The sequence below is a fragment of the Arachis hypogaea genome, chromosome 15 (assembly GCF_003086295.3).
Source record: "Arachis hypogaea cultivar Tifrunner chromosome 15, arahy.Tifrunner.gnm2.J5K5, whole genome shotgun sequence".
Taxonomy (NCBI): Eukaryota; Viridiplantae; Streptophyta; class Magnoliopsida; order Fabales; family Fabaceae; genus Arachis; species Arachis hypogaea.
Window position 1 is genome coordinate 125,511,991 of NC_092050.1, and position 144,179 is coordinate 125,656,169.

At 38.5% G+C, this 144,179-nt stretch overlaps 1 protein-coding gene, 1 long non-coding RNA gene, 5 other non-coding genes and 1 pseudogene across 7 annotated transcripts; 2 read left to right on the top strand and 6 right to left on the bottom strand.

Annotated features, from left to right (window-relative positions):
* Positions 1 to 214: 214 nt before the first annotated feature.
* LOC112748844 (homeobox-leucine zipper protein REVOLUTA-like) lies at positions 215 to 8,159 on the bottom strand. Its single transcript, XM_072218029.1, has 4 exons — positions 7,789 to 8,159; positions 7,573 to 7,678; positions 7,385 to 7,482; positions 215 to 374 (listed from the first exon to the last, which is right to left on the bottom strand). The coding sequence occupies exons 1-4, from the start codon at positions 8,157 to 8,159 to the stop codon at positions 215 to 217; spliced, it is 735 nt and encodes a 244-aa protein (XP_072074130.1).
* Positions 8,160 to 8,929: 770 nt separating this feature from the next.
* LOC112748845 (cation/calcium exchanger 5-like) lies at positions 8,930 to 10,284 on the bottom strand (annotated as a pseudogene).
* A 17,809-nt stretch (positions 10,285 to 28,093) lies between these two features.
* On the bottom strand, positions 28,094 to 28,197 carry LOC112752486 (small nucleolar RNA R71). Its single transcript, XR_003176921.1, has one exon. It is a non-coding gene; the product is annotated as a small nucleolar RNA R71 (small nucleolar RNA).
* A 30,192-nt stretch (positions 28,198 to 58,389) lies between these two features.
* On the bottom strand, positions 58,390 to 111,405 carry LOC140179536 (uncharacterized). The gene is made up of 3 exons (XR_011873039.1): positions 110,993 to 111,405; positions 61,613 to 62,011; positions 58,390 to 58,614 (listed from the first exon to the last, which is right to left on the bottom strand). It is a non-coding gene; the product is annotated as an uncharacterized lncRNA (long non-coding RNA).
* Positions 68,904 to 69,011, top strand: LOC112752366 (small nucleolar RNA R71). Its single transcript, XR_003176806.1, has one exon. It is a non-coding gene; the product is annotated as a small nucleolar RNA R71 (small nucleolar RNA).
* LOC112752542 (small nucleolar RNA R71) lies at positions 85,726 to 85,833 on the bottom strand. The gene has a single exon (XR_003176974.1). It is a non-coding gene; the product is annotated as a small nucleolar RNA R71 (small nucleolar RNA).
* On the top strand, positions 104,335 to 104,441 carry LOC112753335 (small nucleolar RNA R71). Its single transcript, XR_003177726.1, has one exon. It is a non-coding gene; the product is annotated as a small nucleolar RNA R71 (small nucleolar RNA).
* Positions 111,406 to 141,875: 30,470 nt separating the features above from the next.
* LOC112752394 (small nucleolar RNA R71) lies at positions 141,876 to 141,983 on the bottom strand. Its single transcript, XR_003176833.1, has one exon. It is a non-coding gene; the product is annotated as a small nucleolar RNA R71 (small nucleolar RNA).
* Between the last annotated feature and the right edge of the window lie 2,196 nt (positions 141,984 to 144,179).

Here is a 144,179-nt window from a genome sequence, read left to right on the forward strand (position 1 = left end):
CGCATTCGCGCAAAACCTTCGTCCCTCACCCAACGTTTCTCCTCCTTCTCCTTCACTCAGCAGAACACCATAACCACCTCCTCCCTCTAGCGACCTCCGGCGCACACCACCGCCGCCATTGCCGCGCGTCCCAGCCCCCTCTTCCTCGCCCTCACCTCTCTTCCTTGCTCTCCCGCTTTCTCTCACTCCTCTGCCTCCTCCTCTCTGTTTTCTCTCACTTCGCCTCTACTCTGCCACCGCCCTCGACAGCTGCAACCCCATTGTCGCCGGCGAACACCCCGGTGACATCCCAGGCCACCATCCTTGCCCTGGCCACTCTTCTTTCCTGTTTCGCTTCCTCTCTGTCTCCCAGGTTTCTACCCCCTGTTCTGCTCCTTTATTGTGTTACATTAATTTTTGTTAATTTAGTTTAGTTAGCTTAGTTAGTTAGTTTAGTTTACTTTAGGTGGTTAGCGAATCTGGGCTGACTAGTGGATTTAGGATTGATTGAATATTTTGCTGCTATGTGAAATTGCTCTGTTTTATTGCCTTGCTTGTGCTGTATGCTTGGCTTGCCATTATTGAGTATTGCTTTGCTCATGGATACTGGTTGTTTACTTGTTCATAACTGCTTGTTGGCTGATTTAGTTTAAATCGCTCTCTAATGCTTTGCTTTTGCACTATTGGCTTGATTGCCCCAGTCATATGAACTCATACATGATCTTTGTGCTTTTGACTTTTAATGAACTCATATGGAACCTAATTTGCTGTTTAAACTTGGAAATAGCCAATTTGCTGCTGAAATGCTGCCGGATATTTCCTAACCATGGTCCATGAATTAACAATGCTCTGATTGGTGTAACTAGTTCTAGTTGATGATTTTTGTTTCAAATAGAATTTTGTTACCTAAAGGGTGAAAAATCCTCGTGGGCATGTTTACAGGTTTTTGGTTATGCTTCTAATATTCTTTACTTGCCTGCAATGCTAATTTGCAATATGCATTGCATGATTAAGTAAACTTTCAGATTAACCATAAACTTGGTTTTCATTTAGAGTTAAGCCTAACCGGCTTGATTTCACAAGATTGATGGTTTCTTCTACCTATGTAGCCATTGTAATTCAATTCCTTTATGCCCTTGGTCACTGATGAGTGGATAATTTATACGCTTTTTGGCATTATTTTTAGTATGTTTCTAGTATATTTTAGTTAGTTTTTATTATGTTTTTATTAGTTTTTAAATAAAAATCACTCTTCTGGACTTTACTATGAGTTTGTGTGTTTTTCTGTGATTTCAGGTATTTTCTTGGTGAAATTGAGGGACCTGAGCAAAAATCTGATTCAGAGGCTGAAAAAGGACTGCAGATGCTGTTGGATTTTGACCTCCCTGCACTCGAAGTGGATTTTTTGGAGCTACAAAAGCCCAATTGGCGCGCTCTCAATTGCGTTCGAAAGTAGACATCCTGGGCTTTCCAGCAATATATAATAGTCTATACTTTGACCAAAATTTGATGGCCCAAACCGGCGTTCAAAGTCAGCATAGAAATTCTAGCGTTTAACTCCAAAACTGGCACAAAAGCTGGAGTTAAACACCCAAACTGGCACAAAAGCTGGCGTTTAACTCCAAGAAAAGTCTCTACACATGGAAGCTTTAATGCTCAGCCCAAGCACACACCAAGTGGGCCCGGAAGAAGATTTATGCATTAATTACTTATTTCTGTAAACCCTAGGCTACTAGTTCTCTATAAATAGGACCTTTTACTATTGTATTTTCATCTTGGTTCTTCGGGTTCCCTCTCTGGAGCCGAAGCCAATGACCTCCATTATCACTTTTGTATTTTCAACGGTGGAGTTTCTACACACCATAGATTAATGTGTGGAGCTCTGCTGTTCTTCATGAATTAATACAAAGTACTATTGTTTTTCTATTCAACTCAAGTCTATTTCTTCTCCAAGATATTCATTCGCACCCAAGAACATGATGAATGTGATAATTATGTGACACTCATCACCATTCTCACCTATGAACGCGTGACTGACAACCACTTCCGTTCTACATGCAAACAAGCTTGAATGTGTATCTCTTGGGTTTCTAATCTAAGATTAGAACCTTCGTGGTATAGGCTAGAATTATTGGCGGTCATTCTTGAGATCCGGAACGTCTAAACCTTGTCTGTGGTATTCTAAGTAGGATCTAGGAAGGGATGACTGTGACGAGTTTCAAACTCGCGATTGTTGGGCGTGTGACAGACGCAAAAGGATCAATGAATCCTATTCCAGCATGATCGAGAACCGATAGATGATTAGCCGTGCGGTGACAGTGTGCGTAGAACATTTTCACTGAGAGGACGGGAAGTAGCCATTGACAACGGTGATACCCAACATAAAGCTTGCCATGGAAAGGAGTATGAATGATTGGAAGAAGGCAATAGGAAAGCAGAGGTTCAGGAGGAACAAAGCATCTTCATACGCTTATCTGAAATTCCAACCAAAGAATTACATAAGTATCTCTATCTTTATTTTATGTTTTATTTATCTTTTAATTATCAATTCTCCATCACCATCTGAATTCGCCTGACTGAGATTTACAAGGTGACCATAGCTTGCTTCAAGCCGACAGTCTCCGTGGGATCGACCCTTACTCACGTAAGGTATTACTTGGACGACCCAGTGCACTTGCTGGTTAGTTGTGCGGAATTGTGACAAAGTGTGATTCACGTTTGAGAGCTCCAAGTCCTTTGGCGCCATTGTTGATGATCACAATTTTGTGCACCATGTTTTTGGCGCCGTTGCCGGGGATTGTTCGAGTTTGGACAACTGACGGTTCATCTTGTTGCTTAGATTAGGTAATTTTATTTTATTTTTATTTTCGAAAAATTCAAAAAAAAAGAAAAAAATAATTTTCTATTTTGTTCTTTAGAGTTTTTAAGAATGAATTCTAGAGTTTTATGATGATCTGTTGAAGTCTGGCTGTCTGTGAAGCCATGTCTAATCTTATTGGACCGAGGTTTCAACTTATCATCACAAGAGCTTGTTGATTTCTATCAATTTTGCTGTTGTTAGCAATGATCTGCTAAAGCTTGGCTGGCCATTGGCCATGTCTAGTGTTTTGGACCGGAGCTTTCATTGAAAGCTTGGCTGGCTAGTAAGCCATGTCTAATTCCTGGACCAGAGTCTTAGACTAGCATTGCAATGATTCCTGGAACTCTTATTAAAAATTTTGAATCCCTTTATTTTCTTTTCCACTCAATTTTCGAAAAACCACAAAAAAATTTATAAAATCATAAAAATAAAAAATATTTTATGTTTCTTGTTTGAGTCTAGTGTCAATTTTTAAGTTGGGTGTCAATTGCATGCCTCTAATTTTCGAAAATTACATGCATTATGTTCTTCATTAATCTTCAAGTTGTTCTTGATGATTTCATTGCTCTGATCTTTAAATTCTCTTGTTTTGTGTGTTTTGTTGTTTCTCATATGCATTCTCAATTTGTTAGTGTCTCTTATATGAAAATTTTTAAGTTTAGTGTCCTGCATGCATTGTTTGATTGATTTGAGTTTCCTAAGATTTGTTGTATTTTGATTGTTTCTCATCATTGAAAAATTCAAAAAAAAATTTTCAAAACTATGTCTTTTCAAGTCAATAATACAGAGAATTAAAGATTCAGAACATTCAGCAGAGGAATCAAACAGAAAGAGCTTGGCGTTCAAAACGCCCAGTGAAGAAGGAAAACTGGCATTTAAACGCCAACCAGGGCACCTGGCTGGGCGTTTAACGCCCAAAAAGGTAGGATTTTGGGTGTTAAATGCCAGAATGGATGCCATTCTGGGCGTTTAACGCCAGGATGACACTAGAGGGAAGATTTTGTTTTTAATTCAAATCTTTTTCAAATTTTCATAATTTTTCAAAATCAAATCTTTTTCAAATCATATCTTTTCAATCATATCTTTTCAAAATCAATTTCTTTTCAATTTTTTTTTATTTATTACTATTTTCGAAAATCCTTGCTACAATTAGTGATTTAATTCAAAATTTTCAAGTTGTTACTTGCCTATTAAGAAATGATCAAATTTTAAATTCTAAAATCATATCTTCTAATTTCTTGTTAGTCAAGTAATCAACTTTAATTTTAAAACTTTCTCTCTTTTTAATTTGATTTTCAATCATATCTTCTCAATCATATCTTTTCAATCACATCTTTTTCAAAATTAACTCTCAATCATATCTTTTTGATTTCTAATTTCAAAATCTTTTTCAAAAATCACTTAATTTCTTTCCTAATTTTAGTTTTCGAAAATCATCAATCAAATTTTCAAAATTTCTTTTAATTATTTCAAAATCTTTTTAATTTATTTTCGAAAATTCTTCCCCTCTTCTCACATCCTTCTATTTAAGGGACTAACACTCCTCCTCAAGGTGCAATTCGAACTCTATCCCTCTTAATAAGTTCGAATTCTCTTCTATCTACCTCCTCCTTCTATTCTTCTTTTTCTCTGACACCTCAAGGAATCTCTATACTGTGACATAGAGGATTCTCTACTTTCTTGTTCTCTTTTCTTTCATATGAGCAGGAGCAAAGATAAAGGCATACTTGTTCAAGCTAATCCTGAACTTGAAAGGACCTTGAAGAGAAAGCTAAGAGAAGCTAAAGCACAATTCTCTCTAGAGGGCCTAACAGAGCTTTTCAAGGAAGAAGAAGCCATGACAGCCGAAAACAACAATGCCAACAATGCAAGGAAGGTGCTTGGTGACTTTACTGCACCTACTCCCGACTTCTATGGGAGAAGCATCTCAATCCCTGCCATTGGAGCAAACAACTTTGAGCTTAAGCCTCAATTAGTTTCTCTAATGCAATAGAATTGTAAGTTTCATGGACTTTCATTGGAAGATCCTCATCAGTTCTTAGCTGAATTCTTGCAAATCTGTGACACTGTCAAGACCAATGGGGTTGATCCTGAGGTCTACAAGCTTATGCTTTTTCCCTTTGCTGTAAGAGACAGAGCTAGGACATGGTTGGACTCACAACCTAAAGAAAGCCTGAACTCTTGGAAAAAGCTAGTCAATGCCTTCTTGGCAAAGTTCTTTCCACCTCAAAAACTAAGTAAGCTTAGAGTGGAAGTCCAAACCTTCGGACAGAAGGAAGGTGAATCCCTCTATGAAGCTTGGAAAAGATACAAGCAATTGATTAGAAGGTGCCCTTCTGACATGCTTTCAGAATGGAGTATCATAGGAATCTTTTATGATGGTCTGTCTGAACTGTCCAAGATGTCATTGGACAGCTCTGCTGGAGGATCTCTTCATCTGAAGAAGACGCCTGCAGAAGCTCAGGAACTCATTGAAATGGTTGCAAATAACCAATTCATGTACACTTCTGAAAGGAATCCTGTGAATAATGGGACAACTCAGAAGAAGGGAGTTCTTGAGATTGATACTCTGAATACCATATTGGCTCAGAATAAAATATTGACCCAACAATTCAATATGATTTCTCAGAGTCTGTCTGGAATGCAAGCAGCAACAGGCAGTACTAAGGAAGCTTCCTCTGAAGAAGAAGCTTATGATCCTGAGAACCCAGCAATAGAAGAGGTGAATTACATGGGAGAACCCTATGGAAACACCTACAATCCTTCATGGAAAAATCATCCAAATCTCTCATGGAAGGATCAACAGAGACCTCAACTAGGTTTCAACAACAATAATGGTGGAAGAAACAGGTTTAGCAATAGCAAGCCTTTTCCATCATCTTCTCAGCAACAGACAGAGAATTCTAAGCAAAGCTACTCTGACTTAGCAACCATTGTCTCTGATCTAATCAAAACCACTCAAAGTTTCATGACTGAAACAAGGTCCTCCATTAGAAATTTGGAGGCACAAGTGGGTCAACTGAGTAAGAAAGTTACTGAACTCTCTCCTAGTACTCTTCCAAGCAATACAGAAGAGAATCCAAAGAGAGAGTGTAAGGCCATAAACACGTCTCACATGGACGAACCTGGAGAGGAGGAAGAGGTAGTGATCTCCACTGAGGAAAACCTCAATGGATGTCCACTGGCCTCCATAGAGTTCCCTAATGAAGAACCATGGGAATCTGAGGCTCAGACTGAGACCATAGAGATTCCATTAAATTTACTTTTGCCATTCATGAGCTCTGATGAGTATTCTTCCTCTGAAGAGGATGAAGATGTTACTGAAGAACAAGTTGCACTACAAGAAAACACGTCTATTGCCATGCTTTTAAAGCGTGGCAAAAAGCTGAAAAAAGCGTGGCGATAGCTTTTCGCCACGCTTTTTGAGCTACCGCCACGCTTTTGAAAGGGTGGCGTATGAAAGGGTGGCGGTTGCTCTATCGCCACGCTTTTTCTTTTGCCACGCTTTTTACAACTGGCCACCCGTTAAAGCATGGCCGTATGCGAGAGATATGGCCACGCTTTAAAAGCGTGGCCATATGGGAGATATGGCCACGCTTTTGAAGCGTGGCGATAGGAAGAGATACGGCTACGCTTTTGAAGCGTGGCGATAGGGAGAGATACGGCCACGCTTTTAAAGCGTGGCGATAGGGAGAGATACGGCCACGCTTTTAAAGCGTGGCGATAGAGAGATATACAGCCACGCTTTAAAAGCGTGGTGAAAGCCTTGTTAAATTAAAAAAAAATTCTTTTCCTTACTTGATCTTCATTACTGCACTATAAATTTTCAATCCTTTTTTATTACCAAACCTACAAAATTACAATTGAAGATGAAAATGAAGCAAAATTACATGATTTAAATCCGAAAAAAAAAAGATAGATCATCATGACACTAGTTCTTCTTGGCTCCTAATGCAATTGTATGAACTCTTTCAACATCAATCCAAGCCTCTGCAGCCTGCAGAACCAGATCTAAATCTTCTTCGTAAAAAACAAAAGGCATAATAAAAAAGTACATAATCGGTGAGTGGCAACAAATAAAACAATGACTCCTTCATCAACCAAAAAAAACTAGAACACCACTTTAAAACACTTGTAGATATGTAAAGATTAAAATGCAAATCAGAAGACATCAAACAAAAATATCCCTGAGTTTACGTCAGCAATAGTTAGTCTTCCAAACTGACGACATTTCTTGGATTCAATATTCACAAATTGCCTAAAGACTCAAACCCATAAAAGAATTGCTGCATTTATAATCTAAAGAGAGAAAATTACAATATTAGACCTACCCAAAAGCTTCAACCTATTTGAATTCTTTTGGAATGTATCTTCTAATTTTCTCTGCTTTCACAAGATGGGGTTAATACAAGGCACTGATAAACAAAGAAACAGAATAGTTAATGAAAGAAACAATTCCCATTTCCCATAAATTAAAGTTGAACATACATAAACAACACTTAGAGAAAGATTCATTGTTACAATTTTGCAGACTTAATGAATTACCTTCCTCTAAATACCCATGTGATGTCTTTTAAAGCCACCAAAGTTGTTTCCAACATGTCAAGGCCAGCCTGGTTTGCAAAGATGAACACCGGCACCGACTACGATCCAGACAGAGAATCATATATATCTTAAATTTAAGGCTTTCATGGAAATGATGAACTCTACTATGAACAAAACATATGCCATACCTTCAAAGAACAGCACAAAATGGCATCCTGATGATGCCACAAATGTTTAAGCACTGACTCACTAATGAGAGAATCAGATCTCAGCAACTCTGCCCCCAAATAATAACTGTTATTAGAAGAAAAAAGAACAAAAAAGTGAAGGGCATCATTAGATACTTTTCAAGAATGAATATTCAACAATAAAGCTTGAACACAATACAACAGATGCAGACTTGCCTATAACTGCAGCAGATCCAGTTGGCTAGTGTAAGAGCCTCTGGAGAACCAGGAGAGAGTTTTGAGCCAACTGCCGGGTTTATACCAGATGGAGAAATCGCCATGGCAACCCTCTGCACAGAGGAAATCACACTATGGATGTACTGGCGTTCCATGACAGTAACATTATCCTGTAGACTACTGTCAAAAGGAAACTGGAAGGCAATAGTCAACACCGACCGAGCACTATGACATGATACCGCATCGCGTGCACTATTTGTTGTTGGGCCAACTTCAAAACCAGATGTCAAATCTAGGGTTTGACTTGATGTCACTGAATCCTTTTTATCACCTTGGAAAACAATGATATCAACATGATTATAGTGTGTCATACATGCGCATCAGTTTCAGTAGCTCCTTTCTTACTTGCACAGTACTTTTTTCTCTATTCAAATGCAATATCAAGAGATTTAACATTAAAAAGGACCAAATGTTAGTGGCTGACTAGAGTAATCCCAGATAGGAACAGAGTAGGCTGATGATGCAAAATTGTGTGCAAGATTTTAGATGCATTAATAGCACTATTCAAGAAAAAAGAAAATGAAGAAATGAAACAAGAAAAAATCACCAATAAATTAATTCTAGAGTAATGGATTCTGGAGCAGGGTGCCCACTTCTGTAATTAAACTAGAGTAAATAAAATAGGATTTGTCAGAAACACCAACTAGCAAACATACACACAACATGGAAATTAGCTATAGATATACCAAGACAAATCTTCTTTATGCGACAGAGCTGTATTTATTATGTTTATGGAATACCAAATAACCTATTAGTCAATGCACAATTGACCCATAATTAAAAAATATTAAGTCACCTTAATACCCCAATCATATTTCGGCCCTCCAGAATTATGGCTAGCACTCATAATAAATCCACCATTTGCCTGTTAAAGTATAAGGAAATGAGAAAAATGATTAGCAAGTGAGCTGAAAAGGTATATGCTAAAATAAATAGGATAAAAAGGGGTTAATTAGATTGGCTTGCCTTCTGCTTCCTTATCACAGCAGAAATAGCTGGTGTTGACAATATACCTTCCCATATTAGAAAGATAAGTTATCCTCAATTTCTATTAAGAGATTCATGTTAATAATAATACACACTAGAGGATTGCCGGTGGTAGTTTGAGAACTAGACCTAAAGTTTCAAGGCAGTTCACCAGTTCTCCAGCTGTGGTAGATATCCAAAACACGCTCATAACAAATGCCATGACAACCACAGGTATTTGCTCGGTTTTGGGAGGTTCTTTTTCCATTACTAAATGAAGGTATGCAAAGCAGAAGCTTGTGGTGAGCACCACTGACTAGAGGGGCAAGTCAGTGTTGGGGAAGAGGAAAGCTATGGGATGATCAAATGGCACAAATGATTTGCAAGCATACAAGAGGGCTATCGGACAAAAAGCGATGTTGGCCGACGAGTAAAGTCTGCTCCATTGCGACAGCGCTGGCTCAGGGATCGACAGTTTGAGAGTTGCAACAGGAATCTCTCATGCTTTAGAAATCTGGATGAAGAGAGCAAGGGATAAGTCAGGATAACCTCCAATAGAATAATGTTTATCAAATAAACTAGAATTCTATCCCTGAAATAAACAGTATTGCCTAGTTTATGTTAAAGATAAGAACCATTGCCTTAATTATACAATCAAAATGATCATGGTTACATCAATGCAATGAGTTTAATCAGAAAACGTGCACAGTACCATGTACACTGCAAAAAAGAATCAAACGAATCCAACGCCTAAATTCAAATGAGTTGGTAAGAACATAGATCAGGTTCCTTGTTCCAACTACTAAAAATTATCAGATCCAATTAAACCAAGAAAGCCAAGTTACCAGATCCAATTGCCATAAAAAACCAAATCCCTTTATATCAAACTCTAAATCAGAAAAATTATCAGTTTAATTGAAATTGAAACATACCAATCCATAAGCTCCCGAAAATCCAGAACTGCGCTTCTCATCGTTCATAGATCCCAAAACCTTGGCGTCGGAGTCAACGTGCACCGCAACTAATTCCTTCTGCTCCTCAAGATCTGTGGAAGATTCCCACTCTTGCCTCTACCATCAACTACTCCCAAGTCCATATAGAACACGAGACCAACGAAGAATGCATAAAACACTACAAATCTAATCGCCTGCCATAGGAAGATCTCCGTGCTAAGATACACATAGAAGAGGAACATCGTTGCCGTCAAGTAGAAGAGCACGTCTCTGACGAAGGGTGCGGGGTCGAGGGAGAACGGAGTGGCGTAGAAGGCGACGAATCCGACAACGAGGGCGGAGAGCAAGGTACCAGCGGAGAGGATGGCGCCAAATCCAGTGCGGTACTGGCCAGAGCGGAGGGCAGCGAGGGAGGAGAAGACGTCGGGGGAGCCTGATACGACATCATTGGCTGCATGTACGGCACAGACGCTGGAACAGCAACGCCACCGGCAGCAGAAGCGACGGCATGAGCCATTGCAGCCGCAGAGCTAACACCAGGAGGTGGAATCAACAGATTTTGGGAGGCAAGGCTGGGCGGAGCGGCGCCTCCGGATGGATTTGGCAGCGGGGAGAAGTGCGGTGCCTGAGGAGACAGCGGCCGAAAGGAGGGGGCGGCGGGAGGCGCGAAGGAAGGTCCAGTGGAGACCTGAGGCGGCACGTAGGAGAAGGTGGGATGATGCTGCTGCAACAGCAGTGGGGGCGGTGGCGCGGAGAGCAGAGTCGGATTGGGATTAAGGTTTGCGGGAGGTGGAGATTGAGATAGGGATGTGGAAGGTGGAGCGTGAGGGGTTATTAGGGTTATGGATTGTGAGTGACAGAGAATGAGAGAGTCTCGAAGCTTTTGAAGTTTCAAGGTTAGTGGGATTCAGGGTTATTGGGTTTGGGGTTATTAGGTTTTTTTTTGTAAACCTTTTGGCCACGCTTTTAAAGCGTGCCAAAAGAGTATCAGGATATGGCCACGTTTTGTAAGCGTGGCCGTAATGTAACCCTGTCGCCATGCTTTTAAAACATCCTTGTTTTTCTCTATGGCCACGCTTTTGAAGCGTGGCAGAAAAAAAATGTGGCCGTTTCTCTAATCAATTGCCACCCTTACAAAAGCGTGGCCGTTGATCCTTTTCGCCACGCTTTTGAAGCGTGGCAAAAAAAAGTGGCCGAATTTCTAATCTATCGCCATCGTCATAAAAGCGTGGCCATTGACCACTTTTGGCCACGCTTTTGAAGCGTGGCAAGAAAAAAGCGTGGCCATAGGCCTTTTTTCTTGTAGTGTTGCTAAGTACCTTGGAGCAATCATGAAGCTAAATGCCAGATTGTTTGGTAATGAGACTTGGGAGAATGAACCTCCATTGCTCACTAAAGAACTGAATGACTTGACTAGACAGAAATTACCTCTGAGGAGACAAGATCCTGGAAAGTTCTCAATACCTTGTACCATAGGCACCATGACCTTTGAGAAGGCTCTGTGTGACCTGGGGTCAAGTATAAACTTTATGCCTCTCTCTGTAATGGAGAAGCTAGGGATCATTGAGGTGCAAGCTGCAAGAATCTCATTAGAGATGGCAGACAATTCAAGGACACAAGCTTATGGACTTGTAGAGGATGTCTTGGTAAAAGTTGAAGACCATTACATCCCTGCTGATTTTCTAGAGACTGGGAAGTGCATGGATGAATCCATCATCCTTGGCAGACCCTTCCTAGCCATAGCAAAAGCTGTGATTGATGTTGACAGAGGAGAATTGATCATTCAAGTGAATGAAGACTCCCTTGTGTTTAAAGCTCAAGGATATCCCTCTGTAACCATGGAGAGGAAGCATAAAGAGCTTCTCTCAATACAGAGTCAAACAGAGCCCCCACAGTCAAACTCTAAGTTTGGTATTGGGAGGTTCCAACATTGCTCTAAACATCTGTGAGGCTCCATGAGAGTCACTATCAAGCTATTGACATTAAAGAAGCGCTTGTTGGGAGGCAACCCAATCTTTAATTATCTATGTTAAATTTTTATTTTCTTTTGTTATTTTATGTTTTCTGTAGGTTGATGATCATGTAAAGTCACAAAAATAATTGAAAAAGTAAAAACAGAAGGAAAAATAGAATGAAAAATAGAACACCCTGGAGGAGAAACTTACTGGCGTTTAAACGCTAGTAAGGGTAGCAGAATGGGCATTAACGCCCAGTCTGGCACCATTCTGGGGGTTTAACGCCAGAAATGGGCACCAGACTGGCGTTTAACACCAAGAATGGGCAAGAAGCTGGTGTTAAACGCCAGAAATGGGCAGCAGCCTGGCGTTTAATGCCAGGATTGGCAGCAAGGGGCGTTTTGCACGCCACATGGTGCAGGGATGAGAAATCCTTGACACCTCAGGATCTGTGGACCCCACAGGATCCCCACCTACCCCACCTCTCTCTCTCTTCTTCACCCATTCACCAATCACCTCAATACCTCTTCCCCAAAAACCCCTCACCTATCAAATCCCACAATTCTTTTCACCACTCACATCCATCCTTCATAAAACCCCACCTACCTCACCATTCAAATTCAAACCACTTTTCCACCCAAACCCACCCATAATGGCCGAACCATGCCCCCCTCTCCACTCCTATATAAACCCATCTTCACTCCTTCATTTTCACACAACATACACACTACCCATCCCCCTTGGCCGAAACCCAAAGCCCCTCCATCTCCTCTATTTCTTCTTCTTCAACGCTCTTCTTTCTTCTTTTGCTCGAAGACGAGCAACCTTCTAAGTTTGGTATGGTAAAAGCTAAAGCTTTTTGTTTTTCCATAACCATTAATGGCACCAAAGGCCGGAGAAACCTCTAGAAAGAGGAAAGGGAAGGTAAAAGCTTCCACCTTCGAGTCATGGGAGATGGAGAGATTCCTCTCAAGGGTGCATCAAGACCACTTCTATGAAGTTGTGGCCAAGAAGAAGGTAATCCCCGAGGTCCCTTTTAAGCTCAAAAAGGGGGAATATCCGGAGATCCGACATGAGATCCGAAGAAGAGGTTGGGAAGTTCTCACCAACCCCATTCAACAAGTCAGAATCTTAATGGTTCAAGAGTTCTATGCCAATGCATGGATCACCAAGAACCATGATCAAAGTGTGAACCTGGACCCTAAGAACTGGCTTACAATGGTCTGAGGAAAATACTTAGACTTTAGTCCGGAAAATGTAAGGTTGGCATTCAATTTGCCTATGATGCAAGGAGATGCACACCCATACACTAGAAGGGTCAAATTTGATCAAAGGTTGGACCAAGTCCTCATGGACATCTGTGAAGAGGGCGCTCAATGGAAGAGAGATTCAAGAGGGAAGCCGGTTCAACTAAGAAGGCATGACCTCAAGCCCATCACTAAGAAAAGGATGGAGCAAACAAGAGATCCCACTCATGGACAAGAGCATGAGGAAACTCCTCATCAGAAAATCCCTGAAATGCCTCAAGGGATGCATTTTCCTCCACAAAACTATTGGGAGCAAATCAACACCTCTCTAGGAGAATTAAGTTCTAACATGGGACAACTAAGGGTGGAGCACCAAGAGCATTCCATCCTCCTCCATGAAATTAGAGAAGACCAAAGAACCATGAGAGAGGAGCAACAAAGGCAAGGAAGAGACATTGAGGAGCTCAAGCACTCCATAAGATCTTCAAGAGGAAGAACAAGGCGCCATCACTAAGGTGGACCCGTTCTTTAATTTCCTTGTTCTTTATTTTCTGTTTTTCGAAAATTATGCCTTATGTTTATTTATATTTGTGTCTTTATTACATGATAATTAGTGTCTAAGTGTCTATGCCTTAAAGCTATGAAAATGAATCCATCACCTTTCTTAAATGCAAAATGTTTTTAATTGAAAAAGAAAAAGAAGTGCATGAATTTCAAATTTTAAAACAGTTTAATTATTTTGATGTGGTGGCAATACTATTATTTTTCTAAATGAATGCTTGAACAGTGCATATTTTTTAATTTGATTGTTTATGAATGTTAAAACTGTTGACTCTTGAAAGAATGATAAGAAAAAGAGAAATGTTATCTGATGATCTGAAAAATCATAAAATTGATTCTTGAAGCAAGAAAAAGCAGTGAAAAGCTTGCAGAAAAAAAAAGAAAGAAAAAAAAGAAAAGCAAGCAGAAAAAGCCAATACCCCTTTAAACCAAAAGGCAAGGGTGATAAAAAGGATCCAAGGCTTTGAGCATCAGTAGATAGGAGGGCCCACAGGAATAGAATCCTGGCCTAAGTGGCTAAACCAAGCTGTCCCTAACCATGTGCTTGTGGCATGAAGGTGTCAAGTAAAAACTTGAGACTGAGCGGTTAAAGTCGTGGTCCAAAAGCAAAAAGAGTGTGCTTAAGAGCTCTGGACACCTCTAATTGGGGACTCTAGCAAAGCTGAGTCACAATCTAAAAAGGTTCATCCCAGTTTTGTGTCTGTGGCATTTATGTATCCGGTGGTAATACTGGAAAACAAAATGCTTAAGGTCACGGCCAAGACTCATAAAGTAGCTGTGTTCAAGAATCAACATACTTAACTTGGAGAATCAATAACACTATCTGGATTCTGAGTTCCTATAGAAGCCAATCATTCTGAACTTCAAAGGATAAAGTGAGATGCCAAAACTATTCAGAAGCAAAAAGCTAAAAGCTCCGCTCATCTAATTTATACTGATCTTCATAGATGTTTTTAGAATTCATTGTATATTCTCTTCTTTTTATCCTATTTGATTTTCAGTTGCTTGGGGACAAGCAACAATTTAAGTTTGGTGTTGTGATGAGCGGATAATTTATACGCTTTTTGGCATTGTTTTTAGTATGTTTTTAGTATATTTTAGTTAGTTTTTATTTTATTTTTATTAGTTTTTAAATAAAAATTACTCTTCTAGACTTTACTATGAGTTTGTGTGTTTTTCTGTGATTTCAGGTATTTTCTGGCTGAAATTGAGGGACCTGAGCAAAAATCTGATTCAGAGGCTGAAAAAGGACTGCAGATGCTGTTGGATTCTGACCTCCCTGCACTCGAAGTGGATTTTCTGGAGCTACAGAAGCCCAATTAGCGCGCTCTCAATTGCGTTGGAAAGTAGACATTCTGGGATTTCCAGCAATATATAATAGTCCATACTTTATCTAAGATTTGATGGCCCAAACCGGCGTTCAAAGTCAGCATAGAAATTCTGGCGTTTAACTCCAAAACTGGCACAAAAGCTGGAGTTAAACGCCCAAACTGGCACAAAAGCTGGTGTTTAACTCCAAGAAAAGTCTCTACATATGGAAGCTTTAATGCTCAGTCCAAGCACACACCAAGTGGGCCTGGAAGAAGATTTATGCATTAATTACTTATTTCTGTAAACCCTAGGCTACTAGTTCTCTATAAATAGGACCTTTTACTATTGTATTTTCATCTTGGTTTTTCGGGTTCTCTCTCTGGGGCCAAAGCCAATGACCTCCATTATCACTTTTGTATTTTCAACAGTGGAGTTTTTACACACCATAGATTAATGTGTGGAGCTCTGCTGTTCTTCATGAATTAATACAAAGTACTATTATTTTTCTATTTAACTCAAGTCAATTTCTTCTCCAAGATATTTTTTGCACCCAAGAACATGATGAATGTGATGATTATGTGACACTCATCACCATTCTCACCTATGAACGCGTGACTGACAACCACTTCCGTTCTACATGCAAACAAGCTTGAATGTATATCTCTTGGGTTTCTAATCTAAGATTAGAACCTTCGTGGTATAGGCTAGAATTATTGGCGGTCATTCTTGAGATCCGGAATGTCTAAACCTTGTCTGTGGTATTCTGAGTAGGATCTGGGAAGGGATGATTGTGACGAGTTTCAAACTCATGATTGTTGGGCGTGTGACAGACGTAAAAGGATCAATGGATCCTATTCCAGCATGATTGAGAACCGACAGATGATTAGCCGTGCGGTGACAATGTGCGTAGAACATTTTCACTGAGAGAACGGGAAGTAGCCATTGACAACGGTGATGCCCAACATAAAGCTTGCCATGGAAAGGAGTATGAATGATTGGAAGAAGGCAGTAGGAAAGCAGAGGTTCAGGAGGAACAAAGCATCTTCATACGCTTATCTGAAATTCCAACCAAAGAATTACATAAGTATCTCTATCTTTATTTTATGTTTTATTTATCTTTTAATTATCAATTCTCCATCACCATCTGAATTCGCCTGACTAAGATTTACAAGGTGACCATAGCTTGCTTCAAGCCGACAGTCTCCGTGGGATCGACCCTTACTCACGTAAGGTATTACTTGGACGACCCAGTGCACTTGCTGGTTAGTTGTGCGGAATTGTGACAAAGTGTGATTCACGTTTGAGAGATCCAAGTCCTTTGGCGCCATTGTTGATGATCACAATTTCGTGCACTAGTCACATGGTGCATAAATTTTCAAATCTCATCTCAATTTTTGTGACTTCCATGCATTGTTGGAATTGGTGTTAAATGTGCTTAAATTACTTGTTTCTCAAGGTTTTGCTTTCACCAATACAAATTTATTTGACTATAGTGATCCTTGCATTGATTGATGGTTTGTTCCATATTAGTTGCTTTCTAGCTATACCATATTTCATCATCAATGACTTGTTGCATTTCATGATTGTGGACGTACTTACATTCCTATTTTGTGTATTCCTTTTTGAATTAGCTAATAACCACCATATCACTGATTTTCAAACTAATTTCTAAATTTAATCTGTTTAACCTACTAACTTCTTTTGGTTTTCAACCTAACTCTTTTGATCATTATTTTGGATATGGTGTCTCTTAGGCTTGATGAACAAGTAATGTGCAAATGTGATTTAAATTCTTGGTTTGAAGTATGACTTGAGTTCTGAATTCTGTTGCTTGCATTCCAAGAAATCTCCTTTCTTTATTCACTTCATGAATATGCTTTGCTTTGAATGCTTTGTATCTACTTGGCTATATGCCTATATTGTATCATCTATGTTTTTCAGGATGTCGGACAAAGGAAAGGCTATAGCCACCACTACCAAAAAGAGAAAGCGCTCTAAGACCTCTACCCCCTCTCCCTATGCAAATTATGCTAAGAATCCGCTGAATGAGGTGGACAAGGAAAATTAGTTGCTACCATCCACTGACCAAACCAAATTTCCAAACCTCTACTGTGAGCTTCACTTCTCCGACTTCAGGAAGAAAAATATGAACATTGAGAAGAAACTACTCCTTCCCAATGATGTGAGGCGTGCCATTAACACCCGCATTCTAGAGTTAGGAATGGACTTTGTTGACAGAGATTTGGGGAGTGTGAACACTTCATGGGTGAGAGAATTTTATTGCAACTTCTTCCGAGCCAATATTGATTTAGTTCAGTTGCGGGGTAGAGAGATTATGATCGCTGAAGATGCTATTGGGGATGCACTGCTTTGCCACCATCGTCCTGACGAGACCTGTACCTATAGGCAGGCAGAGGTAGCTATCCTCTCCATGACCTTTGATTATGAGGCGCTTAAGCGTGTGATTGCCACTCCTGACGCTCCTTGGGTGATGGATTCGAACAACAAGAAGCCCAAGGGGATGCGCTTTGCTTATCTGACGAAGGAGGCCAAGACTTGGCAGCATATCTTCATCCACTATGTCTTTCCCAGCACTCACTTTTTAGAGATTCTGATGGATATGCTGGTTCTGATTGGGTGTGTGATGGAAGGGAAGGAGGTAAACTTCCCCCGACTGATTAGGCATAGTATGTAGAGAGCTCATATTTGCGGGTTGCTACCCTTCCCTACACTGGTCACCAGCATGATTAAGCTGGCAGGTGTCCCGTGGGAGGATGATGATGTGACACCACCACCCCCAGATGACGATGACAAGGAGACTACCATTCCGTGGGGTGGGTGAGTGCACGAGAAGCCCCCACCCAAACGCCGTTCCCGAGCCAGAGCAATAGAGGAGGCAGCTCAGCCCTCATTGTCAGCAGCAACAACAGGACCCCCCTCTACTTCAGCAGCCGCAGCATCCTTACCACCACCACCACTAGCACCTGAGCCGACTTATCTGTTGGTGCAGCACCTGCTTCACTTCATGGAGTGGTTCAAGTGTCATGTCATGCGACGTCTCGATCGCATCAACCAGGTGTTTGTATCACAGGGCATCGAGCTACCGCTGCACCCAGACTCTCCCACTTCCGATGAGCAGGATCAGGAGGAGGAGCCGGCTGAGGAGCCGACTCATCAGGAGGCACCCCCAGAGACACAGGCCACCATTGAGGTCCAGCAGCCTCCTGAGGATCCACAGCCACATCCACAGCCACATTCAGAGCCATAGCCAGTCCTAGTCCCACAGCCCGAGCCTAAGGAGCCTAGCGCGATTGTTGACCCCCATCCCGAGCTTCAGTAGTAGCATCGAGGACGATGCTTGATTCTAAAGTGTGGGGAGGTCACCGTTCGTGACCGGTGTTTGCATTTATGTGGTGAACTTTCGGATATCCATCTTTAGTTTCTGCTACTTTATGTTATTTTGCACTTTATATTTTAGATCATTTTGGGATGACTGTATATATTTGCTATTGTAGATACTCTTGTTTTGGTTGTTGCATACTCTTAGTATATATATATATATATATATATATATATATATATATATATATATTTTGCATCCTAGTTTTTTATTGTGATTAGAAAAGTGTTTCGGATTGACAGAATTCTAGTTAACCCTTTTTATATAAGAATTATGTTTTGATTGAAAAAGGGTAAACTAAGAAAATTTTTCAAATCTTCTAAATCACAACATTGCATTAAAATAAGCTTAGTCAATATGATGAAAATTTCCAAGAAATTCATTTTTAGGGTACCACCCAATTGGTTGAAATTTTTTTTTTCTTTTTAGAACTTGCTTGAATTATATACTTGTGGATCATGTTTTGAGCAAAGAACACAAGCATGTGAGATTTGAGCCTAATTGTGTGGTTACATCCTATGACCACTTATTTTCATTCTTGTGTGCATTATTCTCTTCCTATAATTATAATCTTTGATTTGTTTGATTCTTTATGTCCATTATTTTGTGTATATATGCAATTATATGATTGATGCCATTGTTCAAATAGCTCACTTACCCAAAATAACTTACCTTTTATCTTCCATTGTTAGCCAATTTTGAGCCTATGCTTAACCCATTTGTTCATTATTATAGCACATTACAAGCTTAAGTGAAAGACAATAAATGTCCCTTGTTTGGATCTTTGATTAGCTTAGGCTAGTGAGAGTGTTCATTACTTGATTTTGGGAAGGTTGGGTACATTGGTTAGAGATAAAAGTATATTTATGTTTTTGTTGAAAAATTTCTCAAGAATTGGGTACATACTCATGTAGTAATCATATGTAAACCATATGCATTGATGTTCTTGTATATATTTTAGTAAAAAAAAAATAAAAAAATAAAAATAAAAATAAAATTTTTTAATTTTGCAACAAAAAGGGAACAAAGGGTCCCAAAGTTTAAGGTTTCATAAATTCAATGCATATGTGTGGTAATCAAAAAGGGATTGCATGAGTGTGTGAAAAGTGAAGAATGGATAGCTAGGTTTGTTTAGAATTGTTTAGATTATCATAGGTTGGGTGGGAAGTTTAAGTTAATCAAAGATTCAAATTTCAAGCTCACTTGACCATATGCATCCTACCTTGACCCTAGCCCCATTACAACCTATGGGAAGTCCTCTTGATATTTGTATGCATGCATAAAATAATTGTTGATTGTTAGATAAAAAATAAATCTTGGAAAGCATGATTAGGAGAGAATAAAGTGAATCAATCCCATACACTTGAGTGCCTAGAGCGGATACACATCCGGTGAGGGTTCAATCGCTCAATTATATGTTTCCACCCATGATCATCTTTTCTTACAAGTTTGTGAACTCTTTCAATGATTCAATCCAATTGTGATTTGCTTGATTGCTAATACCTTAGCCCTTGTGCTTGTATATATATTCTTGGAAATTGATTTATTTTGACTAAACCATTACATCATGAAAATAGATTGCATTTAGTTAGCTGCATTGAATAAATGTTAATACCCTTTGCTTCTTCTTGATTTTAGCATGAGGACATGGTTATTTTAAGTGTGGGGAGATTTGATAAACCCCAATTTCGTGATTTATCTTGTGCTTATTTTGGGGGATTTTAGCACCTTTTTCCACATTTATTCAATGAAATAGCATGGTTTTGTGATTCTCCCTTGAATTTTGCTTAAGTGTAAAAACATGCTTTTTAGGCCTTAAATTGGTAATTTTGATTCACTTTAATTCCATTCGATGCCTTGATGTGTGTGTTGAGTGATTTCAGGTTTATAAGGCAAGTATTGGATGGAAGAAATGAGTAGAAAAGCATACAAAGGGGAGAATGCATGAAGAAACAAAGATTGGGAATGCATCCAAGGACGCGCACGCGCACAAGACGCGCACGCACAAAAGTGGTCTCGCCCATAGACGCGCACGAGTACATTCCGTGCCCGTGCGGATGGAAATTTGCCAATCGACGCGCACGCGCACATGGCGCGCACACGCCAATACTCTTACATGGCCCACTTAAAGGCAAAATGCTGGGGCAATTTCTGAGCTACCCAGGCCCAATTCCAACTTGTTTCTGAGTGTATTTCATGTAGAATTGAAGTCCAAGCAAAAGGGGAGCAATTAGTTTAGCCAACATGAGCCTTTAGTTAGTTTTTTAGAGAGAGAAGCTCCCTCTTCTCTCTAGAATTAGGTTAGGATTAGGTTAGATTATCTTGGATTCATGTTTAATCATTTGATCCCATCTTGTTTCTTTTATAATTTCTCATCTCTACATCTTTATATTCTTAATTGTGATGTTAATTTCTCATTTTGCTCTCTTTTGTGATGATGAACTCATGTTGGATTTGATTTACTTTTAATGCAATTTAATGTTTGATGTTTCTTTAATTGATGAATTGAGTTGTGATCTTACTTTTCTTGCATTTAGTAGTTATTAGATTTTATTATTCTTGCAATTATGATGTTTACCTTTATTGCACTCTAAGTGTTTGATGAAATATTCTCTTTAGTTTTTGAGTAGTTTAGTCAACTCTTGGTCTAAGCCAAGGGAATTGGGTAATCTTGAGTCATCGGGTATGATGGAATTGGTGATTTGAGAACCCATGGTGATCAATTTGATATCCATTGACGCTAACCCACTACTAAGTTAATTAGTAGGTAGGTTAGGACTTAAGGGTTGATGTGATCAAATCTATTTGACGTACTTCAAGTTTAGGAGTAAATTTTACGTACTTAAGGCTTTTGGGAAGTAGACTTAATAGGTTGGCCTCTCATGATTATCAATATTCGGTTTGTTAACAAGGATGGTGATCCCAATTACTCAAGTCTTAGCCAAGAGTTCTTTATTTTGCTTTCTTTACTTACTCACTTAATTTACTTTCCTGCCATCTCATGAACCAAAACCCCCCTCTTTACCCCTTTATAGCCAATAGCTAAGCACTACATTGTTTCCTAGGGAGACGACCCGGAGTCCAAATACTTTGGTTAATTCTTATTTGGGGTTCGTTATTCGTGACAAAACCAAAATTTTTGCTAATGAGAATTGTTTGTTGGTTTAGAGCTATGCTTACAACGAAGTTCTTAACTCTATAAGAAGGAAATCTAGACCATCACAACAGTTCCTCTTAAATCACCAGTCCCGGATGATCCAGAGCCTAGCTATGAGCAAAAATTAGAATGAAAGCCCCTTCCTCCACACCTCAAGTATGGTTACCTTGAGGACAAGCAGAAGTTCTCAGTCATCATTGCAAAGGAACTCACTTCTCAACAGGAAGAACAGCTACTCAGTGTACTGAGAAAACATAAGAAAGCAATTGGATGGAGCTTGGCTGATATAGTAGGCATTAGCTCTCAAGTTTGTGAACACGGAATATTCTTAGAAGAGGGAGCAAAGCCTGTCCGTCAAGCTAAAAAAAGATCGAATCCCACCATCTTAGAAGTTGTCAAGAAAGAAGTAACCAGACTACTTGAAGCAGATATCATTTACCTAATCTCAGACAGTGAATGGGTCAGTCCAATACAAGTGGTGCCCAAGAAATCTGGAGTCACAACAATAAGAAATGAGCACGGAGAGCTCCTGACAACTAGAGTGCAGAATTCATGGAGAGTTTGCATTGACTATAGGCGTCTCAACCAAGCCACTCGCAAGGATCATTACCCATTGCCATTCATTGATCAAATGCTTGATCACCTATCAGGTTAATCTCATTACTGCTTTTTAGATGGTTATACAGGCTACTTTCAAATTTATATAGCTCCTGAAGATCAGGAAAGACTACTTTTACATGTCCTTTTGGGACTTATGCTTATAAGAGAATGCCCTTTGGCTTATGCAATGCACCAGCCACTTTTTAAAGATGTATGATGAGTCTTTTCTCTGACCTTATTGAGAAGTGTATGAAGATTTTTATGGATGATTTCAGCATATATGGTGATTCATTTGGCCTTTGCTTGGATAGTTTATCTAAAGTGTTAGACAGATGTGTTAGTACAAACCTTGTATTAAATTTTGAAAAATGTCACTTTATGGTCAAACAAGGAATTATACTAGGACATGTTGTGTCTAATACTGACATTTCTGTAGATCCAGAAAAGGTGGATGTTATTTCCAGTTTACCTTACCCCTCCTCCGTGAGGGAAGTCTGTTCGTTCCTTAGCCACGCAGGTTTTTACAGGAGATTCATTAAGGACTTCAGTAAGGTAGCATTACCTTTATCCAGATTGCTGCAGAAGGAAATTGAGTTCGAGTTCAGTGAGGATTGTATGCAGGCATTTGATAAGCTGAAGACCACCCTGACTCAAGCTCCAATTGTGAGAGGACCAGACTGGAGCCAGCCATTCAAAATTATGTGTGATGCTTCCAACCATGCAGTAGGAGCAGCGCTGGCTCAGCGCAAAGGTAAGGACCCTTTTGTAATTGCTTATGCATCTAAGACTTTAGATGCTGCTCAGTCTAATTACACTACTACTGAAAAAAAGCTTCTTGCTATTGTTTTTGCTCTGGATAAATTTCGAGCCTATTTACTTGGTACTAAGGTAGTAGTGTACTCATACCATGCCGCTCTAAAATATATATTAGCTAAAAAGGAGTCCAAACCAAGGCTAATACGTTGGATACTGCTGCTGCAAGAATTTGATTTAGAAATTAAGGATATGAGTGGTAACCAAAATTTAGTGGCAGACCACTTGAGTCGCCTTGAGCACATTAAGGATGACTCCACTCCAAGCAGTATCTGAAGTAGTTCCTTGGTATGCACCTGTAGCTAATTATCTAGTTAGCCATACTTTTCCTCCAAATTTTACTAAGCACCAGAGAGACAAGCTGAAAAGCGAGTCCAAATATTATATATGGAATTATCCATATTTATGGAGGTGTGGTGCTGACCAGGTAATTAGACGGTGTGTGCCTCAATCAGAATTCCAGTCCATCTTGGAGGCCTGCCACTCATCTGAGAGTGGAGGACATTTTGGCCCTCAAAGAACAGCTAGAAAAATTCTAGACTGTGGATTCTGGTGGCCTACTCTTTTTAAAGATGCTGCTAAATTTTGTAAATCTTGTTCCCCATGCCAAAGGTTTGGTAATATATCCAAGAGGGATGAGATGCCTCAACAGATTATGCTTTTCTGTGAAATTTTTGACGTTTGGGGCATTGACTTCATGGGTCCGTTTCCTAAATTCTAATGGGTACTTTTATATACTGTTAGCCGTAGATTATGTTTCTAAATAGGTGGAAGCAATTTCTACCCGCACTGATGATGCTAACACTGTTGTTTTCTTTGTTAGAAACCATATTATCTGTCGCTTTGGATCACCACGAGCAATCGTGAGCAATCAAGGCACCCATTTTTGTAACAGGAGACTAACAGGATTACTAAAAAAGCATGGGATAATTGACAAAGTAGAAACAGCTTATCATCCCCAGACCAATGGGCAAGCAGAAGTCTCTAACAGAGAGATTAAATGTATTCTGGAGAAGATAGTAAAACCTCATAAGAAGGACTGGAGTGCTAGGCTACAAGATGCACTCTGGGCATATAGAACAGTGTACAAGACACCCATTGGGATGAGCCCCTTCCGCTTGGTATACGGAAAGGCTTGCCACCTCCCCGTGGATGTGAAACACAAGGCTTTTTGGGTTGTAAGGGAATGCAACATGAATCTTACGAAAGCTGGTGCTGAAAGAAAGCTACAACTAGCAGAACTAGAGAACCTCCGCCTAGAAGCATATGACAACTCCAGGCGTTACAAGGAGAAAATGAAGGCTGTCCATGACAAGCACATTAAAAGGAGAGAATTCAGACCAGGGGAGTTAGTTCTACTATATAACTCCAGACTGAGGCTCATGCCGGGTAAACTGAGATCAAGATGGGAAGGTCCATATAGAGTAGAAAAGGTAGAGCCATACAGAGTTTTCCACCTGCGTCATCCTACTAGCTCCAAATTTCTAAAGGTTAATGGACATCGCCTAAAGCTTTATCATGTTGAGAAGATGAAGAATCAAAAGGAACTAGAGATTTTCCTCTTGGAAGAACCACCACGAGAAGCAGAATGAGCCTAAAGAGCGTCCAACTTAAGGACGTAAAAGTAAAGTGCTAGGTGGGAGACAACCCACCATGGTATGATCGTTCCGTTTCAGTCTTAGTTTTATTTTTACTTTATTTTTATGATGTCAATGACCCTTCTCATCATCCCTGCATATAGCTGCATATAGTTTGCATGAGCATTATGCATATTATTAAAAAAAAAAGGACGCACGCGACGCGGCAGCATTGCTGACGCGTCTGCGTCACCAGTGCGTTTTGAAAAAAAGAGAATTGGACAGAGAGTCACGCGAAAGTGTGGCTGGAGGCGTGCCTTAGGCACAAGCATGCCCACGTGTCCGCGTCACCCATGCGGCCGCGTCACCCACGCGAACGCGTGCCCTTAAAAATCAACGTAAAAGAGGTGTATGGCAGCAAGTTATGATGGAGTGGGGCTGGAGTGATGCTAGAAGCACTAGCCCTGTCACGCGACCGCATGCCCCAAGCGTCCGCGTCGTCCTCCAAACATCGCGATCCACGCGATCGCTTCAACCACGCGATCACGTCACCCAAATATTTTGGCAAAATAAGTTTGAGACAGAGAGTTGCTGATGCCAAGGCATCTTAGGCTAGTTTCACTAGCATTTTTCTGTTAGTTTTAGTGGTTTTATGCATTTTCTTGAGCTTAAAGTAACCAAGAATGGTTAAATGAATAACAAAGCAATGAATCATCCAAACAGTATGATTTTGATGCAAATTCCATGAGTTTTTAGTTATATTACTTGAATGCTATGAATGGAAGAGTTCTCATGAAATTTTGCAAGACTTTGATGCAATTGTTTGGATGATTTCAGGGCAGAAGAGGCTAGGCAAGGAAGCAACAAAATCAATAAAGGAAGCTTGAATATCACATGTGGAGTTTAAGTTCCAATTTAAGCTTAAACTGGAGCTTAAACGCCAGAATCATGAAGGCTAAGAAATGCTGGAACTGGCGTTTAACCTCCAGTTTAACCTTAAACTGGAAGTTAAACGCCAGAATGAGAATTTCACCAAGGGAGCATTTCCACGTTTAAGCTCCAGTTTAACCTTAAACTGGAGCTTAAACGTGTTCGACACAAATTCTCACCAAAGAAGCATTTCCACGTTTAACCTCCAGTTTAACCTTAAACTGGAGGTTAAACGCCAGAAGTAAGAAAGGCACTAGGAGCATTCCACGTTTAAGCTCCAGTTTAACCTTAAACTGGAGCTTAAAGGTGTTCGACTATGTCTCTCCTCCAGGGTTGCTTTCTCATTTCCACGTTTAAGCTTCAGTTTAACCTTAAACTGAAGCTTAAACGTGTTCGACTATTTCTCTCCTCCAGGGTTGCTTTCCCATTTCCACGTTTAAGCTTCAGTTTAACCTTAAACTGAAGCTTAAACGTGTTCGACCCAATTGCTCCTCCAGGGTTGCTTTCTTCATTTCCACGTTTAAGCTTCAGTTTAACCTTAAACTGAAGCTTAAACGTGTTCGACATTTCACACTCCTGGGTTGCTTTCTTCCATTTCCACGTTTAAGTTTCAGTTTAACCTTAAACTAAAACTTAAACTTCAACTTAAACGCCCACTTTTTGAAAGGATTTCTGGGCCAAATATATTGAAGTTTAAGTTAGCATTTGACCACAAACATTAACTTAAACGTATTATGGTATGAAACCCAATTGAATATCATGGTTTATGGGATTGGGCCTGAAGAATTGATGAGTCTGGAGCTTCAATTTGTTGAGTCTTGTGTCATTACTTGTTTATCACTAAGTTTGCTCAATGAATGTTACAGAATTGGATCACAGCCTCATCAGGATTATGGACCATAAACCCAAAGCAAAAGGAAATCAGGGAAAAGCCTCAAGGCCCAAGAAACACAACAGAAGCTCAATTTAGAAAGTGTATAAATAGGATAGAATTTAAGTTAGTGAGGGACTTTTGAAAGGGAAAAACACGGAGAACTTTGGATCATTTTTCTTTTAGTTTTGTAATTGAATTCAGAGCTATGACTCACTAAACCCCTTTCATTGGGTTAGGGAGCTCTATTGTAATTCAATGAATCAATAATAGTTTTATCTTCTTCTTCAATCTTTTCTCTTGAATTTTGTTAGAAAGCTTCTCGATCTAATTCCATTGGGTAGTTGTCTTGGGAAAGAAACTACCCATAATTGGAATCCTTCGGAACCTTGGGAAAGGAATGGAGGATTCATGCTAGAGAAGCTTTCTCACAGTGAATTGGATTGGGGTTTGGATGGATATTGTGACATGTAATCCTACCAAATTGTGGTTCATGAAACTGTGTGGTATAATCAGTGATCGAGCATCATCTCTTCTTATGAACATTTAAACCAAGGGATTGGGAATTTGTTTGTTTTTAGAGAGAATTGGTGAGCCAAGGGATTGGGATCCAATCATATAAGATTGCCAAGCAAAATTCAATGAATGCATTGGTTGAGGAAGGGATAAAAGTTGTTTTGATTCGGAGATCTCAATATCTCCTAACACCCAATGAACTCCCCATTTTTGATTTACCACTTTCTCTTTACATTCTGCAATTAAATTCATGCAATCACCCCATCCCTTTTAATTTCAGCAATTTAGCTTCTCGCTCTTTAATTCATGCAATTTTACATTCCGCAATTCTCATCTAAATCTTGATTCCGCTCAACTAGAACATACTTCTAATCCGAATTGCTCACTCAACCAATCCTTGTGGGATTCGACCTCACTCTATTGTGAGTTTTTACTTGACGATAACCGGTGCACTTGCCGGAAGGAATTTTGCCGATCGTGCAATTTCCTAAAATCGTAGCATATCAAGTTTATGCACATCAAGTTTATGGCGCCGTTGCCGGGGATTGGTTTTCGATTGACAATTCTCAAATTGGAAGTTAACTAGATTGAGCATTTTTCTTGCTTTGTTAATTCAGTTCAAGTTACTTGTTGAATTTTAATTTCTGCACTCTGTTACATGCTTTCTTTCTTTATGCCTTTAAATTCAAGCAACTAACTCACTGACTCACTAACTATTTGAATTAATTCCTCAACTGCTCTAACCATACTCTTCCATTAACCAAGAGTATTTCACTTGTTTGGTGCCTGTGCTGTGTTCTTGTATGACAGGTAGGAGAGGAGAGACATCAACTCCTCCATATACCGAACCAGAGAGGACCCTTCATAGACTTAGAAGGGAAGCAAGAGGGAAGAGAGTACTGAGAGAAGAGGAATCTGAAGGAGAATCTGAGGACAATTTTGAGGAAGCTTTAGATCTCAACATGGATAGAGAAGTTCACAACCATGAGAGGGCTGATGGAAACAATGCCATTCCTGAGAGGAGGGTTCTTGGTTCATACATAAACCCAACCTCTGGGAATTGTGGTAGCAGCATTCAGAAACCACCCATTCAGGCCAACAATTTTGAACTCAAACCACAGCTAATATCACTTGTGGAGGATCATTGTTCATTTGGTGGGAGTGCCAATGAAGATCCAAACCAACATCTCACAAAATTCCTGAGAATTTGCGACACTGTGAAGTCCAATGGAGTCCAAGAAGATACCTATAAACTGCTCTTGTTCCCATTTTCACTTAGGGACAAGGCAGCTAAGTGGCTGGAATCATTCCCAAGGGGGAGCCTAACAACCTGGGATGAGGTGGAAAGCAAGTTTCTGGCACGTTTCTACCCCCCACAAAAGGTCAATAGGCTTCGATCTGAGGTTCAGACTTTTAGACAACAAGATGGTGAAACTCTCTACGAGGCATGGGAGAGGTTCAAGGATTTGACAAGGAAATGCCCACCAGACATGTTCCATGACTGGGTGCAATTGCATATTTTCTATGATGGACTTTCTTATGAATCAAGGAAGGCTGTAGACCATTCATCAGGAGGTTCATTGAACAGGAAAAAGACTGTGGAAGAAGCCATTGAAGTGATTGAGACAGTGGCTGAGAATGAGTACTACTATGCTTCAGAGAGACACAACACTAAGGGAGTCATGGAGCTGAACCATGTTGATACAATTTTAGCCCAAAACAAGGTGTTTGCCAAGCAACTAGCAGAGCTCACCAGGAAATTAGAAACAAAGCAAGTGGCTGCAATACACACACAGGATCAAGAGGAAGTAAGCACTGAAGGAGGTGATTGGGAAGAGGCCAACTATGTGGGAAACCAACAAAGGCAATCATATGATCCACATTCCAACACTTACAATCCAGGATGGAAAAACCACCCAAACTTTGGGTGGGGGAACCAACAAACCCAACCACAAAACCACAAACCTTACAACCACAACCAACATAATGATTCCACATACCAAAAATCTAACCAAAGATCATACCAAACCACACAAAACACTTACTCTCAACCACCATATCATGGCCAAAATAATCAACCTGCCCAACCTAATCCGAACCAACAATTTCAAGATCAATTAAACAGGATAGAAGGAATGCTTGCAACCATGAGTCAAGACATAACCGAATTGAAAGCTTTTAAGGAAGAAGTAAATTCTAACCTGCAAAACCAAGGAGCTGCCATCCAGAAGCTAGAAAATCAAATTGTGTATTTGTCTAAGCAAACCCCTGGGCCAAGCGTTTCTCATGCTGCCAAGGCTATTGCAAGGGAAGAATGTAAGGCCATAACCCTCAGAAGTGGAAAGAATCTAAAGGAGATCTCAAAGGAAACCACAGAGGATGAAGCAAAGGAAAATGTGAGAGACAAGGAACAAGGACAATCTTTTACACCGTCTGCAACAAAAGAAAAAGAAAAAGAGGTCCTGAAGCCTTATACACCTAAAGCACCATATCCTCAACGTTTGATGAAAAGTGAAAAGGATGGCCAATTCTCCAGATTCTTGGAGATTTTCAAGAAGCTTCAAATCAACATTCCGTTTGCTGAGGCAATAGAGCAAATGCCACTCTATGCAAAATTCTTAAAGGAATTAATGACCAAGAAGAGAAGCTGGAGAAATGAGGAAACTGTGTTGTTAACTGAAGAATGCAGTGCCATCATTCAGCACAAATTGCCTCAGAAATTGAAGGATCCAGGCAGTTTCCAAATCCCCTGCATCAGAGGAGAAGTCATGGTGGAGAAGGCCTTGTGTGACTTAGGGGCCAGTATCAATTTGATGTCTCTAACAATGATGAGAAGAATGAAGATTGAGGAAGCCAAACCAACAAGAATGGCCCTCCAATTGGCAGATCGAACTTTTAAATTCCCCCATGGGATAGTTGAGGATTTGTTGGTAAAAGTGGGAGATTTTATATTTCCTGCTGATTTTGTGGTGTTAGATATGGAGGAAGAAGCCAAAGCTTCAATAATTCTGGGAAGACCCTTCCTGACTACTGCTGGAGCCATCATAGATGTACAAAAGGGTGAACTCACTCTTAGACTACATGACGAGAAATTGGTGTTTAACGTATTCAAGGCAATGAGCTATCCATCAGAATCACTAAAGGAATGCATGAGGGTGGATGTAGTGGACATTGCAGTACAAGAAACCTTTGAGGAAACAACAAAGGAAGTGGCAGAGGAGGAGTTCACCAAGGATATTGAAGTTAGTGATATCAAGGCTGCTGAAACAACCATGCCAAGCATGCCAGAGAGAGTGAAAGAAGAGAAGGAAGCACCAAAACCTGAGCTCAAAGCATTGCCCCCTAATCTCAAGTATGCATACTTGGGTAGTGATGAGAGCCATCCTGTTATCATTAGCTCTGCCCTGAGTCAAGAACAGGAAGAAGAATTAATCAAGGTGCTACAAACTCATCAAGATGCCATTGGATGGACCCTAGCTGATTTGAAGGGGATAAGTTCATCCATATGCATGCATAAAATCTTGTTAGAAGAGGATGCTAGACCCTCCATTCAAGCTCAGAGAAGATTGAATCCCGTCATGAAAGAAGTGGTACAAAAGGAGGTCATGAAGTTATGGCAGGCAGGGGTAATCTACCCCATTTCTGATAGCCCATGGGTTAGTCCCATCCATGTAGTTCCCAAGAAAGGTGGCATAACTGTGGTGCCAAATGAGAGGAACGAACTCATACCCACAAGAACTGTCACTGGGTGGAGGATGTGCATAGACTACAGGAAGCTCAATGAAGCCACCAGAAAAGATCATTTCCCACTCCCATTCATGGATCAGATGCTTGAAAGGCTTGCAGGACATGCTTACTATTGCTTTCTGGATGGATACTCAGGCTATAATCAGATAGTAGTTGATCCTAGAGATCAAGAGAAAACATCATTTGTTTGTCCATATGGAGTTTTTGCTTATAGACGCATGCCCTTTGGATTGTGCAATGCACCTGCCACTTTCCAAAGATGCATGCTGTCCATCTTTTCGGACATGATTGAAAAATTTATTGAGGTTTTCATGGATGATTTTTCTGTGTTTGGAGATTCTTTTCCTAGCTGCCTACACCACCTTGCCTTGGTGCTTAAGAGATGCCAAGAGACCAACCTAGTATTAAACTGGGAAAAGTGTCATTTCATGGTCACAGAAGGAATAGTCCTTGGCCACAAAATCTCTAATAGAGGCATTGAGGTGGACAGAGCTAAGGTGGAACTCATTGAAAAACTACCTCCACCAAGTAATGTCAAGGCAGTTAGGAGTTTTTTGGGACACACTGGCTTTTACAGAAGGTTTATTAGAGACTTTTCTAAAATAGCCAAACCTTTGAGTAACTTGCTTGTCTCTGATACACCCTTTGTATTTGATAAAAATTGCATGCTAGCCTATGAACTTTTGAAGCAAAAACTTTCCTCTGCACCTATCATTGCCCCACCTGATTGGAACTTACCTTTTGAACTGATGTGTGATGCATCAGACCTTGCTATTGGGGCAGTGTTAGGACAAAGGAAAGACAATTTGGTACATGTGATTTATTATGCCAGTAAAGTCTTGAATGATAACCAAAGGAATTACACAACCACTGAAAAAGAACTCTTGGCAATAGTCTTTGCATTTGACAAATTTAGATCCTATCTCATTGGATCTAAAGTCATTGTCTTCACTGATCATTCAGCTTTAAAATACTTACTTGCTAAACAAGAATCCAAACCAAGACTTATTAGATGGATTCTTTTGTTGCAGGAATTTGACATTGAAATCAAAGACAAGAAGGGTGTAGAGAACAAGGTGGCAGACCATTTATCAAGGATACCATGTGAAGAAGGAAGCGTACAAAGCACACATATAAATGAGTGCTTTCCTGATGAACAACTCATGGTAATTCACAAAGCACCCTGGTTTGCAGACATAGCAAACTTCAAGGCCACTGGGAGTTTGCCGTTGGAATTTAACAAGCATCAAAGGAAGAAATTGGTAAATGATGCCAAATACTTCATCTGGGACGAACCATACTTGTTCAAAAAATGTTCGGATGGCATACTCAGAAGATGCATATCAGAGGAAGAAGGAAGGGAAGTCTTATAGGACTGCCATGGCTCCACTTATGGAGGACATTTTGCAGGAGAAAGAACAGCAGCTAAGGTGTTGCAGTGTGGTTTTTATTGGCCCACTATCTTCAAAGATGCAAAGGAACTAGTGAAGCACTGCCATGAATGCCAGAAAGCGGGGAACCTGCCAAGAAGAAATGAAATGCCACAACAATTCATTCTGGAACTTGAATTGTTTGATGTATGGGGGATAGATTTCATGGGACCCTTTCCCACCTCATACTCAAATAATTACATTCTTGTGGCAGTAGACTATGTCTCCAAATGGGTTGAAGCAATAGCAACTCCAACCAATGATAACAAGGTAGTCATGAACTTCCTCAGAAAACACATTTTTTTCCGTTTTGGGGTTCCAAGAGCAATCATCAGTGATGGAGGAAGCCACTTCTGCAACAAACCATTAGAGGCATTGCTTCTAAAATATGGAGTCAAACACAAGGTAGCCACACCATACCATCCACAGACAAGTGGGCAAGCCGAAATATCTAATAGAGAACTCAAAAGAATCCTGGAAAAGACTGTGGGAGCTTCAAGGAAAGACTGGTCGATTAAGCTAGATGATGCTCTTTGGGCATATAGGACAGCTTTCAAAACACCAATTGGAATGTCCCCTTACCAACTAGTATATGGAAAAGCTTGCCATTTGCCACTAGAGTTGGAGCACAAGGCATTCTGGGCCTTGAAAATCTTGAACTTGGACAGCAAAGCTGCTGGAGAAAGAAGGATGTTGCAAATTCAAGAGTTGGAAGAATTCAGAGCTGAAGCTTATGAGAATGCCAAAATTTACAAAGAAAGAGCAAAGAAGAAGCATGACAGCAACATAGCCCCAAGGAAATTTGAAGAAGGACAAAAAGTATTGCTCTACAATTCTAGGCTGAAGCTATTTCCAGGGAAGCTAAAATCAAGGTGGTCTGGACCATTCCTTGTCACCAAGGTCTCCCAATATGGACAAGTAGAAATCATGGAAGAAAAGTCACAACGAACCTTCACTGTGAACGGTCAAAGACTCAAACATTACTTGGGAGATGTGGAGGAGAAGGACAAGGTTAAATATCACCTCAACTGAGGAAGACAACCGTCAAGCTAGTGACGTTAAAGAAGCGCTTGTTGGGAGGCAACCCAACCTGAGGTAATACCCCTTTGCTGTTTCTTTTATTTGTTTCAATAAAAAGGGTGAAGTAGTTTCTGTGCATTGCAAAGAATTAAGTTTGGTGTTTCACACCAAACAATGAATTCGTGGATCAATAATTCAAAGGGGAATGTGTGACTCTAAGTTTGGTGTTTCACCATAAAGATCAACTGAACACAACAACCTTTGAATTATATGAAAGGAACAACCATTCTAAGCAATCACAGAAATGCTTAAAATCCTTAGCAGCAACTTCATTCCAAGGAGAACTCAAGGATTCAAAGAACAGAGAAGTAAGTAGGAGACTAAGTTTGGTGTTCACACACCAACTTAAGACTCAGACACTTGCCCATACATAGTTGAGCTAACCACTCAAGTGCTTGAGAAGCAAGCAACTTCATCACTCTTTGCAGGAAAGGAAACAAGGATCTTAGAAAGAACATGAAGCAACAACTAGGAGAAGAAGGAGAAATCAAATTGTTTCCTGGCAACAAAGAGAAAACAAGAAATTTCACAAGGTGGTGGTGTTCCTTGACCATTCTTTAAAAGGCAAACAAAAGCATGCTTGTTCTGGTTTAAACTGTAATTGTTGAATCTTTCTGGAATGTGAAGTTCTAGTATGTTTGTCTGTTTATTGCTTTGAATAAAGTGAATGCCTAGATGTTTGGATATAACTTCACCTTCTTAAACAAATGCTTACCATGCTTATTCTGTTTCCAAAAATAAAAGAAAAGTTTGAACAAAAGTAACTTGGCTCAATTAGTGACAAATCAAGTAGAATTAAGTGGTGGTATGCGTGCTTGATTGTTTAGTCAGATCACTGGAAATAGAGTGTAGAATTATCATTTTTTGTGTAGAAATTGAAAACTGTCTATGGATCTTGATGAATAAATGTCTTTGGCCATGAAAAAGAAAGAAAAAGAAGAAGAAAAAGCCACTGAAAAAGGGCAACCAAAAAGCAAAAAAAAAAAATTGAGAAAATAAGCTAGGCACCAATGGTTTGAACTTCTGAGACAAATGCCTGTGGTGTTTATGTATTAAGGATATGCTTGGATGAATAGGTTCTGAGGAGTGTTTCAACACTTGGTAACTTGGGTTAACTAACCCGGGATTATCAACCAAAAGTCCAGTATCAAGAGCAACCTAAATACAAAACATTTAGTCACACAAAGAGGTGCTGGGCACCAATGTCTCAAGAAGAAATGTGAACTAAAATGCCTGGAGTGGATATGTGTAGTGCATTGATAAGAAAAAGAAAATGCCAAAGGCTTGTGCAACACATGACACTAAGCAAACAAGGAGCAAATGAGCTCTAAGAAAAAGAAAAGAAAAACAAAGAAGAGAAAAGTGCCAAGGACATAAGAATAACAAGAGGCCATAGCAGTGTTTGATGGATGCAATGAAAAAGTGATAATCTTACCTGATAAGAATGAAAAAGTGATGCTGCAACTTTCTGCATAAAACCCTTCTGATGAACTTCAAATGCTTGCTAATATAGCCAATGTAATTGCTTTCTGTTTCATACTTTCTTCTCAAATAACTCAGGACTTGCTTAGGGACAAGCAAGTATTAAGTTTGGTGTTGTGATGCCAAGGCATCTTAGGCTAGTTTCACTAGCATTTTTCTGTTAGTTTTAGTGGTTTTATGCATTTTCTTGAGCTTAAAGTAACCAAGAATGGTTAAATGAATAACAAAGCAATGAATCATCCAAACAGTATGATTTTGATGCAAATTCCATGAGTTTTTAGTTATATTACTTGAATGCTATGAATGGAAGAGTTCTCATGAAATTTTGCAAGACTTTGATGCAATTGTTTGGATGATTTCAGGGCAGAAGAGGCTAGGCAAGGAAGCAACAAAATCAATAAAGGAAGCTTGAATATCACATGTGGAGTTTAAGTTCCAGTTTAAGCTTAAACTGGAGCTTAAACGCCAGAATCATGAAGGCTAAGAAATGCTGGAACTGGCGTTTAACCTCCAGTTTAACCTTAAACTGGAAGTTAAATGCCAGAATGAGAATTTCACCAAGGGAGCATTTCCACGTTTAAGCTCCAGTTTAACCTTAAACTGGAGCTTAAACGTGTTCGACACAAATTCTCACCAAAGAAGCATTTCCACGTTTAACCTCCAGTTTAACCTTAAACTGGAGGTTAAACGCCAGAAGTAAGAAAGGCACTAGGAGCATTCCACGTTTAAGCTCCAGTTTAACCTTAAACTGGAGCTTAAAGGTGTTCGACTATGTCTCTCCTCCAGGGTTGCTTTCTCATTTCCACGTTTAAGCTTCAGTTTAACCTTAAACTGAAGCTTAAACGTGTTCGACTATTTCTCTCCTCCAGGGTTGCTTTCCCATTTCCACGTTTAAGCTTCAGTTTAACCTTAAACTGAAGCTTAAACGTGTTCGACCCAATTGCTCCTCCAGGGTTGCTTTCTTCATTTCCACGTTTAAGCTTCAGTTTAACCTTAAACTGAAGCTTAAACGTGTTCGACATTTCACACTCCTGGGTTGCTTTCTTCCATTTCCACGTTTAAGTTTCAGTTTAACCTTAAACTAAAACTTAAACTTCAACTTAAACGCCCACTTTTTGAAAGGATTTCTGGGCCAAATATATTGAAGTTTAAGTTAGCATTTGACCACAAACATTAACTTAAACGTATTATGGTATGAAACCCAATTGAATATCATGGTTTATGGGATTGGGCCTGAAGAATTGATGAGTCTGGAGCTTCAATTTGTTGAGTCTTGTGTCATTACTTGTTTATCACTAAGTTTGCTCAATGAATGTTACAGAATTGGATCACAGCCTCATCAGGATTATGGACCATAAACCCAAAGCAAAAGGAAATCAGGGAAAAGCCTCAAGGCCCAAGAAACACAACAGAAGCTCAATTTAGAAAGTGTATAAATAGGATAGAATTTAAGTTAGTGAGGGACTTTTGAAAGGGAAAAACACGGAGAACTTTGGATCATTTTTCTTTTAGTTTTGTAATTGAATTCAGAGCTATGACTCACTAAACCCCTTTCATTGGGTTAGGGAGCTCTATTGTAATTCAATGAATCAATAATAGTTTTATCTTCTTCTTCAATCTTTTCTCTTGAATTTTGTTAGAAAGCTTCTCGATCTAATTCCATTGGGTAGTTGTCTTGGGAAAGAAACTACCCATAATTGGAATCCTTCGGAACCTTGGGAAAGGAATGGAGGATTCATGCTAGAGAAGCTTTCTCACAGTGAATTGGATTGGGGTTTGGATGGATATTGTGACATGTAATCCTACCAAATTGTGGTTCATGAAACTGTGTGGTATAATCAGTGATCGAGCATCATCTCTTCTTATGAACATTTAAACCAAGGGATTGGGAATTTGTTTGTTTTTAGAGAGAATTGGTGAGCCAAGGGATTGGGATCCAATCATATAAGATTGCCAAGCAAAATTCAATGAATGCATTGGTTGAGGAAGGGATAAAAGTTGTTTTGATTCGGAGATCTCAATATCTCCTAACACCCAATGAACTCCCCATTTCTGATTTACCACTTTCTCTTTACATTCTGCAATTAAATTCATGCAATCACCCCATCCCTTTTAATTTCAGCAATTTAGCTTCTCGCTCTTTAATTCATGCAATTTTACATTCCGCAATTCTCATCTAAATCTTGATTCCGCTCAACTAGAACATACTTCTAATCCGAATTGCTCACTCAACCAATCCTTGTGGGATTCGACCTCACTCTATTGTGAGTTTTTACTTGACGATAACCGGTGCACTTGCCGGAAGGAATTTTGCCGATCGTGCAATTTCCTAAAATCGTAGCATATCAAGTTTATGCACATCAGTTGCGTGAACGCGTCGCTGCCCTCGCGCCATTCGCACAAGCAACTCACGCGACCGCGTGAACCACGCGTTCGCGTCACTTGAACACATCGCATACCACGCGACCGCGTCACCCACGTGTCCGCGTCGCATGCGGCGCACAGAATATCCAGATCAGCCAAAATATCTTATCTTTTCTTCCCCAAATCCTAATTTTTCTTTTCCTTTGTTATTTCTTTCTTCCCCCTTCTTCTTTCTCTACTCATTCTCACTTTTCACTTTCTCCTCCCTTATTTTTTCACACCCATTATCAAGGTTCTTTTCTTTCTTTCTTTACTTTTTACTTTCCCTTATCAATTTTATTTATGTTTTAATTTTTTTTCTTTTCACCTTCATTATCTATATTTTCTCTTATTTTCTTTTCTTTTTATTCCTTTTAATTGGTGTTGGAAATTTATTTCGGTCTTTATTTTCTATATTTTGCTTGTGGATTATCATGGATTTGTTTGACAATTCATATTACCTTTTTAAGGGTTACTTGCATGTTCTATTTTATATTTTCAAAAATATATTTACCATGCATACTATGTGTTTGTGAAAAAGCCCGTATGGCATCATACACTACTTTTATGTCATCCTACTACTTTAATGCCTGTTTTTTACAAAAAACCCTTGTATATTTTGTTAATCAAATATAATTGTCAATACAAACAGGTTGCTAGTTTGAATGACTTGGTAATCCAACTTGGACATTGAATTCTTGATCTATGCTACTCATGCCTTTGCCGGCATGCCAATAAACATCTTGCATTTAATTGCCATCACATGCACTTACTATATTACCTTTGATGAACTTTTCATATGTAGTCTAGACCATGTGTTAACGACATCCTTCCTTACCGTGCATTGATTACCACTCATAATATTCGCTCCCTTGCTCGAACCCTTCGCTTTACATATTACTTTCTCTTTCCTTTTTCAGGATGGCCACCAAGAAAGGCAAGGAGAGGAACAAAAAGAGCATTAGTGGCAGAGCCATCTTCAACAGCAGTAAAGCCCTCAACAAAAAGAATCAAGAGGATCATCAAGGTCGATGAAAAAGAGAAAGCCTTCCCAGCAAAGGACACTGCGCGGTTTCCTAACCGCTACTGTGAGCAGATGTTCCCCATCCTGGCAGCAAGGAATTATAACAATGAGCACCTTCTCATCTTCTCGACCCGCATTGCTGAATTTGTTGAGCCGCAAATCGAACGAAGACAATGGGAATTCCTACGGAGACAGCCACGGCAGGTTAATCTCTCATGGGTAGTAGAATTCTACTCTAACTTTCACACACCAACCATGCAGTCTGTCTATGTCCGTCAGAAGCAAGCCCCCATAACTAAAGAGGCCATTCAACAAGCTTTAGATCTTCCCCCTGCTCTAGAAGGATTGGACGCATTCCAAGACGTCTCACTCAAGCACCAGACATACCAATTTGACTGGGACGCCGTTCTCCGAGTTATAGCACAACCTGGCAGCAGATGCATCTACAGATACCATCGATCTCGACCAAAACGGATATCGGCTTCAGCACTTACCTTGGAGGCTCGAGTATGGGCATAGATCATGTCCCATTATGTCTTTTCGAGCACTCACGAGTCCTCCTTCACTGCAGACATGGCTGTTTTACTCTGGTGTATCCTTACAGACCAGCACCTAAACTTACCAAGACACATCCGGAATGCAATGGGACACGTACAAATTGCGAGCAACCTACCTTTTCCCGCCTTGGTTTCAGATCTCGTCTCGGCAGCCGGAGTCTCCTACAGAGCTGGGGACATCAAAATCCTACTTTCATGGGATGATCAGTACGTCCCTAACAGGAAATATATCAGACCGCCAGCAGCCACTACAAGCCAACCTACAGAACCGGCTGAAGACATTCCTCCTTCAACACCACAAGCACCTACAACAGACCAACTGCTCCATCAGATACTTGAAAGGTTGGATCGGCAGGAACACAAAGCAAAGCTAAGAGAGCGCCGTAACAAGCACCGATTCACATACCTCAAGGAGCTACTTATGAGAAACTACAAAGACCCAGACACCCCGGACTCCATTTTATTTACCAGCACAAGGAGCCATGACGGTCCCGATGGTGGAGATGCTACTACCAGCCCCCCTTTGTTCCTTACAGATGGCACCGAGGACGGTGCAAAGCCTTAAGTGTGGGAGGTCGGTCAGTACCTGACTTCCGGAGATAAATTCTCTTCCTTAAACACTAGTAAAATAGGATATTTAGTTAATTTTTCTTTTGTAGAATAGGATAGATTGCATAGAAATAGGTTATTTGCATGCATGTTCTACTTGATTGAAAATAATAAGTTTCTTCTAAGACCCTATTTTTTTTTGAAAAATTTCACTAATTTAAGTCAAAACTTTTGTGTTAAATTTGTTTGAAGTTGTATTTGGAATATAGTTTAAAAAAGCTAAGAACACACAACCTGTGAGATTTGAGCTTAATTACATGGTTACATTATTTAACCATAAATATTTTATTCTTGTGTGTTTACTTCTCTATGATTGTAATCTTATTTTGTTTCATCGTATATGTCCAATGTTTAATATGTTATATGCATGCATATGATTGAGGCCATTATTTGTTTAGCTCACTTATCCCAAATAAGCCTACCCTTTAAATTACCTTCGTTAGCCACTTTGAGCCTTTTAATCCCATTTGTTCTATATTTTACCACATTACTAGCCTTAAGCGGAAAAACAATTAAATATCCCAATTGAATCTTTGGTTAGTTTAAGATAGAAATTGTGTGTTAATTAAGTATGGGAGAATTGTGGAACAAGGGTTAATAAGGGAATGTGTCATGACAAAATAATGGGAATTTGGGTACCTACTCATGTGAAACTAAAAAAAATTAAAAATCCATGTGCATTGATAAGATATGTTTATTTCCTTAGTTTTAATATATAAAAAAATCAAAAAAAAAAGAGAAAAATCCAAAAATATTCAATAAATAAGTAAATAAATAAGGGGACAAAATTACCCCAATATTAAGTTTAATAAAAGATCAATGCATATGTGATAAAATTAAAAGAAAGTTGATGCATGAGTATGTAATGCAAAAGTGAAAATTTTGGATAGCTAGGCATGATTCTAAAGTTATATAGAGTATATGTATTTTAGGTGAAAGCTTAGGTTAATTAAAGATTCAATTTATAAGCTCACTTAGCCATATATATATATACCATCACCCTTACCTTAGCCCCATTACAACCTTGAAAAGACCTCATGATATTTGCATTGGTATGTTAAATATTGTTGATTGATTAGGTGAAGAACAAAATTTAGAAAGCATGATTAGAAAGAGCAGAGTGATTACCCTATACACTTGAGAGATTGGAATGCACATACACCATCAGTGATGGTTCAATGCTTGATTCTATGTTCCCTGCTTTCATGAGCTATCTTCCTACAATGTTATCTGTTTTTACTATATAAATTAAATTAGTGGAATTTGATTTATGTTTGTCTTGAAGAGTTTATTTACAATATATATATATATATATATATATATATATATATATATATATATATATATATATATATATATATATAGGTTGCATTACATTTCATGAGTTTTACATTTCCCTACTCATTTACTTTATCTCCTTCAACTAAGCATGAGGACATGCTAATGTTTAAGTGTGGAGAGGTTGATAAACCATTATTTTATGATTTATATTGTGTTTAATTATGTGGTTTTATCAAATCTTTACCCACTTATTCATATGATTAGCATGTATTTACAATTTCTTCCCAAAATCACTCCATGGTTGAAAACTTGCTTCCTATAGAATTTTAATTATGCATTTTAATTCTCCTTTATCCCATTCGATGTCGTGATCCATGTGTTAAGTGTTTCAGGCTTCATAGGGCATGAATGACTTGGAAATTGGAGAGGAGGCTTGCAAAAATGGAAGGAACACAAGAAACTAAGGAGATGACCAGTGAGCAATGACGCGAGCGCATGGCCCACGTGAATGCGCGAAATGGAGAATTCGCAGCGACGCGAACGCATGCCTAAACGCGTGGATTGGAGTCTGCATGAATGACGCGAACGCGTGAACCACGCGAACGCGTGACAAGGAAAATCACTGAATGACGTGAACACGTGGACGACGCGTACGCGTGACCTGTGCGATCTGCGAAAATAACAGAATACGCTGGGGGCGATTTCGGGCCGTATTTTGACCCAGTTTTCGGCCCAGAAACACAGACTAAACCTAGGGAACATGCTGAGACTCAACACGTATCCACACACATTCAGATTCATCACATTAGGATTACGTCAGTTTTAGATCTGAGTTTTTAAATTTACATTACATTGATAGGTTCTGCTTTTGCTTGGATTTTTGGATGCTGAGAGTCATTACCTCTGTTGAAGACATTACTTTAGTTTGTTTCCTTATTCCCTTATTTTTAATTAGTTACTCATTGACTCTGTTCAGATAATTATGTTGCATTTTGAATTTATTAATATATAGAGTTATTTTTATTTTAATTAATTTTAATTCTCTATTTTATTTTATTTAATTATGTCTTCTCATATTTTTATGATTATTAATTTCATGTCAATGGAGTAGAATTTCTACTTGACATGGGAGTTGATTAAGAGGAGATACTTGAGTTGGAATGCTCAAGTGCTTGGTTGAATTGGACGTTATTAGCTAACTCCATACCTACTAGCACTAGACCTCCCCAAGGGAGAGGACTAGGATTTGAGGGTAAGAGTTAGTTTAATCACCATACTTTTCCTTATTTAGTAAGGGATAACCGAGTGAGAACAACACCCTTTTTACACTACACTTGAGAAGATCCTAACAAGGATAGAAATTCCATTTAATTATTCCCCCAGTCAAGGCCTTTTATTTGGGATATCAATAATTATTCTTAGTTTATGTTTATTGCTTTAATTCTTAATCATTTTAATTACTCGTTATCAAAACTTAATTTTTCTGAAAACCCCTAGTTAATAAAATAGCACTCTTTCCTGCAACTCGTTGGGAGACGACCTGGGACTCATACTCCCAGTATTTTATTTCTAAAATTTGTGACAACCCTTTTAAATTGGTGAGGCAGATCTTAGCCGGTTAAGAGCTATACGTGCAATGCTGTTCTCTTAATTGAAATATCTAAATTGGTTAACTTTTGCCACGTATCAGCATCTCATCCATCTGGACCAGGTGGAAGGTCCAGTGCTCTCTGTATAGCACTTTCGGAGACAGGGACCTGCTACTGACGGACGAAGACAGTCTGCAGGGTAGGCGAGTGGAAGTTAAAGTAGAATTCAACTACCTAGGATAAGTTGGCCTCGCGCGGCTGCCTTTTCAAAAATTTCCACTGTCTCCGCTCTATTCGGGGCTCCACAAATTCAACAAAATGTGTTGGGACAATGAGCAGATGCTCATTATTGTAGTTCCTCTTGGCTAGGATGGGGAACATCTGTTCGCAATAACGGTTAGCAAACCGTGTGGAGTCTCGGGCGGGGAAAGCTTTCTCTGATTCATCAAGCTTAATGATCCTCTTCACCCACTTTGTTGGTGGCTTGACACTGGTAGATGGAAGTGCTTTTGCTAGTGTTCTCTTGGTTCCTCTCCTTGCTGGTGTCTTGTCAGTGGCCTTCTCTTTTCCTTTCTTGGTACCCATGCCTAAGGAAGAAAGAAAAAGGAAGAATGTGTAGTTTAGATAACTAAAGAACCGAAAGGGAGAAAATTCCAAGTGATAATGAATGCCAAAGGAAAGATGATAGCTCAAATATATGGTAGCTACAACATGTAGGTTAGACATCAATGAGGAACAAGAAGGAAATTCATAATGAAATAGATGCAAGAGGTAAAAGCATGCGAAAAGGGGCATGAAAGGCATAACTCAAGCATCAATGATTAAATACACCAAATTAAAGAGCATGTAGATGATGACAATTATGAATGATAATCCCAAATACATGTGCAGTGCAAGTGTTGTGAAAAAGAGGCATTTAAGTAAAAGGGTAAAACAAAATAGAGTTCAAGATGCCATAGGCTTTTTCACAAACACTTGGTGAGCAAGTTAAAGTAGGAATGAAAATAATATAATTCAAATGTATATGAGAGCCAAATTAAAATATCAATTGTCAAATCACTCCTCATAATATCCACAAGCTTGAGCATAGTAAGGTAATATTCAAATAAAATTCCAACACCAACATAAGAATGCAAGAAAAAGAAAAGAAAAAGAAAACATAGATAATTATGCTAAGAGAAAAAATAGAGAAGGAAGAAACATAAATAAATGCAATAATGAAAGAGTAGATGAGAGGAAGAAGAGAAACCTGATGAAGAAGATGAAGAAGGGAGGAAGAAAGTAGTAGATATGAATAAAGAATAAGGGAGAAATGAGGGAGAAGGAAGAAGAAATAATTAGGATTTGAAAAGAATTAGGATTGGGGGAGGGAGGATTTGAAATCAGGCGCTGAGGTGGTTTAATGGTGCGTCGCATGCGACGCATACGCGTGCTTCATGCGTACGCGTGGGTCGTGCAGATTGAATAGTGATGCGTAAGCGTTGGACACGCGTACGCGTGCTCCTGATTGTGTGAATCGCGCAAAGGCATCGACGCGTTCGCACAACTCTCTGTTTGCACTGGCCTTGGGGCAAAAATGACATACGACGCGTGCGCGTCAGGCACGCGCACGCGTGGATGGCCCTTTTGGGAAAATGATGCGCACGCGTCAGGGACGCGTACGCGTGGTGGGGCCTGTGCTTCTGGCACAATTCCAGCCCCACACCATCATAACTCTCTGGCCATACACCATTTACGCCGATTTTTCATGGGCACGCGTACGCGTGATTGACTGAAATCGCAAGCGACGCGTACGCGTGAGGGAAGTGTATGCATGAACTTGCTAGTGCGCAAGGCACGTGTCTAGCACCACTCCTGCCCAACTCTCTGTTTACTTCTCCTTATTCTCGCAAGCACATATGACGCATACGCATCAGCGACGCTTGCGCGTCGTGTGCTCATTTTTTTTATGCAAAATGCAAAATGCAGCATGCAGATGAATATGCAGAAATCATGAATGACTACTGTAGAAAAACAAAAGAAAATAAAATTAAGAATGAAAAGGAACGATCATACCATGGTGGGTTGTCTCCCACTTAGCACTTTGTTTTTACGTCCTTAAGTTGGATGGTCTACAAGCTCAATCTCTTCTGTTGGTGGATCCTCCAAGAGGAAGACCTCGAGCTCTTTATTTTCCTTTATCTTCTCACCATGATATAGCTTTAAGCGATATCCATTGACCTTGATGAATTTGGAACTTGAGGGATGACTCAGATGGAAGGCTCTTATGGTTCTGCCTTTTCTACTTTGTAGGAAACTTCCCATCTGGATCTCAGCTTTCCTGGCATGAGTCTCAGCCTTGAGCTGTAAAGGAGAAGCAGCTCCCCAGGTCTGAACTCTCTTCTCTTGATATGCTTGTCATGCACAGCCTTCACTTTCTCTTTGTATAATCTGGAGTTGTCATATGCTTTGAGTCGAAGGGTCTCCAGTTCTGCTAGTTGTAGCTTCCTCTTAGCACCAGCCTTCTCAAATCCCATGTTGCATTCCCTCACAGCCCAGAAGGCTTTGTGTTCCACCTCCACTGGGAGGTGACAAGCTTTGCCGTATACTAGGCTGAAGGGACTCATCCCAATGGGTGTCTTGTACGCTGTCCGGTAAGTCTAGAGCGCATCAACAAGCCTGGTGCTCCAGTCCTTCCTATGAGGCTTGACTATCTTCTCTAGAATGCGCTTTATTTCTCTGTTAGACACCTTCATTTGTCCATTGGTCTGGGAATGGTAAGCTGTTGCTACCTTGTGAACAATTCCATGCTTCTTCAGTAGTCCTGCTAATCTCCTGTTACAAAAGTGAGTGCCTTGATCACTCACGATTGCTCGTGGTGATCTAAAGTGACAGATAATATGGTTTCTAACAAAGGAGACAACAATGTTAGCATCATCAGTACGGGTAGGAATTGCTTCCACCCATTTAGAAACATAATCTACAGCTAACAATATATACAGGAAACCACTAGAGTTTGAGAATGGACCCATGAAGTCAATGCCCCAAACATAAAAAATTTCACAGAAAAGCATAAGCTGTTAGGGCATCTCATCCCTTTTGGATATATTTCCAAACCTTTGGCATGGGAAACAAGATTTACAGAAGGCAGTAGCATCTTTAAAAAGAGGGGGCCACCAGAATCCACAGTCTAAAATTTTTCTAGCTATTCTTTGAGGGCCAAAATGTCCACCACTCTCAAAAGAGTGGCAGGTGATGCACGAAATTGTGATTACACTTTTTACAACTCCACACAACTAACCAGTAAGTGCACTGGGTCATCCAAGTAATACCTTACGTGAGTAAGGGTCGATCGCACGAAGATTGTCGGCTTGAAGCAAGCTATGGTTATTTTGTAAATCTTAGTCAGGAGATTAATGATAAGAGTGATTGTATTTATGAAAAATAAATAACATGAAATAAATAGTACTTATGATTCAGTAATGAGAAACAGGCTGAGGTTCCGGAGATGCTCTGTTGTCTGAATCTCTGCTTTTCTACTGTCTTTTTCTCCAAACACGTATGGCTTCCTTCAATGGCAAGCTGTATGATCCTCTCGGATAAAAAATACTAGGTACGATCTCTGTGGCTAATCAACTGTCGAATTTCTCGTCTCGGATGAAAAATACCATGTACAGCTACCGCACGGCTAATCATCTGTCGGTTCCCACTAGTGATGACAGGTCATCTTAGCCTAGTTTTACTAGCCTTTTTCTTTATTTTTATTTGGTTTTATGCACTTTCTTACATTCTAAGTAAGTAATTTGGAATGGAAATGCATGGTTTCTTTGAATCAATCAACCACCCTTTAATTGATGCAAAATCATGAAGTTTAAACAAAATTTAATTGGTTTTAAATGAATTTTAAGCTTTGTGAATTTTGTGATACTTTGATTGGTTGTTTTGATTACTTGTAGGTGAAGAAAGGAAAAAAATAAGAAAAGCGTAGCGTAAGGAGCATGATCTAAGCAAAGAAAGAAAGCGTGGCACAAGGAAAGGAAGCGTGGCTCAAAGAAGGAGAAACATGGGTGCATTCAAGAAACAAGGGCACAAAGCTCTTGCCAAGAGCTTTAAAGCTCTTGTGGAGAGCTTTCCTTCAAAGAATCAAAAGCCAAGCTCTTGCCAAGAGCTTTGAAGCTCTTGCCGAGAGCTTTATCAAGAACACATGAAGAAGGTACCAAGAGCCAAGCTCTTGGCAAAGAGCTTTGAAGCTCTTGCCAAAGAGCTTTTTCGTGCATGCCTTGGATGAAATCAAGAAGGAAAAGCTCACTAATGCACCCACCAAGACTTGAACCCATGACCAAGGGGAGGGGGCCAGCACTACTTCACAAGGAAAAACAAGCCAAAATTAGCTTGTTTTCACTCACCAAGGTTCGAACTAGGCACCTCAAGGAAGCAAGGCCTTGTGCGCCACTCATGTGCCAAGAAAAATTGGCTTGTCTTCCTTCACCAAGGATTGAACCGGGCACCTCAAGGAAGCAAGACTTTGGGGGCTTCTCTAGTGCCAAGGAAATTAGCTCCACAAGTGCTCCACCCAAGACTTGAACCAAGGACCTCAAGGACAAGTAAAGCTCTTGCCAAGAGCTTCCAAGCTCTTGCAGAGAGCTTTGTTCTCTTGGACCGTGCGCAACACATTGGAAGGAAAGGGGACCAAAGCTCTTGGCCAAAGCTCTTGCCAAAAGCCGAACTCTTCCCTGGGAGGTGCACCATGGGCTAAAAATTGAACTAAAAATCCAAATTAATTCATTTCTTCACCAAATCAAAAGCCCATCCAAATTCCAAAATCCAAGAATAGAAAGTGTATATATAGGAGCTAGTTTAATGTAATTAAAACCTTTTTGACACCTCTAGACTTTACTTTGAATTTTTCTTTTGAACTTTTATTTTCATTTTGAGCTTTCATTTTGAATTTAGATCTTAGAGAATTGGGAAGGAGAATTGATCTCTCTTCTTCCTTGTTCTTCCTTGAGCACTCTTTTATTTTCTTGCTTTTGATCTTGGGTGAAGAATTGAAGAACTTCTGTTTCAATCTCACCTTGAGATCTCTTGTTTATTTTTTTCTGCACAATTGAATTTGAATTTCTGTTTACTGCTTCATCTTCTCTTTACCTCTGTAATTTACTTTTCAATTCCTTTTGCAATTGCTCTTGTTGGATCAAGGAAGGATTTGAGATCTAGACTTGTTTTCTAGTTTCTTCCACTCCTGAGATCTTCAACATCTTTTAATTTGCTACAATTTAAGCACAAGTCATTTTCTATTTTAATTTCTCAAGCATTTCTACTTTTCTGTTTAGATCTACTTTACTTCAATCCACATTCTACTCTTCTGTTTTGTTGCAATTTACTTCCTCTTGTTTAAATTCTGCAATCCTAACTCCCAATCCCTTTTACAATTCAAGCAATTTACATTTCTTGCACTTTAAGATTCAGTCATTTATATTTCTTGCAATCTAAGTTTCTGCAATTTACATTACTTGTTCTTTAAGATTTAACTTATTTACTTTCTTTGCTCTTTAATTTCCTGCAATTTACCCCTCTCCCTTTACATTTCAAGCAATTTAGTTTCTGTCAAATACAAACCACTCAACCAATACTTGATTCGCTTGACTAAATCAACCACTAAACAAAAATTGCTCAATCCTTCAATCCCTGTGGGATCGACCTCACTCATGTGAGTTATTATTACTTGATGCGACCCGGTACACTTGCTGGTGAGTTGTGTTGGATCGTTTTCCACACATCAAGTTTTTGGCGCCGTTGCCGGGGATTGAATTAGATTGACAATGATTAAGTGAAGTGGAGATCTAGATCAAGCACTTTTTATTTTCTGTTTCTTTAATTTTTAACTAACACACTAACTGTTTGAACTTTTGCTTAAGCCAATTAACATGTCACTTCAGCAATGGATTGAAGTGTTATTGCCTTTCTGGTGTTGTGTGATTCCTATGCTTTGGTTGTATGTCAGGTACAAGGAAAATTATACCCACTTTTTGTTAACAAGACGAAAGAATCCTCAGAAGATTAAGAAGAGCTGAAAGAGGGAAAAACATTGTTGGAGAAGAGGAATCAGAAGAAGAGTTCCAAGATATGGAGGAACACTTAACAAATCCACCAAATCCACCAGAAGGAGTAGCCAATAACAACAATAATCCACCACAGAGAAGAGTTTTGGCTTCCTACACATGTGCAGATCCTAGACATTGTGGGAGTAGCATTCTTACCCCAAATGTCAATACAAATAACTTTGAACTAAAGCCACAACTCATCACCTTGGTTCAAAACAATTGTTCTTATGGAGGAGGACCACTTGAAGAGCCTAACCAACACTTGTCCACCTTCTTGAGGATTTGTGACACTGTCAAAACCAATGGTGTGCACCCTGACAATTACAAGCTACTGCTATTTCCATTTTCTCTCAGAGACAAAGCCACTCAATGGTTGGAATCCTTCCCAAGAGGCAGCATCAACAATTGGGATGATCTGGTAACCAAGTTCCTTGCCAAGTTTTACCCACCTCAAAGAGTTATTAGATTGAAGACTGAAGTGCAAACATTCACACAAATGGATGCTGAACCCTTGTATGAGGCATGGGAACGATACAAAGCTCTAATCAAGAAGTGTCCACCAGGAATGTTCAGTGAATGGGACAGATTGCAGAATTTCTATGAAGGCTTGACATTGAAATCTCAAGAGGCTTTGGATTATTCAGTAGGAGGCTCTTTACAACTCATGAAAACTGCAGAGGAAGCTCAAAATCTCATTGATATGGTGGCCAACAACCAGTATTTCTTTGCTCACCAAAGGCAACGCCAACCATCACAAAAGAAAGGAGTGATGGAGCTGGAAGGAGTGGACTCAATCCTAGCTCAAAACAAAATAATGCAGCAGCAAATTCAATAACAATTTGAGCAAATGGCCAAGAGGATTGACAACCTTCAAGTTGCAGCAGTCAACACAAGCCAACCATCAACCACATGGGGGCAAAATGAAGAGATTCAAGAGGAGCAGCAGCAAGAACAAGTTCAGTACATGCACAATCAAAATTCTGGGCCAAATGAAGTCTATGGTGATACTTACAACCCCTCATGGAAGAACCACTCCAACCTCAGATGGGGAGACAATCACAATCAACCTCAACAACCATGGCAAAGAAACTCAAACCAAAATAGTTGGAAAAACACAAACCACAACAACCAGCAAAACAACAGCCAAAACACATACAGAAAACTACAAAACACTTACCCCAATTCTAACCATCATCCACCCAATAACCAAGCCTCCAACCAAAATACTTACTCTCAGTCCTCAACACCCCACAATCAACCAATCCTACAAGACTCTCAGAGGATTACCAATTTGGAGCTCTTGATGGATAAAATGATGAAATGCCAAGAGATGACAACAAATAACCAGGAAGCTTCAATAAAAAATATGGAGAGGCAGATTGGGCAGATTTCCAAGCAACTCGCTACTGAGAGACCTTTAAGTTCACTACCAAGTGACACCATTCCAAATCTAAAAGAGGAGTGCAAAGCGATACAACTAAGGAGTGGAAAGATCCTAGTGAAAAATAAAGAAACAACCAAGAAGCCAAGGGAAAATGACAAGAAGCAAGCTGAAGAAGAGAAAACCAATGATGAGGATGCAACAGTAAACAAGCAAACTTCAGAGCAGGCTCAAGAAAAGGAGGAACAGCCAAGAACTTCAAGAAAGGGAAAGGAAGTAATTGAAGAGCCAACCAAGGAACAAAGGCAGGAAATGAACTTCACGCCACCTTTGCCATATCCTCAAAGGTTCAACAAGGAGACTAAGGACCAACACTTCTCAAAATTTCTTGAAATCTTCAAGAAGTTGGAGATCAATATCCCCTTAGCTGAAGCACTTGAGCAAATGCCTCTGCATGCTAAGTTCTTGAAAGAACTTATCAACAAGAAGAGGAGTTGGCAAGTTAATGAAACTGTACTGCTTACTGAGGAATGCAGAGCACTAATCCAGAAGGGACTTCCTCCTAAACTCGAAGACCCTGGGAGCTTCTTTCTACCCTACGCCATTGGCAGTATGACCATCAACAAGGCAATGTATGACTTAGGAGCTAGTATCAATATAATGCCTGCTTCTCTGGTGAAAAAGCTAAGCATAAAAGAGGTGAAACCAGTACAAATGTCTCTAGAATTAGTGGACAAATCAGTGATATACCCCAGGGGTATAATTGAGAATCTTCTAGTCAAGGTAGACAGATTCGTCTTTCCTGCAGATTTTGTGATCTTAGATTCAGATCAGGAAGAGGGCGACTCCATTATACTGGGAAGATTGTTCTTGGCCACTGCTAGGGCCATCATAGACATAGAGCAAGGAGAATTAACCCTCAGAATGCATGATGAAAGTGTCACTCTGAGTGTACTTCCAGAAACACAGTTCATTGATGAAAAGAAGGACTGTATGGAAATTGACAAAGAAAATCTGCAAAGGAAGGAAGGGATCAACAAGACAAACAACAGCTGCTTTCCAAAGCAAGAGATAGATGATGCAGCAGGTCAAATAGAGAAAGAGACTGTACAAAATAATGAAGAAGTTCAAGAAGACATTGGAGTAGTGGCAACTAAAAAGAGAAATCTCAAGGGGAAGCCTATTGTCAAAGAAGAAGGGTCAACAAAAGGAGAGAAGAAAAACAAGAACAGAAGCAAAAAGGGTTGGAAGAATAAAAAAATTCCAACAGAAGGGCTTTCCAAGGGTGACAAAGTACAGTTGATTTATCAACAACTGGGAGCAAGCCAACAGACTGATGATTACTATACTGTGAGAAAAATACTCTCACTAGAGCATGTTGAGATAGAGCATCAAGGAATAAAGAAGAAGCTCACAATCAGAGGGGACAAGTTGAGGCACTACAGTCATCAACCACCATAAAAAAGGGAGTCAATGTCAAGCTAATGACAATAAAAGAGCGCTCCATGGGAGGCAACCCATGATTTAAGATTCTTGTTCGTTTTAAATTCAATAAACTATGATCACCTTAGCATGATTTTTGAACTTTAGTGGACACACTTGACAGATGCATACAATTCTTTGAAACACATGCCAGATATCTAAGTTTGGTGTGCTTAATAGCACACTACCTTTCAAGCATTCTTAGACCATGTACTTAGTCATTTCGATAAAGTATATGACCAAACATTAAGTTTGGTGTCTGCATATGTACAAATCTTTAGAAGAAAATCATTTTCGTTCACAGAATTAAAGTCATGCATAGATGGATCATACACTATTTCATTTCAGGAATTCATGATAGAAAATGAACTATATCTTATAATGAAGGTATCAATTGTGATGAATTGCTTGCATTTGACATTAATCCCGTGGCAAGGGATAAGTTTGGTGTTCACCAAACCTTGGTTCACTAATAAAAAGACAATTGATCCTTTATGAATAAGAAATATAATAAATAATCTAAAGCACTCACCACTTCATCACCATGCTACATTTGTATCCTAATGCTTACCATTTTAACTCAACCAGGACAAAGAAAGTTGAGGCAAAGACAAGAAGAAGACACGGCTAGGAAAAGCCAAAAGAAGAGGGTCACATGTGTCTAGAGAGGTGTGCCTACCTTGGAAAGCAAAAAAATCTGTATGCTAACCACCTTGGAGGACGAACCTCATGCAACCAATGGGAGGAGAATCCTTGTCAATCCTCAAAAGAACATGCAAGCCGTTCATCTCATAAAGTTACCATGCGGCTCAGCTCCATCTCCACCCTTCATAAGTCATGACCAAATCCTTCTTCAAGTATGATCTTTGTTCAAGACTTTAACACCCTGCACATAAATAGGTAGGACATCTCTTGCATCACACATTCCTACAAGCCTTTTTCACATTTATAAGCCTCCTCTCTATCTCGTATAACACCCAAAACATGTTCCACTCTCCATTCAATAGCAACATTCCTCTCTACATCTCCTGTACATTGCTAAGCCGTGTCTCAACCAATCCCCAAGTCCATCCCTACTTCTCTGTTTTCTCTAAACCCATGGCCTCATCAAGTTCAAGGAGAAGACCAGGAAAAGAACCAATGGTAACAGAACCTCCAGCCTACGATGCAAGGAAATTCATATCTCAATTTCATGAAGGAAGATACCACAGGCTCATGAAGTCAAAGCGCATTATTTATGAGATGGGCTTCGAGCTAAGGGAAGGGGAGTACCCCATAATGAAGCAAATCACTAATGAAAGAAGATGGGAGCTTCTATGCGATCCTCTCACTGATATTAGTGCGGTGCTGATCAGAGAATTTTATGCAAATGCGGTGAAAGAAAGCGAAGACAGTGTCTCCTACAAGAGCTATGTTAGAGAAGTTGAAGTGGATTTCAGTCCAGCATCCATTACAAGGGCCCTGAAATTGAGAACCATAAATTATGAAGAGCCCAGCTATGAAGCCAGACTGCGAAGGGAGAATGATCCTGATGAGATCCTACAGAGGATATGCTTGGAAGGCACAGACTGGGAAAGAGATTCAAAAGGAGCTCCAAGCCACTTGAAGAGAATGAATCTTACCCCTGAAGCCAAGGGGTGGTACGAGGTAGTAAAAAGATCCATACTTCCCACTGGGAACACCTCATCTGTTATAATTAAGCATGCACTCTTAGTATACTATATCCTACATGGAGGAAAAATCAATTTGGCACAACTTATTGCCAACAGTATCCAAGAAATGGCTGAAAGCACAAGCACTTCAAGTAGGCTTGGCCATCCAAGCACCATCCTAAGGCTCTGCAACAAAGCTGGAGTGATCTTTGAAGATGAGGACATGGAGAAAATAAAGAAGGGGAAGGGAATTACAAAGAGAAGCATGAAAGGCATTAATGAAGAAGATGAGCAAGAAGAAAAACCCCAAAGGAGAAGAAGATCTCAAAGGGAAGGAGAGCAAACTCTTGGTGCCATAGATCTAAGTCAATTGCAGAGGACTCTTGAGGAAATATCACAACAAAATGAAAGAGCACAAGAACAGTACTCAAGGCAACAAGAGCAATATCTAGAGCACCGAGAGCAATATTTGAGAGATAAGGAGCAAAACGAAGCTTGGCAGCACAGAATGGAGGAAAGATTGGAGAGCTGGCAGCAACAATCAATGGCCCAACAACAAAAATTTCAAGCCAAGATTCTTGAGGGACAAAGAGAACTCACAACAGGACTTCAAGAGTCATATGATAAGATGTTCCTGACCCAAGCCAAGTATGGGGAGTATACTCAAAACCTGTATCAGTGGAAGAACATTCATCACACTATTGGAGAAGTTAGACATGTGCAAGCAAGGTTGGAGTATTTAACCCACTGCATGCCAGTACTAAATCCACAAATCAAATCATTTGATCAATGCCAAGAACTTAGAGACCGCCAGGCAGCAAAGTCTCAGCTTAATACCCAGGTAGCATTCCAAAGATTAGAGGCAGTTGGGCTTTCAAGTCTCACAGATCCTGTTTAGGAAAGAAGATGTCCTCGTGAAGAAGCTCAAGATTATACACAGACGAGGAAGAGGAAGAAGGGAGAATCCAGCAAATCCAAAAGAATGGAAATGCCTGACAAATAGAGGTGGTGAAGCTCCTTTCCTTACTTTTACTTAAATAAGGAAGATGCATGTCTGAAACATGACATGCCTCCAATTGCTTTATGTTTTACTATTTCTTTTGTTTACATTAGTAGTTAGTTAAGAATAAAATATCTGCATAATGAGTGTCATCATTCATCAGCTTGAATGCTTTGTTTTGTTCCCCATGCTGTCTGAATAAAAGAGAGATGCTTGATCTAGAAAAGTAATTGTTCAATGTTGCAAAAGTTAGAATGAAAGTTAGTGGTGGTGTGTGTTTGATTTAATTGATAGCTCATAGAAATAATGCTGTAAAAAGACTTGTTACTTGAAGCTTAAGCTAGTTTGCTGTTATGATCCTTCAATTAATGAAAGTCCCTTGCAAACAAACCAAAATAGAAAGAAAAAAAGAAATAGAAAAAGCCAAAGAAAGTGGCAAAGAAACAAATAATAAGGCTAGACACCAATAGCTTGGACCCTAGGACATATGCCTGTGGTGTTTGTGTACTAGGATATGCTTGGACGAGTAAGTTCTAAGGAGTATTTTAAAACTTGGCAACTTAGATCAACTGATTTGGGATTGCCAACTGAAAGTCCACAATAAAGAGCAACCTAGCTACAAAATATTTAGTTATCCAAAGAGATGCTGGGCATCAATGATCCTAGGAAGAAAAAGGTGAGCCATGTGTCTGTGGTGAAGAAATGTTGAGTGAAATTAAGCCAAAGGCCACTGCAACATTTAACACCAAGCCTTCAATAAGAAATAAGCTCTTTAATGCAAAAGAAAGAAGAAAAAGCTAACAAGGGAAATAAGCAGAAAGTAAGGCATAGTAGCAGCAACCTTGGTGAACTCTTAAGGAAACATTGTTTGTTTTGACAGCAAATAATAAATGAGCTACTTTTGATCTGCATAAGACCCCATAAACCAAATTCAACTACCTGCCTAATAAGGACATGCATGCTTCTCTATTTCATTTTATCCTCTCTTGTGTTTAATGCTTGCTTGGGGACAAGCAAGTTTTAAGTTTCGTGTTGTGATGACAAGTCATCTTAGCCTAATTTTACTAGCCTTTTTCTTTATTTTTATTTGGTTTTATGTACTTTCTTGCATTCTAAGTAAGTAATTTGGAATGGAAATGCATGGTTTCTTTGAATCAATCAACCACCCTTTAATTGATGCAAAATCATGAAGTTTAAACAAAAATTAATTGGTTTTAAATGAATTTTAAGCTTTGTGAATTTTGTGATACTTTGATTGGTTGTTTTAATTACTTATAGGTGAAGAAAAGAAAAAAAAATAAGAAAATCGTAGCCTAAGGAGCATGATCTAAGCAAAGAAAGAAAGCGTGGCACAAGGAAAGGAAGCGTGGCTCAAAGAAGGAGAAGCATGGGTGCATTCAAGAAACAAGGGCACAAAGCTCTTGCCAAGAGCTTTAAAGCTCTTGTGGAGAGCTTTCCTTCAAAGAATCAAAAGCCAAGCTCTTGCCGAGAGCTTTATCAAGAACACATGAAGAAGGAACCAAGAGCCAAGCTCTTGGCAAAGAGCTTTGAAGCTCTTGCCAAAGAGCTTTTTCGTGCATGCCTTGGATGAAATCAAGAAGGAAAAGCTCACTAATGCACCCACCAAGACTTGAACCCATGACCAAGGGGAGGGGGCCAGCGCTACTTCACAAGGAAAAACAAGCCAAAATTAGCTTGTTTTCACTCACCAAAGTTCGAACTAGGCACCTCAAGGAAGCAAGGCCTTGTGCGCCACTCATGTGCCAAGAAAAATTGGCTTGTCTTCCTTCACCAAGGATTGAACCGGGCACCTCAAGGAAGCAAGACTTTGGGGGCTTCTCTAGTGCCAAGGAAATTAGCTCCACAAGTGCTCCACCCAAGACTTGAACCAAGGACCTCAAGGACAAGTAAAGCTCTTGCCAAGAGCTTTCAAGCTCTTGCAAAGAGCTTTGTTCTCTTGAACCGTGCGCAACACATTGGAAGGAAAGGGGACCAAAGCTCTTGGCCAAAGCTCTTGCCAAGAGCCGAACTCTTCCCTGGGAGGTGCACCATGGGCTGAAAATTGAACTAAAAATCCAAATTAATTCATTTCTTCACCAAATCAAAAGCCCATCCAAATTCCAAAATCCAATAATAGAAAGTATATAAATAGGAGCTAGTTTAATGTAATTAGAACCTTTTTGACACCTCTAGACTTTACTTTGAATTTTTCTTTTGAACTTTCATTTTCATTTTGAGCTTTCATTTTGAATTTAGATCTTAGAGAATTGGGAAGGAGAATTGATCTCTCTTCTTCCTTGTTCTTGCTTGAGCACTCTTTTATTTTCTTGCTTTTGATCTTGGGTGAAGAATTGAAGAACTTCTGTTTCAATCTCACCTTGAGATCTCTTGTTTATTTTTTTCTGCACAATTGAATTTGAATTTCTGTTTACTGCTTCATCTTCTCTTTACCTCTGTAATTTACTTTTCAATTCCTTTTGCAATTGCTCTTGTTGGATCAAGGAAGGATTTGAGATCTAGACTTGTTTTCTAGTTTCTTCCACTCCTGAGATCTTCAACATCTTTTAATTTGCTGCAATTTAAGCACAAGTCATTTTCTGTTTTAATTTCTCAAGCATTTCTACTTTTCTGTTTAGATCTACTTTACTTCAATCCACATTCTACTCTTCTGTTTTGTTGCAATTTACTTCCTCTTGTTTAAATTCTGCAATCCCAACTCCCAATCCCTTTTACAATTCAAGCAATTTATATTTCTTGCACTTTAAGATTCAGTCATTTACATTTCTTGCAATCTAAGTTTCTGCAATTTACATTACTTGTTCTTTAAGATTCAGCTTATTTACTTTCTTTGCTCTTTAATTTCCTGCAATTTACCCCTCTCCCTTTACATTTCAAGCAATTTAGTTTCTGTCAAATACAAACCACTCAACCAATACTTGATTCGCTTGACTAAATCAACCACTAAACAAAAATTGCTCAATCCTTCAATCCCTGTGGGATCGACCTCACTCATGTGAGTTATTATTACTTGATGCGACCCGGTACACTTGCCGGTGAGTTTTGTGTTGGATCGTTTTCCACACATCAACTAGCGTCGGAATAGGAGCCTTGTCCTTTTGTACACTGTCACTGCGCCCAACATTCGCAGGTTGGAAGCTTGTGACAGTCATCCCTTCCCGGATCCTACTCGGAATACCACAGACAAGGTTTAGACTTTCCGAATCCCAAAAATGCTGCCAATTGGTTCTAGCCTATACCATAAAGGTTCTAACCTCCGGACTCGGTCCGTGGATTAGAAACCCAAGAGATAGGCACTCAAGCTGTCGCCCAATGACTACGTTGAGCTCAGATAGAACGGGAGTGGTTGTTGGGCACGCGTTCATAGGTTGAGGATAATGATGAGTGTCACGGATCATCATATTCTCTATATTAAAGTACGAGTGAGTATCTTAGAATAGAATCAAGCGTGATAGAATAGAAAACAGTAGTAATTGCATTAATCCATTGAAACACAGCATAGCTCCTCACCCCCACCTATGGGGTTTAGAGACTCATGCCGTATAAGATACAATATGAAGTGTAAAATGTCATGAGGTGCTAAATGAATCTCTAAAAGTAGTTTTTATACTAAACTAGTAACTTAGGGTTATAGAAAATGAGTAACTAGGTGTAAATAGTGCAAAATTCCACTTCCAGAGCCCATTTGGTGAGTGTTTCGGCTGAGCTTTCAAGCTTCCACGTGCATATGCCTCATATTGGAGTTAAACGCCACCCTGGGTGCCAAAATGGGCATTTAACCCTGAAAAGTATGCCAGTTCTGGCGTTTTACGCCAGAAAGTTTTTGTCTGGATTTTCACGCCAGTTTGGGCCATCAAATCTCAGGAAAAGTATGAACTATTATATATTTCTGAAAAGTCCAAGATGTCTACTTTTCAACGCAATTGAGAGCGCGCCAATTGGGCTTCTGTAGCTCCAGAAAATCCATTTCGAGTGCAGGAGGGTCAAAATCCAATAGCATCTGCAGTCCTTTCTCAGCCTCTGACTCAGATTTTTGCTCAGGTCCCTCAATTTCAGCTAGAAAATACCTGAAATTACAGAAAAATACACAAACTCATAGTAAAGCCCAAAAATGTGATTTTTGAATAAAAACTAATAAAAATATAAAAAAAAAGGTAACTAAAATATACTAAAAACTACCTAAAAACAATGCCAAAAAGGGTATAAATTATTCGCTCATCAGCAGGCCTCTAAAATTGACTGGAATTTTGATTGAGGCACACACTTTCTAATCACCTGGTCAGCACCATACCTCCATAAATATGGGCCATCCCATATATAATATTTGGACTCGCTTTTCAGCTTGTCCCTTTGATGCTTAGTAAAATTAGGAGAGAAGGTATGACTAACTAGATAATTAGCTACAGGTGCATACCAAGGAACTACTATAGATATTGTGTGCAAGCTATCAAATGAAAAAGCATCATTGATAGGAGTGGAGTCATTCTTAATGTGCTCAAGGCGACTCAAGTGGTCTGGCACTAAATTCTGGGAACCACCCCTATCCTTAATTTCTAAATCAAATTCTTGCAGCAGCAATATCCAACGTATTAGCCTTGGTTTAGACTCTTTTTTAGCTAATAAATATTTTAGAGCTGCATGGTCTGAGTACACTACCACCTTAGTACCAAGTAAATAGGCTCGGAATTTATCCAGTGTAACATCCCTTCTAGCAAAATACCTTGCTTAAGTCAGGGTATTTCTACTAGAAAGAACATTACGTAACCTTTTCCAATATTAACTACTTAATTACTGAGCCTTTGTATCGATTTCGTGTTTCAGTTTTAAGAAAATGTCAAAAAATTTTATTTTTATTCATTAAAGACATGTATCAAGGATAAACATTGCAAATAATAATAACAATCACATAAGTATTATTAATAGTAATTCTTATACATAAGAAGTCATATAAACCCAAATACAACACCTATCCCTCTGTTAAAATAAAATCTCAAGGGATAATAGCGTGGGGACTCTATGAAAGCAATTAAAACCATAAAGAAAACCTACTAATCGCTCGCAGCTTCAAATTGCGTCTTCAAACCTGTGTCACTGAAAGGGTGGAAAATTTGGGGGTGAGAACCAAACCACATGTTCTCAGTAGAGGTAGAGAAGGCCGTGAAAGTAAAGAATAAAGTGCAAATAGTTAATTTTATTTAGAGACATTGAAAAGAAAACTACTTTCATTCGCAGTACTCATCGCTCGCCTTATATAAACTTCTTTTGAAAACCAATGGCTCAACATTCAAAAAATCTAAAACCTTCTTTAGAAGCATCAATTAATTATCCAAAATCCTAAACCCATATTTTTCTTTATATGCGTCTTAAAAATTTTCCTAGACTGTATGAGTGACTAATTTGTTTCAAGTATAGGTTCATTAAGTCTATGCTGAACCAGCTTAATCTTTCATACTTTACTAAACCTCAAACACAAACCAATCACGGCCTTAGGCCCAAGCAATTCAATCAACACCCAATTCACTACAACCCAGCCAATCAGATACAAACACAAGTAAAGAGATTCAAACACAATCAAGAGCAATTACATCAAGTATATCAATTAGCAGTTAAACAGAATTATTCACATAGGCAACCGATTACAATATACACACCCAAACAATGTCACATAGATGCATATGATGAATGTCTAGTCCTGGTACAGGCCATGAGCTCATGTGTCGATTGACTACCCGCAATCCCGACATTTATCTGGTCACGAGTAGTCCCGATTTTCCCAGATACGATTTTCCGTTCCTAAATAAATGCGCATATAATAATAGCCGCTCATTTGAGACAGCCTCTGCTTACTACAGGAAAATATATATATACTCTGCTCTGCTCTGGGGAAGCAGAAAATGGCTGTAGATAACTTAGTTTCCCTACAGAAGCTCTGGGTTGCATTAAGCAACTAATATATATAAATATAACTCTGGGTTGCATCAAGCAACTAATATATATATATATATATATATATATATATATATATATATATATATATATATATATATATATATATATATATATATATATATATATATATATATATATATATACAAATATCTCTTTACTCTGCTCTGGTTTCTCTTTTCTCTGCATCTCTTTACTCTACTCTAGTTGCTCTGTTCTCTGTATCTCTTACTTTTCTCTGATTACTCTTTCATCTGTATCTATATTACTCTTTTTCTCTTTATCTCTTTACTCTTTTGTAATTGTAAATATGCAAGCGGGACAAAATCCACGTCCTTGATAACAACTTTATAAACCAAATATATTTTCTCAAAAGAATTAGTAAAGTTATTATCGTTAAACAAGTCTCAAGTATTCATTTTGATTAAGTCCTTTTACTTTTATAAAAATTTGGACATAATCTCTTTTAAAAATAGGACTTAGCCACCCTTACGGGTCCCAACCAAACAATTTACCAAACTCTTTTCAACCTCTCCAATATCAAATCAATTCAGAATCAAACAAATTCTAACATTGAATCAGCCCTATGACGCTAAGGTTTATCTTTAATTTTATGAACTCATAACTCTCACTCAGACATTCTCAGCACTCTATCTTCTTTTCTGTTTTTAGTATAGCAAATAAACTCGAAATTGCGCAAACTTTATGTCCAGGTGTTCATCTTGAAATAAGATTTCTAACAAACCAAAGATCATAATTTTCTGGTTTCTCTATCCTTAGGAATAGAGGAAAAACTGTGACTGCTCTGTAGTGCGTAAAACCAGAAAAACAGCAGCAGCATGTGATATTCAAAATTCAATATAAAATCCAAGTTAAATCCAATGACTTTAAACATTAATATAGTTCAACTTTACTCATCCAAGTTTCTTTTCCAATTGGTTTCAGGTCAATATCATTTTTAATGAAGAAGTTATATAACCTAGAAGTTGATTAATTTTCTGAAGAATTCTGTTTTAAAACTTAATGAACTTATCTTCTTCCAAGTCCCATAACTTACTCATTAAAACATTGATAGTCCTGAAATTTGAGTCACATATGCTAAACATACTTAATTTTCACTTCCAATTGGTTGCACCACGATATCCAACCAGGTTCAAAAGTTATAAACTTCCAAATTTACTGATTTAAGAAAATAGAATCTGGCCTTTACTGCATAATGCATCGTATTTCAAAAATTCGTATCTTTTAAACCGCAAGTTCAACCATTCTGAAATTTTACGATATTAAAAAAATAGGACTAAAGTTTTATTTAAAATTGGTTTCACTTCAAAATTCAATTCGGAACATTCACAGCAGAGCCAACAAGTTACTGTTGTTCTAAAAATTCTGCAGTAAAAATCAGATCCCACAACCATTACTCAAAAATTCACCATAAATCTTATATTTAATGAAAAGATCTCAAACTCTCCAATTCAGTCCCAATTATTCCCAAGTTTAACCAGGACTTGGTTTAACGCAATTCCAATCATCACAGAATTAGTTACAGTCTTTCAAAGTTACTGTTTTCACTTAAAGGTAATGCAGAAAATCAGATTTTACGGCTTAACTTTGAAAAATCATAACTAAATCTTCAGTTAATACGAAACCTTCAAATTTAAATCCTAATAACTACACTTGTTAAAGTTTACTCAGATTTTAATCTCATACCATTTCGATCGCTAGAAAATTACTAAGCCGTCCTCAAAGTAACCATTCTATTTTGAAAACCAGATTCTTAATAATAGTTTAGTCTTGTAGGCCCTAATTCTTCAACAATTCTCAATCCAATATCAAATATATCAAATGATTATCTTAGTCTCAACCATTTATACATAATCAGTCAAAACCACAATCCTTTACTAATCTCAAGTCACTTTCACCGCCATAGCAATATACCAAACAACCATTTCAACAACCAATAATCAATAATTCAATCATCTACCACACATAATTACAATCAATTCAATCACAGCACCAAGCACAATCGCAATCACAATCCAACATTCATATAATCAATTAATCACTCACAACTATTAATACTATTTGCAGTTATTCAGTAAACCTTGTTGGCATTCCTAAATTAAAATCATTTTAAACCCCCTACCTCGATGTCGCAATCGCATACTTTAACGTAACAACTCTCTTCTCTTTTAGTTTCAGGGCAGCAGCGGTAACTCTCACGCAACCGGAACAGCAACAACATTAGCCTTCGCAGCACTGACCATGGTTGCAGTAAAATAGAGGATTCAAATTGGATAGGAATCAAAAGCAATTTCAGCTCTAGGGATTCAAGACAAAGCAAGAACTAAGATAGAATTAAAACCAGAACATGGCAACCACAGCAGTGACAAAACAAAATGTATAAATGGATCAACCCTAAGGAGAAGATAAGACCAGTATCCAGATAACAAAATCAGAATCAGTAATGGCTTCAACCGTCCCATGGCAGCACCAGCTTCAATACTCGACCTAATTGTAGCAGTAAATAGGAGTCAAAAAGGGGCTAAGCAACAAAGATATAGGCAACCATGATTAAAACAAGCACATGGAAGAGAAACACAGTATAATCAGAGTAAGGGTGAGAGTGTTACGGTTTAAAAAATGGGGAAATTAGAATCAGAACAAGGAGAAGGATCCTAGCTTAATTGAGAGTTGGTGACAGCAGCTTGCTTTCTCTGATGACAAGCTCCATCCACGGTAGCTGGTGCACGAAATTGTGATCTCCGGCAACGGTACCAAAAACTTGGTGCACGAAATTGTGATCCCTGGTAATGGCTCAAAAAACTTGGTGCTCTAATCTTAATTCATAATTTGTCACAACTTCGATACAACTAACCAGCAAGTGCACTGGGTCGTCCAAGTAATAAAACCTTACGTGAGTAAGGGTCGATCCCACAGAGATTGTTGGTATGAAGCAAGCTATGGTCATCTTGTAAATCTCAGTCAGGCGGATATTAAATGGTTATGGAGTTTTCGAATAATAATAATAAATAAACAGAAAATAAAGATAGAAATACTTATGTAATTCATTTGTGAGAATTTCAGATAAGCGTATAGAGATGCTTTCGTTCCTCTGAACTTCTGTTTTCCTGCTGTCTTCATCCAACCAGTCCTACTCCTTTCCATGGTAAGCTTTCTGTAAGGCATCACCGTTGTCAATGGCTACATCCCATCCTCTCTGTAAAAAAGGTCCAAATGCTCTGTCACGGCATGGCTAATCATCTGGAGGTTCTCGATCATACTGGAATAGAATTCACCCTCCTTTTGCGTCTGTCACTACGCCTAGCACTCGCGAGTTTGAAGTTCGTCACAACCATCCCTTCCCAGATCCTACTCGGAATACCACAGACAAGGTTTAGACTTTTCGGATCTCAGGAATGGCCATCCATGGGTTCTAACTTATACCATGAAGATTCTAATATCTCGGACTCGGTCCTCTGTATTAGATATCTAAGAGATACTCATTCTAGCTTGTTTGCATGTAGAACGGAAGTGGTTGTCAGGCATGCGTTCATACATGAGAATGATGATGAGCGTCACATAATTATCACATTCATCATGTTCTTGAGTGCGAAGGGATATCTTAGAAGCGGAATAAGTTGAATTGAATAGAAAAACAGTAGTACTTTGCATTAAATCATGAGGAACAGCAGAGCTCCACACCTTAATCTATGGAGTGCAGAAACTCTACCGTTGAAAATACATAAGTGATAATAGAGTTCATTGGTCTCGGCCCCAGAGGGGAACCGGAGTAACCAAGTCTCGAATACAATAATAAAAAGTTCTATATATACTAGACTAGCTACTAGGGTTTACAGAAGTAAGTAATTGATGCATAAATCCACTTCCGGAGCCCACTTGGTGTGTGCTTGGGATGAGCTTGAAGTTTACATGTGCAGAGGCTTCTTTTGGAGTTGAACGCCAAGTTGTAACGTGTTTTTGGCGTTCAACTCCGGTTTGTGACGTGTTTCTGGCGTTTAACTCCAGACTGCAGCATAGAACTGGCGTTCAACGCCCTTTTGCGTCATCTAAACTTGGGCAAAGTATGAACTATTATATATCGTTGAAAAGCCCTGGATGTCTACTTTCCAACGCCGTTGAGAGCGCGCCATTTGGAGTTCTGTAGCTCCAGAAAATCCACTTTGAGTGCTGGGAGGTCAGAATCCAACAGCATCAGCAGTCCTTCTTCAACCTCTGAATCTGATTTTTGCTCAAGTCCCTCAATTTCAGCCAGAAAATACCTAAAATCACAGAAAAATACACAAAATCATAGTAAAGTCCAGAAATGTGAATTTAACATAAAAACTAATAAAAACATCCCTAAAAGTAACTAGATCCTACTAAAACATACTAAAAACAATGCCAAAAAGCGTATAAATTATCCGCTCATCACAACACCAAACTTAAATTGTTGCTTGTCCCCAAGCAACTGAAAATCAAATAGGATAAAAAGAAGAGAATATACTATAAATTCCAAAATATCAATGAAACATAGCTCCAATCAGATGACCGGGACTTGTAGCTTTTTGCCTCTTGAATAGTTTTGGCATCTCACTTTATCCATTGAAGTTCAGAATGATTGGCATCTATAGGAACTCAGAGTTCAGATAGTGTTATTGATTCTCCTAGTTCAGTATGTTGATTCTTGAACACAGTTACTTTATCAGTCTTGGCCGTGGCCCTAAGCACTTTGTTTTCCAGTATTACCACCGGATACATAAATGCCACAGACACATAATTGGGTGAACCTTTTCAGATTGTGACTCAGCTTTGCTAAAGTCCCCAATTAGAGGTGTCCAGGGTTCTTAAGCACACTCTTCTTTTGCTTTGGACCTTGACTTTAACCGCTCAGTCTCAAGTTTTCACTTGACACCTTCACGCCACAAGCACATGGTTAGGGACAGCTTGGTTTAGCCGCTTAGGCCAGGATTTTATTCTTTTAGGCCCTCCTATCCACTGATGCTCAAAGCCTTGGGATCCTTTCTATTACCTTTGCCTTTTGGTTTTAAGGGTTACTGGCTTTTTGCTCTTGCCTCTTGGTTTTAAGAGCTTTTGGCTTTTTTTCTGCTTGCTTTTTTTTTCTTCTTTCTCTTTTTTTTCGCCATTTTTTTTGCAAGCTTTTTGTATTTACTGCTTTTTCTTGCTTCAAGAATCATTTTTATGATTTTTCAGATTATCAAATAATATTTCCCCTGTTCATCATTCTTTCAAGAGCCAACATATTTAACATTCTTAAACAACAACTTCAAAAGACATATACACTGTTCAAGCATTCATTCAGAAAATAAAAAGTATTGTCACCACATCAATATAATTATACTAAGTTCAAGGATAAATTCGAAACTCATGTATTTCTTGTTCTTTTGAATTAAAAACATTTTTCATTTAAGAGAGGTGATGGATTCATAGGACATTCATAACTTTAAGACAAAGTTACTAAATACTAATGATCATGTAATAAGACACTAACATAGATAAGCACTTAACATAAAGAAAACGAAAAACAGAAAATTTGAGAACAAGGAACGAGTCCACCTTAGTGATGGTGGCATTTTCTTCTTGAGGAACCAATGATGTCCTTGAGCTCTTCTATGTCTCTTCCTTGTCTTTGTTGCTCCTCCCTCATTGCTCTTTGATCTTCTCTAATTTCATGGAAGATGATGGAGTGATCTTGATGTTCCACCCTTAATTGTCCCATGTTGGAACTTAATTCTCCTAGGGAGGTGTTGATTTGCTCCCAAAAATTCTGTGGAGGAAAGTGCATCCCTTGAGGCATCTCAGGGATTTCTCGGTGATGAGCTTCTTCATGCGTCTCTTGAGATCCATGAATAGGCTCTCTTGTTTGCTCCATCCTTTTCTTAGTGATGGGCTTGTCCTCATCAATGAGGATATCTCCCTCTATCTCAATCCCAGACGAATTGCATAGATGGCAAATGAGGTGAGGAAAAGCTAACCTTGCCATAGTGGAGGACTTGTCAGCCACCTTATAGAGTTCTTGAGGTATAATCTCATGAACCTCCACTTCCTCCCCAATCATGATACTATGGATCATGATGGCCCGGTCTATAGTAACTTCAGACCGGTTGCTAGTGGGAATGATTGAGCGTTGAATGAACTCTAACCATCCTCTAGCTATAGGCTTAAGGTCCAATCTTCTCAATTGAACCGGTTTGCCTTTTGAGTCAATCTTCCATTGAACTCCTTCCACACATATGTCCATAAGGACTTGGTCTAACCTTTGATCAAAGTTGACTCTTCTTGTGTAGGGGCGTGCGTTCTCTTCCATCATTGGCAAGTTGAACGCCAACCTCACATTTTCCGAACTAAAATCTAAGTATTTCCCCTGAACCATGGTGAGATAATTCTTTGGGTTCGGGTTTTTACTTCGATCATGGTTCCTGGTGATCCATGCATTAGCATAGAACTCTTGAACCATTGGAATTCCGACTTGTTGGATGGGGTTTGTTAGAACTTCCCAACCTCTTCTTTGGATCTCATGTCGGATCTCCGGATACTCATTTTTCTTGAGTTTGAAAGGGACCTCGGGGATCACCTTCTTCTTGGGCACAACATCATAGAAGTGGTCTTGATAGGCTTTGGAGATGAATCTTTCCATCTCCCATGACTCGGAGGTGGAAGCTTTTGTCTTCCCTTTCCCTTTTCTAGAGGATTCTCCAGTCTTAGGTGCCATCGATGGTAATAAAAAAACAAAAAGCTTATGCTTTTACCACACCAAACTTAGAATATTGCTCACCCTCGAGCAAGAGAAGAAAGAATAGATGAAGAAGAAGAAGAAATGGAGGAGAGGGAGAGAGAGTTGTGTTTCGGCCAAGAAGGGGAAGAGAGGGTTGTGTTATGTGAAAATGAAGAAGAATGAAGGGGTTTATATAGTGGAGGGAGAGGGGTTAGGGTTCGGCCATATGGGGTGGGTTTGGGTGGGAAAGTAATTTTGAATTTTGAAGGTAGGTGGGGTTTATGAGGTAGGTTTATGGGGAAGAGTGGATGGATGTGATTGGTGAAGGGGTAATGGGGAAGAGAGCTTGAGGTGATTGGTGAAGGGTTTTGGGGAAGGGTGTTTATTGGGAAGAGAGGATGAATGAGAAGAGGGAAGAGTATGAGTGGAGGTAGGTGGGGATCCTGTGGGGTCCACAGATGCTGAGATGATCCTGTGGGATCCACAGATCCTGAGGTATCAAGGATTTACATCCCTGCACCATTGAGGCATGTAAAATGGCTTTGCATGCAATTCTGGCGTTTAAACGCCGAATTGGTGCTTGTTCTGGGCGTTCAACGCCCAGATGCAGCATGTTTCTGGCGTTGAATGCCAGTTCTATGCTTGTTTCTGGCGTTCAGTGCCAGCTTTCCTCAGTGTGCATTCCTGGCATCTGAACGCTAGGATGCTGCTTGTTTCTGGCGTTCAATGCTAGCTCCATGCTCTGTTCTGGCGTTGAACGCCAGCCAGATGCTCCTTATTGGCGTTTAAACGCCAGTAAGCCCTTCCTCCAAGGTGTGATTTTTCTTCTGCTATTTTTGATTCTGTTTTTAATTTTTCTATTTATTTTGTGACTCTACATGATCATGAACCTAATAAAACATGAAAGAACAATAAGAATGAAAATAAAATTAGATAAATAAAAATTGGGTTGCCTCCCAACAAGCGCTTCTTTAATGTCAATAGCTTGACAGTGAGCTCTTATGGAGCCTCACAGATGTTCAGAGCATTGTTGAGACTTCCCAACACCAAACTTAGAGTTTGGATATGGGAGTTCAACACCAAACTTAGAGTTTGGTTGTGGCCTCCCAACACCAAACTTAGAGTTTGACTGTGGGGGCTCTGGTTGACTCTGCAGTGAGAGAAGCTTTTCATGCTTCTTCTCCATGGTTACAGAGATAGATCCTTGAGTTTTAAACACAAGGTTGTCCTCATTTAGTTGAAGGATCAATTCTCCTCTGTCCACATCAATCACAGCTCTTGCTGTGGCTAGGAAGGGTCTTCCAAGGATGATGGATTCATCCTCATCCTTTCCAGTGTCTAGGATTATGAAATCAGCAGGGATGTAAAGGCCTTCAACCTTTACTAACATGTCCTCTACTTGTCCATAAGCCTATTTTCTGAAATTGTCTGCCATCTCTAATGAGATTCTAGCAGCTTGCACCTCAAAGATTCCCAGTTTCTCCATTACAGAGAGTGGCATGAGGTTTATTCCTGACCCAAGGTCACATAGAGCCTTCTCAAAGGTCATGGTGCCTATGGTACAAGGTATTAGGAACTTTCCAGGATCCTGTTTCTTCTGAGGCAATCTCAGTTGATCCAATGCATTTAGTTCATTGGTGAACAAGGGAGGTTCATCTCCCCAAGTCTCATTACCAAATAAATTGGCATTCAGCTTCATGATTGCACCAAGAAACTTGGCAGCTTGCTCTTCAGTAACATCCTCATTCTCTTCAGAAGAGGAATACTCATCAGAGCTCATGAAGGGCGTAAGGAGGTTTAATAGAATCTTTATGGTCTCTAGATGAGCCTCAGATTCTTTTGGTTCCTCAAAGGGAAACTCCTTGTTGATCACTGGACGTCCCAGGAGGTCTTCCTCCTTGGGATTCACGTTTTCCCCTTCCTCCTTGGATTCGGCCATGATGGTTATATCAATGGCCTTGCAATCTCTCTTTGGATTCTCTTTTGTATTGCTTGGGAGAGCACTAGGAGGGGTTTCAGTGATCTTCTTACTCAGCTGTCCCACTTGTGCCTCCAAATTTCTAATGGAGGACCTTGTTTCATTCATGAAACCCATAGTGGCCTTAGATAGATCAGAGACTAAATTTGCCAAGCTAGATGGATTCTGCTCAAAATTCTCTGTCTGTTGCTGAGTGGATGATGGAAAAGGTTTACTATTGTTAAGCCTGTTTCCTCCACCATTGGTAAAGCCTTGTTGAGGCTTTTGTTGATCCTTCCATGAGAGATTTGGGTGCTTTTTCCATGAGGGGTTATAGGTGTTTCCATAAGGTTCACCCATATAATTTACCTCTGCTATTGCAGGGTTCTCAGGATCATAAGCTTCTTCTTCAGAAGATGCTTCTTGAGTACTGTTGGATGCAGCTTGCATTCCATTCAGACTCTGAGAAATCATATTGACTTGCTGAGTCAATATTTTATTCTGAGCCAATATGGCATTCAGAGCATCAATTTCAAGAACTCCCTTCTTCTGAGGTGTCCCATTACTCACAGGATTCCTCTCAGAAGTGTACATGAACTGGTTATTAGCAACCATGTCAATGAGTTCTTGAGCTTCTGCAGGCGTTTTCTTTAGGTGAATGGATCCACCTACAGAAGTATCCAATGACATCTTAGCTAATTCAGACAGACCATCATAGAATATATCCAGGATGGTCCATTCTGAAAGCATGTCAGAAGGACACTTTTTAGTCAGTTTCTTGTATCTCTCCCAGGCTTCATAGAGGGATTCACCTTCTTTCTGTCTGAAGGTTTGAACATCCACTCTAAGCTTACTGAGCTTTTGAGGAGGAAAGAACTTGGCTAAGAAAGCCGTGACCAGCTTATCCCAAGAGTTCAGGCTATCTTTAGGTTGAGAATCCAACCATATTCTAGCTCTGTCTCTCACAGCAAAAGGGAAAAGCATGAGCCTGTAGACTTCAGGATCTACGCCATTAGTCTTAACAGTATCACATATCTGCAAGAATTCAGTTAAGAACTGAAAAAGATCTTTAGATGGAAGTCCATGAAACTTGTAGTTTTGTTGCATCAGAGAAACTAGTTAAGGCTTAAGCTCAAAATTGTTTGCTCCAATGGTCGGGATGGAGATGCTTCTTCCGTGTAAATTGGAATTTAGTGCAGTAAAGTCACCAAGCATCTTCCTTGCATTGTTATTATTTTCGGCTGCCATCTCCTCTTCCTTTTCAAAAATTTCTGTAAGGTTGTCTCTGGATTGTTGTATTTTAGCTTCTCTCAGTTTCCTCTTCAGAGTCCTTTCAGGTTCAGGGTCTGCTTCAACAAGAATATTCTTGTCCTTGCTCTTGCTCATGTGAAAAAGAAGAGGACTAAAGATACCGGGGATCCTCTTTACCACAGTATAGAGGTTCCCTTGTGTGAGTAGAAGAAAAGAAGAATAAGAATGTAGAAGAGAAGAATTCGAACTCAGAGGAGAGGAAGGGGTTCGAATTTTGGGTGAAGAGAAGTGTTAGTAGATGAATAAATAAATAGAAGGATATGAGGGAGAGGGAATTTCGAAAGTTAATTTTTGAAAAGAAGTTGATGATTTTCGAAAATTGAAGGAGAATTAAAATTAAAATTAAAATTTAAACAATTAATTAACTAAAAAGAATTTTTGAAAAAGAGGGAGGTATTTTCGAAAATTAGAGAGGGATAGTTAGTTAGGTAGTTTTGAAAGAGATAAGAAACAAACAAAAAGTTAATTAGTTAGTTGAAACAAATTTTGAAAATCAATTTTTTAAAAGATAAGAAGATAAGAAGTTAGAAGAGATATTTGAAAAAGATATGATATGAAAAGATATGATTTTGAAAAAGATAAGATAAAAAATATTTTTGAAGAGATATGATTGAAATTAGTTTTGAAAAAGATTTGATTTTTAAAATCACAATTAATGACTTGATTCACAAGAAATCACAAGATATGATTCTAGAACTTAAAGTTTGAATCTTTCTTAACAAGTAAGTAACAAACATGAAATTTTTGAATCAAAACATTAATTGATGATGTGATTTTCGAAAATATGATAAAATAAGAAAAAGATTTTGAAAATATTTTGAAAAGGATTTTTGAAATTTTCGAAAATAAATAAAAAATGGAAAAGATATGATTTTTGAAAAAGATTTTGAAAAGATAAGATTTTTAAATTGAAAATTTGATTTGACTCATAAGAAACAACTAAATTTTAAAAAGTTTTGAAAAAGTCAACTCAAAATTTTCGAAAATTTATGAGTGAAAAAGGGATAGATATTTTTTTGATTTTTGAATTTTTAATGAAGAAAAAGAAAAACATGAAAAAGACTCAATGCATGAAAATTTTAGATCAAAACAATAAATGCATGCAAGAATGCTATGAATGTCAAGATGAACACCAAGAACACTTTGAAGATCATGATGAACATCAAAAACATATTTTTGAAAAATTTTTGATGCAAAGAAAACATGCAAGACACCAAACTTAGAAATTTTTAATGCTTAGACACCATGAATGCAAAGATGCACACGAAAAACAACAAAAGACACAAAATAAGAAAATATCAAGATCAAACAAGAAGACTTACCAATAACAACTTGAAGATCATGAAGAACACTATGAACGCATGAATTTTCGAAAATTTTGATGCAAAATTTAAAACATGCAATTGACACTAAACTTGAAATCTGACTCAAGACTCAAACATGAAACACAGAAATATTTTTTATTTTTATGATTTTTAAAAATTTTTTTGGTATTTTTCGAAAATTATTTAGAAAAAAGAAAAATAAGGATTCCAAAATTTTTAATATGAATTCCAGGAATCTTGCACTCTTAGTCTAAAGCTTCAGTCCAGGAATTAGACATGACTCACTAGCCAGCCAAGCTTTCAATGAAAGCTCCGGTCCAAAATACTAGACATGGCCAATGGCCAGTCAAGCTTTAGAAGATACAAATCAGTCATACAATAACAAATTTGATTAGCAACAACTAGCTTGCTCTTGTAATGATGATTTGGAAGCCTCAGTCCAAATGAATTTAGACATGGCTTTATAGCCAGCCAGGCTTCAACATGCTTCATGAAACACTAGAATTCATTCTTAAAAATTCTGAAAAAAAATATATTTTATTTATTTTTTTTTGGAAAATTTTTTTTCGAAAATTAAAGGAATAAAAACAAAAACTTAAAATTAAAATAAAGTTACCTAATCTGAGCAACAAGATGAACCGTCAGTTGTCCAAACTCGAACAATCCCCGGCAACGGCGCCAAAAACTTGGTGCACGAAATTGTGATCTCAGGCAACGGTGCCAAAAACTTGGTGCACGAAATTGTGATCCCTGGTAATGGCTCCAAAAACTTGGTGCTCTAATCTTAATTCATAATTTGTCACAACTTCGATACAACTAACCAGCAAGTGCACTGGGTCGTCCAAGTAATAAAACCTTACGTGAGTAAGGGTCGATCCCACGGAGATTGTTGGTATGAAGCAAGCTATGGTCATCTCGTAAATCTCAGTCAGGCGGATATCAAATGATTATGGAGTTTTCGAATAATAATAATAAATAAACAGAAAATAAAGATAGAAATACTTATGTAATTCATTGGTGAGAATTTCAGATAAGCGTATAGAGATTCTTTCGATCCTCTGAACCTCTGCTTTCCTGCTGTCTTCATCCAACCAGTCCTACTCCTTTCCATGGCAAGCTTTCTGTAAGGCATCACCGTTGTCAATGGCTACATCCCATCCTCTCTGTGAAAAAAGTCCAAATGCTCTGTCACGGTACGGCGAATCATTTGGAGGTTCTCGATCATACTGGAATAGGATTCACCCTCCTTTTGCATCTGTCACTATGCCCAGCACTCGCGAGTTTGAAGTTCGTCACAACCATCCCTTCCCAGATCCTACTTGGAATACCACAGACAAGGTTTAGACTTTCCAGATCTCAGGAATGGCCATCCATGGGTTCTAACTTATACCACGAAGATTCTAATATCTCGGACTCGGTCCTCTGTATTAGATATCTAAGAGATACTCATTCTAGCTTGTTTGCATGTAGAACGGAAGTGGTTGTCAGGCACGCGTTCATAAGTGAGAATGATGATGAGCGTCACATAATCATCACATTAATCATGTTCTTGGGTGCGAATGGATATCTTAGAAGCGGAATAAGTTGAATTGAATAGAAAGACAGTAGTACTTTGCATTAAATCATGAGGAACAGCAGAGCTTCACACCTTAATCTATAGAGTGCAGAAACTCTACCGTTGAAAATACATAAGTGATAATGGAGTTCATTGGTCTCGGCCCCAGAGGGGAACCGGAGTAACCAAGTCTCGAATACAATAATAAAAAGTTCTATATATACTAGACTAGCTACTAGGGTTTACAGAAGTAAGTAATTGATGCATAAATCCACTTCCGGGGCCCACTTGGTGTGTGCTTGGACTAAGCTTGAAGTTTACACGTGCAGAGGCTTCTTTTGGAGTTGAACGCCAAGTTGTAACGTGTTTTTGGCGTTCAACTCCGGTTTGTGACGTGTTTCTGGTGTTTAACTCCAGACTGCAGCGTAGAACTGGAGTTCAACGCCCTTTTGCGTCGTCTAAACTTGGGCAAAGTATGAACTATTATATATTTCTGGAAAGCCCTGGATGTCTACTTTCCAACTCCATTAAGAGCGCGCCATTTGGAGTTCTGTAGCTCCAGAAAATCCACTTTGAGTGCAGGGAGGTCAGAATCCAACAGCATCAGCAGTCCTTCTTCAACCTCTGAATCTGATTTTTGCTCAAGTCCCTCAATTTCAGCCAGAAAATCCCTGAAATTACAGAAAAACACACAAACTCATAGTAAAGTCCAGAAATGTAAATTTAACATAAAAACTAATAAAAATATCCCTAAAAGTAACTAGATCCTACTAAAAATAATGCCAAAAAGCGTATAAATTATCCGCTCATCAGCAGCTCCAAAAAATCAAAAGGACAGGGATTAGAAGCAGGAACCGCCATTCTTGTAGCAGCTCCAAATCAACAGCAACCGTATTACCCTCTCCGCCAGTCTCTCTTCTCTGTTATTCTTCCTCTTCTCCTCTGCCCTAACCGATGTTGACAGTGGTGATGAGAGCTTCAACAGCGGCGGCTAGGAGTGTGATGTAACACCCTACCACCCAAAAATTTACGCTTAAGTCGTAAAATAGAGGTGACGAGGTATTATGACTTCTAAAAATTTAAATACATACTTATAATAGTAGAAAGAATATAATAGACTAGGAGCCTTGAAAAATGGGTAAAACAAAATCGCAAAATGAAAAGCGCCACGCTCTGGAAACGGAACAACTTGCGTGTGAGGCAAACTATAACTATAAAACGTAAGACAATAAAAGGAGGAATCGAAAGCCATAGGTATAAATAACAAGCTCCTAACTCAGTCTGCAAAGTCAAGACTGGCCGGAGAATATTTACATATATATATACATATCCAAAACCCAAGATGTACATAAACAAAATCCTGCCTCTCCATAAACCTCTAAGAGGATCAAAAAGAATAAGTTATGTGGAGAGAAAGCTAAGTACGTGTATATACATCACTGCACAACAAAATAACACAGTAACCACTTCGCTTCAGGTGTCCAGACGCCTAATGAGATACCTTTCGACCTGCATCTGAAAAACAACAACATAGTATGGAATGAGAACTGGAGGTTCTCAGTATGGTAAAGGTGCCCACACAGTTAATATAAAAGGTCTCGGGAAAGCTAGAGGCATTTCTAGAACTCCGACACTCAAAATCATTCTTAAAGAAAATAAACTAAACCAAAAGTTAGGTAAGTTATCTAAGGTATTCTAGTTCCGAAGCTAACTTTAACTTAATACTTCACTTTCTATCACCTCCAATCCTCCGAATCACTGATGGAACAACCCTCTCCCCTCACACCTTCGTCAAGAGGGATTTCTCAGAAAATATACACATACAGTTCAAGCAAGTAAAACACAGATAGAGAAGCATTTACAGCAAGTAGAACAAGTAGCGGAAAAGCAGGATTAAACAGTTAAGTAAACCAAAATAATGCACACTCAAGCGAACAAACAAATGCATATGATGTATGCCTGTCTTATGGCTGATAAGTCTCATCTGTCGGTTATACAGCCAACCCGACATGTCCTGGTAGTTAACCATTGGACAGTCCCTCTGTGCGCGCATCCCCAAGCTCAATAATATAGTATTCCATGGAGTCGAACTCCAAGCTCAACAATATAGTATTCCATGGAGTCGAACTCCAAGCTCAAATATAATATTCAATATTCATATATATGCATGCCCATGGGGGAATCCGGGGAGTTAAAGTGCCCGGTCACATCTTGCGACAGAGGGTCAACAAATAGTCTCAAATACACAAGCCACATAATAATTTCTTTCTTTTTAAAATACCACCTCAAATCAAAACTCCAATTCTTATAGAAGTTTTGGTAGTATCTCCTCTAAAGCTCGAATTTCTGCCACCCTTCAAGGGTCCCAACTATCAAATCAAACACCTCTCAGTCCTTCAAATCATTTCCGGTAACAAATTATTTCAAAATCAAACAAATACCAATATTAAATCTTTTCCAAACCGACCAACTTCAACAGCAAATTATTAACAACAGCTAAACCACACATTTTATCCCATATGCACAATCCATCAATTATACATTCAATTCATTCCTATCTTAAGCTCTTCTAACCTAAATTTTCACGTGACATTAAACATTAACTACGAGAAACCAAAACCATACCTTCGTACGAAATCAAAATATTCAAAGCTCAGGAGAAGCTTTCTGAGTGAGCTATCGAAGAAGAAAATGTCCAGAATCGTCCGTGCCTCCTAAAACTCCCATTGACCAAATCCAAAGGAAAGAGGAGCTACGTCACTGTCAACTTCCACTAATTAAAAATGGTACCAACGTGTAGAGGAGGAGGTTACGAATACTCTTATCGGATTAGATTTTTGATTGGAGTTACGGATTTCAAAAAATCGAAGCCAGAGGTTCAGAAGGATTTACGTTCTCTCTCGGTCTTCTCTCTCCGTTTTCTTTCTTTTCTTTCCTCTCGCATATGTTAATGATATATATATATATATATATATATATATATATATATATATATATATATATATTTTGATTAATACGCCGCCTTAGCTTTCTTTATATTATATATACACTTTATGAAAGGAAATTATAGTAATAGATTATACTTATGCTAGAAGAAAGCTAAGAATGAATTATAATAGCATAATATTATATTACAAAATTTAATATTATATGTATATGTGTACATAACCATAATGATAATATATATATATATAACCTAATGCATAATGATAATAGTAATATATATGTAACCTAATGCAAAGTATAAACCACCTTTTATTTTTTATGCTTTATAATTAATAATAGTAATAATTATACTAGTAATTGTAACGATGGTCATGTAATAATAATAATAAACGTAATAATAGTAATAATAATAGTAATGTAATGAATATAATATATATAAACTTATAATGCAATTTAATACTTACGGTAATTATATACAATGTTTATAATAATAATAATAATAATAATAATAATAATAATAATAATAATAATTTGATTAAATTTAAATTATTATAAAATTAGTTCAATTATTGATAATAAAAATAATTTTTTTTCTAAAAATAAGGAATTTTAATTTTATAAAATAAATTATAACTTATTTATATTTATATTTTTAAAACTGAGGGTCACTACATGTGACAGCCTCCCTCCCTCTTCTATTCGATAGCAACAGCAGCGACGGTGGCAGTGACACCCACCAGCGCTGCTCCCCCTTTCCCCACTTCCCTCTGCATCCCGTGCTCTTTTACTCCCTCTTCCCCTGTTTCTCAGTCTCTCGTCTCCCCCTTTTCTCCCTCTCTGCGTTATACTATTGAAATTGTGTGGTGAATTGTTGAGTGTAAATGAATGGTAAGGAATGAAAGAACGTGGATCACTTGGGGAAAGGGTTAGTGGCAGTGTGCGTGTGCGTTTGTGTTTGGTTAGGGAGTATACGTATTAGATAATAACAGTACGTATAAAATAAGAAACATAAGACTAGGAAAAATATATTCAAGTAACAAATTTTATAAAATATTTGAGATAGAATAACAATTTAAGATTCAAATATAATACTATAAAAATTACTTTCAAAATACATAAGATTTTATCTATCAATCTATTAACGAGCTCAAATAATTATTTCTAATTTAAATTACAAAATAACCATACTAATCACATTTTATAAAATACGGTTAAACTCAAAATATCAATTACTTATATTAAATTATATAACTTTTTATTATTTTTCTATCATAACTTTAATTTCAATTTATATAAAATAACTAGTTATAATCAAAATTGTACATAAATACTAATTGACTTAAAATTAAAGTAATTATCAAAATCAATTTAATCATTCCTAATAAATTAATCTCTAAGAACTCAATTTAATAAAATAAGTCATAACTTTTTCATTATATAAGTTACTTAAATTAAATTGTACGATTCTTTTTTATTTTTCAATTACTAACATTATACAAAATATTTAATTATAATAAATTACTTAAGAATCTTATTTGATTTAAAATGAAATTATCTCCGAATCTATTTAATTATTTCTAATAAAATAATTTCTAAAATTATAAAGTTTAAACTTAATAAGATAAAATCTCAATTTATTTATATTTAGATTTCCAAAAACGCGGAATGTTACATTCTATCCAACATACAAAAATTTTCGCCCTCGAAAATTGATCTAAGATGGAGAAAAGATTCATATTCACATCTCCTTTTGAATATTTTAAAGATACCAAGAAAATTATATCACAAACACAGAAGAAAATATATTAGGTGATGTAAAAGTTAATAGAAATAATTTGATGCAAACGAAATTTCAAAATCTAAAAGTAAATAGGCATAATGTTCGTTCAGAACTCTTAACAAAGCATGATCACTTCCTCTCGTCGCCTCAAAACTTCATGACTCCTTATAACTTTGTACACTTACCAGACTCCCTAAGAACTAGCATATATAAGGAATACGAAATATGAGAAGAGAAAGACAAACGGCACAAAAGGTTTCACAGTTGAACAAGATGGTATTTTGCAAGGATTTAAAGGAATGCTTGAAATTATCAACAAACAAGGATGGATATGAGAAATAAAACATAGCGGAAGGAGGATTAAATTGAAAGCTTAAGAAAGAATTTTAAATCAAAGAGTCTCGATATGAACAATAATAGAAAAAATAATACAGCAATTTAGAATAATTTCAAATTGCACCTAAGGGAATTGGTTTATCTTTTTCAAAAGAAAATATATAAATTCAACATTTTTCAAAGGTACTAAACTAAAGTATAAATAATATGTTATACCGATTTAATTTCAAATGAAAACAAATCATGTGAGGTTTGTAAATTAAAGCTTGTTTGATGTTAAGGGCAAAATATTTTTTTTTTAAAAATCTTGGAGGATACTTAAGTACATAATTAGGTAAGGATAGCCATAGAATTATAATAAAGTTGGCAGAAAATCAGCTTCTATTTAAAGAATAAATTCTGAAATAAAATTTTCTATAAATCAATAAAAGATAAATGGTATATCACAAATAAACAAGATTAAACTATATAAAGAAGTTTCAGAGTTTATGTAAGAAAGTCTAGGCTGAATTAAAAACAATCCCATCAAAATCTAAGCAAGGGTTGTGGATACAGTCAAGTAAGAAAAGATGTAAATTAAAATTTTTCTCGAAGAGAATCTGAAACAAGTACTCAAGAAGGAAATTTCAAGAAATAGTATGCTGCACCAAAATAATTCCGAATTCAGAGCAAGGAGCATAGAGTTTGTAAGGTAAGGATAAATATTTCAAAAGATTCAAACAACAGCCAGATACAGAGTCAAGCAAGGACATGCACGAATAATAATACAAGGTTAGCAAGAAAGAGATCAGAAACTAGAAATTCAAATACAGCTGATAAAGAAAGAAATAACAAGCACGAATAAAGATTATACGTCAAAACGGAACTAATCTCTAGAACTTAGTTTCTAACGTCCCCAAAACCTCGTAATTCGCGTTAACCTATCACTTCTATTTCGTCTATGATAACCCATTAGTATTTCCATATACATAAATCATTAGTATTAAGTTGGCCAAACTTGATACCATGAGATATACAACGGTAAACTAATAGCGTTAATCATCAGACAGCCATGCATATAAAACACAAACTCTTGTCATCAGAACAAGTTATAAAGCATGACAGATACTCAGAGTATGCAATGAAGCATAGTTAGTCCACTCTCAAGGCTCTATAGGAAGGACTGCTCTTATACCATATTGTAACATCCCTTCCAGCAAAATACCTTGCTTAAGTCAGGGTATTTCTACTAGAAAGAACATTACGTAACCTTTTCTAATATTAACTACTTAATTACTGAGCCTTTGTATCGATTTCGCGTTTCAGTTTTAAGAAAATGCCAGAAAATTTTGTTTTTATTCATTAAAGACATGTATCGAGGATAAACATTGCAAATAATAATAACAATCACATAAGTATTATTAATAGTAATTCTTATACATAAGAAGTCATATAAACCCAAATACAACACCTATCCCTCTGTTAAAATAAAATCTCAAGGGATAATAGCGAGGGGACTCTATGAAAGCAATTAAAACCATAAAGAAAACTTACTAATCACTTACAGCTTCAAATTGCGTCTTCAAACCTGTGTCACTGAAAGGGTGGAAAATTTGGAGGTGAGAACCAAACCACATGTTCTCAGTACAGGTAGAGAATACCGTGAAAGTAAAGAATAAAGCGCAAATAGTTAATTTTATTTAGAGACATTGAAAAGAAAACTACTTTCATTCGCAGTACTCATCGCTCGCCTTATATAAACTTCTTTTGAAAACCAATGGCTCAACTGATGCACGGAAAACTTGTCTCGCAACAAATTTCCTTCGGCAAGTGTACCGAATTTGTCGTCAAGTAAAAACTCACAATAGAGTGAGGTCGAATCCCACAGGGATTGATTGATCAAGCAACTTTAACTAGAGGAATGTTCTAGTTGAGCGAATCCAGAAGTTGAGTTGAGAATTGCAGAAAATTAAATGGCGGGAAAGTAAATAACAGAAAAGTAAATGCTGAAAGTAAAGAGCTGAATGTAAATGACGGAAAGTAAATTACAGAATTGTAAATGGGAATGGTGGAATTGCTCATAAGAGTAAATAACAGAAATTAAAGAGAATGGGTAAGATCAGAAATGGGGAGTTCATTGGGCTTGGGAGATGTTTCATTCTCTGGATCAATTTCATTTTCATCTCTTCCTCAATCAATGCACTCATTGATCTCCTTGGCAATCTTAAGTGATCGAATTACAATTTCTTGTAATTCAATCTCTCAAATCTTGATCAATAGCCAATTACTTGGTCAATTGCTCATGAGAAGAGATGAAGTATGGTCACTGATTATACCACATGCATTTCCCAAATCAAGTGTTGAGAGGATTATAGTCACATATCCATCCAAACCCAATTTGGTCCAGCATGAGAAAGCATTTCTAGCATGATCTCTTCATTCCTCTTTCAAGGTTCAGAAAGATCCAAGTACGAATAGCTTCTTTTCCAAGATAACTACCCAATTGGATGAAGATCAAAAGCTTTCAAGTAAAATCAAGAGAAAAGATAGAAGAAGAATAATGAAAACTAGTATTGATCCATCAAATTACAACAGAGCTCCCTAACCCAATGAAAGGGGTTTAGTTGTTCATAGCTCTGGAAAATGAAAACAAAGATAGAGAATACATGGTGAAACTAGAAGTGCAGAGAAAGTAAATACAGAGAGTAATTCTATGCCCAGAGGCTCCCTATAATTTCCAGCTCCCAAAATAATTCAAAGCTACTCCTATATATACTACTCTTCTGTTCTTCTAGTTGATTCTTTAAGTCTTGGGTCTGGGCCTTTGGATCTTGAGTTTGAAGCAGTTTTCTTCTTCATTGGGCTTAGCTTTACTTGCAGAGAGAAAGTGTGAAATGGGCAGAGACTTTTAGCTCAGGAAGTTAGTGGTGCTAACGTTCAGTAAAAATGTGGGTTCGAGAACGTTAGTGACAATCACCTTTTTCACTAACGTTCCTCACCAAAGTTAAGAGCCACGTTAACTTCAACGTTAGTGGCACAAACGTTGCCACTAACGTTTCCACTATGTCCTTCGCACACGTTATTGGGACTCAACTTTCCCAATAATGTTGAGAATTCTCCCCCTTCCCTATGTTAGAGTCCACGTTAACTTAGTTAACGTGGCTCTTTTAACGTAGGCTTGTCAACCTTCGAGAACGTTAGTGACATTTACCATTGTCACTAACGTTCCAATGTGCCCCTAATTCTCACGTTAGAGTCCACGTTAACTAGGTTAACGTGGCTTCTAACGTGGCCATGCTTGCCATCTCCAACGTTAGTGACAAAGTTGAGTGTCACTAACGTTGGCTTATCATTCCCTTATCCACGTTAACTAAGTTAACGTGGGAGTTAACGTGGCTCATAGTGGCTTATGTGGGCTCATTCCAACGTTAGTGACAATGTTGAGTGTCACTAACGTTGGCTATCACATCCCTTCTTCACGTTAGCTTCCACGTTAACTAGGTTAACGTGGGAGTTAACGTGGCTTCTTGGGGCTAGTGTGGGTTCCTTCCAACGTTAGTGACAATGTTTGGTGTCACTAACGTTGTCGACCACCTTGTTTCTTCACGTTAACTTCCACGTTAACTAGGTTAACGTGGGAGTTAACGTGGCTTATTGTGACTTGGCCAACGTTAGTGACAAAGTTGAATGTCACTAACGCTGGCTTCCCCTTTACTTCTTAACGTTAGAGGCCACGTTAACTAAGTTAACGTGGCAACTAACGTGGCCACTTATGAGCTTGGTCCAACGTTAGTGATAATGTTAAGTGTCACTAACGTTGGCTCTATTTCCTTTATTCCAACGTTAGTGTTAACGTTAGTGCAACTAACGTAGTCACTAATGTGGTTCTTCTTTACTTCCTTTGTCCTGAAATCAAGCAATAAAGTGCATCAAAGTTCTAGTCTAAGTCATGGGAAATGCAACATCCAATTTGTCATTAAATTCATCCAAAATCCTCATGAAATCTTGTAAAGTGTACAATGTATGCTTGAATCAAGATATAAGTGAATATCTACCCAAAACTAGCTTATTTCCTAAGGAAATGCATGAAACTACCCTAAAAACAGTAAAGAAAAGGTCAGTGAAACTGGCCAAAATGCCCTGGCATCACAACACCAAACTTAAAGCTTGCTTGTCCCTAAGCAAGTACTGGAACAAGAGAATGATGAATGGAATGCCAAGAGAAATGAGTCATTCTTGTGGAAGTCATGTCCCTGGTTTTTGATGAGCGGATAATTTATACGCTTTTTGACATTGTTTTTAGTATGTTTTTAGTAGAATCTAGTTACTTTTAGGGATGTTTTTAATAGATTTTGTGTTAAATTCACATTTCTGGACTTTACTATGAGTTTGTGTGTTTTTCTGTGATTTCAGGTATTTTCTGGCTGAAATTGAGGGACTTGAGCAGAAATCAGATTCAGAGGTTGAAAAAGGACTGCCGATGCTGTTGGATTCTGACCTCCCTGCACTCAAAGTGAATTTTCTGGAGCTACAGAACTCGAAATGGCGCACTTCCAATTGCGTTGGAAAGTAGACATCCAGGGATTTCCAGCAATATATAATAGTCCATACTTTGGCCAAGAATTGACGACGTAAACTGGCGTTCAACGCCAGCTTTCTACCCAAATCTGGCGTCCAGCGCCAGAAAAGGATCCAAAACCAGAGTTGAACGCCCAAACTGGCACAAAAACTGGCGTTCAACTCCACAAATGGCCTCTGCACGTGCAACACTTAAGCTCAGCCCAAACACACACCAAGTGGGCCCCGGAAGTGGATTTATACATCAAATACTTACTCATGTAAACCCTAGTAGCTAGTTTATTATAAATAGGACCTCTTACTATTGTATTAGGCATCTTTGGACGCCTGGTTCTTAGATCAGAGGGGCTGGCCTCTCGGCCATGCCTGGACCTTTCACTTATGTATTTTTAACGGTAGAGTTTCTACACTCCATAGATTAAGGTGTGGAGCTCTGCTGTTCCTCAAAGATTAATGCAAGTACTACTGTTTTCTATTCAATTCATCTTATTTCGCTTCTAAGATATCCATTCGCACCCAACAACGTGATGAAGGTGATGATTATGTGTGACGCTCATCACCATCTCCCCTATGAACACGTGCTTGACAAACACTTCCGTTCTACATGAAATAAGCTAGAATGAATATCTCTTAGATCTCTTAACCGGAATCTTCGTGGCGTAAGCTAGAATGATGGCGGCATTCAAGAGAATCTGGAAGGTCTAAACCTTGTCTGTGGTATTCCGAGTAGGATTCAATGATTGAATGACTGTGACGAGCTTCAAACTCGCGAGTGCTGGGCGTTAGTGACAGACGCAAAAGGAGGGTGAATCCTATTCCAGCATGATCGAGAACCGACAGATGAATAGCCGTGCCGTGACAGGGTGCGTGAGCATATTATTCACTGAGAGGAGGGGATGTAGCCACTGACAACGGTGATGCCCTTGCATAAAGCCAGCCATGGAAAGGAGTAAGACTGATTGGATGAAGATAGCAGGAAAGCAGAGGTTCAGAGGAACGAAAAGCATCTCCATTCGCTTATCTGAAATTCCTACCAATGATTTACATAAGTATCTCTATCCCTATTTTATTATATAATATTTGAAAACACCATTATCACTTTATATCTGCCTAACTGAGATTTACAAGGTGACCATAGCTTGCTTCATACCAACAATCTCCGTGGGATTCGACCCTTACTCACGTAAGGTATTACTTGGACGACCCAGTGCACTTGCTGGTTAGTTGTATCGAAGTTGTGACAATTATGAATTAAGATCAGAGCACCAAGCTTTGGAGCCATTACCAGGATTTGTTCGAGCCTGGAGATCACAATTTCGTGCACCAAGTTTTTGGCGCCGTTGCCGGGGATTGTTCGAGTTCGGACAACTGACGGTTCATCTTGTTGCTCAGATTAGGTAATTTTCTTTTTGTCTTGTTTTCAAAAAAATTTTCAAAAATCTTTCAAAAATTCTTCCTTTGTTTTCGAAAAAAAAAATTTTAAAATAAAAATGTTTTCAAAAATATATTTTCCTTTCAGAATTTTTAAGAATGAATTCTAGTGTTTCATGGAGCATGTTGAAGCCTGGCTGGCTGTAAAGCCATGTCTCAATTCTTATACTCAAGAAAAGAGCTTCTTTATCTTTCTTAGCCAATTGGCTGTTGAATGTAAGGAATGTCAGGCGTGTCATGTCTGAGTTACATACTAAAGCTTGGCTGGCTATTAAGCCATGCCTGACCCTTTGATTGGAGCTTTAGAGCATAAGATTCCTGGAATTCATATTAAAAATTTTGGAATCCTTATTTTCTTTTTCAAAATTATTTTTCGAAAAACATAAAATAAAAATCCAAAAAAATAGAAAATCATAAAAATCAAAAATATTTTTGTATTTCTCGTTTGAGTCTTGAGTCATATCATAAGTTTGGTGTCACTTGCATATGCATCTTGCATTTTTTCGAAAATATCATGCATTCATGGTGTTCTTCATGATCTTCAAGTTGTTCTTGGTAAGTCTTCTTGTTTGATCTTGATGATTTTTTGTTTTGTGTCTTTTCATGTTTATCATATGCATTCTTGAATTCTTAGTGCGCAAGCATTAAAGAATTCTAAAGTTTGGTGTCTTGCATGTTTTCTTTGCATTAAAAATTTTTCAAAAATATGTTCTTGATGTTCATCATGACATTCATAGTGTTCTTGGTGTTCATCTTGACATTCATAGCATTCTTGCATGCATTCATTGTTTTGATCTAAAAATTTCATGCATTGCATCATTTTTCTTGTTTTTCTCTCTCATCATAAAAATTCAAAAAAAAAAAAATATATCTTTCCCTTTTTCTCTCATCAAATTCGAAAATTGAGTTGACTTTTTCAAAAATTTTTAAAAATCAAAGTTGTTCCTTATGAGTCAAATCAAATTTTCAATTTGAAAATCTTATCTTTTTCAAAATCTTTTTCAAAAATCAAATCTTTTTCAAAATTCTTAGTTATTTTCGAAAATTAAAAAAATATTTTTCAAAAATCTTTTTCTTATTTTTATATCAAATTTTCGAAAATAATATAATCAATTAATGTTTTGATTCAAAAATTTGAAGTTTGTTACTTGCTTGTTAAGAAAGATTCAAACTTTAAGTTCTAGAATCATATCTTGTGATTTCTTATGAATCAAGTCATTAATTGTGATTTTAAAAATCAAATCTTTTTCAAAACTAATTTCAATCATATCTTTTCAAAAATATCTTCTTATCTTATCTTTTTCAAAAATATCTTTTCAAAATATCTTTTCTAACTTCCTAACTTCTTATCTTTTCAAAATTTGTTTCAACTAACTAACTAACTTTTTGTTTGTTTCTTAACTTTTTCAAAACTACCTAACTAACTCTCTCTCTCTAATTTTCGAAAATATCTTCCCCCTTTTTCAAAAATTTCTTTTTTATTAACTAATTATTTTTATTTTTTATTTAAAAAAAAAATTTTTCGAAAAAAATACTAACCTTTTTCAAAAACTATTTTCAAAAATCACTAACTCTTTTTCAAAAATTGTTTTCGAAAATTCACTTCCCCCTCTCATCTTCTTCTATTTGTTTATTCATCTACTAACATCTCTTCCTCACATCATCACCAAATTCGAACCCCCTCCTCTATCTGTGTTCGAATTTCTTCTTCTTTTCTTCTACTAACAATAAGGAACCTCTTTACTGTGACATAGAGGATTCCTCTTCTTTTCTTGTTCTCTTCTCTTTCTTATGAGCAGGGACAGAGAAAAAGGCATTCTTGTTGAAGCTGATCCAGAACCTGAAAGGACTCTGAAAAGGAAACTAAGAGAAGCTAAATTACAACAATCCAGAGACAACTTGATTGAAAATTTTGAACAAGTAAAGGAAATGGCAGCCGAACCCAACAACAATGCAAGGAGAATGCTTGGTGACTTTACTGCACCTAATTCCAATTTACATGGAAGAAGCATCTCCATTCCTGCCATTGGAGCAAACAACTTTGAGCTGAAACCTCAGTTAGTTTCTCTGATGCAGCAGAACTGCAAGTTTCATGGACTTCCATCTGAAGATCCTTTTCAGTTCTTAACTGAATTCTTGCAGATATGTGATACTGTTAAGACTGATGGAGTAGATCCTAAAGTCTACAGGCTCATGCTTTTCCCTTTTGCTGAAAGAGACAGAGCTAGATTATGGTTGGATTCTCAACCCAAAGACAGCCTGAACTCTTGGGATAAGCTGGTCACGGCTTTCTTAGCCAAGTACTTTCCTCCTCAAAAGCTGAGCAAGCTTAGAGCTGATGTTCAAACCTTCAGACAGAAAGAAGGTGAATCCCTCTATGAAGCTTGGGAAAGATACAAACAGTTGACCAAAAAGTGTCCTTCTGACATGCTTTCAGAATGGACCATCCTAGATATATTCTATGATGGTTTATCTGAGCTATCAAAGATATCACTGGACACTTCTGCAGGTGGATCCATTCACCTAAAGAAAACGCCTGCAGAAGCTCAAGAACTCATTGACATGGTTGCTAATAACCAGTTCATGTACACTTCTGAAAGGAATCCTGTGAGTAATGGGACGCCTATGAAGAAGGGAGTTCTTGAGGTTGATACTCTGAATGCCATATTGGCTCAGAATAAAATATTGACTCAGCAAGTCAATATGATCTCTCAGAGTCTGCATGGAATGCAAGCGGCATCCAACAGTACTCAAGAGGCTTCTTATGAAGAAGAGGCCTATGATCCTGAGAACCCTGCAATAGCAGAGGTGAATTACTTAGGTGAACCTTATGGAAACACCTATAACTCAACATGGAGAAATCATCCAAATTTCTCATGGAAGGATCAAAAGCCCCAACAAGGCTTTAATAATGGTGGAAGAAACAGGTTTAGCAATAGCAAGCCTTTTCCATCATCAACTCAGCAACAGACAGAGAACTCTGAACAAAATGCTTCTAATTTAGCAAATCTAGTCTCTGATCTATCTAAGGCCACTGTAAGTTTCATGAATGAAACAAGGTCTTCCATTAGAAATCTGGAAGCACAAGTGGGCCAGCTGAGTAAAAGGATCACTGAAATCCCTCCTAGTACTCTCCCAAGCAATACAGAAGAGAATCCAAAAGGAGAGTGCAAGGCCATTGACATAAGCGCCATGGCCGAACCTGTGAGGAGAGGAGAGGACGTGAATCCCAAGGAGGAAGACCTCCTGGGACGTCCAGTGGTTAATAAGGAGCTTCCCTCTGAGGAACCAAAGGACTCTGAGGCCTATCTAGAGACCATAGAGATCCCATTGAACCTCCTTATGCCCTTCATGAGCTCTGATGAATATTCCTCTTCTGAAGAGAATGAGAATGTTACTGAAGAGCAAACTGCCAAGTTTCTTGGTGCAATCATGAAGCTGAATGCCAAATTATTTGGCATTGATACTTGGGAAGTTGAACCTTCCTTGTTCATCAATGAACTAAGTGATCTGGATCAACTGACATTGCCTCAGAAGAGACAGGATCCTGGAAAGTTCATAATACCCTGTACCATAGGCACCATGATCTTTAAGGCTCTGTGTGACCTTGGTTCAGGAATAAACCTCATGCCCCTCTCTGTAATAGAGAAACTGGGAATCTATGGGGTGCAAGCTGCTAAAATCTCATTAGAGATGGCAGACAGCTCTAGAAAACAGGCTTATGGACAAGTAGAGGACGTGTTAGTAAAGGTTGAAGGCCTTTACATCCCTGCTGATTTCATAGTTCTGGATACTGGAAAGGAAGAGGATGAATCCATCATCCTAGGAAGACCTTTCCTGGCCACAGCAAGAGCTGTGATTGATGTTGACAGAGGTGAAATATTCCTTCAATGGAATGAGAACTCCCTTGTGTTTAAAACTCAAGGATCTCCGTCTGCAACCATGGGGAGGAAGCAGAAAAAGCTTCTCTCCAAGCAGAGTCAACCAGAGCCCCCACAGTCAAACTCTAAGTTTGGTGTTGGGAGGCCACAACCAAACTCTAAGTTTGGTGTTGAACTCCCATATCCAAACTCTAAGTTTGGTGTTGGAGAGTCTCAACAAAGCTCTGCACATCTGTGAGGCTCCATGAGAGCCCACTGTCAAGCTATTGGCATTAAAGAAGCGCTTGTTGGGAGGCAACCCAATGTTTATCTAATTCTTATTTTTATTGTTTTTCATGTTTTCTTAGGTTCATGATCATGTGGAGTCACAAAATAAACAAAAAAAATTCAAAAACGGAATCAAAAACAGCAGAAGAAAAATCACACCCTGGAGGAGCATCTGTCTGGCGTTCAAACGCCAGAACAGAGCATAGTTCTGGCACTGAACGCCCAGAATGGGAGCATCCTGGCGCTGAACGCCCAGAACAAGCATGGTTCTGGCGTTCAACGCCAGAAATGGCAGCAAATGGGCGTTGAACACCCAAAATGGGCACCAACCTGGCGCTGAACGCCCAGAGTTGTGTGCAAGGGCATTTTGCATGCCTAAATTGGTGTAGGGATGTAAATGCCTTGACACCTCAAGATCTGTGGACCTCACAGGATCACCTCAGGATCTGTGGACCCCACAGGATCCCCACCTACCTCCACTCACTCTCCTCTCTCTTCTCAATCATCCTCTATTCCCAATAAACACTCTTCCCTATTAACTCTTTACCACTCACATCCAAACACACACTTTCCTTCAAAATTCAACATCTCTTTCCCACCCAATCCCACCCATATGGCCGAATACACATCTCCCTCCATCTCCTCCATATCTTCTTCTTATTCTTCTATTCTTTCTTCTTTTGCTCGAGGGCGAGCAACATTCTAAGTTTGGTGTGGTAAAAAGCATAGCTTTTTTGTTTTTTCCATAACCATTGATGGCACCTAAGGCCAAAGAAGCCTCTAGAAAGAGGAAAGGGAAGACAAAAGCTTCCATCAAGGGTCTATAGCTCAGTGGTAGAACATTTGACTGCAAATCAAGAGATCCCTGAGATACCTCAGGGGATACATTTTCTTCCACACAATTATTGGAAGCAACTAAGGGTGGAACATCAAGAGCACTCCATCATCCTTCATGAAATCAGAGAAGATCTAAAAGCAATGAAGAAGGAGCAGCAAAGACAAGGAAGAGACATAGAAGAGCTCAAGGACATCACTAAGGTGGACTCATTCCTTGTTCTTACTTTCTCTGTTTTTCGTTTTTATATGTTATGTGCTTATATATGTTTGTGTCTTCATTACATGATCATTAGTAGTTAGTAACTATGTCTTAAAGATATGAATGTCCTATGAATCCATCACCTCTCTTAAATAAAAACTGTTTTAATTTAAAAGAACAAGAAGTACATGAGTTTCGAATTTATCCTTGAACTTAGTTTAATTATATTGATGTGGTGACAGTGCTTCTTATTTTCTGAATGTATGATTGAATAGTGCATATGTCTTTTGAAGTTGTTGTTTAAGAATGTTAAATATGTTGGCTCTTGAAAGAATGATGACTAGGAGACATGTTATTTGATAATCTGAAAAATCATAAAAATGATCCTTGAAGCAAGAAAAAGCAGCAAAGAACAAAGCTTGCAGAAAAAAAAAAATAGGCGAAAAAAAATAGAAAGAAAAAGAAAAAGCAAGCAGAAAAAGCCAATAACCCTTAAAACCAAAAGGCAAGGGCAATTAAAAAGGATCCCAAGGCTTTGAGCATCAGTGGATAGGAGGGCCTAAAGGAATAAAATCCTGGTCTAAGCGGCTAAACCAAGCTGTCCCTAACCATGTGCTTGTGGCGTGTAGGTGTCAAGTGAAAACTTGAGACTGAGCGGTTAAAGTCAAGGTCCAAAGCAAAAGAAGAGTGTGCTTAAGAACCCTGGACACCTCTAATTGGGGACTTTAGCAAAGCTGAGTCACAATCTGAAAAGGTTCACCCAATTATGTGTCTGTGGCATTTATGTATCCGGTGGTAATACTGGAAAACAAAGTGCTTAGGGCCACGGCCAAGACTCATAAAATAGCTGTGTTCAAGAATCATCATACTGAACTAGGAGAATCAAATAACACTATCTGAACTCTGAGTTCCTATAGATGCCAATCATTCTGAACCTCAATGGATAAAGTGAGATGCCAAAACTATTCAAGAGGCAAAAAGCTATAAGTCCCGCTCATTTGATTGGAGCTATGTTTCATTGATAGTTTGGAATTTATAGTATATTCTATTCTTTTTATCCTATGTTGATTTTCAGTTGCTTGGGGACAAGCAACAATTTAAGTTTGGTGTTGTGATGAGCGGATAATTTATACGCTTTTTGACATTGTTTTTAGTATGTTTTTAGTAGAATCTAGTTACTTTTAGGGATGTTTTTAATAGATTTTGTGTTAAATTCACATTTCTGGACTTTACTATGAGTTTGTGTGTTTTTCTGTGATTTCAGGTATTTTCTGGCTGAAATTGAGGGACTTGAGCAGAAATCAGATTCAGAGGTTGAAAAAGGACTGCTGATGCTGTTGGATTCTGACCTCCCTGCACTCAAAGTGGATTTTCTGGAGCTACAGAACTCGAAATGGCGCGCTTCCAATTGCATTGGAAAGTAGACATCCAGGGCTTTCCAGCAATATATAATAGTCCATACTTTGGCCAAGAATTGATGACGTAAACTGGCGTTCAACGCCAGATTTCTACCCAAATCTGGCGTCCAGCGCCAGAAAAGGATCCAAAACCAGAGTTGAACGCCCAAACTGGCACAAAAACTGGCGTTCAACTCCACAAATGGCCTCTGCACGTGAAACACTTAAGCTCAGCCCAAACACACACCAAGTGGGCCCCGGAAGTGGATTTATACATCAAATACTTACTCATGTAAACCCTAGTAGCTAGTTTATTATAAATAGGAGCTCTTACTATTGTATTAGGCATCTTTGGACGCCTGGTTCTTAGATCAGAGGGGCTGGCCTCTCGGCCATGCCTGGACCTTTCACTTATGTATTTTTAACGGTAGAGTTTCTACACTCCATAGATTAGGGTGTGGAGCTCTGCTGTTCCTCAAAGATTAATGCAAGTACTAATGTTTTCTATTCAATTCATCTTATTTCGCTTCTAAGATATCCATTCGCACCCAACAACGTGATGAAGGTGATGATTATGTGTGACGCTCATCACCATCTCCCCTATGAACACGTGCCTGACAAACACTTCCGTTCTACATGAAATAAGCAAGAATGAATATCTCTTAGATCTCTTAACCGGAATCTTCGTGGCGTAAGCTAGAATGATGGCGGCATTCAAGAGAATCCGGAAGGTCTAAACCTTGTCTGTGGTATTCCGAGTAGGATTCAATGATTGAATGACTGTGACGAGCTTCAAACTCGCGAGTGCTGGGCGTTAGTGACAGATGCAAAAGGAGGGTGAATCCTATTCCAGCATGATCGAGAACCGACAGATGAATAGCCGTGCCGTGACAGGGTGCATGAGCATATTATTCACTGAGAAGAGGGGATGTAGCCACTGACAACGGTGATGCCCTTGCATAAAGCCAGCCATGGAAAGTAGTAAGACTAATTGGATGAAGATAGCAGGAAAGCAGAGGTTCAGAGGAACGAAAAGCATCTCCATTCGCTTATCTGAAATTCCTACCAATGATTTACATAAGTATCTCTATCCCTATTTTATTATATAATATTCGAAAACACCATTATCACTTTATATCTGCCTGACTGAGATTTACAAGGTGACCATAGCTTGCTTCATACCAACAATCTCCGTGGGATTCGACCCTTACTCACGTAAGGTATTACTTGGACGACCCAGTGCACTTGCTGGTTAGTTGTATCGAAGTTGTGACAATTATGAATTAAGATCAGAGCACCAAGCTTTGGAGCCATTACCAGGATTTGTTCGAGCCTGGAGATCACAATTTCGTGCACCAGTTTTATGGTGGTTTCATGCATAGCAACTTAGGTTCATTCCTGGCTTTCAGACCTTTATCATGTCCTAGAATACTCACTGTGATTGCATCCCATGAGACTTTTATTCATTGATCCTTTTGTTGTTATTTCAGTGCTTATTTGTGTTCTTAGGCTAAGTGTTCTGTAAGGGGGCAACTCTTTAAAATAAGCTTTCAGCCAACACTCCCGAACCAGTTGGTTCAAGGTGCTAGGTGTTGAAGCACCCCGAAGGACTTACTTGCTCAAGTCTCTCCCCCATACATACACACCACAGGCATATAGTTTATTTATTTTCTTTTCTTGAGACCTTGGTGTCCAGCACCTCTTTGGGTTACTAAATGCTCTGTAGTGAGGGTTACTCTTGATAGTGGACTTTCAGCTAATAATCCCGAGTTAGTTAACCCAAGTTACCAAGTGATAAGGCACCCCTAAGAGCTTATTCATCCAAGTAGATCCCTCACACAGGAGCACCACAGACACATGCCTCAAGATTAAAACCATTGGTGCCTAGCCTTATTGCTTACTCTTTTTCTTTTATTTTTCAACCTTTATTGTTCTTTCCCTTTTTCTTATTAGGATCTTCTTATTTAGCTAGTTTCATGGGGTGTGTCTCAAGCATAGCTGATAAACCACTATTTTATGGTTTATCTTGTACTCAATTGAGTGGTTTCTATCTACTCTTTACCTACTTATTCATACTATTTGCATGGTTTTACATTTGCATTCCTAATTATGTACTTTGATTGAAAACATGCTTCTTTGATCTTATATTTGCTTATTATCAATCATCTCTTATCACCATTAGATGCCTTGATATGCGTGTTAAGTGTTTTCAGAGATTACAGGGCAGGAATGGCTCAGAGGATGGGAAGAAAGCATGCAAAAGTGGAAGGAATGCAAGAAATTGGAGAAATTGCTAAGCTGTCCAGCCTGACCTCTCTGCACTCAAACAGCTATAACTTTAGCTACAGAGGTCCAAACGACGCGATTTTAGTTGCGTTGGAAAGATAACGTCCGGGGATTCGATTTGATATATAATATGCTATAGTTCCTCTGAAGCTAGGCGATGCGACCGTGTGATCCATGCGGCCGCGTCGCAGTGACGGAATTCCAGCGTGGCAAAATTCGAAACCAGCGAATTCTGGACTGTTTTTGACCCAGTTTGCAGCCCAGAAAAAACAGATTAGAGGCTATAAAGTGGGGGAATGCATCCATACATATCACGCTTCCATAATTCACAATTTTAGGAGTAGATGTAGTTTTTAGAGAGAGAGGTTCTCTCCTCTCTCTTAGGATTAGGATTTAGGATTAGGATTTAGGATTTCTCTTAGTTTTAGGAGTGACTCTCAATCCCAGGTTCAATGTTCTTTTTTATCTCTTTTTTCAATTTAATTTATGAAATCTTTATGTTTAGATTGATCTTCTATTGTTAATGCAATTCGAGGTAATTTCAGATTTAATTTTGCTTTACTTATTTATAAGTGCTTTCAATTTAATTTACATATTTTCTTCCTTTTGGCTTTGGTTAAATAATTGGTAACTCTTGAGTTATCAAACTCATTGTTGATTGAGAATTGGAATTCTTCAAGAATTAATTCATCCACTTAACTTACCTTCATAGTTAGAGGTTAATAAAGTGGGAGAAAAATCAAATTCTCATTACAATTGATAAGGATAACTGGGATAGGACCTCCAGTCTTCATACCTTGCCAAAAGTTTATTTTACAGTTATTTATTAATTTTTATTGCTTGAAAATATACCTGTGCACATTGCCCAAACTCCAAATTTCTCAAAACCCCAAATTTACAATCTCCATAACCAATAATAAGAACATACCTCCCTGCAATTCCTTGAGAAGACGACCCGAGGTTTGAATACTCGGTTATCAATTTCAAAGGGGTTTGTTACTTGTGACAACCAAAACGTTTGCACGAAGGGATTTTTGTCGGTTTAGAGACTATATCTACAACGCGACTGTTTTTATGACATTCTTTACTGGCAAAAATCCTAACGTCAAAATGGCGCCGTTGCCGGAGAATTGCAAACGTGTGCCTTATTATTGGTTATTGTAAATATTTTTTAATTTTTGCTTGTTTATTTGTTTTTATTTTTGTTTTTATTTTTGCTTTTTCGTAAATTAAGAGGTTATTGGATTTTATTTTAAAAATTTTTATCTTATCTTATCTTATTTCAAAAATCAAATTTCAAAATTCAAATTTAAAAAATTTTCAAAATTTAAATTTAAAAATTTTCAAAAATTCAAATTTCAAATTTCAAATATTCAAATTTCAAAATTTAATTTTCAAATTCAAAATTTAAATAACCTTTTAATTTAAATTTATTTTTATTTTTATTTTTAATTTTTATTTACTACTATGAACTCTCACCCCTTTGGCTATGAGTCTGGTTACAATAATATTGCAGGAAGAAGAAATTACAATGAGAACAGGCATCAAGGTTGGAACAATCAAAGATGGGAGGAGCCACAAGGATTTGATCAACCCTCATGGCAACAACCACCTCCAATGGACTATCAACAACCACCACCATATGCCTATGAACCCTTTCCTCAACATGACTTTGGACCACCATACTCACAAGCCCCTTTCCACCACTCACCTCCATATGACCCTAACCCACATCCACCATACCAACCACCTTATGAGCCATATGAACCATATATAGAATCACCACAATTCCAATCCAATCACTCCCAACCACCACCACTTTCTTTTGTATCATGTCCAAGTCCGGCAACCCGAGAAGCAGAGGATCGCCTAAGGGAAACAGTAATTAAATTTCAGGTAACCGTTCAACAACTGGAGCAAGCATTAATTCAATGGGCTTCTAGGCGCTCAAATATACAAGGATCAGCCACAGCTCCATGTGGATAGTCTAGTGAAGAGCGTAGCATGAAGGAGATACTAGAGGCTCCAGTGGACAAGACAGAGCATGAATTCATACTAGATCAAGTAGAAGAAGCTGTCATCGTTCAAGAATAAGAGTTGGTTGAAGACTTAGGAGATGTAGAACCTCCATGGGAAAGTCCAGTCATAGAACCCCCTTCCAAGACGTTTGAAATTGATGCTGAGAAGGGTGTACAACCTCCAAGGCATATCACAGTTGAAGACTTGGAAGAGGTTGATCAAGAGATGGAGATTCAAGAAGAGGAAGCACAACCTCCCATGCCCTTGGAAAACAATGAAGAGAAGATTGAATTGGAAGAAAGCTACCAAGAGGAAGAGGTTGAAATTGAAGAAGCTTGCAAATAGGTGGTAATTATCAGAGAAGAGCACAAGGGAGTGGAGCTTGCAATTTCATTAAAAATGCCTCCCCCTAAGTTGCCATCATCCTTCACAACATTCAAGTGGGTAAAATTCATATCCCATAGCTTTCTAATCCCACTTGAATATGGGCTACTGGAGACGGATGGTCAACTTAGAGCTCTTTGTGGCATTAAGAGCAAGAGGAAGATGGCCAATGGTAAGAATTGTCCTGTAAGGTTCATTATGGTTGGAAGCTTTAAGTTTAAACGCAAGGGTTGGTGTAGAGCTCAAATGAATGGGTCTAGGAAGCTGTTTGGTAGCTGCAGTGAGAATTCAAATTACTTATCACCCGGCTGGAAAAATACAGATCCCGACAAAAATGGGTGTAAAAGCAAGGTTTGGGATCCTAGAATCTGTTATGACATCCAACACCCTGGGAGCCTAAGAATCTTTTTGAAGCTGCTCAAGGGTTTTACATGCCTAGTTTGGGACCCCGGAGGTTACTGGAGATACAAACATTGGTGGAGATTCTTGGATGAATACAAGCATAAGCCACCATAACAGGAAGCTCATCAAATGTCCAACTTAAGGACTCTAACTAAAAGTGCTAGGTAGGAGACAACCCACCATGGTATAATCGTTCCTTTTTCATTTTTATTTAGTTTTATTTGTTTTTGAGTTTTATTTTATTTTATTGAACCTGGAGTTTTGCATCACATTCATATTAACACTGCATTCTGCATTTTCTTTTCAGACTAAAAAAAAAAGTGCCACGCGACGCGACCGCATCAGCGACGCGTCCGCGTCGCAAGGAGAGAAGAGAAAATAAAAACGAACAGAGAGTCACGCTGGAGCGAGGCTGGAGGCGTGCCAGTGGCACAATTCGTCCCACGTGACCGCGTCACTGACGCGTCCGCGTCGCAGGGGAATACTGGCCTCCCACGCGATCGCGTGCCCCAGGCGGCCGCGTGACCTGGATTTCGACGTCAAAGGGTGCATGGCCGAAAGTTGAGCTGAAGTTGGGCTGCATTCGTGCTGGAAGCCCAAGCCTCACCACGCGAACGCATGACCCACACGTCCGCGTCATTTTTAAAAGATGGCCACTCACGCGATCGCGTCGACCACGCGATCGCGTCACCTAGGATTTTGGCAATACTAAGTTTTGAACAGAGAGTTGTGCGACCGCGTGGCTGCACTCGCGCCAATCGCACAAATCAGGTCACGCGATCGCGTGAGCCACGCGTCCGCGTCACCTGACCTTATCGCGCACCACACGACCGCGTCACTCACGCGTCTGTGTCACAAGCAGCGCACAGAATATCCAGATCAGCCAATTTCTTATCTCTTCTTCTCTAATCCTTATTTTTCCTATCTTTTCTTTTTTCTTTCTTCTTCCTTTCTTATTTTTTTCACCTCCATTTTATTTTACTTAATTTATTTACATATATTCATTCATTGCATTTTAAATTTGTGCATATTTTTATTTTCTTTTCTGAAATTTTTTTATTATTTTTCTATTGGTGTTAAAAAAAAATTTTTTTTCAACTGTTGCATCTTTTCTTGAATTTATTTTGGTAACTTGTTTTACACTGTGGGATGATATTAATTATCTGCCAATGCCAATCTTTTATAATACTTGCACTTCATTTGCATTGCCATGAACTTACATTGTCTTTCATTACCCACTCTCTCCCCCCATTGTTGCAAATTTTTGCACTCTTGATCTGCCATGTACTTCTATTGTTTTCTCACTTGCATGTTGTAGCTACCATGTAATTGAGACCCTTATTATCTGGCATTAACATCCATATTTTATTTATTTTCTATCTTTATTTTTGGATTACGTTTTCTTTTCCCTCTTCTTTCAGGATGGCCACCACAAAGGGAGAGGAAAAGCTTCTTAATGGGAGAGACAAACAAGTTCCTACGCACATTCCTTGATGAGTGGAGCATCAGTTGGAGCAACCCGTCCACCTGCACATCTCAGCATGCACCGAAGACGGTGCAATCTTTAAGTGTGGGGAGGTCGACACTGATCTCCATGGGTTAGTATTTTCTTATCAACACCAATATTTTATTTTCCTTGTTAGTTGTTGTATTTGCATGTTTGTTTGATTTTTGTGCATATTTTACCACTTGGTTAAAATAATAAAATTCTTTTAAGACCCTATCTTTAAAAAAAAAATTCACTAATTTAAATTGAAAAATTTAATGTTACACTTGTTTGAAGAAATATTATTTTGGAACATGGTTTAGAACTCGAACACACAAAACCTGTGAGATTTTTTAGCCTATTTGAATTGGTTGCATTTTATCAACCAAAATTCTATTTTAATGTGTGTTTTTCTCTCTAAAATTGTGATCTTTGTCTTGCTTAATTCTATATTTCCATAATTTGATGTATGCATACACTTACATGATTGAGGCCTTTGTTTCACTGAGCTTACATACCCATATGGCCTTACCTTTCATTATCCTTTGCAAACCAATTTGAGCCTATTTTACCCCTTTGTTCTTCACTTTAGCACATCATTAACTCTAAGCGGAAAACAATAATGTCCTTAATTTGAATCCTTAGTTAGCTTAGACTAGTGAGAGTGCTTATAATTTAAGTGTGGAAAATTGGGTTTGGAAATATTTGGTTTGAGAATTGAGTATGTTAGAATTTTCTAAAAATGTGAAAGAAATGTTTGGGACATGTTCATGCATTCAATAAATTAATCATATGCATTGAGAAAAATAAAAGAAAAAAAAATATATATATATAAAAAAGGAGAGAAAAAGAAAAGAAAAAGTGCAAATCAGAGAAAGGGGACAAAATGCCCCAAAGTAAGTGGTGAAAGCAATGCATATGTACTGTACTTAAAATTAGAATGCATGAATATGTGGAAAACATGGTTAATGGATAGTTAGATGTTGTATTATGATTACATGGATTGTTTAAGTTAGGTGGGAAAAGTTTAAGTTAATTAAGGATTCAGATTTTAGTCCACTTGGCCAAATACAATCCTACCTTGACCCTAACTCCATTACAACCCTTAAAAGACCTCTTGATATGTGTATTTATGCATTAAATTTATGTTGATTGTTAGATGAAGAGCAAGCCTTAGAAAGCAAGGTTAGTAGAGAATTGAGAGAATCGGACCTAAAAATACTTGAGTGATTAGAGTGTATACACTACCAGTGAGGGTTCGATGCTCAATTCCTTGTTCCCTGCTTTCATGAGCTATTTTCTTCTTGCAAGTCTATTTGTACTTCATTTTCATGATTTAAATTAGTGAAATCCAGTTCATATTTCCTCTTGAAAGATTTATTTATTTTTAACCAAGTAGGTAGAAACATTTTGCATGTAGTTACATTCATATAGATAGGATTGCATTTCATATCATTCCTCTTCATCTTTATAGCTTCTCTTGAGCTTAGCATGAGGACATGCTAGTGTTTAAGTGTGGGGAGGTTGATAAACCACTATTTTATGGTTTATCTTGTGCTCAATTGAGTGGTTTCTATCTACTCTTTACCCACTTATTCATACTATTTGCATGGTTTTACATTTGCCTTCCTAATTATGTGCTTTGATTGAAAACATGCTTCTTTGATCTTATATTTGCTTATTATCAATCCTCTCTTATCACCATTAGATGCCTTGATATGTGTGTTAAGTGTTTTCAGAGATTACAGGGCAGGAATGGCTCGGAGGATGGGAAAAAAGCATGCAAAAGTGGAAGGAATGCAAGAAGTTGGAGAAATTGCTAAGCTGTCCAGCCTGACCTCTCTGCACTCAAACGGCTATAACTTTAGCTACAGAAGTCCAAACGACGCGGTTTTAGTTGCGTTGGAAAACTAACATCCGGGGCTTCGATTTGATATATAATATGCTATAGTTTCTCTGATGCTAGGTGATGCGACCGTGTGATCCATGCGGCCGCGTCGCAGTGACGGAATTCCAGCGTGGCAAAATTCGAAACCAACGAATTCTGGACTGTTTTTGACCCAGTTTGCGGCCCAGAAAACACATATTAGAGGCTATAAAGTGGGAGAATGCATCCATACATATCACACTTCCATAATTCACAATTTTAGGAGTAGATGTAGTTTTTAGAGAGAGAGGTTCTCTCCTCTCTCTTAGGATTAGGATTTAGGATTTCTCTTAGTTTTAGGAGTGACTCTCAATCCCAGGTTCAATATTCTTTTTTATCTCTTTTCTCAATTTAATTTATGAACTCTTTATGTTTAGATTGATCTTCTATTGTTAATGCAATTCGAGGTAATTTCATATTTAATTTTGCTTTGCTTTATTTATAAGTGCTTTCAATTTATTTACATATTTTCTTCCTTTTGGCTTTGGTTAAATAATTGGTAACTCTTGAGTTATCAAACTCATTGTTGATTGAGAATTGGAATTCTTCAATAATTAATTCATCCACTTAACTTACCTTCATAGTTAGAGGTTAATAAAGTGGGAGAAAAATCCAATTCTCATTACAATTGATAAGGATAACTGGGATAGGACCTCCAGTCTTCATACCTTGCTAAAAGTTTATTTTACAGTTATTTATTAATTTCTATTACTTGAAAATATACCTATGCACATTGCCCAAACTCCAAATTTCTCAAAACCCCAAATTTACAATCTCCATAACCAATAATAAGAACATACCTCCCTGCAATTCCTTGAGAAGACGACCCGAGGTTTGAATACTCGGTTATCAATTTCAAAGGGGTTTGTTACTTATGACAACCAAAACGTTTGCACGAAGGGATTTTTGTCGGTTTAGAGACTATATCTACAACGCGACTGTTTTTATGACATTCTTTACTGGCAAAAATCTTAACGTCAATAGCATTCCTGACAGATAGTTGTCTTCCCACCTTATGGTTGAACCAACTTAGCTAACTTATGACCATACCACAAACTCATGAACTTACTCCATAGTATGAACTCCTCTCTGGTCTTTAAAAACATACATTCTCTTTTCATTTGATTTAAAGGGACAAACATACAAGTAAGCAAAGTAAGGATGCAGTGACATAGAGACCAGCAAACATATACCTTTTCAACAAAAACTTAAAAGACAGAATTTAAAAAAAATTTAAACTAACATGGAAGCAAGTTCTATTTCATACAAGATCTTCCTTATTTAGAGCATAGAGAAAGATGGACCAAAGAAGGAACTCCACCAACTTTTACTCATGTGGTTGCCCATGCTCTCCTCCTTGCTTGTCCTCCTTGTGTCCCTCTTAATTGCTCGTACTCCCACTCCCTTTGCTTTTTCCAATCAGTTTCTTCCAGAAACCACCATCTTCCATCTTCTTTTTGAGTGTTTCCTTCTGCTGTTTCACCTTCCTCTCTTCTTATTCTACAAAATCTTTTTGGACCTCATCATATGTAGGGATGGCATAGTATAGATGATGCATATTACTAGACATGTAGTTCAACTTGGCTTGAGTGTTCACGTTGAACTCTTCCCTATGTAGTTGTCGTCCTTCATTAAGTACAGTGAACTCATTGAATGCTTTTATCTGAGCTATTTGCCGCTGATTGAGTTCCTGCAATTGCTTATCTTGGCGTTCTTGCCTCTCAGTAACTTGGTGGATGGCTTGAGTGAGCTGGGAGTATTGTTCCTGTTGCTGCTCCATTTGTTGTTTCTGCCACTCTTCTTGTTGGCTCATCTGGTTTAGTATTTGCTCTTGTCCTTCCATATGTCTCATCCCCAAATCTTCAATAGCTCTTAGAAGGTGATTCATATTCAAGTCGGCTGGGTAAGGATGCTCTTCTTGTTGATATTCTTCCTGATGAGACTCCTCTTGGTGAGCTCCTTCTTTTGCTTTTAGTTTCCCTATTTGTGGCCTTCTTTGTTGCTGAGCAGGTGTAGTATAGGACATACGCTGGGTTGTCATTAGCCTCCCAGGGTTCACCCAGTCTGAATTGCTATCCTCAAAGACCACCTTGGCCTTTGTGCATAATCGGAGAATGGTGCTGGGGTACCAAAGTCTTGCACCTGATTCAAGCTTCTCAGCTGAATCTTGAATTCCCTCAGCTATAAGTTCATGCACATTGATTTCTCCACCTTGTACTAGGTAATGTACCATAGTTGCTCGATTAATATTTACCTCTGAATTATTTGCAGCTGGGAGAATAGACCTCCTCACGAGTTCAAACCACCCCTTAGCTTCTGGGCTAAGGTCTCCCCTCTTGATGAACCGGGGTCTCCCATCTCCATACCTCTCCCAGTCAGCTGCTATAACACAGATGTCAGTCACGATCTCAGTGAGCTCATCATTGTCTTGGCTTTTACTTATCCTTGCATGATAACTGGGCTCATCAAAATGTGGTGATTTCAGGTGAAGAGTTCTTATTATAGCATTTGGGCTGAAGTCCACCTCCTTTACTCTTACATAGCTTTTGAAGGTTGGGACCCTAATTTTGTCTTCTCTAACCACATTTGCGTAGAACTCTTTGATGAGGTTTGCATTGATCTTCCCCTTTGGATTGGTGAGCATTTGCCATCCTCTTTCTTCAATCTTCTCCCGAATCTGTGGGCAGTCGTCTTCATTGATTTGGAAGGTTAACTCGGACAGTATCTTTTTGAACTTTATCCGCTCAAATTCTCATTCATGGAAGGCAGTCTTGAATCTCTTCTCGTCGAAAGGAATGTTCTCCATTGGTTCCTTCCTCTTCTGCCTCTTGGAGCTTGATGATGCCATGAATTCGGGTTGCTATGTGAGGGGATTGGAAGGTAAAGAGAGATGAGGAATTTGGTTGGTTAGGATGAGGTGTGATGAAGAGGTTTTGGACGCCGAAAGTGTGGAGTGTGGAGAGTGGGAATTTGAGTGTGAGGGGTAAGTATGCACTAGGACTCACTTATATAGGGAGATTGTGAGTGAATGGAGGGTGTGGATTGATGGAATGGTTGCTTGATGGACGGTTGGGGTTGTGCATGGAGAAAGGACAAGGATCATCATTTAGTGAGGTTTATTGGTTCGGTCTTCTAGAGTCTCTTTTCTTCAATGTTGCATGGCAACATTTTCCAATACATTCCTTCTTGAGACAAGTGTGTAGTTTCTCTTCATGAAGTGGCCGAACCTTTCTCCTTTAATTGTCCAATCAATCTCCTTCAATGCTCCTCTCCTTTTTCCTATAAAGATCAAATAAGAAAAGTAAGAATTAATATCATAAAAAATCAATTTAAATTTTACGGCTAGGATAATAAAGGGAAGAAAAGATTAGATTGTTTATTCATGAACTCCGACTAACTAACTAACTGTGTATCCTTATATGCACATTGGTGCACCATGGGGTGACCCCAAACTTAGTTTGGAGCACTGTGATGAAAAGTCCTGTTCAAAGCTCCAAGACTAGCATGCTCTCAGTTGCATTCATGCTTTCTTGGCATGCTTTGAACACTAAACATGTTCTTTACTATATACTGCAATATAAGGACTTCACTAAGTGTTTGTCAAGTTTGGGTTGGAATTCATGAATATTGACTTATTCACTAGTAAAAGCTCATAAAACATGGGTTGCCTCCCATGAAGCGCTTCTTTAGCGTGACTAGCTTGACGTTTCTCCTTCATCAGGGAGGTTGATAATGCTTCAAGTCCTCCCCTCTTGCCTTGGACTTATATCCATTGGTTGTATCAATGATCTCTACATGTTCCAAGGAGAGAACTCTGTTGATAGTGAAGACCTTAGTTAACTGAGATGGTACAGTGGGGAGATTAGGGAGAATATCTGGGAAGTAAGCTGAGATCACTTTATCCCCTGGAGAGAAGTCTTCCGTAGGGATCTTCTTGTTCCTCCACCCCCTTGGTACCTTCTTCTTTGTCCCTTTTGATGTTGCCTTGCTTTTTGTGGCTTCTTCCTCTAAGGGAATTTTGTTGTTGTCTTCACATGTCTCTGGTGGTTTAGGTTCCTCCAGCTTTTCCTTGAGCTGTGACAACTGCTTATTTCCTTGTTCATCAATCAAGGGTTTTCCCAGGTGGGCTAGTTGTGCTTCAGTGCTTGCTTCCTCTTTCAGCATCTCATCATGATCTTTGCTTAGTTCTTTGTTCTCTTCGTCTGCTTCTTGTGAGAGTTTGAAGACATTAAAGCTGAGTCGTTCATCATGAATCCTCAATATTAGCTCCCCTTGCTCCACATCTATGAGTGCTCTGGCTGTAGCTAGGAATGATCTTCCCAATATGATTGGGTGAGTGTGACTTTCTTCCATGTCCAGGATGACAAAGTCTGTTGGGAGGAAGTATTTCCCAACCTTTAACAACACATTTTCCACCACCCCTATTGCTTGTTTTAGAGTTTTGTCAGCCAGCCTGATGACTATATCTGTGGGCATTATCTCATTGATCTGCAGCCTCTTCACCAGGGATAAGGGCATTAAGTTGATGCTTGTTCCCAAATCGCAGAGTGCTCTATCAAACATTGTTTCTCCTATGGCACAGGGGACATGAAAACTCCCTGGATCTTTTCTTTTTGTAGGCAATTGCGGTTGAATGAGGACACTGTACTCCTTGTTCATCACTATAGTTTGGTCTCCCTTGAGTGGGCTTTTCCTGGGAAGCAGCTCCTTCATATACTTGATGTATGTAGGCATTTGTTAGATAGTCTTGACGAACGGTATGTTCACATGCAGAGATGCAAACAAGTCAAGAAATCTTGAGTATATTCTCTTCTCCACAGCACCATTGAGCAGTTGGGAAAAGGTGCATAGAGTCTCAGCAGCTCCTGTTTTGAGATTTCTGGTTCTTGGTAATCTTTTTCCCCCTCCTCTACTGAGGTATCTTCAGGTTGTTCTGACAGCTTGCTTGGCTTGTCCTCAATCTCCTTATCACTTATAGTGACCATCTTGCAATCTTCCCATCTTACTTTCTTTGTTTCACCTCTCAGATTCTTCTCTGTGTCGCTTGGGAATCCATCTGTGGGTTTGGGAATTTGCTCAGAGAGATACCCCACTTGAGATTCCAACCTCTTGATTGTGTCTTCCTGGTTCTTGAAATTCGCTCGCACTTCCTCCTTGAATGCCTTGTTGTCTTGAATTTCTTTGCCTATGCCTTCAAGTAGATTCTCAATCCTTGAGAGTCTATCATCAAATGATTGTAGATTGGGATTAGAGGTGGAAGGATGAGGTAAGTTATTTTGGTTTTGATATGGATGTGGAGAGGTGTTGTTATGGGGGTGTTGATATGGTCTAGATGTGAAGTGTTGGTGGGTTGCATTGTTGGGATTTGGCGTCTTTGATCAAGGCTTTGGTCTTGTTGATTTCCCCACCCAAAGTTTGGGTGATTCCTCCATCCAGGGTTGTAGGTCTTGGAGTATGGATCATGGTTTTGCCTAGGTGAATTCCCAATGTAGTTGACCTGCTCCTGACTTCCCTCTGCTTCTTTATTCACTCCTTCTTGGGTTGTTGATGAAGTGGAGATTGCTGCTACTTGGTTCCTCTCCATCTTCTTGGTGAGGTCAGCTAGCTGCTGGGTAATGAGCTTGTTCTGAGCCAGCAGAGCATCTACATTATTTAGCTCAATCACTCCTCTAGTGTTCCCTCTTTCGGAAGCATAGAAGTAGTCGTTCTCTGCTACAGTTTCAATGACATCTATGGCCTCCTCAATGGTCTTCTTCTTGTTCAAAGATCCTCCGGATGAATGGTCTACAGCCTTCTTTGATTCATATGATAGGCCTTCATAGAAAATGTGCAGCTATACCCATTCATTGAACATATCTGGTGGGCACCTCCTTGTTAGGTCTTTAAACCTCTCCCATGCTTCATATAGAGTCTCACCATCTTGTTACCTGAAAGTTTGGACTTCATCTCTCAGCCTATTAATTCGTTGAGGGGGGTAAAATCTTGCTAAGAATTTGTTCACCACATCTTCCCAGGTTGTCAAGCTCTCCTTCGGGAAAGACTCCAGCCACTTGGCTGCCTTATCCTTGAGTGAGAATGGAAATAAGAGTAGTCTATAGGCGTCCGGATGAACACCATTAGACTTCACTATGTCACATATTCTCAGGAAGGTGGTTAGATGTTGATTGGGGTCTTCTTGGACACTTCCTCCGAACGAACAGTTATTCTGAACAAGGGTGATGAGCTGTGGCTTCAGTTCAAAATTGTTGGCATGGATGGTTGGTTTTTGAATGCTACTTCCACAGTTTCCTGGGTTTGGATTGATGTAAGAGCCTAAAACTCTTATATCCTCCCCAGCATGATTTGCTCGACCTCTTCCGCCATGGTTGTGAGCTTCTTCTTCACGATGGTTTTCCATGTTTTCTTCCATGATTGGTTCAAAGTATTCCTCAAAGTATTCTTCCTCTTCCTCAACACCAACTACACATTTTTCTCTTGCCTCCCTTCTTAGTCTAAGGAAGGTTCTCTCAGGTTCAGAATCAAAGGAAGTTGAAGCCCCGCTTCTTCTCCCTGTCATACAACCAACAAGTACAAGCAAAGAGAATAGGTGCAGAAAGTATATCTGTCAGAATTACTGTTAGCGTGAGTGATGCAATATATCAAACAGTTAGTGGGTTAGTGAAATGAATGGTAAATAACAAAGAAAAAGTAGGGGGAAGGGAAGTAATTAACTAAAACAGAAAGTAAATGACTCAAACAGAAAATTAAATCAAACAAAAATAAAATGCTCAATCTAGTTATCCTCCAATTTAATCATTGTTGATGCACAATCAATCCCCGGCAACGGCGCCATAAACTTGATGCACGGAAAACTTGCTCGCAACAAATTTCCTTCGGCAAGTGTACCGAATTTGTCGTCAAGTAAAAACTCACAATAGAGTGAGGTCGAATCCCACAGGGATTGATTAATCAAGCAACTTTAACTAGAGGAATGTTCTAGTTGAGCAAATCCAGAAGTTGAGTTGAGAATTGCAGAAAATTAAATGGCGGGAAAGTAAATAACAAAAAAGTAAATGCTGAAAGTAAAGAGCTGAATGTAAATGACGGAAAGTAAATTACAGAATTGTAAATGGGAATGGTGGAATTGCTCATAAGAGTAAATAATAGAAATTAAAGAGAATGGATAAGATCAGAAATGGGGAGTTCATTGGGCTTGAGAGATGTTGCATTCTCCGGATCAATTTCATTTTTATCTCTTCCTCAATCAATGCACTCATTGATCTCCTTGGCAATCTTAAGTGATCGAATTACAATTTCTTGTAATTCAATCTCTCAAATCTTGATCAATAGCCAATTCCTTGGTCAATTGCTCATGAGAAGAGATGAAGTATGGTCACTGATTATACCACATGCATTTTCCAAATTAAGTGTTGAGAGGATTATAGTCACATATCCATCCAAACCCAATTTGGTCCAGCATGAGAAAGCATTTCTAGCATGATCTCTTCATTCCTCTTTCAAGGTTCAGAAAAGATCCAAGTATGAATAGCTTCTTTTCCAAGATAACTACCCAATTGGATGAAGATCGAAAGCTTTCAAGTAAAATCAAGAGAAAAGATAGAAGAAGAATAATGAAAACTAGTATTGATCCATCAAATTACAACAGAGCTCCCTAACCCAATGAAAGGGGTTTAGTTGTTCATAGCTCTGGAAAATGAAAACAAAGATGGAGAATACATGGTGAAACTAGAAGTGCAGAGAAAGTAAATACAGAGAGTAATTTTATGCCCAGAGGCTCCCTATAATTTCCAGCTCCCAAAATAATTCAAAGCTACTCCTATATATAATACTCTTCTGTTCTTCTAGTTGATTCTTTAAGTCTTGGGTCTGGGCCTTTGGATCTTGAGTTTGAAGCAGTTTTCTTCTTCATTGGGCTTAGCTTTACTTGCAGAGAGAAAGTGTGAAGTGGGCAGAGACTTTTAGCTCAGGAAGTTAGTGCTGTTAACGTTCAGTGAAAATGTGGGTTCGAAAACGTTAGTGATAATCACCTTTTTCACTAACGTTCCTCACCAAAGTTAAGAGCCACGTTAACTTCAACGTTATTGGCACAAACGTTGCCACTAACGTTTCCACTATGTCCTTCGCACACGTTATTGGGACTCAACTTTCCCAATAACGTTGAGAATTCTCCCCCTTCCCTACGTTAGAGTCCATGTTAACTTAGTTAACGTGGCTCTTTTAACGTAGGCTTGCCAACCTTCGAGAACGTTAGTGACACTTACCATTGTCACTAACGTTCCAATGTGCCCCTAATTCTCACGTTAGAGTCCACGTTAACTAGGTTAACGTGGCTTCTAACGTGGCCATGCTAGCCATCTCCAACGTTAGTGACAAAGTTGAGTGTCACTAACATTGGTTTATCATTCCCTTATCCACGTGTGGGAGTTAACGTGGCTCATAGTGGCTTATGTTGGCTCATTCCAACGTTAGTGACAAAGTTGGGTGTCACTAACGTTGGCTATCACCTCCCTTCTTCACGTTAGCTTCCATGTTAACTAGGTTAACGTGGGAGTTAACGTGGCTTCTTGGGGCTAGTGTGGGTTCCTTCCAACGTTAGTGACAATGTTTGGTGTCACTAACGTTGTCGACCACCTTGTTTCTTCACGTTAACTTCCACGTTAACTAGGTTAACGTGGGAGTTAACGTGGCTTATTGTGACTTGGCCAACATTAGTGACAAAGTTGAATGTCACTAACGTTGGCTTCCCCTTTACTTCTTAATGTTAGAGGCCACGTTAACTAAGTTAACGTGGCAACTAACGTGGCCACTTATGAGCTTGGTCCAACGTTAGTGATAATGTTAAGTGTCACTAACGTTGGCTCCATTTCCTTTCTTCCACGTTAGAGTTCACGTTAACTTAGTTAACGTGACTCTTAACGTGGGCAATGATGGCTTCGAGAGCGTTATTGGCAATTACTTTTCTCATTAACTTTGCAAGTTACTCCCATTCCACGTTAGTGTTAACGTTAGTGCAACTAACGTAGTCACTAATGTGGTTCTTCTTTGCTTCCTTTGTCCTGAAATCAAGCAATAAAGTGCATCAAAGTTCTAGTCTAAGTCATGGGAAATGCAACATTCAATTTGTCATTAAATTCATGCAAAATCCTCATGAAATCTTGTAAAGTGCACAATGTATGCTTGAATCAAGATATAAGTGAATATCTACCCAAAACTAGCTTATTTCCTAAGGAAATGCATGAAACTACCCTAAAAACAGTAAAGAAAAGGTCAGTGAAACTGGCCAAAATGTCCTGGCATCATCAACATTCAAAAAATCTAAAACCTTCTTTAGAAGCATCAATTAATTATTCAAAATCCTAAACCCATATTTTTCTTTATATACGTCTTAAAAGTTTTCCTAGACTGTATGAGTGACTAATTTGTTCCAAGCATAGGTTCATTAAGTCTATGCTGAACCAGCTTAATCTTTCATACTTTACTAAATCTCAAACACAAATCAATCACGGCCTTAGGCCCAAGCAATTCAATCAACACCCAATTCACTACAACCCAGCCAATCAGATACAAACACAAGTAAAGAGATTCAAACACAATCAAGAGCAATTACATCAAGTATAGCAATTAGCAGTTAAACAGAATTATTCACATAGGCAAACCGATTACAATATACACACCCAAACAATGTCACATAGATGCATATGATGAATGTCTTGTCCTGGTACAGGCCATGAGCTCATGTGTCAGTTGACTGCCCGCAATCCCGACATTTATCCGGTCACGAGTAGTCCCGATTTTCCCGGATACGATTTTTCGTTCCTAAATAAATGCGCATATAATAATAGCCGCTCATTTGAGACAGCCTCTGCTTACTGCAGAAAAATATATATATACTCTTCTCTGCTCTGGAGAAGCGAAAAATGGTTGTAGGTAACTTAGTTTCCCTACAGAAGCTCTGGGTTGCATTAAGCAACTAATATATATAAATATAACTCTGGGTTGCATCAAGCAACTAATATATATATATATATATATATATATATATATATACAAATATCTCTTTACTCTACTCTGGTTTCTCTTTTCTCTGCATCTCTTTACTCTACTCTAGTTGCTCTGTTCTCTGATTACTCTTTCATCTGTATCTATATTACTCTTTTTCTCTTTATCTTTTTACTCTTTTGTAATTGTAAATATGCAAGCGGGACAAAACCCACGTCCTTGCTAACAACTTTATAAACCAAATATATTTTCTCAAAAGAATCAATAAAGTTATTATCGTTAAACAAGTCTCAAGTATTCATTTTGATTAAGTCCTTTTACTTTTATAAAAATTTGGACATAATCTCCTTTAAAAATATGACTTAGCCACCCTTACGGGTCCCAACCAAACAATTTACCAAACTCTTTTCAACCTCTCCAATATCAAATCAATTCAGAATCAAACAAATTCCAACATTGAATCAGCCCTATGACGCTAAGGTTTATCTTTAATTTTATGAACACATAACTCTTACTCAGACATTCTCAGCACTCTATCTTCTTTTCTGTTTTTAGTATAGCAAATAAACTCGGAATTGCGCAAACTTTATGTTTAGGCGTTCATCTTGAAATAAGCTTTCTAACAAACCAAAGATCATAATTTTCTGGTTTCTTTATCCTTAGGAATAGAGGAAAAACCGTGACTGCTCTGCAGTGCGTAAAACAAGAAAAACAGCAGCAGCTTGTGATATTCAAAATTCAATATAAAATCTAAGTTAAATCCAATGACTTTAAAAATTAATATAGTTCAACTTTACTCATCCAAGTTTCTTTTCCAATTGGTTTCAGGTCAATATCATTTTTAATGAAGTTATATAACCTAGAAGTTGATTAATTTTCTGAAGAATTCTGTTTTAAAACTTAATGAACTTATCTTCTTCCAAGTCCCATAACTTACTCATTAAAACATGGATAGCCCTGAAATTTGAGTCACATATGCTAAACAAACTTAATTTTCACTTCCAATTGGTTGCACCTCGATATCCAACCAGGTTCAAAAGTTATAAACTTCCAAATTTACTGATTTAAGAAAACAGAATCTGGCCTTTACTGCATAATGCATCGTATTTCAAAAATTCGTATCTTTTACACCGCAACTTCAACCATTCTGAAATTTTACGACATTAAAATAATAGTACTAAAGTTTCATTTCAAATTAGTTTCACTTCAAAATTCAATTCGGAACATTCACAGCTAAGCTAACAAGTTACTGCTGTTCCAAAAATTCTGCAGTAAAAATCAGATCCCACAACCATTACTCAAAAATTCACCATAAATCTTATATTTAATGAAAAGATCTCAAACTCTCCAATTCAGTCCCAATTATTCCCAAGTTTAATCAGGACTTGGTTTAACGCAATTCCGATCATCACTATTAGTTACAGTCTTTCAAAGTTACTGTTTTCACTTAAAGGTAATGCAGAAAATCAAATTTTACGGCTTAACTTTGAAAAATCATAACTAAATCTTCAGTTAATACGAAACCTTCAAATTTAAATCCTAATAACTACACTTGTTAAAGTTTACTCAGATTTTAATCTCATACCATTTCGATCGCTAGCAAATTACTAAGCCGTCTTCAAAGTAACCATTCTATTTTGAAAACCAGATTCTTAATAATAGTTTAGTCTTGTAGGCCCTAATTCTTCAACAATTCTCAATCCAATATCAAATATATCAAATGATTATCTTAGTCTCAAACATTTATACATAATCAGTCAAAACCACAATTATTTACTAATCTCAAGTCACTTTCACCACCATAGCAATATACCAAACAACCATTTCAACAACCAATAATCAATAATTCAATCATCTACCACACATAATTACAATCAATTCAATCACAGCACCAAGCACAATCGCAATCACAATCCAACATTCATATAATCAATTAATTACTCACAACTATTAATACTATTTGCAGTTATTCAGTAAACCTTGTTGGCATTCCTAAATTAAAATCATTTTAAACCCCCTACCTCGATGTCACAATCGCATACTTTAACGTAACAACTCTCTTCTCTTTTAGTTTCAGGGCAGCAGTGGTAACTCTCACGCAATCGGAACAGCAACAACATTAGCCTTCGCAGCACTGACCATGGTTACAGTAAAATAGAGGATTCAAATTGGATAAGAATCAGAAGCAATTTCAGCTCTAGGGATTCAAGACAAAGCAAGAACTAAGATAGAATTAAAACCAGAACATGGCAACCACAGCAGTGACAAAACAAAACGTATAAATGGATCAACCCTAAGGAGAAGATAAGACCAGTACCTAGATAAGAAAATCAGAATCAATAATGGCTTCAATCGTCCCATGGCAGCACCAGCTTCAACACTCGACCTAATTGTAGCAGGAAATAGGAGCCAAAAAGGGGCTGAGCAACAAAGATATAGGCAACCATGATTAAAACAAGCACATGAAAGAGAAACACAGTATAATCAGAGTAAGGGTGAGAGTGTTACGGTTTCAAAAATGGGGAAATTGGAATCAGAACAAGGAGAATGATCCTAGCTTAATTGAGAGTGGGTGGCGGCAGCTTGCTTTCTCTGATGACAAGCTCCATCCACGGCAGCTCCAAAAAATCAAAAGGACAGGGATTAGAAGCAGGAATTGCCGTTCTTGTAGCAGCTCCAAATCAACAGCAACCGTATTACCCTCCCCGTCAGTCTCTCTTCTCCGTTATTCTTCCTCTTCTCCTCTGCCCTAATCGACGTTGACAGTGGTGAGGAGAGCTTCAACAGCGGCGGCTAGGAGTGTGACAGCCTCCCTCCCTCTTCTATTCGATAGCAACAGCAGCGACGGTGGCAGTGACACCCACCGGCGCTGCTCCCCCCTTCCCCTCTTCCCTCTGCATCTCGTGCTCTCTTACTCCCTCTTCCCCGTTGCTCCCCCCTTCCACTCTTCCCTCTGCATCTCGTGCTCTCTTACTCCCTCTTCCCCTGTTTCTCGGTCTCTCATCTCCCCTTTTTCTCCCTCTCTGCGTTATACTATTGAAAATGTGTGGTGAATTGTTGAGTGTAAATGAATGGTAAGGAATGAAAGAATGTGGATCACTTGAGGAAAGGGTTAGTGGTAGTGTGCGTGTGCGTTTGTGTTTGGTTAGGAATTATACGTATTAGATAATAACGGTACGTATAAAATAAGAAACATAAGACTAGGAAAAATATATTCAAGTAACATAAATTTTATAAAATATTTGAGATAGAATAACAATTTAAGATTTAAATATAATACTATAAAAATTACTTTTAAAACGCATAAGATTTTATCTATCAATCTATTAACGAGCTCAAATAATTATTTCTAATTTAAATTACAAAATAAGCATACTAATCACATTTTATAAAATACGGTTAAACTCAAAATATCAATTACTTATATTAAATTATATAATCTTTTATTATTTTTCTATCATAATTTTAATTTCAATTTATATAAAATAACTAGTTATAATCAAAATTGTACATAAATACTAACTGACTTAAAATTAAAGTATTTATCAAAATTAATTTAATCATTCCTAATAAATTAATCTCTAAGAACCCAATTTAATAAAATAAGTCATAACTTTTTCATTATATAAGTTACTTAATTTAAATTGTACGATTCTTTTTTATTTTTCAATTACTAACATTATACAAAATATTTAATTATAATAAATTACTTAAGAATCTTATTTGATTTAAAACGAAATTATCTCCGAATCTATTTAATTATTTCTAATAAAATAATTTCTAAAATTATAAAGTTTAAACTTAATAAGATAAAATCTCAATTTATTTATATTTAGATTTCCAAAAACGCGGGATGTTACATCCAGAGCAAAAACAATAGCCAGAAGCTCTTTTTCAGTGGTAGTGTAATTAGACTGAGCAGTGTCTAAGGTCTTAGAAGTATAAGCAATTACAAAAGGATCCTTACCTTCGCGCTGAGCCAGCGCCGCTCCTACTACGTGGTTGGAGGCATCACACATAATCCCAAAAGGCTAGCTCCAGGCTGGTCCTCTCACAATCGGAGCTTGAGTCAAGGCGATCTTCAGCTTATCAAACGCTTCCATGCAATCCTCACTCAGCTCGAACTCAACATCCTTCTGCAGTAGTTTGGATAAAGGCAATGCTACCTTACTGAAGTCCTTGATAAATCTCCGGTAGAAACCTGAATGACCAAGGAACGAACGGACTTTCCTCACGGAGGAGTGACAGCCAGAATCGTCGTCGGTCTAGATTTTCTCTTAGAGAAAAGAATTACTTCGTTGTAAGTATAGCTCCAAACCAATATACAACTCTCGCATCAAATTTAAATTGGTTTTGTCACAAGTACAAACCCCAATAAAGAATTAACCGAAGTATTTAGACTCCGGGTCGTCTCACAAGGAATTGCAATGAAATGGTCAATTATTGGCTATGAAGATGGAATGGAGGTTTGATTTATAAAGGTGCAAGAAAATAAATGGGCAAGAATTTAAATGGCAAGTAAGTAAAGAAAGCAATTAATAAAGAGAGACATTCATGGCAAGGATTAAGACATAGGCTTTCTATCCAAGTCACTAATAACAATAATTAACAAGAATTTATCCTATTTCGTTATCTCCAACAACGGAAGAAGGTATAATGTTATCTTCCATGAGAGAAAGTCAAACAACACTAGTTAATCTTAATCCAAAAATCCTAATCAACTTACTAATGGAATTAGCAAGAGATTAGAGTCAATGGAAATAATATTAACTAACAACTCTAGATCACCAACATGAGTTGGGTATTCATGACTCAAGATTACCTAATTACTCTTTCCAAGCCAAGAATGCTCAAGATCTACTCTAACATCCTTCCAAGTATTTTGTCAAACACTTGGAAGACATAAATGGAAAGCATGGTAAATGTGCAAGGAATATAAATCTACCAACTACCAATTGTAAGGAAAGTAAAATTCACAACTCAATTCAACAATCAAAAGAACAGCAACTATTTAAATTTCATTAAAATGGATTCAAACTCAACATGAGTTCATGAATATAAAGGAGAGCATAAAAGGAAAATTAACACTACAAATCATGAGAATGAAAGAGTAGAAGCAAGAAATCATAAAGGAAATAAGATGAAATTAAGTAATTGAATCTAGATCTAAGAGAAATTAACCTAATCCTAACCTAATTCTAGAGAGAAGAGGGAGCTTCTCTCTCTAGAAAACTAACTAAAAGCTCATCATGACTAACTAAGTGCTCCCCTTGCTCAATTTTCAACTCTGCATCAAATACCCTCAGAAACAAGTTGGATTTGGGCCTGGGCAGCTCAGAAATCGCCCCCAACATTTTGCCTTTAAGTGAGTCACGTGCGAGCATCGACGCGTACGCGTGGGTCACGCGTATGCGTTGCTTGGAAATTTTCCTATCCACGCGTACGTATCATGTGCGCGTACGCGTCGCCATGAAACTTCACTTCCACGTGTGCGCATCTTCTGCGCATGCGCGTGGGTTGATGTATTCCAAATCCTTGTTTCCTCATGCATTCTCCACTTTGTATGCTTTTCTCTTCATTTCTTCCATCCAATACTTGCCTTATGAACCTAAAATCACTCAACGAACACATCAAGGCATCGAATGAAATTAAAGTGAATTAAAATCACCAATTTAAGAGCCTAAAAAGCATATTTTTACACTTAAGTCCAATTTAAGGGTGAATTACAAAACCATGCTATTTCATTGAATAAATGTGGGAAAAGGTGATAAAATCCCCCAAAATAAGTACAAGATAAACCACAAAATTGGGGGTTTATCAAACCTCCTTACACTTAAACTAATTGCTAAAATCAAGAAAGAAGCAAAGGGGTATCAACATTTATTCAATGCAAACTAACTATATACAATCTATCTATATGCAATCTATCTACATGAATACAATTGCTTGGTCAAAATAAATCAATCTCCAAGAATACATGTACAAGTACAAGAGCTAAAGAAATAGTAATCAAAGCAAACCCAAAATTGAATTGAATCATTGAAAGACTTTACAAACTTGCAAGAAAAGATGATCATGGGTGGAAACATGTAATTGAGCAATCGAACCCTCACTAGATGTGTATCCGCTCTAGTCACTCAAGTGTATGGGGTTGATTCACTTAATTCTCCCCTAATCATGCTTTCCAAGATTTGTTTTTCATCTAACAATCAACAATTATTTCATGCATGCATACAAATATCATGAGGACTTTCCCATAGGTTGTAATGGGGTTAGGGTCAAGGTAAGGCTGCATATGGTCAAGTGGACTAGAATTTGAATCTTTGATGAGCTTAAACTTCCCACCTAACCTATGTAACAACCTATACAGTGTAAAAGCTAACCTAACTACCCATTCTTCACTTTTCCACATACTCATGCATTCTCTTTGATCACCACACATATGCTTTGACTCTTATTGAACTTTGGACTTTGGGACATTTTGTCCCCTTTTTATTGCAATTCTTTTTCTTTCTTTATATATATATACACTTTTTTTTCAAACTAAAATATATACAAAAGTATCAATGCATATGGTTTACACATGATTAATACATGAGTATGTACCCAATTCCCAAGATTTTTCAACAAAAACACAAACTCACTTTTATCTCTACCCAATGTACCCAACTTTTCCAAAATCAAGTAATAAACACTCTCACTAGCCTAAGTTAATCAAAGATCCAAACAAGGGACATTTATCATTTTTCACTTAGGCTTGTAATGTGCTACAATTAAGAACAAATGGGTTAAGTATAGGCTCAAAATTGGCTAACAATGGAAGATAAAAGGTAGGCTATTTGGATAAGTGAGCTATTTGAACAATGGTCTCAATCATATAAATACATGTATACACAAAATAATGGACATAAAGAATCAAACAAATCAAAGATTACAATCATAGAAAAGAGAAGAATGCACACAAGAATGAAAATAAGTGGTTATATGATGTAACCACACAATTAGGCTCAAACCTCACATGCTTGTGTTCTTAGCTCAAAACTCATGTTCCACAATATGTATAATTCAAGCAAGTTCTAAAATTTTTTTTTTCAATCAATTGGGGTGCCCTATAGATAAAATCCTTGGAAGTTTTCATTATTTGACTAAGTTTATTATATACATATGCAAAATAAGGAAATATAACAAAAATCCTACAAGACCTAAAAATGAAATGTAAAAGTGTTGGGATTAGAAGCTTGTCACCCAAAAATGCTGATCGGTCGGATGACCTCCCCACACTTAAAAGTTTGCACCGTCCTCGGTGCACTCAAAGATGAGCAAGGGGGTACGGTGACCTTCCTAGTTGCTACCTTCAGCTGGTAGGTCAACCGATACTGCGTGTTCTTCTCCAGCTTCCGTTTTGCTTATGGTGCATCATTCATGAAAAATAGAAAATAATACCGTAAGAAGAGAAAACATAAAAGTAAGGAAGCGTAAATTGTTGGAATGAGGTGAATCACTAGAATTGAGTGAGTGGATTAGTGTGACATTGATGAAAGATAGGCGTGTGAGTTCTAAATTAGGCGCCCTTTAGAACACACACACACTCTCATAGAGAGCTATGTCACAATTACACAAGGGAAGTATATACTTCACTCATTTTAGTGTGCTTGAGATGCTTTAAACTTGTGGGCTAAGACAACCAAACAAGCAATAAAGAAACATGAAAGCATTCAAGCAAAAATCAAGCAATTGTGAAATTGGATAATGAATGGACATTGATTGATATGCAAGGTAACTTTAATGAACAAGATGGAATGTGAAACTTACACATCAAACAATGACACATATTGAAGTTTATTTGCAACAGCTAAGTGACATAGAGGTGGAGCACATGGACGCTATGGAACTTAGGAAAAGAATATACAAGTGACAATCAATCACATAGCAAGCATGGTCCACAAAGCTTAGAAAGCTCAAAAATATGTCACTAGGTAAGCTTTCGATCCGATTTCACAATTCCAAAATCTCAATGCATGAAATAGGTGATGCTCAATCAGAACAAGCATCCTTAAAAAAATGCATTGATAATATACAATTGCCTAACAATGGATGATGAATGCATGGTGGCCAAAATATGCAATTCAAAGAGTTAAGATGCATGAAGGCAATGTAACATGTACTTGGTATTCAAAAGCATTAAGCATGAAAAGTTCCAAACCAAGTAACCAAATATAACCTCAACAAAGAAATCCAACAGGGAATATAAACAAAATTGATGTTAAGATAACATCCCATTAGTAATCAGCAGCAGTAAACAGTAAACAAGATTAGTAATCCAACACTTATAAAAGAAAACAAGAGTTAAACAAAAATTAAACTAACTAACTAACTAAAAGAAATGGTGTTATATGGTGTTTGGTAGTGTTGGATGATGTTTGAAGGGTGGAAAGAAAGGAAGAGAAGAGAGAAGAAGGAAAGAAATGGAAATAAGAGAAGAAAAGAAGATGGTTGATGCAGGGCAACCCACGCGTACGCGTGCATGATGCATGCGCGTGGAGTGGTGAAATGGGCGCGACGCGTACGCGTGAGGCACGCGTGCACATCAATGGGTTATTTTGAGAGAGACGCGTACGCGTGAGTTGGCTTGCGCGTTTCGCATAGTGTGCGCGCGCTGTTCGCGCAACTCTCGGGAAAATGGCTGGGAAGTGAAATTATGCAATCCACGCGTATGCGTGCATGACGCGTGCGCGTGGATGGTCAAGAATACTTGGGTCACGCGTACGTGCGAGGTATGCATACGCGTGAATGGTGCTCTGTTTTTCAAAATTTTTCTATGTTTTTGCACCAAACCAAGCATTCCAAACCTCCAAACAGCTACCAAAATATCATAAAAACCTTATTTAACCTACTAGACTCCCAAATAAACTCAACTAATCAAACAAAATATGAAGTTAAACCTAAATTACCAATATACACAAAGAGGAAAAAGGGAAAGATTGTACCATGGTGGGGTGTCTCCCACCTAGCACTTTTGTTTATTGTCCTTAAGTTGGACTTATGGGGAGCTCTCATCAAGGTAGCTTGTGCTTGTATTCATCCTTGAACATCTACCAATGCTTGGACTTCTATTGTGTTTCATCATTCAAAGTTAATAACTCCAAGCTTTAATGGAGTTCTCCACAAACCATGGGCTCCCAAAGTCGATCCTCCTTTTGTAAGCCAGGATCCTATACTTTGTTCTCACACCTGTCTTCAAGTTGATCACATTGGTTTCGTCCGGGTGGTAGAAAAGCCGAATTCTCATGAAGGCACCAAATGATCCTCCTAGACCCATTCAATTGAGCACTACACTAATCCATGCTCTTCAATTTTGAGCTTCCAACCATAATGAGCCTAGACTTACAACGCCAACCATTAAACATTCTCCTCTTATGCTTGATTCCACAAAGCGCCCTAAGTTGGCCATCCATTTCAAGAATACCATATTCAAGTGGGATAATAAAGCTAAGAGTTAGAATTTTTACCCACTCAAATGAAGGATTAGATGGAAACCTAGGTGGAGAGGTTCCCAATGGTCTTGACAAGGCATGTTCCACTCCCGTCCATCCTCTTCTAGAGGCGTCCACCACTTGACAAGGTGCTTCAAGCTTTATCTCTTGCCAAGCTTCCTCAAGTTCACATTCTTCTTTACCAAATTCTTCTATCTCTTTCCCATCACTCAAATCATAAATGGGAGGTCTAGTGAAATCTACCTCCTCATCAATTCCAAGCATAGTAGGAAAGGACTCATCAAGCTCAAAAGGATCATATGTTGATGCGGAATCATCATAGATAGGAGGGCTTGTTGCTTGTACCACTTCTTTCACTTCTCCAATCACATTGTGCCTTAGAGGTTGTGCACTCTCCTCCTTAATATCAACTTCAAATTCCATGGAAGAAGGCTCTTCAATTTGTGATTCCTCTATGTACTCAACATATCCTAAGGTTCCAACCACTACTTCCTTTGGTTCAATCATCTCTACCTTCTCCTCTTGTTGCACTTCTCGCTTTAACTCTTCTTCTCCACCTTGAAGCTTCAAGTCCATTCCCTCACTAAGCTCCTTGGGTGCTTCTCCATACTCAATAATGGAAGTGCCTTGATCGCATAGGCTTAGGCGGGATGAGACCATGTTGCTAACAGCTTCTACCATGATAGCAATCTTGGCTTCTATCTCCTTGAACGCTTCTTCATGATTCGTACACCTAGCTAGAAGTTCTTGTTGCTCTCGCATTAGGTCTTCCGATGAAGGTGGTGGCGGAATAGAGGGTTCATTGTTAGAGGGGGAGGTATTATAGTTGGAAGGTGGTTCATATTGGTGAAAGTCTTGAGGTGGTGCGTATAGAATTTGTGGTTCTTGGGAATATTGTTGTTGTAATGGTGGTGGCTCTAGATATGGTTCGTATGGTTGTTGGTATAGTGGGTATGGGTTGGGGTCATGTGGAGGTGAATAGGTGGTTTGAGGCTTGTGAGTATAGTTGTTGAGGGCTGTGTTGAGGGAAGGGGTCATATGTATGTGATGGTTGTGGGTGACAATCATAATAAGGGTCATCACATACATTAGATTGGTATGCATTAGGGATTGGATTATACCCATAAGAATCTGAAGAGTAGTCATGTTGGGGTGGCGCTTGAACGGCTCGGATGGAATAAAATTCCTTTTGGTCCTTGCGCATCTCCGTGAGGAGAGTAGTCATATCCCCAAGCACTCTTGTCAAACTTGATCCGGAAGGAGGTTGTTGTCAAGAAGGTTGTTCATAAGCTTGGGGTTCCTCCATCCTTTGATTTCCAAATCCTTGATGCACATCCTCATTAAAGCTTCCATTTCCTACAACGTAGTTTGAACCAAACTCATAGCCAAAGTGATGAGAATTCATGGTGATAAGAGAAAGCAAAAATAAATTCTAACAAGAAACAAAGAAAATCAAATCCTAAAACTAGCAAAAACAAGCAAAGAAGGAAAAGGTAAACATATTCACAATATTCACAAGAGCCAATAGTATAACACCATTGCAATTCCCCGGCAACGGCGCCATAAATTTGACAGACAGAATCGTCGTCGGTCTAGATTTTCTCTTATAGAAAAGAATTACTTCGTTGTCAGTATAGCTCTAAACCAACAAACAACTCTCGCATCAAATTTAAATTGGTTTTGTCACAAGTACAAACCCCAATAAGAATTAACCGAAGTATTTAGACTCCGGGTCATCTTACAAGAAATTGCAATGAAGTGGTCAATTATTGGCTAAGAAGATACAAGGGGGGTTTGATTTATAAAGGTGCAAGGAAATAAATGGGCAAGAATTTAAATGGCAAGAAGAGTAAATCAAGCAAGTAAGTAAAGAAAGCAATTAATAAAGAGAGACATTCATGGCAAGGATTAAGATCATAGGCTTTCTATTCTAGTCACTAATAACAATAATTAACAAGAATTTATCCTATTTAGTTATCTCCAACAACAGAAGAAGGTATAATGTTATCTTCCATGAGAGAAAGTCAAACAAGACTAGTTAATCTCAATCCAAAAATCCTAATCAACTTCCTAATGGAATTAGCAAGAGATTAGAGTAAATGGAAATAATATTAACTAACAACTCTAGATCACTAACATGAGTTGGGTATTCATGACTCAAGATTACCTAATTACTCTTTCCAAGCCAAGAATGCTCAAGATCTACTCTAACATCCTTCCAAGCATTTTGTCAAACACTTGGAAGGCATAAATGCAAAGCATGGTAAATGTGCAAGGAATATAAATCTACCAACTACCAATTGTAAGGAAAGTAAAATTCACAACCCAATTCAACAATCAAAAGAACATCAACTATTAAATTTCATTAAAATGGACTCAAACTCAACATGAGTGCATGAATATAAAGGAGAGCATAAAAGGAAAATTAACACTACAAATCATGAGAATGAAAGTGTAGAAGTAAGAAATCATAAAGGAAACAAGATGAAATTAAGTAATTGAATCTAGATCTAAGAGAAATTAACCTAATCCTAACCTAATTCTAGAGAGAAGAGGGAGCTTTTCTCTCTAGAAAACTAACTAAAGGCTCATCATGACTAACTAAATGCTCCCCCTTGCTCAATCTTCAATTCTACATCAAATACCCTCAGAAACAAGTTGGATTTGGGCCTGGACAGCTCAAAAATTGCCCCCAACGTTTTGCCTTTAAGTGAGTCACGTGCGAGCATCGACGCGTACGCATGGGTCACGCGTGTGCGTCGCTTGGCAATTTTCCTATCCACGTGTATGCGTCATGTGCGCATACGCGTCGCCATGCAACTTAACTTCCACGTGTGCGCGTCTTCTGCACGTGTGCGTGGCTTGATGTATTCCAAATCCTTGTTTCCTCATGCATTCTCCACTTTGTATGCTTTTCTCTTCATTTTTTCCTGATGGCGACCCAAGGGTGTATTGGTAAAGATTTTCCTCAATAAAACTGCGTTGCAAGTATAGCTCTACCAACAACAATCCTCGGGCATCAAATTTAGAAGAGGTATTTGGTTGTCACAAGTTCAACCCCAATAGAAATAACCGAAGTATTCAAACCTCGGGTCATCTCACAAGGAATGGGCAAACATGTGCTTCAACATTGGTTAGAAATCCGGAGTTGTGAGTTATGAGCATAAAAATAAATGGGAATCTTAACAAGCAAGTAATCTTAGATTGCAAAAAACTAATTCAATCAACTAAGCAAGATATGAGTGATTTCAAACTAACAAAGTAACATTCAATATGATTTTATTCTAAGCTAAACAAGTAACTATAACTAAGGCAAGTGATTGGGAATTTTGGTTTTCAAGTATGAATAATAAAAGCAACTCTTGGCTAGGCATGGGAATTGGGGTCACCATCCTTGTCTAATAACCATATCATGACAATTATGAGGAACCAAACTCATTAAGTCTACTTCTATACTTGAAGTACGTCAAATGGTTTGGTCAACATCAATCCATAAGTTCTAACCTCACTACTAATTGACTTAGTAGAAGGTTAGCGTCAATGGTTATCAAATTGACCACTGAGGGCTCCCAAATCATCAAATCCATTAGACCCAATGACTCAAGTTTACCCAATTTCCTTGGCCTAGGCCAAGAATAAAGAAAACTACTCCATAATCAAAGTAAACATTTCATCAAACACATGGTAAGCATTAACAAAAGACATGTTCAAAATAGCAATTAAATTAAAATCAGCAAGTATCCACTAACAATTGTCAACATACAATCATCCAAACAACACAATTAAACATAGAAATCATCAATATAACATCAACAAGCTAAGATTCACAACATTCATGAAATGGGTATAAAATGAAAATTGACAAGAATTCATAAAACTATCACAAGATATAAGCAAAATTATACAAAGAAATTCAAATTGAACAATTAAAACTGGTAATTAACAAGATCCAATTCACAATTTAACAAGAGAAGATCAAATTAAAACTAGATCTAGAGAGGAACAAGGGTTTCTCTCTCTAGAAGAACAAAGAACCAAAAACTAGCTAAAAATTGTGTCTTAGTGTAAAATGGTTGATCCCCCCTTTTCCCCCTAGCATCCTTGGGTCTTTTCAATGCAGAAACAGCTTGAAATTGGGCCTGATGAGCCTCAGAAATCGCCAGGCACAATTTTCTTTAATGAGGTCACGTGCAGCTTCCCACGTGTGCGCGCCGATTTCTTTTGCGATCCACGCGTGCGCGCCAAGTGCGCGTGCACATCGATAGGAATCTTCTGATCTGCGCGGATGCGTCCATCCTTGCGCGCCGCTTCCAGCCAACCTCATCCACGCGTGCGCATGGAGTGCGTGGGCGTGCCAATGCTGCTTGTTCCAAAATTTCAAGTCTTCATGTTCTTCTCTTTTGTACATGCTTTCTTTCTCTCTTCTAGGCCATTCCTACCCTATAATTCCTGAAATCACTCAACAAATACATCACGGCATCGAATGGCAATAGAAGAGGATTAAAATATGGCAATTTTGAGGCAAAATAAGCATGCTTTTCATCATGGGGAAATATTAGGAAGTGAACACAAAACCATGCATTTCTTGTGAATAAGTGTAAGAAATATTGACAAAACCCCCCAAATTCTACACAATATAAACCACAAAATTAGGGTTTATCAAATCTCCCCACACTTAAACCAAGCATGTCCTCATGCTTAAAATAAAAAGACCAAAGATCATGGTGAGAAAGGGTTTATGAAATGCAAACTACCTAAGTGGATGCATGCAACTAATGTAAAATCATCTACCTACTTGGTCAAGAGTAAATCTATCCTCCAAGAATACATGTGAGCATATAGGGTGAAAATAGTACGTAATTCGTGAATCCTACCAAATTGAACATCACTAAGGGGTGCATATGACTTGCTAAATGAACGCTTGTGAAAGCCGGGAACAAAGAATTGAGCATCGAACCCTCACCAGAAGTGTATCCGCTCTATACGCTCAAGTGTATAGGGTTCGTCGCTCAATCTTCTCCTAATCATGCTTTCCAAGATTTGTCTTTCCTCTAATCAATCAACAATTACTTAATGCATGCTTACAAGTATCATGAGGTCTTATTCATGGGTTGTAACGGGGCTAGGGTGAAGGTAAGGATGTATATGGCCAAGTGAGCTTAAAATTTGAGTTCTTGATTAACCTAGGATCCCACTAGACACATAAAACAACCTATACAACTATAATACATTACCTAGCTACCCTTGAGTTTCACTTTCTTGCATACTCATGCATTCTTTTTAATTCACACCCATATGCATTGTTTTCTTCATTACTTTGTCTTGGAGTTTCTTTGTCCCCTTTGTTGCTTATATTATTTTAATTATTATTATTATTATTATTATTATTATTATTATTATTATTATTATTATTATTATTATTATTATTATTGTTATATATTTTTTTTATTATTATCCCCTTTTCTTGGGGCCTTGTGAACAAAAGTTTCATTGCATATAGTCCAATCATTCAATGCATGAATATGTTCCCAAATCCTTGAATTTTCAATTACACTACAATTACACACCTATATATCTACCCAAATTTCCCAAGTATACCCTAATTGAATGATACACATTCTAACTTACCTAAGCCAATCAAGGATCCAAATTTAGGGACATTCATAGTTTTTCGCTTAGGGTTGTTGATGTGATCTATTTAAGAACAAAGAAGGGTTTATTATGGGCTCAAAATTGGTTAGCAATGGTAGATAAGAGGGTTAAGGCCATTTAGGGAAAAGTGACTATTGAAATGATGGCCTCAATAATGTAAATGCATTCATACACAAAGTAATGGACATATAGAATCAGACAAAGCAAGGATCACAATCATAGAGAGAGAGATAAGCACACAAGAATGGAATTAATGGTTAGAAGATGTAACCATACAATAGGCTCAAAACTTTCATGCTTGTGTTCTTAGCTCAATCACTATGTTCCAAAATACATTCTTAAAGCAAGTTTACTGCAAAAATTTTCAAAAATTTGGTAGGGTAGGGTACCCCAAAACACAGTTTCTTGGAAAAGAAGTTATTGTTTTGACCAAGTAACTCTATAGAAACTAACTATCATGCAAGGAGTATTTACAAGCAAAACTAACTACACATGCAATGTACTAACTACTAAGTAAAAGATAAATCCATGGGTATTGAAGGGAAGAGATTGTTACCCATGGAGATCGGTCAAACGACCTCCCCACACTTAAAAATTAGCACGGTCCTCCGTGTTACGAACAATGCGCAAAGGGCCGTCGGGACCGGAACCGTCACTATCCTCTCCTTTAGAGCTCCCATCACTCGGGTTTGAGGTGGATGTGAATATTTCGGGTTCCTCCATGCTAGGGGTAACACAACGCAGAAGTTTCTTGATGTAAGTATATCGGCGTTGATTGCGCTACTCATATCTATCAAGCTTCCGGTGAAGATCTTCTATCCTTTGATTTGTGGATCTTTGCCGTGGTGGTGATGATGAAGTGGAAGGAATAGTAGGTGGAAGGGCTATGTCAAGGCTCGGGTTGTTCATGGGAAGATGTAAGTATTTTCCGGTTGCGACCACATCGCCCTTAGCCGGAACTATAATCTTTCTGTCCTTTGCTTCCCAAGGAACACCCGCAGCAGCAACTAAATCAGATACCAATGCTGGAAATGGTTAATTATCCCGGTTGTGAACTTGACTCATCACTTGCTTGACAAGAAGCGGAATGTTCACCGGCTTCTCTGTGAGAACACACCAAACAAGCAAGGCGAGGTCTACCGTGAAGGACGACTTGTGGGTGCTAGGTAGCACATAGTGAGATAGAATTTGGGCCCAAGCTCTAGCTTCACAGTGAGGAAGCAAGCGTCAATGCTCTTGGGCCTCATCCGGAATCGACCTTGGGTCCAAAATATCTCTGGCTCAGCAATGACTCGAAGGATCGAGTCCCAATTGATGGGAAAATTTGTGGAAAAACGAATTTCCAAAACACACAAAATTCACCGGCAAGTGCACCGGGTCGCATCAAGTAATAATAACTCACGTGAGTGAGGTCGATCTCACAGGGATTGAAGGATTGAGCAATTTCAATTTAGTGGTTGATTTAGTCAAGCGAATCAAGATTTGGTTGAGTGATTTGTGATTAACAGAATTTAAATTGCATGGAAAGTAAAGGGAATGGGTAAATGGCATAAAATTAAAGTGCAGAGAAATTAAAGAGGCTGAATCTTAAAGTGCAAGTAATATAAATTGCAGAAACTTAGATTGCAAGAAATGTAAATTGCAGAATCTTAAAGTGCAAGAAATGTAAATGGCTTGAATTGTAAAGGGAATTGGGAAGTGGATTTGCAGAATTTAAACAAGGAAAAGTAAAATTGCAACAAACAGAAAAGTAGAAGATGACTTGAATTAAACCGGATCTAAAACGGAAATGAGAGAAAGCTTTGTGTAGCAATGAAATAAAGAAATTGAAAATTAAAACTGTAGATCTCAGGACTCAAGAGACTAGATAGCCAAGTCTAGATCTCACTGCCTTCCTAGATCCAGCAAGAACAATTGCAAAGGAAATAAAGAAATGTAAATTGCAGAAGAGTAGAAGAAGAAGCAATTAACCGAGATGGAAACTCAATGCTGAAAATTAAACAAGATCCCAAGGTGAGATTGAAACAGAATTTCTTCAATTCTCCACCCAAGATCCAAAACAAGAAAAGTAAAGAGTGCTGAGCAAGAACAAGGAAGAAGAGAGATCAATTCTCCTTCCCAATTCTCTAGAATTCTAAAGCAACAATGTAAAGGTGAGCTCTCTGTAAGTGTTCTAAGAAAATGCCAAAGGAAAAGCTCCCCGAAAACTTAAATCCTAAGCTATTTATACACTTGCTTTAAATGGTCTTCAAGCCTTGAATTGGGCCTTTGTTCTTGATGGAATTGGGTTGATAAAGGCCTTGGTTTATTGCTCTTGGAGTTGGAGAAAGATCCATTGTGAACCGGGTTGAAAAACATAAAAGCTTGAGTAAAAGTTTGAGTAAAAGTTTGAGGTCAAACTTTTACTCAAACTTTTCGCATCAGCTAAGCTTCCTTACTGCCATCCACGTTTGAGCCAAAGTTTGAGGTCAAACTTTTGCTCAAACGTTGGCCCCCTTGTAAATGTGTGTTGCGCCAACGTTTGACCAAAAGTTTGACCTCAAACGTTGGCGCAAGATTTTTCCTCCAGGGTGTGCAAGAGTGGCGCCAACGTTTGAGCAAAAGTTTGACCTCAAACGTTGGCGCAAGCTTTTTCCTCCAGGGTATTGATTTTTTGATGCCAACGTTTGCCAAAAAGTTTGAGGCAAACGTTGGCTCAAGCTTTTCTCCCAAAAGTTTGAGCTAAAGTTTGAGGTCAAACTTTTGCTCAAGCTTTTTTCCTTCTGGAGTGTTTTCAACTCTTTTAAAAGTTTGAGCTAAAGTTTGAGGCAAACTTTTGCTCAAACTTTTTGTTCTCTCTTGCTCCTAGCCATTCCTTCCTTCTTCAACCTTCTTCAAAACTCTTTTCACCTATCATCAATCAACCAAACACATCAAAGCTTTGCTTAAAATCATGAGTTTGTTATTCTTTCATAATATATGACAATTATAGCATAAAATCTCATAAAATTGCATTAATTCATACATGGTTGATTGAATCAAAGGAAACATGGAAATCTACCCAATTGGCTTGCTTATGGCTCAAGAAAGTGCATAAATCAATCGAAAACAAAAGAAAAAGGCTAGTGAAACTAGGCTAAGATGACTTGTCATCACAACACCAAACTTAAAGCTTGCTTGTCCCCAAGCAAGAAAAGAATTATTGAGAAGAAAGAATGAAATGGAAGAGGATGTTCATGCTAGCATAGTATTATTGGTAGTTCATGGGGTTTTCTGTGGATATGTAAACACTCACTTCTTATTGACTTTTAGGCCTAGAAAGTCTCCTTCAAGCATCAAGCAACACACTGCTATGACCTCTCATTATTCCTTTGTCCTTGACTATTATATTTTTTTTTCTCTAAAAGCTTTGGTTCAGTGTCATGTGTAACAAGTTCTTTTCTTTCTTTATACTTGACACATTATTCACTATAGACACTTGGCTCACATTCCTTCTTAAAACATTGATGCCCTGCACCTCTTTGGGTTACTAAATGCCTTGTAGTTAGGTTGCTCTTGATAGTGGACTTTCAGCTGATGATCCCGGGTTAGTTAACCCAAGTCACCAAGTGTTGATGCACTCCAAAGAACTTAATAATCCAAGCAGATCCTAGTACAAAGACACCACAGGCATATATTCTAAGGTTCAAGCTATTGGTGTCTAGCTTTGTTTCTTTTTATTTTCTTTTGTTCTGTTGCCACTTTTTGGCTTTTTCTTTTCTCTTTTTGTTTTTCTTTTTAACCAAGGACTTTTATTTGATTGAGATTTATAGACAGTAGGCCACTTTCTACTTAGAAGGAGGCATCCTAGTTCTCTTATTCACTAAAAGTGAGCTATCATACAATCACACACACATACCACCACTTACTTTTATTGTACTTCTATCTAACAGAGAACTATCTTACTTCACATTCAAACATTTCTTTTATTGAATTGAAATTGCAGGGGACAAAGTATGCCTTTTTTTTGTTAAGTGAAAGTAAACACACAAGCACACAATTAGACTAGCTTACTTATTTTAAGGAAAACAAACATAATGCAAAGACTATTTTAAACAAATAAGATGCATGCTTTTTTTTTCTTTGTAGTGATGAACAAGGAGCAAGTCCACCTTTCATTTGTCATGCTTTTTCTTTCTTCTTTCATATACTTGGTTGCTGGTGTTCCCTGTGTCCATGTCTGTTGTCTGTTGATCCCGCCAGAACCCAGCTTTATTCATCGCCTCCTCTACTCTATCTTCAAGCTTCATAGCATTGCTTACTTCTATCTCACTTCTCCTTTTGAAGAATTCATCGAAAGTTGGAAATGCTGGATCCATGTTGTGCAGATGCTCTCCAATATAGTTCAGTTTGATTTGACTATTTATGTTGTAGTCGGCTTGGACTTCATATCTTACATCTTGGAGTGTTGTGAACTCTTTGAGAGCCCTCAGATTTTCAGCTTGCATTTGTGCCAACTTTCTAAACGATTCGTGAGATTGGAAGGCATGCTCCTCTTGCATCGCGAAGAATTTTGACTCAAACTCACTTTGTTTGTTCATCATTCTTAACTCCCGTTCTTCTTGCTCTTGTTGGTTTTTCATGTATAGTGAATGATCTTCCTCTTGCCTTTCTTGAATTCTCATGTACTGTTGTGATAATCTTCCAATTGCTTCCTGCATCTGAGTCATGTCCAGAGTGTTGTGTGATGGACTGTGTTGCTGTTCCTCTTCCTCTTGTGTTTCTTCTTCCTCTTGTAACTCTTCTTCCTCCATTGGTTCTTCACTTTGCCTTCTTCCATGTGGTCTTCGGCCCTGATGCGCTTCAGTAGCCATCATCATTCTTTCAATGGTTATAGGCATACCCGGATTCAACCATGTTGGATTCTCGTCCTCCATTGGTACTTTAGCTTTTGTGCACAACCTCATAATGGTGCTTGGGTAGTACAACCAAGACCCGGCCGAATTCTTCTCTGCAAGTTTTTGAATGTCTTTTGCAAGGATTTCATGAACCTTCACCTCTCCTCCCACAATAATGCAATGCAATATAACAGCTCTCTTCCTGTTGACTTCTGAGGTGTTTACTGTGCCCAGAATTGATCTTTTCAATAGCTCATACCATCCCTTTGCTTCCGGGGTAAGGTTTCCTCTCCTCAGATACTTGTGTTTGTTCTTGGCATCTCCTTCCCACTCTGAGTTCTCCATACAAATATCTCTAGAAATTCTATCATAATCCGGATCTCCATTTACCCTTTGGTGGTATCCAGGTTCACTAAAGCGGACTGATTTTAGTCCCAAGACTTTCTTGATGGTGTCTGAGCTAAAGTCTACTTCCATCCCCCGTACATAACTCTTGTACGTTGGGGCTTCACCCATGTCAAGTCTTGGGATATTGTCATAGAACTCTCTTATGATATTTGCATTGACTCGAGTGATAGGTGAGACGAGTTCTTCCCATTTCCTCTTTCTAATCTTGTCCTTCATTTCTTGGCACCCTTCATCTGGTAGCATGAAAGGAACCTCTGGATATATCTTCTTCTCATTCATCCATTGAAGTTGTAATTGATGGAACTAAGATCTAAATCTCCATCGGTCATATTCATGTGTACTCTCCTCCATCATGGGATCTTTCCCTTTTCTTCGTTTGGTTCTTGAGGAAGAGGCCATGATCACTTGGTTGTGTGATCTCTTTGGGGTTAAAGGGAGTGTGAAGAAAGTTGGAGATTTTGACAAGAAAAGTGATTGAGGCTGAGCTTATATGATGAAGAATGATGATGGGAATGGAGTTTGAATGGTTGGAGTGCAGAGGTATGCAACTATTCAGTTATGTGCATGGCTTGAAGGTGGTGTGTTACTTAAATGAATAATGGAAGGCTGGGATGCAATTGGACACTATGTGAATCAAAGGTGTGCATGTGAGGGTGAATGAAGACAAAACTTGCTTCTTCAATGGTCTATACCGTGATCATTCCAAGGAGTGGCAGATTCACTTTTTGAGACATGTGATGGGATTTTGTCCTCATGCTATGCTCTCCCTTTGTCTTGTCTCTTTCATTGAGTGTTCTTTGACCACCTAGTCATTACAACAAGACATCAAGGATCAACATTATCAAACCGTGGCAAGAATGCTTCCTTTATTCACAACTATATGAACTCTCATTCCTTATATCCATTGTGACCGTGACTTTTCTTGGAGGACACCAAACTTAATGTTTGGTCATATAGTTTAAAAATGTTTCTTCCTCCAACTAGTGTTCTTGAAATCCCAATGTCACTCTTGGTTAAATGTTTATAAGAAATGTTTTCATCATAATTTTCCTTTTCTCTTTTTTTTTTCATGAAGGATCAATTGTGTCCCTTAATCAGTGCATCAAGGTTTGATGAACACCAAACTTGTCTCTTGCTTAAGGGGTAAATGTGAGATGCTAGTAGTTAATCACAATTGATGCCTTCATCACAGAATATGATTTCTTTTTAATTGAAAAGTCTCGGAAAGAGACAATGTATGATCATTGATGCATGATTCTTAATTTTCATGAAAAGAAGAACACCAAACTTAGTGTTTGGTCATATGCTTCATCAAGATAACTAAGCATATAGTATGAAGATGTTTGTAACACTGGTTTGGTGTGCTTGAAGGCACACCAAACTTTAGAAATCTTAGCACATGTTTCAAAAAAATGCATGCATTCATTAAGTATGTTCATCAAAAGAAAGAAATTCATGCTCAGGTGATCATAGCTTATTGAATTTAAACTGACAGAAAACTTAAATCATGGGTTGCCTCCCATGGAGCGCTCTTTTATTGTCACTAGCTTGACATTGGAGCTTTCTTTTATGGTGGTTGAGGATTGTAGTGCCTCAACTTGTCTCCCCTGACTGTAATCCTCCTCTTTGTTCTCTGGTGTTCAATTTCAGCATGCTCCAATGAGAGTATGTTGCTGACAATGTAATAGTCATCAATCTGTTGGCTTGCTCCCAGTTGTTGATATATCAATTGCACTTTGTCACCTTTGGAAAGCCCTTCTGTTGGAATCTTCCTGTTCTTCCAACCCCTTTTTGTTTTGTTTCTGTGTTTCTTGCTTTCTTTTGTTAACCTTTTCCTTTTGGCCATAGGCTCACTTTGGAGATCTCTCTTCTCAGTGGCTAATACTCCAATATCCTCTTGAACTTCTTCATCATTCTGCACAATCTTTTGCCTTGGGATGTTGCTGTGAATTACCTTGTTGCTTTCTTTCTGTAATTCTTCCTTGTCGAGTTCCATATAGTCTTTCTTTTCATCACTGAAATGCGCTTCTGGTACTACTTTCAGAGTGACACTCTTATCATGCATTCTGAGAGTTAATTCCCCTTGCTCTACGACTATGATAACTTTAGCAGTGGCTAAGAACGGTCTCCCAAATATGATGGAGTCACTTTCATCTTCATCTGAATCTAGAACCAAAAAATCTGCAGGGTATATAAATTTGTCCACCTTGACTAGAAGGTTTTCAATTACACCCCTGGGGTATACCACTAACTTATCTACCAGCTCTAGAGACATCTGTACCGGTCTAACTTCCTCTATATGCAGTTTTTTTACCAAAGAGGAGGGAATTAAGTTAATACTTGCTCCTAGATCGCACATTGCCTTAGTGATAGTTAATTCCCCAATGGTGCAAGGCAGCAAAAAGCTCCCAGGGTCTTCAAGCTTGGGAGGGAGCCCTTTTTGAATCAAAGCCCTGCATTCCTCAATAAGCAGTATGGTCTCTTTTTCGTCCCAACTTCTTTTCTTGTTGATAAGCTCCTTCAAAAACTTGGCATACAGAGGCATTTGCTCAAGTGCTTCAGCAAAGGGAATATTGATTTCCAGCTTTTTGAAAGTCTCAAGGAACTTATGAAAATGTTGGTCCTTAGTCTCTTTGCTGAATCTTTGGGGATATGGCAGTGGAGGTGTGATGCTTTTTCCTGCTTGCTGCTGTCCCTGAATCACTTCTTTTGAATTGTGTGGCTGGTTGTTCTTTTCTTTGAGTTTCTCAGTGCTTTTGTTTGGCATCACAACTTGATCCTTGGCTTCATCTGCCTTTGTTTGCTTTTCATCTTCTATTGGTCTTGTGTTGCTCTCTGCTTGCTTCTTTGTAGTGTCATTGTTGCTCATCAATGTTCTCCCACTCCTTAATTGTATTGCCTTGCATTCTTCCTTAGGATTTGGGATTGTGTCACTCGGCAGTGAGCTTGAAGGTCTCTCAACAGAAATCTGTTTGGAGATTTGCCCAATTTGTCTCTCTAGGCTCTTCATGGAGGCTTCATGGTTCTTGGTTGTCATTTCTTGGTGTTTCCACATTTTGTCTATCAAGGTTTCCAAGTTGGTGAGTCTTTGAGATTCAGGTGATGCTTGTGGTGGGTTGTGAGATGTGGATGGTGGGTGGTGGGTATTTTGGTTGGTGGGTTGGTTATTAGATTGGTAATGGTTGGGGTTGGGGTAGTTGTTTTGAGGCTTTCTGTAGGGGTTTTGGTTAGTTTGCTGCTGGTTGTGGTTTTGGTTGTTTCTTGAAGTGTTTTGGTTTGAGTTCCTCTGCCATGGTTGTTAGTTCTGGTTGTGATTATCTCTCCATCTGAGGTTTGGGTGGTTCTTCCAGGATGGATTGTATGTGTCACCATACACTTCATTTGGTCCTTGGTTGTGCATGTACTGGACTTGTTCTTGCTGCTGCTCCTCTTGAGTTTCTTCATTCTGCCCCCATGTGGATGATGATTGGCTTGTGTTAACTGCTGCAACTTAGAGGCTATCAATCCTCTTGGCCATCTGCTCAAATTGTTGTTGAATTTGCTGCTGCATCATCTTGTTTTGAGCCAAGATTGAGTCCACTCCTTCTAGCTCCATTACTCCTCTCCTTTGTGATGGTTGGCGATTTCTTTGATGAGCGAAGAAATATTGATTGTTGGCCACCATGTCAATAAGATTTTGAGCTTCTTCTGCTGTTTTCATCAGTTGCAATGATCCTCCAGCTGAGTGGTCAAGTGATTCTTGAGCCTTTAGAGTGAGTCCTTCATAGAAGTTCTGTAGCTTGTCCCACTTAGTGAACATTTCTGGTGGACATTTCCTCAGCAGAGCCTTGTATCTCTCCCATGCTTCATACAGATTTTCAGCATCCAATTGCGTGAATGTTTGCACCTCAGTCTTCAGCCTGATGACTCTTTGAGGTGGATAGAATTTGGCTAGAAATTTAGTCACCAAGTCATCCCAACTAGTGATGCTTCCTTGGGGAAAAGTTTCAAGCCATTGTGCGGCCTTGTCCCTTAATGAGAACGGGAACAGCAGAAGCTTGTAAGTTTCAGGATTCACGCCATTGGACTTGACAGTGTCACAAATCCTTAAGAAGGTAGATAGATGTTGATTTGGATCCTCCAATGGTCCTCCCCAAACGAGCAGTTGTTTTGGACCAATGTAATGAGTTGTGGCTTCAGTTCAAAATTATTTGCATTGACATTAGGGGTGAGAATGCTGCTTCCATAATGTCTAGCATTTGCAAAGGTATAGGAGGCCAATACTTTCCTCTGCTGTGGGTTATTGTCAACCCCTCCTCCTGGATTAGATGGATCTCCTTCCATCTCGTGATATTCTTCCTCAGATTCTTCCTCTCCAACAATATTTTTCCCTCTTTCAGCTCTTCTTAACCTTTTAAGAGTTCTCTGGTCAGTTTCAGATAAAACAGGAATGGATCTCCCTGTACCTGACATACAAACAAAACAAAAGAAACACCACCAGTAACTCTTCAATCTATTACTAGAATGAAGTTTAGTTTAAGCAAAATTTCAAACAGTTAGCGTGTTAGTCAAAAATTAGAGAAACAGAAGAGAAAAAGTGCTTGATCTAGATCTCCACTTCACGTAATCATTGTCAATATATTTCAATCCCCGGCAACGGTGCCAAAAACTTGATGGAAAAATTTATGGAAAAACGAATTTCCAAAACACACAAAACTCACCGGCAAGTGCACCGGGTCGCATCAAGTAATAATAACTCACGTGAGTGAGGTCGATCCCACAGGGATTGAAGGATTGAGCAATTTCAGTTTAGTGGTTGATTTAGTCAAGCGAATCAAGATTTGGTTGAGTGATTTGTGATTAACAGAATTTAAATTGCATGGAAAGTAAAGGGAATGGGTAAATGGCATAAAATTAAAGTGCAGAGAAATTAAAGAGGCTGAATCTTAAAGTGCAAGTAATATATATTGTAGAAACTTAGATTGCAAGAAATGTAAATTGCAGAATCTTAAAGTGTAAGAAATGTAAATGGCTTGAATTGTAAAGGGAATTGGGAAGTGGATTTGCAGAATTTAAACAAGGAAAAGTAAAATTGCAACAAACAGAAAAGTAGAAGATGACTTGAATTAAACCGGATCTAAAACGGAAATGAGAGAAAGCTTGGTGTAGCAATGAAATAAAGAAATTGAAAATTAAAACTGTAGATCTCAGGACTCAAGAGACTAGATAGCCAAGTCTAGATCTCACTGCCTTCCTAGATCCAGCAAGAACAATTGCAAAGGAAACAAAGAAATGTAAATTGCAGAAGAGTAGAAGAAGAAGCAATTAACCGAGATGGAAACTCAATGCTGAAAATTAAACAAGATCCCAAGGTGAGATTGAAACAGAATTTCTTCAATTCTCCACCCAAGATCCAAAACAAGAAAAGTAAAGAGTGCTGAGTAAGAACAAGGAAGAAGAGAGATCAATTCTCCTTCCCAATTCTCTAGAATTCTAAAGCAACAATGTAAAGGTGAGCTCTCTGTAAGTGTTCTAAGAAAATGCCAAAGGAAAAGCTCCCCGAAAACTTAAATCCTAAGCTATTTATACACTTTCTTCAAATGGTCTTCAAGCCTTGAATTGGGCCTTTGTTCTTGATGAAATTGGGTTGATAAAGGCCTTGGTTGATTGCTCTTAGAGTTGGAGAAAGATCCATTGTGAACCGGGTTGAAAAACATAAAAGCTTGAGTAAAAGTTTGAGTAAAAGTTTGAGGTCAAACTTTTACTCAAACTTTTCGCATCAGCTAAGCTTCCTTGCTGCCATCCACGTTTGAGCCAAAGTTTGAGGTCAAACTTTTGCTCAAACGTTGGCCCCCTTGTAAATGTGTGTTGCGCCAACGTTTGAGCAAAAGTTTGACCTCAAACGTTGGCGCAAGCTTTTTTCTCCAGGGTGTGCAAGAATGGCGCCAACGTTTGAGCAAAAGTTTGACCTCAAACGTTAGCGCAAGCTTTTTCCTTCAGGGTATTGATTTTGTGATGCCAACGTTTGCCAAAAAGTTTGAGGCAAACGTTGGCTCAAGCTTTTCTCCCAAAAGTTTGAGCTAAAGTTTGAGGTCAAACTTTTGCTCAAGCTTTTTTCCCAAAAGTTTGAGCTAAAGTTTGAGGTCAAACTTTTGCTCAAGCTTTTTTCCTTCTGGAGTGTTTTCAACTCTTTTAAAAGTTTGAGCTAAAGTTTGAGGCAAACTTTTGCTCAAACTTTTTGTTCTCTCTTGCTCCTAGTCATTCCTTCCTTTTTCAACCTTCTTCAAAACTCTTTTCACCTATCATCAATCAACCAAACACATAAAAGCTTTGCTTAAAATCATGAGTTTGTTATTCTTTCATAATATATGACAATTATAGCATAAAATCTCATGAAATTGCATTAATTCATACATGGTTGATTGAATCAAAGGAAACATGGAAATCTACCCAATTGGCTTGCTTATGGCTCAAGAAAGTGCATAAATCAATCGAAAACAAAAGAAAAAGGCTAGTGAAACTAGGCTAAGATGACTTGTCATCACCAATCAAATCCAAAATTCTCTCGCTGGCATAAGACTTCTTGGTAGCCATCCATGTCACTTGGTACCGGTAGGACATTAAGCACTTGCTGAATAGTCTCTTCCGAAACTGAAACTTGCTTGCGGCGCATGTATACCGATTGAAGGGAGGAAAGATGGTAGTTAGTGTAGAATTCTTCAACCCAAGAGAGGTTGATTTCCCTTGGTTTTCTCAAAAGAAACTCCCATCCTCGTCGTTCAATGCGGGGTAAAATACAAGGAGCAACCTTGTCCGGAGGAGCAAGTAGATGCTCGGGATGATAGTTCCGTACCGCCATGGAGGGGAATATAAGTTCACAGAAGCGGTTGGGAAACCTTGAAGAATCTTTCGCCGGCTTGCTCTTTTCCTTCTCATCAATAGGAGCGGGTGTCTTCGCTTTCTTAGTTAAGGATCCGGCTCCCAATGAAGAGTGCACCTTAGAAGTGGATATTTGGGATGCCCTCTTTGCGGCTGGTTTCCTTGGAGCTTTCGCCTTGCCTTTCGTGGTAGCCATCCTGAGAAATGAAGGGAAATAGGAAAACATTAAACCCAAGGTATCATTTTAATAAAAACATGCAAGTGAAGGATAGTAATCATAAAGACATGGGTCACAACACTTGGCATGGGATGCAAGAGGAAGTAAAGCATACAGTGGCATGAGAGGAGTAATCTTAGAGCAAGTCACATTCAATGAGTATCTAATTAGCAAGCAAAGTGGACTCAATGCTTGTAGAGGATAACAAGTGAATGAGGAGAAGCATCCAATTGAAAGTACATTGTCAAAAGAAACTAAAATGGTATTCATGCATTTCCTCGAACACTTGGTGTGCAATTATTAAGCAAAGAGTAATTATGAGATACTTAATCAATTCAAAGCACAAAATGGAACATCAACCATCACATAGGCATCACACATTGGAAAAGATAAGAAAAAAAATGACAAAAGATCTATTAAAGCAAATTAAACTCAATTCAACATCCATGGAAAAATAAGGAAAAAGGAAAAATAAGCAAACATAAAAAAGCAAGAAACATCATCATGTAAGTAAAAGAAAAACTAAGTGAAGCAACAAGAAGCATCTAACTAGAAGAAATAATGCAAAGAAAATGAAAAAAAGAAATGAAAGAAGTGAAACCTTGAGAAGTAGAAGAGAACAAGGTTGAATCTTCTTTTGTGAAGATGAGAAAGAAGATAGGAGAAGTGTAGTGCCACCAGAAGAGGTGGTTGTCGCCGGTGAGTGGCCGGAGACAAGGGTGTAGATTGTGGAAGTAGAAGAAGAAGAAGAGGGTGTGATGGAGGAAGAAGAAAAAGGGGAATTAAGAAAGAAAAGGGGTTGGGAAGTGGGAAACAGAATAGGGCGCGAAGTTATAAAACTGCCTCGCGCAACCGGCGCGCGCGCACAGTGCGCTGGCGCGTCGGTGAGGGTGTTATCGAGGGATGCGTGCGCGGCAGTGGCGCGCATGCGCAAGGGTAGTTGTGCCCCTGACACAGACGTGGCACAAAGTTGGCATAAGTCTCTGGATTTTGTACCAGAGTTGGTGAATGGCGCAGGCGCGCAGACGCACACCTTGCGCGGACGCGTGCTTGCGAGATTTCGCGGCTGGCGCGGGCGTGCACAACGCGTGAACGCGTCAGTTCTGGCATCGGGTTGGCCCAAATGTGGCACAACTCTCTGGTTTTTGTACCAGGGGGTCCAGATGTCGCCATCGGCGCGCCCGCGCACAGTGCGCTTGCGCGTCGATGGTAAAATTGCAATGGTGCGCGCAGGCGGCAAGTACGCGGACGCGTGAGTGCCTGGCGTGAGTTGGGCACAGAATGGGCATAACTCTCGGGTATTTGGCCCAAGAGGTAGAATTGCGCCACCGGCGCACGCGCGCACAGTGCGCTTGCGCGTCGGTGCCCATTTTTCATTTTTCTATCTTTTTTTTCCCAGTATAACAAGACCTATTCTAACACATTCTTGGTAGGTGCTTAAGCTAGTAGCCAAAGAGAATTCTTCACAATATCATTCACAATCCAAAACATAGCATTCTCCCTACTTCACTACTTCATCCATACCAAAATGAGGAAAACTACATTAACATTCTAACTATTCAACAAGAAGAATAAAACTAACATTCCTATGCAATCAATCAATCATCAAGAAATCACAAAATTCACAAGAAATTGAAGGTTACAAACGAGATGGTATAAACAAGGAAGATCTTACCATGGTGGAGTGCCTCCCACCTAGCACTTTTCTTTAACGTCCTTAAGTTGGACGGTCCTTTTCTTAAGCTTCTTCTCTCCTTGGTGCATCCTCCAATAGGTACACCTCTAGCTCTTTTAGGGGCTTGTAACCATGATACTTCTTCACCCTATGTCCATTCACTTTGAAAGTTGCTTCATTCTTGGGATCAAACAACTCTACCACTCTGATGAGCGGATAATTTATACGCTTTTTGGCATTGTTTTTAGTAGGATCTAGTTACTTTTAGGGATGTTTTTATTAGTTTTTATGTTAAATTCACATTTCTGGACTTTACTATGAGTTTGTGTGTTTTTCTGTGATTTCAGGTATTTTCTGGCTGAAATTGAGGGACTTGAGCAAAAATCAGATTCAGAGGTTGAAGAAGGACTGCTGATGCTGTTGGATTCTGACCTCTCTGCACTCAAAGTGGATTTTCTTGAGCTACAGAATTCCAAATGATGCGCTCTTAACGGCGTTAGAAAGTAAATATCCAGGGCTTTCCAGCAATATATAATAGTCCATACTTTTCCCAAGTTTAGACGACGCAAAAGGGCGTTGAACGCCAGTTCTACGCTGCAGTCTGGAGTTAAACGCCAGAAACACGTCACAAACCGGAGTTGAACGCCAAAAACACGTTACAACTTGGCGTTCAACTCCAAAAGAAGCCTCTGCACGTGTAAACTTCAAGCTCAGCCCAAGCACACACCAAGTGGGCCCCGGAAGTGGATTTATGCATCAATTACTTACTTCTGTAAACCCTAGTAGCTAGTCTAGTATATATAGAACTTTTTATCATTGTATTCGAGACTTGGTTACTCCGGTTCCCCTCTGGGGCCGAGACCAATGAACACCTTCATCACTTATGTATTCTCAACGGTAGAGTTTCTGCACTCCATAGATTAAGGTGTGGAGCTCTGCTGTTCCTCATGATTTAATGCAAAGTACTACTGTTTTTCTATTCAATTCAACTTATTCCGCTTCTAAGATATCCATTCGCACCCAAGAACATGATGAATGTGATGATTATGTGACACTCATCATCATTCTCACTTATGAATGCGTGCCTGACAAACACTTCCGTTCTACATGCAAACAAGCTAGAATGAGTATCTCTTAGATATCTAATACAGAGGACCGAGTCTGAGATATTAGAATCTTCGTGGTATAAGTTAGAACCCATGGATGGCCATTCTTAAGATCCGGAAAGTCTAAACCTTGTCTGTGGTATTCCGAGTAGGATCTGGGAAGGGATGGCTGTGACGAACTTCAAACTCGCAAGTGCTGGGCGTAGTGACAGACGCAAAAGGAGGGTAAATCCTATTCCATTATGATCGAGAACCTCCAGATGATTAGCCGTGCCGTGACAGAGCATTTGGACCTTTTTCACAAAGAGGATGGGATGTAGCCATTGACAACGGTGATGCCTTACAGAAAGCTTGCCATGGAAAGGAGTATGAATGATTGGATGAAGACAGCAGGAAAGCAGAGGTTCAGAGGAACGAAAGCATCTCTATACGCTTATCTGAAATTCTCACCAATGATTTACATAAGTATTTCTATCTTTATTTTCTGTTTATTTATTATAATTATTTGAAAACTCCATAACCATTTGATATCCGCCTGACTGAGATTTACAAGATGACCATAGCTTGCTTCATACCAACAATCTCCGTGGGATCGACCCTTACTCACGTAAGGTTTTATTACTTGGATGACCCAGTGCACTTGCTGGTTAGTTGTATCAAAGTTGTGAATGAAAAACGATTTATTAAGACGTGCGTACTGAGTTTTTGGCACCATTGCCTGAGATCACAAATTCGTGCACCAAGTTTTTGGCACCGTTGCCGGGGATTGTTCGAGTTTGGACAACTGACGGTTCATCTTGTTGCTCAGATTAGGTAACTTTATTTTAATTTTAAGTTTTTGTTTTTATTCCTTTAATTTTCGAAAAAAAATTTTCCAAAAAAAAATAAAATATATTTTTCTTCAGAATTTTTAAGAATGAATTTTAGTGTTTCATGAAGCATGTTGAAGCCTGGCTGGCTATAAAGCCATGTCTAAATTCATTTGGACTGAGGCTTCCAAATCATCATTACAAGAGCAAGCTAGTTGTTGCTAATCAAATTTGTTATTGTATGACTAATTTGTATCTTCTAAAGCTTGACTGGTCATTGGCCATGTCTAGTGTTTTGGACCGGAGCTTTCATTGAAAGCTTGGCTGGCTAGTGAGCCATGTCTAATTCCTGGACTGAAGCTTTAGACTAAGAGTACAAGATTCCTGGAATTCATATTAAAAATTTTGAAATCCTTATTTTTCTTTTTCAAATAAATTTTCGAAAAAAATACCAAAAAAATTCATAAAATCATAAAATCAAAAATATTTTGTGTTTCTTGTTTGAATCTTGAGTCAATTTTTAAGTTTGGTGTCAATTGCATTTTTTCTAAAAATTTATGCATTTTTCGAAAATTTATGCATTCATAGTGTTCTTCATGATCTTCAAGTTGTTCTTGGTAAGTCTTCTTGTTTGATCTTCATATTTTCTTGTTTTGTGTCTTTTCTTGTTTTTCATATGCATTCTTGAATCATTAATATCTAAAGAATAAGAATTTTTAAGTTTGGTGTCTTGCATGTTTTCTTTGCATAAAATTTTTTTCAAAAATATGTTCTTGATGTTCATCATAATCTTCAAAGTGTTCTTGGTGTTCATCTTGACATTCATAGCATTCTTGCATGCATTCTATGTTTTGATTCATAACTTTCATGCATTGAGTCTTTTTTTTATGTTTTTCTCTTTCTTCATTAAAAAAATTCAAAAAAAAAATAATAAATATATATCTTTCCCTTTTTCACTCATAAATTTCAAAAATTTGAGTTGACTTCTTCAAATTTTTTAAAAAAAAATCTAGTTGTTTCTTATGAGTCAAATCAAATTTTCAATTCAAAAATCATATCTTTTCCATTTCTTATTTTATCATATTTTCGAAAATCACATCATCAATTAATGTTTTGATTCAAAAATTTCAAGTTTGTTACTTTCTTGTTAAGAAAGATTCAAACTTTAAGTTCTAGAATCATATCTTGTGATTTCTTGTGAGTCAAGTCATTAATTGAGATTTTAAAATTCAAATCTTTTTCAAAACTATTTCTAATCATATCTTTCTAGCATATCTTTTTAAAATCATATCTTTTTCAAAAAAATTTGATTTTAAAATATCTTTTCTAACTTCTTATCTTTTTATCTTTTCAAAATTGATTTTCAAAATTTGTTTCAACTAACTAATTAACTTTTTGTTTGTTTCTTATCTCTTTCAAAACTACCTAACTAACTATCCCTCTCTAATTTTCGAAAATACCTCCCTCTTTTTCAAAAATTCTTTTTAGTTAATTAATTGTTTAAATTTTAATTTTAATTTTAATTCTCCTTTAATTTTCGAAAATCGTCAACTTCTTTTCAAAAATTAATTTTCGAAATTCCCTCTCCCTCATCTCCTTCTATTTATTTATTCATCTACTAACACTTCTCCTCACCCAAAAATTCGAACCCCTTCTTCTCTTCTGAGTTCGAATTCTTCTCTTCTTCATTCTCTTTCTTCTTTTCTTCTACTCACACAAGGGAACCTCTATACTGTGGTAAAAAGGATCCCTATTATTATTTTCTGTTCCTTTTTTTTTCATATGAGTAGGAGCAAGGACAAGAACATTCTTGTTAAAGCAGACCCTGAACCTGAAAGGACTCTGAAGAGGAAACTGAGAGAAGCTAAAATACAACAATCCAGAGACAACCTTACAGAAATTTTTGAAAAAGAAGAGGAGATGGCAGCCGAAAATAATAACAATGCAAGGAAGATGCTTGGTGACTTTACTGCACTAAATTCCAATTTACATGGAAGAAGCATCTCCATCCTGACCATTGGAGCAAACAATTTTGAGCTTAAGCCTCAAGTAGTTTCTCTGATGCAACAAAACTGCAAGTTTCATGGACTTCCATCTGAAGATCCTTTTCAGTTCTTAACTAAATTCTTGCAGATATGTGATACTGTTAAGACTAATGCAGTAGATCCTGAAGTCTACAGGCTCATGCTTTTCCCTTTTGCTGTGAGAGACAGAGCTAGAATATGGTTGGATTCTCAACCTAAAGATAGCCTGAACTCTTGGGATAAGCTGGTCACGGCTTTTTTAGCCAAGTTCTTTCCTCCTCAAAATCTCAGTAAGCTTAGAGTGGATGTTCAAACCTTCAGACAGAAAGAAGGTGAATCCCTCTATGAAGCTTGGGAGAGATACAAGCAACTGACCAAAAAGTGTCCTTCTGACATGCTTTCAGAATGGACCATCCTGGATATATTTTATGATGGTCTGTCTGAATTAGCTAAGATGTCATTGGATACTTCTGCAGATGGATCCATTCACCTAAAGAAAATGCCTGCAGATGCTTAAGAACTCATTGACATGGTTGCTAATAACCAGTTCATGTACACTTCTGAGAGGAATCCTGTGAGTAATGGGACGCCTCAGAAGAAGGGAGTTCTTGAAATTGATGCTCTGAATGCCATATTGGCTCAGAATAAAATATTGACTCAGCAAGTCAATATGATTTCTCAGAGTCTGAATGGAATGCAAGCTGCATCCAACAGTACTCAAGAGGCATCTTCTGAAGAAGAAGCTTATGATCCTGAGAACCCTGCAATAGCAGAGGTAAATTATATGGGTGAACCTTATGGAAACACCTATAACCCCTCATGGAGAAATCACCCAAATCTCTCATGGAAGGATCAACAAAAGCCTCAACAAGGCTTTACCAATGGTGGAAGAAACAGGTTTAACAATAGTAAACCTTTTCCATCATCCACTCAGCAACAGACAGAGAATTCTGAGCAGAATCCATCTAGCTTGGCAAATTTAGTCTCTGATCTATCTAAAGCCACTCTGAGTTTCATGAATGAAATAAGGTCCTCCATTAGAAATTTGGAGGCACAAGTGGGCCAGCTGAGTAAGAAGATCACTGAAACCCCTCCTAGTGCTCTCCCAAGCAATACAGAAGAGAATCCAAAGAGAGATTGCAAGGCCATTGATATAACCATCATGGCCGAATCCAAGGAGGAAGGAGAGGACGTGAATCCCAAGGAGGAAGACCTCATGGGATGTCCAGTGATCAACAAAGAGTTTCCCTTTGAGGAACCAAAAGAATCTGAGGCTCATCTAGAGACCATAGAGATTCCATTAAACCTCCTTACGCCCTTCATGAGCTCTGATGAGTATTCCTCTTCTGAAGAGAATGAGGATGTTACTGAAGAGCAAGTTGCCAAGTTCCTTGGTGCAATCATGAAGCTGAATGCCAATTTATTTGGTAATGAGACTTGGGGAGATGAACCTCCCCTGTTTACCAATGAACTAAATGCATTGGATCAACTGAGATTGCCTCAGAAGAAACAGGATCCTGGAAAGTTCCTAATACCTTGTACCATAGGCACCATGACCTTTGAGAAGGCTCTATGTGACCTTGGGTCAGGAATAAACCTCATGCCACTCTCTGTAATGGAGAAACTGGGAATCTTTGAAGTGTAAGCTGCTAGAATCTCATTAGAGATGGCAGACAATTCCAGAAAATAGGCTTATGGACAAGTAGAGGACATGTTAGTAAAGGTTGAAGGCCTTTACATCCCTGTTGATTTCATAATCCTAGACACTGGAAAGGATGAGGATGAATCCATCATCCTTGGAAGACCCTTCCTAGCCACAGCAAGAGCTGTGATTGATGTGGACAGAGGAGAATTGATCCTTCAACTAAATGAGGACAATCTTGTGTTTAAAACTCAAGGATCTATCTCTGTAACCATGGAGAAGAAGCATGAAAAGCTTCTCTCACTGCAGAGTCAACCAGAGCCCCCACAGTCAAACTCTAAGTTTGGTGTTGAACTCCCATATCCAAACTCTAAGTTTGGTGTTGGGAAGTCTCAACAATGCTCTGAACATCTGTGAGGCTCCATGAGAGCTCACTGTCAAGCTATTAACATTAAAGAAGCGCTTGTTGGGAGGCAACCCAATTTTTATTTATCTAATTTTATTTTCATTCTTATTGTTCTTTCATGTTTTATTAGGTTCATGATCATGTGGAGTCACAAAATAAATAAAAAAATTAAAAACAGAATCAAAAACAGCAGAAGAAAAATCACACCCTAGAGGAAGGGCTTACTGGCGTTTAAACGCCAGTAAGGAGCATCTGGCGTTGAACACCAGAAACAAGCAGCATCCTGGCGTTCAGACGCCAGGAATGCACACTGAGGAAAGCTGGCGCTGAACGCCAGAAACAAGCATAGAACTGGCATTCAACGCCAGAAACATGCTACATCTGGGCGTTGAACGCCTAGAACAAGTACCAATTCGGCGTTTAAACGCCAAAATTGCATGCAAAGGCATTTTACATGCCTCAATGGTGCAGGGATGTAAATCCTTGACACCTCAGGATCTGTAGACCCCACAGGATCATCTCAGCATCTGTGGACCCCACAAGATCCC

Excerpts from the sequence above, each read along its gene's own strand:
- LOC112748844 (XM_072218029.1), bottom strand. The coding sequence starts at position 8,159 with ATGACACACTATAATCATGTTGATATCATTGTTTTCCAAGGTGATAAA. Across the intron at positions 7,483-7,572 it reads TTTTGTGCTGTTCTTTGAAG|TCGGTGCCGGTGTTCATCTT; the intron begins GTATGGCATATG and ends TCTGGATCGTAG. Across the intron at positions 375-7,384 it reads ACATGGGTATTTAGAGGAAG|GAGCAGAACAGGGGGTAGAA; the intron begins GTAATTCATTAA and ends AACACAATAAAG.